At 42.4% G+C, this 144,179-nt stretch overlaps 1 protein-coding gene across 1 annotated transcript; it reads right to left on the bottom strand.

The window, feature by feature from the left end:
- Positions 1-43,950: 43,950 nt before the first annotated feature.
- Positions 43,951-143,807, bottom strand: SH2D4B (SH2 domain containing 4B). Its single transcript, XM_074959941.1, has 9 exons — positions 143,360-143,807; positions 115,712-115,871; positions 114,491-114,635; positions 102,612-102,759; positions 88,981-89,173; positions 87,463-87,486; positions 84,100-84,227; positions 47,617-47,837; positions 43,951-44,076 (listed from the first exon to the last, which is right to left on the bottom strand). Exons 1-9 carry the CDS (start codon positions 143,541-143,543, stop codon positions 43,984-43,986), a joined length of 1,296 nt encoding a protein of 431 aa, XP_074816042.1. The 5' UTR covers positions 143,544-143,807; the 3' UTR covers positions 43,951-43,983.
- Between the last annotated feature and the right edge of the window lie 372 nt (positions 143,808-144,179).

Below are 144,179 nucleotides of genomic sequence, written 5' to 3'. Positions count from 1 at the left end.
ATTTAGAAGGCTGTGCGTTGTCCATCTGCTTCTTCCTCAGATTACAATGGAGGATTCAAGTGATCTATACACCATTATTTATTTATTTATTTATTGTTAATATGGGCTCCTCTTAGTTTATTCAGGCTTCTGTCATCTTCTATTAGTACATGTCAGTGGCTCCAGGAATAGTCTCTTTTCCTTCACCACAGCTAATGCATCCAAGTTCCAAGCTGAGGGAGACTGCATTATGCACAAAGGCAGATAGGGGAAGGGAAGCAGACACAAAGGCCAGAGTTTCCCCTGTCAAGCTCAGAAAATTGAAAAGACTGCAGTCTGTGCTGAATAAAAGCTCTCTCTCACTAGGCCAATGTTTCTGTTTTCATATCAGAAAAGCTCATCCCTCAAAACTCCATTCAGCTTCCAAACTGGGTAACAAACCTCCTTTCTAATCTTCAGGACAATTTTTAAATGCAAGGTCAGATGGTAAGTGGGGGGGGAATGCCGAGCTAAATCCTGCCTTGAGTTGGGTGGGTGCACTGGGGCAATGTAGAGGAAAGACTACAGGAGCTTTATCCACCTTCATAGCTACACAGGACCAGGGAAGAATGCCTTCCCATCCCAGCACTCTGAGAACCAGGAAGGGCCCAGCTATCAATCCTTGCACATCACCAGGAGGCATCATGTGTTGCTTATAGGGTATGACCAGCCCCACACCCTTTGCGGTATATTAGCAGGGTTGCATCCTGCTCCTTAACGTGTGCTCCCCTGGGACAGCAAGCTAGTTCAGGGATCCACTATATGGTCATTGCTTTTCTCCCCACAGACCCTTCTCCCTGTGGCGGAGACTTTCAAATCAGTACAGGGAATTAGCCAAACATCTTCATTTAAAATAAGAAAAAGGTCTGTGGCCAAAATGTTCTGTGCTGCTTTGAAAATCCTAACCCCAGAAAGGAGGGGCAGGGCTTTATACACCACAAACCATAGAATGTCATCCAATTACCCCTCTCCTGAGCTCATAACTCAAACCCAAATTGCCTCCATGTAGTCTTTTATTTTCAGATGAGTGAAGAGAAGGAGTGAATTCCTGATCCAACTAAAGCCCAGGCTACCAGGGCTAAATTCAACCCTTGTCTAATTCCGTTACACCAGAGATTAGTTTAGTCCAGGACAAGATGTCCACCAAGGTTTAAAACTGCCCAATGACAAGATCAGTCACTATAGTAATTGCTCTGATCCATTCTACTCTGTATTAGTTAGATTTCCCAGTACAATCCACATTCTCACTGGGAAAATGAAATCTGCTATTGATACCTCTGATGTCTTGGTCTTTTGTCAAGTCGTATGATGCTACATCCTGAAATCAGATCACCAGAAAGGAAATTTTCCCTCATGGTATTTTAAATTTACATTTTTAATATCTGCCCACTATTCTTCTAGGTGCATCTCAACACCACATGAAAAAAGTCAGCTCTCCCCCACACATCTGCACCCACAAAAAACATTGTGATACATGGAAACAGCCATTGTGGTGGCAGCATTCCTTCTATGTGACACATTCATAGACAGTAGGGTGGATTTAATCAACCTGTTCTAATAACCATAATTTTTTAAGGGGGGTTGTCCATGTACAGGTCATCTGAACATTTTCAAATTTAAAAAATAAAAATAAGCTAAAGCTGTGTGTCAATTTTGCCAAAACTAGTTCGACTTTCCTTATAAAAGTAGAGTTGTGGGCTGGGATGCATTCCAAGAAAGAGTGGCTTTTATAACCTAATTGGGATTCCCTAGTTGGTTGGTTTCCAGCTTGTAAGTATCACAGAGATTACAGCCAGGGTACTCAGAAGCAGAAAGAAAAAGATCATCCATCCAAAATATTATGAAAACAGAGTGATCATGAGCAGATTGTGAAGGAAAGGAATTCTCCCACCACCAGTTTTTTTTTAAATATCTTTATTATACAGACAGTCCTCAGACTTAAGACACAATTGGTTCCCGAAAATTGCGTCATAAGTCAAAATGTCATAACTTAGAACTGTAATCCACTTCCTTGCAGGACTGAGCATCGTAAAGTTGAAACTAGTTGTCGTAAGTTGAATCAGGGTGTCAATTCAGAAACGTAAGTGCCGCTCATCGTAAAGTTAAGGACTGCCTGTAATTGTACAGTGTATAATGTGAATGTGATTAGAGTTGAACTTTGTTTAAATTTAAGGCCTTGTTAATTGGCAAAATAATGGCAGAGTCAATGCTCTAAGTCTTCTTGTCTATTGGAAAGGCTTCACTACTGATAGGTCAAATGACATTGTGGGGAGAGCCTCATGCAGTTTTCCAAGATCACCTTTTTGCCTCAGGATGCTGGCACGAGGAATAAAGTGTTCCTCTCCAAGGAATTTTAGTGTGCATTTTTGTGAAATGTGAGTTATTTGATGAGCAAAGCATGGACATTTCTGCATTTAACTCCTTTAACATTAGGTTTCAAGGAAACGGAGAGGGAGAAAGCAAACATATATAGTATCATTGCCTTGACAATATGAATCCAGACAAATGCTCTATCATCCATTTCTACAGCAATCATCCAGAAAGATCAAAGCGTGACTATACATAGGGGATGCAGGTTGTGTCCAAAACACTTGAAAAATATCAAGTAATTAATCCTTACACCACTCTATTGGGTGCTCAGTAAGTATTAGTACTTTTCCCACTTATCAGTTATGCTTTATGCCTTGATTCCCTACCTGAAATGGCAGAGGAATCAATATTAGAGCTGGGATTAGAAATCATAAGATTGCTATGCACTCCTGAAAATTAGACTCAAAATGTCTCAAGGTTGGCACCTAAACTCTTCGGCGAGAATCTTTAGAAATCTTGGCCAACAATTATATTCATTGTTCTTGGCACTATACAAACAGGAGTTTAAATGGAGCCGAATTCAATGGAATTGCACCAGAGATAAATCTGGCCCATCGTCCCTGCTCTCACCTCCATACAATTCAAATTTTTGGGTGCTAATCCAATTCTGAATCAAACCTCCAAACCCGCTAAATATGTACCTACCACTACTTTTTTACCGTTGGGACTGCATCACGTTACCTTTGGAGAGTCATTGAGCGCTGCTCCTGATCAGACAGCAATTTAGTAGTCAAGGAGCATTCCTTTGACACTCATACTAATGATTGCAGGAAGGAAGGAATTTGAAGAAAAAGGTCAAACCAAAACTAGCAGAGGCCCTGAAAACAGCAAGTCAAGACTTTCCTTCTACTTTGTGTCCCAAGCCAGACCTACAGTATGCGCTGTTCGGATACATTCTGACACTCTTTATAAGAGGAAAATTCTTTATCAAATTTAAGGGGTTATTCTCTCAGGCTGAGGAGCATGTACACACTAAATCTGCATTAATCAGCAAAGCTCAGTCCAAGTAGAGAGAGGAGCAAATAGAGTTTGGAGATAGCAAGAACCTTCATTTTCTTCTGGTAATAAGAAATCTGTTTAAATAGGACTCCCTTATAGAAGAGTCCTATTGAATTTACTAGAGAATGGCTTCCTTTCAATAGGCAGTTTGAATCATCCTGGGAATTGGAGAGAATTTCAGAGGATGGTCAAACAAATTAGTAAGTTTTCTGAATGGCAAAACTCCATTGACTTCAGTGGGGTTAGAATGTCACTCTATACATTTTAAGAAAATTTCTGTAGAACCCTATTGATTCCATCCCTAATAAAGTATATAGGCCTGCCCCATGACTGCTATTACAAGTGATTTTAATAAAAATGGATTAAAATTAAGATTTCAACATTGTGCTGGATAGGTAAAATTAACTTGTAGCGTGGAAGACAAAGCAAGGGGTGTCAGCACCACCTAAACACATAGTGGTGGAGAGGGGGCGGAAGAGAGAACAGTAGCAGCCACTTTGCCAGCTTGCAAGATGTACTAGTTGTCCTGCAGCCTGCCCAGGAGCTGGAAATATCACCACCCATCCCCTCTGTAGTTCAATTGCTTTGGCTTTACATAGCAAGGGTGCACTACATCTTATTGTATTAATTGCCAATACCATTTATTCAGAAGATGGCTGTCAGCGTCCCAGAATTTTCAATGAGGAGGGATTGTAAATTAAATCTACAAGCTTCCACTGCATATAAAGTTAATCAATGCAAAGTAAAAGGGAACATGTTATGAGCCAAATTATTCTTTGCACATATATAGCTGACAAAGCGCTACCAAGTCTCAAGGTTGCTAAAGATGGATTTCTCCCTTCAAGCCATTGTGCTTAGGGTTTGTCAGGGAGGAGAGGGTATATAAAATTAGAATAGCTTTAGAACACGAATCTGTATTTGGTTTGCCCCACACTGAGCATGTGTATCTCAATGTGCTTGTTTGGTTTTTAGTAAGTGTTGAGCAGTCAAAATATCGTGCAGATTTTCTCTTAATCAATAACTGAGACTTGCTAACTGCTTGCCAGTTCATTTCTGCATTGCTAAGAGGACACTGGTTTTGTTGCACTGGAAAAAAACTGCAATGCCCAACTAACCCTCCAGATTGCTTCTTTGGCATGCCTGCAAAGTATATAACACAAATTATTAACTTAGTCAATGAGCAAGGTGTTTCCTAATCTGCTTTCAACACTGGTGACCTCATTTTGTCAGGTGTCAAAAGAGATTCCTGTTGGCAAGAGCAAGTTGTGGAGAGTTTGCAGGAAATACTATACATATAGAAAAAGGACTTGTGTGTGGGAAATCAGATGTGCAGGGACCCCAGAAAGCTAGCTAAGGATCCTGACCTTCCAAGCATCAGCGACCGGACCAGATGGAAGGGCAGCTTGCAATGGAGCTGAAACTTTAAAGCAAATAGGGAAGAAGCTTTCACACTTTTAGGGATGGTATCCCTGGAATGGAGAAGTCTTCACAACAGCTGCTACTGAGCATGTGCTCCAAGAACATGGGACCCCAGAAGTCTGTGGTTCTGTGTACCTCCACATGTGGTACATGTATCCAGCTGGCCCTACTCCAGACACCTGCACAGTACTAGGAAGGAAGCACCAAGGCTAGGTCAGTGTTCAACTTTCAAAAGTTACACTTTGTACAAGAAAAATAGGTTAAACTCCTTAAGGTCTCCTTTGAGTAATAGATGCTTTCTTCCCAGTTCTTTTGCATCAGCTGAGCACAGCATAATATACTCATTTTAAATATTTTTCATGATATATCTCCACAATTTCCCAATTCACTAACCACAAAATTAACCAAAAGGGCTGCTGAGTGTTATTAGTCTATAGGCATCATTCCAAATGATTACTCATTTGGTTCAAACTGAAACAATGCTCAGCAAGGTGTAAGAAACAGTCTGTGAAACTACGGTATGCTAAAGAACAGAGCTGCCACTTTGTATATTAATCCAGTAGTGGGGACATCACACACACACACACCCTTTCTGTATTGAACACTGTAACCTGGAGGACAGTATTACATTTCCCCCACTCCTACCCAGTTAATTTTATGAACAAGATCCCAGTTTCAGTTTGATTCTCAGGAAACATGCTCATTCTCATAACAGGAAAATTGAGAGAGACGCATGACTGGCTATGCATGCGTGTTTGCAATTTGCACATGTGTCTATTGTGCTTGCTCATACGCACAACATGGAAGGTTGAGTGGACATGCATATTGTAGTACTGGCAACACTGGCATCCACCCTTAAACCTAGCTTGTCAAATTGCTGGGAGTTGGACACTTTGGTCTCATTCTTAAGAACACTGTCCCTGGAGCGGTAAGCCATTTGTCGCGGCAATATTCCATCTTTGTTCCCTGTTGTAATGCCATTTCCATTAAAGCTACTACTTTTGGAGGCTTGTTTATTTTTGTTCCAAACACTACAAAAATGGAGTTGAATTACCCTTATATTAAATTCTATAGGAATTTTTCATGCAGGGGTAGCTATTCTAGAGGCTTTTTTGGAACATTTAGAATTTAATGGAAAGTTATGTGCCTGCTATGGAGTTCTGTAGAATAGATCAAAACAGCTATAAGAAGATTTTACACTCAAATCTTGTATATTCTATAGCACTTTTTAAAGTTTCTATTGAGCCCTTTTAGTTTCAACATTAAATCCTAGAGTAGTTTTCCAGACATGGATACCAGAAAGGTTTAAGCAGAATTCCCAGCTGAAGCCAATGGAGAACTCTGCTTTAAAAAAAGTCAATACACTGTGGCCCAGATCCTCAAAGGGTACTTGGTGCCTAAATCCTATTGATTTCGATGAGAGTTAGGCACCTAAATACCCTTGTGGATCTGGACCTGTGGCCCAGGATTTTCTTTATTCATTCATTCATTTTTGGAGCACCAGCTTCAATAAGAGTACAACTATCCGGTTACAGCCCATAGTAGAAACAACACTTTCCACTTTATACTCAGACTCTTCTAGTTGGAATTGGCTTCTACAATCACATTCTATTCATGTTTGATAGTAAATTGCTCTTTGTTTAAGAAAATGAAATAGAAATGGTCTGGCGAGTTAGCTAGACTTCCCAGCAGTGACATTACTTCATTTTTTGGAATTGATGAGCCTCATCTATTAGAATACACAAATACATACACTTTACCAAAAATTACTATTTGTATGAAGTTATCTAATTGCAATTAAACATGACAGTGAATTTGGTGTGATACCTTCCTTCCCCTTCAGGCTTGTGATTAACAGCTTGATGGGTCTGAATTAAGGAAAAAAAGACCTGACGGACAGTGCAGCAGTGAGCATTGACTAACCCCTTCACAGCTGCATTACAAGCAGAACCTTGAAATTAATGGGAGTTGAGGGCACCCAGTGTCAAATAGCAAGGTGCATATATGCTGCTTTCCCACATAGCGCACCTAGGGAGGTTTGTGCCTTGGAAGTACTAAGATTCCTTTATGGTCTACACTTCCAAGTCTAGTACTCTACATGGGCAGCATCTGGCAGGTCCTTTCCCCTCATATTCAGGGGCATTTGGCAACACAAATGGTTAATGCAGCCCCTGGCTAGGTAATAGAGTCAAGTGAATGCTGCACACCTAAGATGTACACTAGTCGGCACTACTTAATGGGCTGAAGGATCTTATTTTCATTATAAACCATGTGTCTGAGTGTTATTCTGGAGGGCCTGGCTCTTTCATGGGGTTCCCCCATTAGGAAGTGTATTCTCCATTATAAAAATGAATCAAAGTCAGAAGTATTAAACTGCTCCTGATTATTGTCCAACTTTTCAGCCCAGAATGAAATTAATCCATTGATCAGGACTATGTATTTGAATGGGGTGGGAGGGCGTGAAAGTGCCAGTATAGAATTTCAAAGCACTGTCATTTCTTTCCTTAGTACTCTGCTCAGTGAGAACAGGGCCTTGATCAGTGCGTTACTAGCTCACTGTCAGGGCTGCCAAGAAATCTGGCAGGTCCTGGAGGAAGATTATTTTGACTGTCAGCTTTCCCCAAACATGGACTGGAAATATGATGGTCATTTCAAACTACTGAAACAAATTGACACCAGCAGTTTCACTGAAGATTGTTTTCCTTGAAAACAGCTATGCACAGGGAGGTGCATTCCTCCACCAATACTATAGCTCCAGCTAGAATCTCATTGTTATCTATGATGTCTTTTAAGGTCATCTAATTATAGATGTTTATTGATTACACCATAAATATTTCAGGCCAGATTTACTTAAATGCTCCAGCTTCTGGCTGCTTTGCACTAAGATCATACTGGTAAAACTGACTGTACATCTGTAGAGATTCCTGTGCAAAATCCAGGAAGATATAACTCTACAGTGGCAAATGAGGAGAACATGCAAAGGGAAAGTCCATAACCATAGCTCAGTGCACAGCAGCAGCTCTCTCTCTCTCTGCATGTTTGGGGCAATGGAGAAGTCAGGTGACTGGTGGAGAGATGTACACACATACAGGGGTTGTCTGCAACGATTGAGTCCAGGACTGCCACATGTGAAAGCACATGCCTCTACTGTTTGATCAATCTACCTAACTTGAAGGCAGTAGCAGACTCGTAAAACTCTTTACCTAGTCCAGCCATGAGAGGGGGTGACTGTACCACACTCTGGCCATATGGGTTACACACAGTACAAGTTCGTAGTGGAAACAAGGATGACTAATCAAATTCCCACAGTTCTGTGCTCAGCTTCAAGTCACTCAGAAAGTCTCTCTGAGCAATTGAATTAACCCTGCCATTACACCCAGCCACTAAAAGATCAGTCTATCAAATTCCTAAGGGACAAGGAAACAGTCTCATGCAATATTTAGAACAAATATCTAATTAAGACATCCATTAAAAAAAGTCTACTTAGCAAACCTAAGAAACCAATTGAAGCTTTTAGTTTTCTCTTCTTTTAAATCAACATATGGACCTTTCCTAGATATAGGGCAATTGTTGTATGGGTATTGGGATGCTCCTCTCACTTATACAGGCTATATACTGGTGTAATTCAATTGACTATTACTGGAATAAGTATTGTAAATCAGAAACAACAATTAAAGGTCATAGATTTAAGCACCTCACACTGTAATATATTTACCCTTACCCTGTGAGGTAGAAAAAGTGACATTATGCTGTCTTACAGATTGGGAACTGAGGCACAGTGCAACTCCCATAGTCTCTCACTAGGTCACAAAGGAAGTATGAATTTTCTGCTCTGCCTCCTGAGTCACAGGCTAGCATCCTGACCATCCTTCCACTGGATGTAACAGAGGAAAATCAGGCCTATATTCCTAAGGAAGCTGGCATTCGTATGAACTAAAAATGAAGCTAGATGCATGTATTATGCACTATAGAAGGCAATCAGCAAAGGTCTCAAGTTAATAATATTTTGTGATTGAATAGTAAGTACTTTCTAACAGTGTCCATCTGAAGAACAAATTGTTAATCAGCTTAGCTACAACTCTGAGAATGATCCTCCTACTTACCTAGATTAATAAAAATTGCCTGTGAGAAATTCTAGGAGCTATTACGATCATGATAGACAATCACCCAAAAACCACATCAAAATAAAATGCTACCCTTCAATTTGTAACCTACCCTAGCCAATTAATCCCCCTTATTCTTCACCAGGGAAGAACAGGAAAAAGACAGTACTTTCAGCATTACTCCGCTGTCAACAAATCTGTGATCTGTCAGGCCTTCTCACTAAACACACACAGGCCTTCACGTATCCTCCTATTCCAGCCACAAGTTTATGAGAGTAAGCAGCTCCCTTCACCAAAACAGCCACAGCAATATATGAGGATCATAAGGTCTAAAGTTTTCACCACTAAAATCATTTAGGGCTTTAGAAGTCAAAGCCAGCTACTTAAACTGCACTATTTGGAAGCCGATGCAGATCACAGGTATGATATGCCTTGGGCTATCGGTACTACTTAACAGGACATCACATTCTACAACAAATGGTCCTCAGGAATGGCTCGTTACTGAGAATAATCTCTTAGAAGAGCTAATTGATGGTTATTAGAAGAATAGTCGGTCCTTTTTATCTACAATCTCACATGATTTCTCTCCAAAAATAATTTCGCCTCAAGCAGATATTCAGCATAGAAAATTTCAGTCCAAACAGTTAAAACTTGGCAAAGTTATAAGCAACTGAAAACAGCATTGTCAAGGTTCCTTCCCCGCTCTGAACTCTAGGGTACAGATGTGGGGACCTGCATGAAAGACCCCCTAAGCTTATTCTTACCAGCTTAGGTTAAAAACTTCCCCAAGGTACAAATTTTGCCTTGTCCTTGAACCATATGCTGCCACCACCAAGCATTTTAAACAAAGAACAGGGAAAGAGACCACTTGGAGACGTCTTCCCCCAAAATATCCCCCCCAAGCCCTACACACCCCCTTTCCTGGGGAAGGCTTGGTAAGAATCCTCACCAATTTGTACAGGTGAGCACAGACCCAAACCCTTGGATCTTAAGAACAATGAAAAATCAATCAGGTTCTTAAAAGAAGAATTTTAATTAAAGAAAAGGTAGAAGAATCACCTCTGTAAAATCAGGATGGTAAATACCTTACAGGATAATTGGATTCAAAACAGAGAATCCCTCTAGGCAAAACCTTAAGTTACAAAAAGACACAAAAACAGGAATATACATTTCATCCAGCACAGCTTATTTTACCAGCCATTAAACAAAAGAAAATCGAACGCATTTTCTAGCTAGAGTACTTATAGATTACTTACTAACTTTACAGGTCCTTCCAGGTCTCCACTCTGCTACTCTCACCCCTGTAGCCAAGGACTTCTACAAAGTTAAAAGACTAATACTTTTAATAAAAGGGTCAGTCCTTACCCTGTAGTCACCTTGGTTCCCTTCACAGTGGGATACATTTTCACCCTTGCCTGAAGCCCAAGTGGCTCTGTGTAGCTGCTAGGGGGATTTACTGAGACAGGGAGCAGAGAGGTGGTTTCCTTTCTCCTCTTCAGCTCAGTGGCTCAGGAACCACTCCATAGCTGCTACTGCACCACACTGAGCTGCAGCTGAGCCCCCATTCCATGCAGGGTAATGGCTGGAGGACTCACATAGCAGAAGATCCACGGGCCTCTCCCTGCTTTTCATCCAGTCCACCCTTGCTATGCTGTCTCCTTAACCTCACTGAGTGAAGACTTGAAGGAGCCACCATGTAATGATTCTCTGCTGAATAACTAGATGGGTCCCAGAAATCCTATTTCCCTGTGCAGCTTAAACACCATAATCCTGCTACATCTGGATTCCTCTGTGACCAAGTTGGTGGGGGCAGGATTTTACCCACTGTGCACATATTTGTTTGGAGGTGGGGAGGTGCCATGCATGTGTACTGGGGGCAGATGAAGGAACTGATTGTCCAATGAGCCTAGTAACATTTTTATCCCCTCTTTACACAGGGGTACATGACTGCACAAGGCAGTGGAGAATCAGGCCTCTGTATTTTAATTCAAAGCATAACCAAAATGAATTGCTTTGCACTTAGGTAGAACAAAAGATAAAGGTGATTAATAGCTGAGTGGACACGTACCAGGGTTGAGAGTGCGCTGCTAGAATAATGAACAGCATTGTATACACTAGCTGTACTGCCCTTTAAGCACAAGACCATATTTCCTTCTTGAGATTAGTTAGCTTTCCAAGCAGCACCCTCTTCATTTTCTGACACGAGTGAAGGAAAGATTATGAAGAAAAGAAATCCCATAAAGTCATGTAAATTTAATTAGATGCAGGCAGTATGATTTCAACAGTCAACTGTCAGGTAAGTTTCACGATCTGTAATATTCCTTTTCCTATATTAAAAATGAAAAGAGTTATTCTCCAAGAGTAGTAGTGTTGTTCTGTGGTCTAGATCCCCTTTCACAGAGGCCAAAAGATAAACTCTTTTGGCTAGATCTGTATAGGTGTTTACACACATACGTGGGCCAATGACACTTATGTTTCAAGAAACATGATTGTGCAATGAAAAATACCTCTACAAATTGTTTTAGTGATCACAGTTTGCTGCCTTCTGATCCAGAAAAGCCAACTTCTTGCACCTTATAAAAAGTTTTCTAAAATTTCATTTAGACGCCTATTCCATGAAGCATTCAAGTTACAGCGGTCATGACCTATTCTGTGCCCTTTTATTTTGTCTTGTACTGGATTGTTATCACTTGGGCCTTTACACTGAGAGTGCTCCGAGACAGGGAGCTGTTACACTGTCAGCATCAACTGCCTAGCACGGTGTCCATTCATGGTGCTATGCAGTATGAATGATAAGAATAGTTGATCAATTTTCCACAGATACCACTCTTGAAGTTAAGATCTGGGCTGTTCCTCAACAGCTCTTCTAATTTGCTATGTGAAAGAAGCAGTGCAATGTTTCCAGATGGATCTTCTAAAAGACATTATGATCATTGCAGCTCAAATTTACATAAAAAACTAGGCTACAATGCAAGTTGCTGTTAGGTTTTTGAAGCCGATGGAATCCAAGACTGATTCTGGATTCCTTCCCATTTAATTACCTGCATTATATGTCAAAAACAGTTTTTATTGTTGAATTTCCATAGAAATGCCCATGCTGTATGATTTGTCTCCAATGATATTTTGAAAAAAAAAACAGCACAATTTTCTTAATTAGTAAATGTGATTAATAAAGCAGTGGTCCTCAAGCCATTATCTCTATAAATTAGCCTGAGCAACATTGCAATGTTTCATGAAAAAAATACTCTGGGGATTTTGCTTTGCTTAGCAATCACGCTGCTTCCTGAAGTAAATGACTAAGACCAACAGACATACATCCACACACACACTCTTACCCTCCCTTGAGCATCTGAGGAGTCTTCTCCATCATAATGCAGGTCAGAGGAGCTTTCTTCCTCCTCTGTGCTGCATGGTTAATCAACCCTCCAATTATTCCCTTGATTGAGACTTAATGAGCACAATCTTTCTCAGTTAGAGACCTCTGGCTCAGCAAGGGCTACAAGTTAAAAAAAAAAAAAACCAAACAAGAAGCCCTGTTTTTAGCCAATTCTCAGGGTAAATTTCCTATGTTGCTGGCATAGCTTCAAGTGGGCAGGTGGTGAGAATGGGCAGATCTCTGGATCAGTAAATTATATTTGTGACTCAGTATTTCAAGTGTCAGTAGGTTTCCAAGAGCCACACTTGAATTCTACATGGCACTACAGAATGTTCCTACATAGTTTCCAAAGGAGCAATTGTTTGCTCAGTTAAAATAATTACAATAGTCTCTTTGGACTGAGGATGAGTCAGTTAAAGTAGTTTTAGGAGAGAAGAGAAAAAAAAACTATCTACCAAACCTCTAAAATACAGCTTCCCTTAATAATAAAAGGACGGCAAGAGGCATCTCAAACAGGAATTCAGCCTGTCATGGGATGTTCCACTCTCCACTGGTCTGGCACCTCCTCCTGCTGCTCACCCTAGGGAGTAGTTCTCAAGGCAGACTCCTGACCACGGTTTGCATGCCATTGTTCGGTCTCTCACAGGTCTGCAACTCCCCTGTCTCCAGGGCCCACAGCAGTGCCTTCATGACTTAACCTTCCAGGGTACAGTCCATCAGCAGTCTGCCCAGTGATTGCCTCATTTCTATGCCACGAAGCTGGTAGGGGAACTCAGGCCTGCCCTCTATTCTGGGTTCCAGTCCAGAGGCCTCCACTCAGCAGTTCTGGGCTTCCTCTCTCTGCTCCTTCCCTAGACTGTCTCTCTCTCAAGTGAATCAGCTCCAAGAACCCTTCTCCCTCTTCTCGGAGGATGATTACCACCTATCTTCCTATAGCCTTTCCCAGCAGCCCCCAGGCATGCATGCCTGCCACTCCCCCGAGGAAATACCTGGCCTTTCCCAGCAACTAACCACTCTCTAACCTGCTACTTAGCTTTATAGGCCCTGCCTGTTTCTGCACAGGTGAGTCTGTTCCTAATCAATCTCCTACACCCCGGCTCCTGCTCCAGGTGCAGCCTGTGGAGTTAACTGGCTAACCCAGCTACCTTAACTCCACTCAGTCCTGTGTAGGGTCAGAATATGTTTATAAGCAGTGGCTTGTACATAAGATCATACAATGAGGTACAAGTATATGACCACAAATAAGCATTGGAGGGTGAGATCTCTTAAGAAGAAGATGGCTTCTTTTGTTTTATTTAGCTGTCCTTTGTTTCCTTAAAATGTATGTGGTTATCCTAATCCATGAATGGCTTTCAAACAACTCCATTCTGTTCTGCTGCCTGGCTTCAATTCTAAGAGGCATACCACGTCCAAACCAAGACAGCTGGAAATTATTAAAATGTCATGTTTCAAGCTGACTAACTGCCTACTTGTCTACTTATTAGAAACTAGATGATAGAGCAAAATTATTGGCATTTCAATACTCAGGCTTCTGTCAAGAGGTTTCTAAAACAGACTGGAAGAAACTACTGCATGGGTTAGAGAGTGTAATTTTCATTCAATAAAAATAATTTCCTTTCTAAAGTGAGGAATTCCTAGTTCTCAGATTAGCATCTGAGTGCTTCTTTGGAAGATCTGTTCATTATTCCTTAGAACCAGGTCACCAAGACTTCAACGGTGACACAATTCGTTAAGAAGGATTCTTTGCCTGCTCAAGTTTCAGGATATGCTGAAAGGAAATACATTTTACTTAATATGTATTTGCCAAGCCCTGAGGAAGGTCAAATAGTGAGTGTCCAGATGAACTGAAAATGCAACCTGCTTTACTCTGTATGTCAAAAAGTATTCATTAACTATTTATGGAGAGTTATACATAGTATATCTTGGCAAGATGGTGCAGCATTTTGGTGTGGTGTTCCTTCTCCTTCTATAGGAAGAAAAGATGGGTGCTGAAATTACAATTTATAAAGTTGAACCAGCTGCAAGGAATTCTGGGTTCTAAGATCACTGAACAATGTCTTATTACACCAAGGATAATTGGGAAAATGTGAACTTTCAATCTGGTTTGTACAAACTGTTTTATGGTCTGTGGCAGCTAGCTAATGTGCAGGACAAGTGTGAGCAAAATGCCCTGATGCAGCAGACCGTGTTCTGGAAGATCTTAAAACACACGCTTAAACCCTGCTTAATTTTATGCATGTGCTTTGCTGAATAGGGATGGACTTAAACATGTGCTTAAATGCTTTGTTGAATTGGAGCCTATAAGAAACTGAATAAGAGAGAATTGCAGTTTATTATCAGTCTTGCCCTAAATTTAGGTACCATATAGATAAAGAAGTGGTAATGTGTTTTGGACAAGGGGTGGATACTTTAACAATGAGATGATTCTGATCAGCATGATCACTGTCCCAATCCCTCCTTTTTTACTGGTCTGGATTTGGAGCTTCCTGACTGTAGTCCTGCCAACCCCATGTGTTCAGCAAGTGAGGCTCCCAAAAAGCCATGCAATTGGCTAAAGAGTGAGTTTTAAAAAATGGGTTCTTTTTATTTGCCTTCTGCCTTTTAAGTTTTATGGGTGCACTTAGATCACGCCTTCTAACTTTTCTCTACAACCATGAAGGATAGAATTTTCTTAAATGAAAGCTGAGTTTGTATTCCTAATCACCTGGCTGTAGGAGCTGCAGCTTTCAGAGAAACACCATCTATTGAGTTAGGATAAAATCTCAAGGGCTGGTAACAATGCTCCTCAAACTGGAATGGAGTAGGCTTGAAAGGAAGATGGTAAAGCCCTGCTCTTCCTCTTCAGGGGCTCTCCCCTTTGCCTTCCATTGCCTCCTCTTTATATTTCAGTTCTCATGAGCATCTACTTACCCCCTGTCAAGGTTAATTCTCCACTCTGGCACTTCGAGTGCAGAAGGGGCGAGCCCACAAGGATTCTAAAAAATAATACTTGCCACTCCAGGCTTGTCTTAAACTCCCACGGTTACAGCTTTTCTCTGACCTTGGATGGGTAGATGCTGCCACTACCCAAGCGCAGAACCCCTTTGAGAGCCCAGAAAGGCACACTTGAGAATGCCTTCCTGTGGGGTACCCTCAAGCCCTTTCACACCCCGCTCCAGGGAAGAGCTGAGAAAAAAAGAAAAAGGAAATCAGCTGTTGCCACCAGCTAATTAAACAACGTGCACAAACCTCTTAAGACACAAATTCTGTTCTTTAAAAAAGGTAAATTTTATTAATAAAATGTAAGAAAGAAAATACATCTGGGAACTCAGGCTATTGCTAGATTTTAAAAGAGCAACTACAAGAATTAAGCACCAAGAATAGCTTTCTTGAGGTCCAGCTTGAAGGTTACAAGCAAAACAAAAGCACCTGGGGTTAGTACAGAGGAAGCCACAAGCCATAATGAAATAAAAGGGATAAATCTAATCGCATCTTCCTAGACATTTCCTGATCTACTTACATATCTGGGGTTTTAAATGAGAAGTTTCTAGGTATGATACTGATGATTTTTTCATACCTGGCCCAAGCTTCTTACAGCATAGTTCTGCCCTGTCCGCCTCTCCCCAGGAGAACAACAGTCAGACAAAAGGGGATCTTGTTTTAATTTTAAAAAGTTCGAGCCTTCCCATTGGCTCTTTTGGCCAGGTGCCCACTCACTTCCTTTTACCTATGCATAGCAGTGAGACTTTTTAACCCTTTACAGGTAGAGCAATTAGAGAACAGCTACTAAGATGGATTTTATAGCTACTGGCTGGCTGGGTGTCCATAAAAGGGAGCTATCCCCCCACTTTCATTTATCACTCCCCCACAGAGAAGGGTTTATATGTACATCCTATCACAAGGTTTATAGTGTATATCTTTTTAATCCCTCAACTAAATCATCCCAAAACACTAAAAGGCATCTCTCCTCAGTCAGGCAAAAAAATCAGGGCTTATGCTTAAACACCAAATGTTATGGCTACACTGCACTTGAATAGCTGTGGCTGACCTGTGGCAGCTGACTCAGGCTTCAGGGCTGTAAATCTGTGGTGTAGACATTCAGGTTTGGGCTGGAACCCAGACTCCAGCTCAAGCCTGAATGTCTGAACTGCAATTTAACAGCCCTGGAGCCCAAGCCAGAGTCAGTTGATACAGGCCATCCCTAGGTGTTTAACTGCAGTATAGACATACCCTAACTGTATAATCTTAAATTGTTACAGTGCTAATGCATCGTTGCTTTGCTGGAATGCGTTCAATGGTGGTGGAATAGGTTCTTCACTCTGTATATGTCTCAGCTGTAAGTCTTTGATTCTAGCACAAAACCAAATGATTAGCTGGGATGAACGTCTATCCTTCTCCCGGGCTTGCGCTGCAGAAGAGGTGCATGGCCTGGAAAGAGTATGAAGGGGAATTCAAGTCTCCCATGTTCCCCAGAACCAAGTTTTGACACAGTCCACTCCCTAAGGGTTTCAAAATAGGGCTTAAATGGTGCATATGCCTGCTGCTGGCCTTCTGAACAGGGATGAATTCCTCCCCCAGCCCAAAGCATAATATCTGTGTGTTGGGGAGGAGGGAAGGCCAAGGATACGGACAGAAGCTCCACAACATGTTATTCCTTCTATACCCTGCAGTAGGAAGCCACCTACAGCTTGCTCTTTGGAGTTGGGTGGGCATTATTCACTCAAGTCAGTCTTAGCTGCTTCGGCCGACAATGGTAAAAATCTAAGTGCCAAAGAAGGCCTAATACTGCTATCAAAGGCTTCAGGTTTTGACTAACCTCTGCCTAGCCCTATTGATCTGATGACAGTTATAGAAGCAGTGAAGCCAAGCAAATCCATAAACTGTCCACCTGCTTAGCACTCTGCTCAGTACTGGACTGTGAGTGGCAGCCTGGTGCGGGGGGGGGGAGCAGGAATACAGGGTAGAAAGATGGAAGTAGTATTAGAAAACAGTTTTTGGAGCCGCAAGTTTGACTTTGAACAGAGACTGCAGGTGAAATCCAAGCCTCATTGAAGTCACTGGGAATTTTGCCATTGACTTTAATAGGGCCAGAAATTCATTCTGCAAGTTGGATCATGAACATTAAAGCAGCATGAGATTTGTATCCAAATGCAAAAAGGACTCCATTTTTTCTTTTTTTCATGAACTTGAAAATGGACCCATTCTCACTTAAATGTAGCTAATCTTCAATTGCTATTTGAGGGGAAAAGCCATTTCCCATGGGAAATGAGCTACTTTCCAACAAATATTGGCTTCTTGTTTTTTGGAATGAAGAGAGTTTTGAATCTGAAAACATTTGAAAATCCTTGTGCATGTTTTAGAATGACAGCCACCTTGCTGAAATTACAAACTAAGTCCATTATGAGGCACTGTGGCATGTCACAAAAGGCAGTCACAATTTCTGAATGTGAACAAAAATTGTAAGCTTTCACCGGGGTCATTAAACCTCAAAAGTTTGAGGGAGCTAGGGTGCTTGGGTTCTATCAAATTAAGGAACTTAGAGGCCCAGATCACCAGAGTATCTAAGATCCTCACAACACCTCTGAGGTAGGGAAGTGCTATTATCCTATTTTACAAATGGGGAATGGAGGCACAGAGAGATTAAGTGACTTGGCCAGAGTCGCACAGGAAATATGAGGCAGAGCGGGAACTGGACCCAGGTCTCCCATGGGCCAGACTGGGACCAGAACCATTAGCTCTACCTCTCGAGGATGTGATGATCAGTTCAAGTGTCTCCAAGGCCTTGTAGCAATAAGGTCTTGGTAGGATGTAAACACAATTCGGTAACTAGTGACAGTGCCATGCAAGATGATTAAGGAGGGTCCAAAGGGAATCTCATCAAATGCTTCCCAGCTGGAAGGATGGTAGCTGGGACAGTATGTTGGAAAGCAGAGGCAGTTTAGGGGTCTCTCTGTCATCTGTCTTAGAAAATGTGAAGGTCATCCCAATTATCACGGTATCCAGAACCCAAATAGCCTTTGAGCTCCATTCAGAAACATATAGAACCCAGCCCCTATGCAAAAAAAAAAACAAAAACGAAAAATACTCCCCAGAGTTTGGGAAGATCCTGATGCCACAAGACAAGTTGGCCACACACAAGTGACTGCAAATATATATATTTTCCATTTTTTCAACTAATAAGTGAAATTGTTGAGGATTCCTTTTCATTCAGGCTCACACAGGTTAACTTAGTGCATAATCATAACTGGTAGTAGGAGATGTGGTGGCTCGTGGTCAAAATTTGAGATGGGCACTCTATAACCTCTTCTCTGACTATACATTCATTCAGGGTCCAATTCAGGAAAACATTCCTGTTCAGGACAGCACTTAAGCATATGCTTAACTTTAGGGGTATGTGGTCTGAAATAGAGGTGGACTGAAGCACATGTTTAAAAACTTTCTTGAAAAGAGCAAGTCACGAGTACTTTTCAGGGGTCCCTTTGTCCTCTGCTGTGGCTTCAGGATGGACTAGGGGCACTGCCCTCCTGTTTTAAAGACCTTTGATGGAATGTAGGCTACGCATCTGGGCTAGTGCAGCCACTGGTCCCTGCATGGATCCTGCATGAAATATCAGAGCCCATGGCCTTTCAAGTAACACCCGTGAACGAAGTATATATTGGGAGCAAAAGTACATTTATTTTACTTGGACTTATTTGAACACCAGCACAGCCCTGATAGCAAGCCCAAACTGGGAAATGACAGAACCACCTCAAGATGTGAGAGGTTGTCAGTTCTTTGCTATTACAAGTTTAGGGCCAGATTCTGCCACCCTTACTCTCATGCTAATCCACTGATTGCAGTGGGACTATTTTTGGAGTACGACACAACGCAACTAAGGGTAACATCTGACCCTAAGAATGCAGAGCCTTCAGGAGAGGAACCTTGTCTTTGCATCTCACACAGCACACTATTGGCATTTAGGGCATAATAATGACAGCAACATTTAGTCTTTTGTGGGATATTTCAGCTGAAACCAGAAAATTGCAGAGGATCAACAATGAACAAGAATACATTTTTAAAAGTTAACCAAATGTTAATGAACCTCAGGGGAAAACAAAATGTGTTTGGGGATTAGTTCAAAGGATTGGAAAATTGTCAGGACAGTTTATTTTATTTAAACGACTTATTGTCTTTGTCTCCCCCTGTGAGAAAGAGTGGACTCACAGCTGGTGTGCCACGTTATGGTTAGATGTGGCATAGGAGGCTTTCCCCATCTGACAGCCACTCCAGTTCTAACGTGGTCACTCTTCCTGTAATTTACTTGGCCCTCTGGCCACCCCTTTTGGGGTAACAAAGCCCAACACATAGAAGGCCAAGTGTCCTCACAAAAGGTCTTCAGTCCTAATTTTGGGATTCATTGTCTTTACATCCTTCTCTCGGGGCTCTGTCATCCCTATTCCCTTCTCAGGGGCTTCATGTCACCATGCCAGTGGCTTGTAGGGAACCCAGGCCCTCCCACTACTCTGGGTTCCAGCCCAAGAACCCTATAACTGACAGCCAAAGCCTGCTCTGTCAGACTCCTTGCTGCTCCCTCCCTGGACTTCTTCCTATCATGGCTTCTTTTTGTGGCCTTTGCCCCATCACCTCTCCAGGTTCACCCTTCTCTCAGGTCCAGGACTCACAGGCCCGCCACTGGAATCTGTCACAAAACAACACACTAAAAAGTACAAACATAAACTCAACTTCCACTCTCCTCAGGCTGGACTTTTCATTCCTCTTAAATTTTCCCTGTTCTATTCCGTGGTTGAATGCCTCCCAGGGCTTTCTCCCAAGAAGTCCAATCCCTGCCTTTCTTTCAGGGTATATTACCAGAGCCTATTCCAGCCCAGCAGCTGCTCTATGTCTCTCCTGACTACTTACCAACCTTCTCGAACAAGAATCCCAAGGTTTATGCTCCTCCTAGGCTTCCTACTTCACCTGTCTAGTCTCCCTGCTCTGTAATCCCAGACTCTTTCTGCTTCAGACTTTCTTTCTTTATACTAACCACATACAGGGACTCATCTTTAATTGGGCCAAGTGTAACCAGCTGGATTGATTGGACTCTCAGGCACACATTAACCCTTTCAGAGCCTGTGTGGGAGAAATACCCCATCACAGCACAATTTCTGATTTGGAAGCCAAATTCAGCCAGGCTTTTTATTCAGAAGTATTTGATTTCAAAATATTTCTCATTTAGTCCTAGGTATTGTATGTTACTGAAATAAAAGGCATGTTTCTCTCCCAGAAGTATCTAAAGGTGGAGCAAGTGATTTCATACGACTATGTTTTGTGGGCAAGAGGGACTGGAGAAATTCACGACAGCGCCAGATTATTATATTATTTCTTATGAGTGGTATTTTTTTAAAAGGCTCTCCTGACACTTCACACACGAATGGCTGGCTAGCAACTGGCATCTGGTGACTCAGACTTGTCCTTCTAGGTCACTAGGTCAAATGCAGCTCCACTCAGTCTGAGGGCTCTCAGGAGCTAATGTAAAATGTGCTGGCAGTCTTAATGTGATTTGTAGCACACAGCTATCCACTTCATAGTTAATCCTAATACCCGTCTTTTACTGGCAGCCTCAACAAAGAGGCCCAGAGCATAGCGCCTTAACTGTCTTCTCTGCCCTTAAAGTGAGCCCTACTGATCAGGGAACATGTGTTTGGGTGGCAATGTATGGAACATCTTTCAGTGGTGCTGCAGTTGCTTTACCTTCCTGGGAATAAATGAGGGATGTCAGCTTCTCTCACTGTCTGTTCGGCACTATCATAAATTCACGCTTGTCTTGACCCTCATGACTGTGTTCTTTCTGGAGGCACAGCACATTCATTATATTTGCTCCACTTACTTACCTCTCTGCTGTGCCACTCATCTGTGATCTAATTCCACTACCCATGAAGTCAATGGGAATTTCACCATTGGCTTCAAGGGAAACACTATCAGACTATGGGAGTATAGAGTTACTGTCTTGGAAATTGTAACAGTAGAGTTCTGTTGCTTTTAATTCACACAAGATGAATATCTTTAAAGGAACAGGCTTGAATGAATGAGGTAACTTAACACAAGTCAGTGATATGATCCAAACCCTCAGCAAGATTAATTCAGTGACATTCAAGCGATAACTCTTGACTGTCCTTTAGTATTCAAAGGAAGAGAACAGTGCCATAAACATTAATGGACCTCTTTTTCATAAAATGGATGGTGTTTCAGCAAATTCCAAAAGGTTTTATAATGTTTCCTTCGAAGATAAGGGAGGAAAACAGCTTCAAAATGTTTCATTTAAACACAATTAAAATCAAAACCCATTGTACAGTCAGGGTTCCCAAAATGTTTACATAAGTTTGCCAGCCATTCAATCCAAAGATCCCTTTTGTATTAGATTGTGTTTTGGTTGGTTCCGAGGGGATGCACCAGAATAAAAAGGCCGGTGATGATATGGATTTGAAAGCATCATAAGTAACTTTTGACTATACATCAGTGCCATTTTATTGATAATGCGGGATTTGCTATTTACCACTGGTATTTGGGAAAGCAGTTATGTGATGTGAAATGATCTACCTCTGTAGAGCATTCATTTTGTTAAGCTACAATCCCGGGATAAAAAAGTAGGTGTACTGCACAACATGACATTTTGATATATTCTTAAGAGTTAGTAAAGGATTTAGCATCAAAAGCAGCACTTCTGCCAGGGCAGATTAAAAAATATGGATGACATTTGTAATAGTGACTGGTCACTCTCAGAAAGTTGCAGAGTTCAGATATGAACACAACAGTTCAAATATTTATCTGAAGCTTACTCAAAAACTAAATGCTCTTGGGTCTAGCAAAATTACTCTGGAGATCTTATAAAAAACAGTTTCTTCTGAAACTTCTAGTACTTCACATTTCCTTTTGTATTAGAAATAGCATGAGAAAAGTCGTTAGGGCACAATCCAAAACCCAGTGAAATTAACAGGGGTCTTTCCATTGACTTCAATTATCTTTGGATCCAGGCCTTTTATTACAGTATTTCCGTACTTCCGGTTCAGGATTTAGTGAGAACCAGGAACTGAAATGACATAAAATGGGAAGCTGGGCGAGTGGCTAACCAATCATCTTCAAATGTCAGAAGGGTTCTGGGTTGACAAACTGAACTGAACCTCCATTTACTGGTCATCTGGCCAGGTTTCTTCTTACCTCCTTTTTATAACCAATTTCTTTATCTGGTCACTTTTCCCCTAGCTTTAACATGACAAACACATTTAAACCATTTTGTACCAAACAAAAAACATCTTTTAATGTCATTGACTGAATTTTCAAACCTGTGTGCCTACAGTTAGGCTCCAACAGCTGCATTTAGGCACCTAAATGAAAGGGGTTGTTTTTTTTTTTTAAAGTGCCAAGCACCTTCAGTTCGAGTTAATTTCTATGGGATATGTAGAAATCAGGCCACTTTCATTAGGTGCCTAAATATGGATTTAGGAGCCTAACTTTAGGCACACCAGTTTGAATTTTTAACATAACCCAATGTGAGAGAAAGTGTATACCCCTAAGGAATAAGTAAGAACAGTCGTTTTACATCAGAAGTTCATTGACTCTGAAAAGAATGATATCCATCAAGAAAACTAATAGAACTGCTCTGCTGGTCTTCCTGAGAAAAGTCATCACTCAGATGCTAATATAAATTCATTGAGTTGAAGGATATAGATGTGTTATCTGTAACAATATTTATTCATTTTCTTCCTGTCAATAATGACTGATCATTTCCTTTGCATGCTGTAACTAGAATTGGACTGCATCATTTTTTCTTATATACTTCCCAGAAGTTCAGGCATAGTTTTTCAGTTATACCAGCAGAGCTGTTACAGAATTCATAGTACTAATGCTTCTATAAGACATTATAAGCAGCAGCAGTCATATGAGGCTTTTCTTTTTCTTTTTTTTTTTTTAAACCAGCAATAGGATTCATATCCAAGGGACTCTCCTGGACCAAAATTAAACATCTAACAAATCATCTGGCACCATGAAATAGTTCAAAGGAAAGGCTCCATAGCTTTAATATATACATATTAAGTAGTTTAATACTGTAGAAACGAGAAGATAGACAAGTTTCCCCCATTGGCCTTTCTGAAATTGCACTTTGGGGCCACTTTAAGCAGAACCTTTACCTATACTCATACATTTCAAGTTCCAGCATTCTCTGTTGCCTATGCAATGATGCTAGAGTCTCAGTAAAGTGTTTTGAGCACAACAAAAACTTATTGACAGATGAACAGTCCCACAGCCCCTGGGGGAAGCAGAAACTTTTATGACAGGTTTCAGAGTAGCAGCCGTGTTAGTCTGTAGCCGCAAAAAGAAAAGGAGTACTTGTGGCACCTTAGAGACTAACAAATTTATTAGAGTATAAGCTTTCATGGGCTACAGCCCACTTCATCGGATGCATAGAATGGAACATATAGCAAGAAGAGAGAGAGAGAGAGAGAGAGAGAGAGAGAGAGAGAGAGATACACGCATACAGAGAACATGAAAAGGTGGAAGTAGCCATACCAACTTTTATGTAGCGGGGGGAGGGGGGAAGGGCAGGCCTGCTAGTTGGTTTGACCTCTCTTTCCAGGTCCTGAGCAGTTTTCCCTGTGACTCAGAAGGGGGAGCATCTTATCGGTGGGTGCAATCCTGTCTGCACCCGGTGGACAGTCAGATTAGTGAGTCCAGGCTGGTTGGAAAACAGCTGTCGGTACAGATGCAGCCATGATCTCAGATTGCTGGACAGGGGTTCCTGTACCGAGAATGGGCTCCCCCAGGGGAAGTAGTGTCTTGGGGGATCAGGAGCCAGATGGTGGTCCCCCAGAAGTATCGCCACAAGCTACTGTACCTGGCCCATGACATCCCCCTCTCAGGGCACCAGGGAATCCGGCGCACCAGGCAGAGGTTGCTACAGAACTTTTACTGGCCTGAGGTCTTTACCACTGTCCGGCAGTATTGCTGATCCTGCGACCCCTGTCGGAGGGGGGGAAGGCCCGGGACAAGGGGAAAGTGGCTTTGAAACCTTTGCCCATCATAGAGGAACCTTTCCAGAAGGTGGCCATGGACATAGTGGGACCTCTCAGCAAGACGACCCGGTCGGGGAAGAAATACATTCTGGTGGTGGTAGATTTCGCCACCCGCTACCCCGAGGCAGTGCCCTTAGCTTCCATTGAAGCAGACACCGTGGCAGATGTGCTCCTGACCATTTTCAGCTGAGTGGGGTTCCCCAAGGAAGTCTTGACAGACCAAGGATTCAACTTCATGTCGGCCCTGCTCTGGTGCTTGTGGGAGAAATGTGGGTTCCGGCACAACTGGGCCTCAGCTTATCACCCCCAATCCAACGGGCTGGTGGAGAGGTTCAATGGGACGCTAAAGATGATGCTGAAAACCTTTATGAACCAGCACCCACAGGATTGGGACAAGTACTTACCTCACCTGCTGTTCGCGTACAGGGAGGTACCCCAGGAGTCTACCGGATTTTTGCCTTTCGAACTGTTATATGGAAGGAGGGTAAGGGGCCCCCTGGACCTGATGAGAGACAACGGGAGGGAAAGGCAACTCCTGATGGAGAGTCAGTGGTGGAGTATGTCCTGATCTTCTGAGAGAGACTTGCTGAACTCATGGGCCTGGCCAGGGAGAATCTGGCCAGAGCCCAGAAGAAGCAGAAGGTCTGGTATGACCACACGGCACGGGCCCGTGCCTATGCCACTGGGGATCAGGTGATGGTTCTCATCCCCGTGAGAAAGAACAAACTACAGGCTGCCTGGGAAGGCCCTTTCAAGGTTATCAAGCAGCTAAATGAGATAAACTATGTGGTGGAGCTGTCGAACCGGGCGCACCACCGCCGGGTATACCATGTGAATATGATGAAGCCATATTATGCCAGGGGGAATATGGTGTTGGCCGTGTGTGGACATTGGGAGGAGCAGGGAAATGACCCTTTAGTAGATCTATTCCCTGGGACCAGAGCTGGTTCCCCCCCTGGAAACAATTCCCCTCTTGGATCAGCTAACCCCTGCCCAGCAAGCTGAGATCAGAGGGGTGCTGCATCCATACCGACAGCTGTTTTCCAACCAGCCTGGACGCACTAATCTGACCGTCCACCGGGTGCAGACAGGATCGCACCCGCCGATAAGATGCTCCCTGTTCCGAGTCACAGGGAAAAGTGCTCAGGACCTGGAAAGAGAGGTCAGGGACATGCTGGCTTTGGGGGTGATCCAGCCATCTGCCAGCCCTTGGGCCTCGCCGGTGGTGCTGGTCGCCAAAAAGGACAGGTCGATCCGGTTCTGTGTGGACTATCGGAAGCTCAATGCCATCACTGTATCTGATGCCTACCCTATGCCCAGACCTGATGAGCTCCTAGACAAATTGAGAGGAGCTCGATACCTTACCACCATGGATCTTACAAAGGGATACTGGCAAGTGCTGCTGGATGCAGATGCCCAGCTGAAATCGGCCTTTATCACCCCTCTGGGGCTCTATGAGTTCCTGACCCTGCCTTTCGGCCTCAAGGGAGCACCAGCCACCTTCCAGCGCCTGGTGGATCAGCTACTGAGGGGGATGGAGAGTTTTGCTGTGGCGTATATTGATGACATCTGTGTCTTTAGCCAGACCGGGGAGGACCATGTGTCCCAGGTTAGACAAGTGCTGGACCGACTCCAGGAGGCTGGGCTGACCATAAAAGCTGAGAAGTGCAAGGTGGGGATGGCTGAAGTATCTTACCTTGGCCATCGGGTGGGGAGCGGCCGCCTAAAGCCGGAACCAGCTAAGGTGGAGGTGATCAGAGACTGGCCCGCTCCCCACACCAAAAAGCAGGTCCAAGCCTTTATTGGGTTGGCAGGATACTATTGAAGGTTTGTGCCCCGCTTTAGCACCATAGCCGCCCCCATCACCGAGCTATGCAAGAAGGGGAAGCCAGACAAGGTGGTCTGGACCGAGCAGTGCCAGGAGGCTTTCCAGGCGCTGAATGAGGCTCTGGTCAGTGGCCGAGTTCTGGCAAACCCAGACTTTGACAAGCCCTTTATGGTGTTCACCGGCGCCTCAGCATGGGACTGGGGGCGGTGTTAATGCAGGAGGATGAAAAGGGGGAGAGACACCCCATCATGTACCTGAGCAGGAAGTTGCTACACCGGGAGCAGAACTACGCGGCCATTGAGAAGGAATGCCTGGCCATAGTGTGGGCCCTCAAGAAACTAGAGCCCTATCTTTTCGGGCGACACTTCACCGTGTACACCGACCACTCTCCCCTGACCTGGCTGCACCAGATGAAAGGAGCCAACGCCAAACTCCTGAGGTGGAGCCTGCTCCTGCAGGATTATGACATGGACGTGGTCCACGTGAAGGGAAGTGCCAACATGATAGTGGATGCGTTGTCCCGGAGAGGGGGCCCTGAACTTCTCCAGGTCACTGGTCAGAGTGACCCCGCTCAGTTCAGTCTCGAAGGGGGGAGAGATGTGATGCAGCAGGGAGGGGGGAGTGTTGACCTGGGAATGTGGCAGGGGAGTTTCATTGGGGATGAGATACCTGAGAGCCTGTAAACTGAGTCAGGAAGGGAAGGGGGGAGGTAACACCTCTTCCCAGGAAACTGGACAAAGGCTGCAGGAGAGAGCCTGCTGGAGGGTTTTTGGTTTCAGTTTTGTGCTGGGTGGTGGAACGCAGGGAACCCCAGGGCTGGGGTCTAAGTTCCCTGCCCCCCAGGAGGACTTCACTGAGGGGTCCTGGTTGTACCCACAAGCTCTGTTTTAAACTGTGTTCCTATTGTCCAATAAACCTTCCATTTTACTGGCTGGCTGAGAGTCACGGTGAATCCCAGGAAGAGGGGTGCAGGGCCCGGACTGCCCCACACTCCGTGACAACTGGTGGTAGCTGTGGGATATCGTGACCTTCCTTCCCACTGGCTGTGCTGTTATTCACCATTAACAGCCTATTAAAATAACTAAATGTCAAGCTTGACTGCTATGTTTAACAGTAATGCATCCGATGAAGTGAGCTGTATACTCAAATACATTGGTTAGTAGCTAAGGTGCCACAAGTACTCCTTTTCTTTTTGCGAATACAAACTAACACGGCGGCTACTCAGAAACCAGTAAAATTATCATTATCAGTAGATCTGTTGCAGAAATAACCGGGAGTCCCAGTAATTACTATTGCTGTCAGCCATACAGGTCCCAATTATTTAAGCTGGTCAGGAATTTTTCCGTGAATTCCCCCCCACTCCTTTGGAAAATACTTATTCATCAAACCCAAAACTATTTGCAGGAAAGGATTGGTTTCAACAAATCTAACAATTAAAAAAAAATACTAAGAATGACTTTTTCAATACAAAGTTTCACTTTTCAGCTTAAAATAATTTATAGTTATTTAGATTAAAAGTCAAAATAAAAGTCAAAATCAGGATTTAGGCACTCATTCCCACAGTCCTGACTCAGGATGAGAAAAATTTTGATATCTTGAAAATTCTAATGGGACAGGTAAACCCATGAAGGGGGAACAGACATGTGTCATGTTCTGTTCTCAATGGTTTCTTCTGTAGATTTTCCCCCATAGTTTGAAAGTTTTATTTCTGATTAAGGGAAAACAAAAAGAAGAAAGAAGTAAAATCTCCATGAGAGATCACAGTGTGAGCCTCCTCTGTAAAATGTTGCATCACATCTGCCTCTCAAAATGGCAGCTGATCCTCTGCAGCCAGATGGACTCCTTACAAATGTTAAGATATGCTTAATGCTTGTATTTGCTTCCCATTCCACATTGGCAATCCCACCATTTGAAGAGGTCAGAGGCACTGGGGGCTACTGAGGACATAAAGCCAGTGCAGAACCTGGTCTCTCATAATTCCTAGGGAATGCACAGTGCCGGAGGACTGGCCTTACAGCCTCTTCCATGGGGGAAGCCAACAACCTCTGCCTTCCTCCCATGCAAAGATCAGATATAAAACTACACTAGGAAAACTTTATGGAGCTTTCCTACTCCTGAGCCACTGCCTACACGAAAATTGGGCCCATTGTTATCTACCTAAGAAAGTCATTACAAGACTATCTTGCCTATTGAAATCCTAAAATGATTAATACTGCAGGTCACATTGTAGGAAATATCTATACATGACTAAATACCGTTCAATAGCCATTAAATCTCGTCTATAATGAAAGATGGGGAAGGAGAATTAAACATCAGTTTCTCTCTCAAGAGAAATGGGAAACATTATAGTAAAATATTAGAGATATGTGTAGGTCTCTTTTCTTACCTTTCTTTCAGAACAAGATTATGAACAGGTTTTATTAGACCCCTGAATGTTTCTTCAAGGCTGGGCTAATGAATCAAAGCAAATGCTGGAGAGGTCAGCAGCAGCATGTCAACCTCTCTCCCATTCTGTTCTCCTGTCATAAATTAGAAAGTGATTGGAATATAGTATGCAAATTTCGAAGGCTGTATGTCTTGGGTCAGCGTGGTCCTGAAATGGTCCTCAATAGCCAGAAATGGGGGCAAAGCAGCTTATCCCAGCCTCTCACTCAGGCTGATTAAATGACTCATGCAGTTCAAACAGACTCTAGCTGGTAGACACAATTTGATAAAATATAATTCTGTCTGGGGCTATCTGAAAGAAATACATGAGACCCCCATTTTGCTCATGTTGAAATCAATGGAAGATTTGCCACTGTCTTTAATGGGAGTGTTTTCACTTTAAATCTCACTGTAGACCACATTAGTTATACTCCCAGATAGAATATTAGTGTGTGGAGAGTTCTCTGGGTCTTTCTCATGCCAGCAATGCCATGCATGTAAGTTTCTGTATGCTAGATGAGGTACTGTGATTTGTTAATATTTTTATTAACTACTATGTACAGTGTATTTTTAAATTTTAGCATGTGCCCAAGTCTATCCTTATTCAGCTAAGTGTCTAAGCCTGTGTCTAAAATTAAGCATATGCTTAAATCCCATGGAAGTCAATGGAAGCTAATGAGGGGTTTGGAGGTAGTAGGGCTCTGATTCAGTTAGGGCTGTCGGATAAAACGTTGGCCTTATTGCAGACAAAACTACCATTCAAATTAATGGGAGGGTTTCCTTCAATCAGGCTGCAGTACTTCAGGGCCCTCAGGCGCTGTATCTTCATTTAATGCTGAAGAAAGAGTACAAGCAGATAAAATATATTCGAGTTATGTTTTTCCCCACAAAACACGATTAAGATATATGGTTAAGTGCTCTTAACGAGCAGGGCAGCAGGTTTGTATAATTTTTGGTGGTGCCCAGAATGGGTCCAAGTCCCACTGCCCCGCCCCCACCTCCCACCCCGGTCTTTCATTATAGACTAGATCTAATGACTATTGAATGGTATTTAGTCATGTATAGCTATTTCCTACAATGTGACCTGCAGTATTAATCATTTTAGGATTTCAATTATGAGACGTTTTGGGGGTGGGAGGGCCTCAGGGCTAGGGCAGAGGGTTGGGGTGTGGGGGTGAGGGCTCTGTGGCGGGACAGGGATGGGGATGAGGAGTTTGGGGTGCAGACAAGCTGGGGCCAGAAAGGTGGACTCACCCCCAGCCCTCTCCCCACGGGCAGCAATGAGCTCTGGGGGAGGGGACCCCTCTCCTCCACAGCAGCACACTCACCTCGCACCACTGTCACTGCACATGATCCTACGGTGCCTCTGAGGTCCACGAAGCTCCCTCGCCTCCCCTCTGGTGGGTGTGGGGCAGGGGGTACCATCACGTGTGTGCCTCCTCCCTTGCTGCTGCCCCTCACTGTAGCCTCACTGGAGGTCGGGGATGGGGCTGCCCCTTTCCCAGCATCAGGCAGGAGCGGTGACAGCGGGCGGGGGGCCCCCTGTGCTGGTGGAGGTTCCTGCCGGAAAAGGAAGAGTCTGTCCGTCTGAGGCAGAAGGGCATGGTCAGGGTCAGCCTGGCTCAGCCTGCCCTGGCACTAGTGGTTGGGGGGCGCTAGGACCTTGTGGTGGCAGTTGATGCTGGGAGCTGGCAGAGCGGAATGCAGCGCGGAGGTGCAGGGGACAGCCGCCCGCTGCCCAGGGCACAGGCAGGGATGCTCGGGGCTGGCATGCGGGGGTGGCAGGCAGGGATGGGTGAAAGACCTGGCCCTGAATATTGCTGGAGCATGGGCACCACAGGCCCATATTACTTGCTGCCCCTGTTAACGAGGGCTTTTCTGGCAGCTCTTATTCCATCCATAGACTTCCCACTGAGAAGGGGGGAGCGGGGGAGAGAGAGAGAAAGAGAGAGAGACTTTCTATGTGGATATTTGCATTCTATTGAACCATTCATCCAGCTATCAGCCTCAACTCCCATTTCTTTCTATCGTACTGGAAAAGACAATGCCACTGTTTAAACCAATGTCATTAACACAGGTAATTTTACTACAGCTGATCACAACGATGCTACCATTGTGTGGAGACAAATGGGATGGTTCTAAAGGCAAAAAATCTGAAGACTATTACTCTAGACTTTGAAAACTTCACTTGATACTGAAATAGATAAATCAACATTAATTCAGTTTGAAGTTAAGCACTCTGCTCCATTAAAATGGCACTGATTTGCTTCTGATATAAAATGAACCACCAAAGACATTGATAAAAAAAAAGCTTTACAAAGGGATATACAACTGATCATCAATTACAGCAAAAGGATTAAGGTGTAACTTGAAAGGAGTTTTAGAACCGTTGGCAGTTGACAGTATTACATTTACAAACACAATATTAGCTAGCAGTCAGGTTTCTCCTTGATTATTGTGAATAGGTCTGGGGGGAAGGGAAGGAGAGATAGATATCTCCATTTATCTGCAGACTGTGGCCCAAAGAAAGTGCAACCAAGCCTTTCCAGCTCACCTTGACTGTCTCTTTGGCAGAGAGAATGTTTTTAGTCCATTGAATTTTGAACAACTTCAGAGACCAAATGGGTAACACTTTAGAACTGTATTTAAAGTTCAGGAGAAACTTTAGAACTGTATGTAGAGTTCAGGAGAACTGAGTGAAAATTCAAGGCCCAGACTGTAAAATCCTTATTCCCAAAATTAGTTCCATTGCCTTCAATAAGTCTACATGTGTAACTACTCACCAAAGGGAGTAAAGTGGCTGCAGTGATGTCCCAAATGTTGCCTTGATATCTGTGAATGGTCTCCTAACAAGACAATATTTTTAAAATTTATTTGTATGTAGAATTCTTGAAATATTTTTTGCTTATAATTATAGGTCAGAGGTCTCATTTGCAAGCAGTTTATTGCAAATATTTTCTATTTAGTATTGGAAAATTGAACTGTAACTAAATACCTTGGTTACATGGTATGTCTCTGTTCCCTGATTGGACAATCTTAGCTCAGAATCAGGTTTTCATTACGATTACAAGTTTGAAATTTAGACCCTGATCCTGCAAATGTTTATGCCCCTGCTTACCTTTCCTCATGAGACCAATCCTATTGAAATCAATTATTTTGCAGGGAAATTGAAATTGAGGCCTTAATCTCCCTGTATATTTTGCAATATTTGTTTTAACTTAAAAAGAAAAGGAGGACTTGTGGCACCTTAGAGACTAACAAATGTATTTGAGCGTAAGCTTTCGTGAGCTACAGTTCACTTCATTGGATGCATTCAGTTTTGTTAGTCTCTGTGGTGCCACAAGTCCTCCTTTTCTTTTTGCAGATACAGACTAACACGTCTGCTACTCTGAAACCTGTTTTAACTTAGTTGTTTCTGTGAACACTTCTGCCACAAAACCTGTTTACTAGAATATTTATGGAAATCAAACACAGACACTCAAAGCAAATTCATAACAAAATTGTAACGAATATTCATTGAATTTTTTTTCCAGAATTTGCCCATCTTTATAGTTTGATTTTTGCTGAAAACACTATCTAGGGGATTATTTAAATTTTCTTTATTTTATTTCAGTTACCAATCCAGATATTTAATGGTTTTGACATTTTGAATAATTATTCCACCAGGTATCTACCTTTTCCCTGAAACAGCAAACTAGTGTTAAGGGAGAGAGCGTATACCAGATGAAATAATTATATTCGGAATGTTAAAACGATTGAACATCTGAACTGTCTTGAGAGTTTAGAGAAAAGGGTGGTACACTTTAACAAATAGTTTCTTTTAGAGCTGATCAAAAAGCAGCAATTGTTTTTGTGGGAAATTTTTTTTAAAAAATTGTTTTTAGTTTCCTGCAAAAACAAATTCGTTTTTCAGTTAATATTTTTCAGTTTTCTATTTCTAAAATCTGTGGTGGAAATCATTTTTAATTTAAAAAATGGAAGATCTCAAATGGAACAATTTTTCAGCAAAACTTTAATTTTTTAAATACAGGGCATTTTCCATTTGAAAAAAAATGTTTATGGAAGATTTTTTTACTAGCTCTCTCTCTCTCTCTCTCTCTCTCTCTTCTTCTTGAAGAATGGAAAAGTGATCTGTTAATCACACTGGTACAGGGTAGAAATGGAGCATTGCTTATATAGATTTCCTAGACTCGTAAACTAAGGATTAATTTAGATTTCAGTGGGAGCTTTGGGAGCTCAAGGCATCTCAGGATCAGTCCCTAAAAGAGGAAACAAATTGGCAGGTACCCACGTAGTGGTTCACTCACATGGGTAGCTATCAACTAGCAGTTTGTGAGGCAGTTCCAGACAGTCATGACCAGGCAAATCTCCACTGCAGTACAGTACATAATGTGCTTGAGTTTGTAACTATTGAATCTTTAGAAGGCTGGGAGTGTCATCTACAAATCAAACATTTTATTTGTCCAATCAGCCCAGTTAGATACTTTTATCATTTCAGGGAGTCCCTGGGAGAAAGGAATATTTATGTACGGTGAAAGTACATTAGTAGATACAATACCACCTTTTCCAGCTCATACAGTACTGATGGCCTCAGTGATCTGAGTACCCAGCATGAGAATTTACAGTGGCTTGTGATATGCAAGAGCCAATAAGAAACAATGGCTTGCAGTCCCAGTGAAGCATGCAAACACACTCTAAGGGCAATGGGGGTGTTTTGTGTTCACAGTATCATCAATGGGTGTCCAGGAGATACATCTTTTAATTAATTTGGTTTAGCTTTAGAGTTCTGTATCAAGCTTGGGCTTTTATATGACTTCCAAAAGAAGTTCAGGAATTTTCCTTGCAAGCCTCATTGGTACACCTGCTGAAAGAGCAGACTACACTCATGTCTTTTATATATATATATATAAGAGCTCTGTTGCAAGTTTGAATCATGGTTCGTGTGGTCACCAAGGTTCACTTCCTTTATTTATATCGTGCTACTGGTGTGCATGACTCTTTACACATGATAAGTTTTCTGACCCAAATAACTTTTACAATCTTAATTATCTCTCTTTTTTTAAATGTGAAAGTTGTTTAAAGAAAACCTTTTTCAGATGGGTTTGTAACAGAGGAAACACTGGTGGAAGACTTAATCAATAAGGCAATTTTTTTTAAAAATGCAAAAAGCATACTGGGTTTCCAAAATACCAGCTGGCTAGAGTTACCGAAAATGCACTGAAGCAAAGTCTTCGTACAACTAGAATAAGGAAACAGCACGTGCACCATTGCTGGGATCAGAAAAATGGAGATTTAAAAAGTACCTCCATGCGTTTTCCAGAAAACATACTACCCTCAGGGTGTATGAAAACATGCTTCTAAATTCTTACATGTGGCACTTGAGTATTCAAAATATATGTCCATATACTACTCAGGGCCAAATCCTTCATGCTGATAAGTGTGGCTACTCCTCAGGTATTTTTTGTAGAAGGCCACTTTTGTGCCATTCCTGAGGCTACCCAGTCATCTCCACAGGACTACACATGTCCTGCTCACACTTTAGTCATCCCAATGCACAGGGCCGGGCCACACCATTTTGGCACCTGAGGCAGGGAGCTCAAATGACTGATGCCCCTCGCTTGGGCCAAAACTTTAAAAGGTCTCAGTTCTGCCTTTTTCCTGTTCTACTCCTCTCGTGGTACTGCTCTGCTACCTACCTCAATAAAGGAGAACTAACAACTTAAAATTTTTGAACAAGGCATTTTAAGTAACACTTAACTTTCAAATGCCTGAACAGCAAATGTAACTTTTTTTGTCTGCATAGTAAACACTGGCATTTTTATCTGTTTGAATAATCAAAGTGGTGCTTTCCGTGCCTTCTTGGTTGAAAAGATTTGAACTGCTTCCTGCTGAAGGTCCACAGTCTGGGCCAGCTCATGCTATACTGAGATGGTTGCAAGGCTGACCAGCCTCTCCTGTGTCGTCGTGGAGCGTAGATGTGTTTTTATTAACTTCAGCTTAAAGAAGCTGCGTTCTCCACTGGCAACTGTTACAGGAAGTGTTAGAAGTATGCACAGAACAACAAAAGCATTTGGAAAGAGGGTGGTCATCTTCTTTGTGCATATATATTCCAGAACAGCCTTTGGAGTTGATCCTGCTGAAATGTATCTTAAAAGGGCTTTCAGGTCATCACCTAAATCACTCGCATCAAGATCGCGCACGTCATCATGGATCAACGCTGTCTCTAGTGCCCTGCATTGCTGGTGTAGGTCTTCTTCAAGTATTGTGAGAAGTTTTGGAATATCATACAGAATCCCAAGTATACTGCTATGTTCCTTGAGCTTCATGAAACATTCTTCAGCTGACTGTATTGCACAATCTAGCACCTGGTTAAAGAATTCAACTTTGAATTGTTGTTTGGGGTCTCTTATGGGATTATCCTGTGCCTCGTAATCAAAATGTCATCTTCTTTGGTGACTCTTGTATTCTTGAATGGGTGGGAAAATAGCTTCAGTGTGAAGTTCCTCGCCAACTTCTATGCACTCTTCAGAACATTTTGAAATCCCTCATCTGACCGGTAAGACTGTAGGTATGACTTTGCTTTGTCCAGTTGTTCCATTGCTCCAGATATATCAAGGTCAACACCTTGGAGTCTCTTGCTTACAACATTTATTTCAAACACTATGTCATGCCACAACACTAAGCCACACAGAAATTTGAAGTTATGTATGTTTCTGGTGATTCCATTTCCCTCTGCCACTGTTCTCCCATGAACAGTTCCTGTCCTAGCATTATCCTCCATAATGGCAACTATGGCATCATCTATCTTCCCAATTTGGTGTTTTATAGGCTTTATCGCCTCCACTCGACTTTCCCATCATGTGGCACTCAGTGGTTTCATTGTCAGAGAGAATGTTCCCAGATGTTGCTTCAAAATTTGCATCGATAAGTTGATGCAGAGAAAAATACATAGATGCTTTGAATTACATTAAAAAAATTCAGCAGCCTCACTAGAAGCTGTTGCTGCATCACTGACCATCAAGTTCAATGAATGAGAACTGCATGGGACAAAAAAAGCTCGAGGGTTTAACTCTCGGATCCGTGTCTGCACTCCTCTGTTCTTTCCTCTCATGTTGGCACCATTATCATAGCCCTGACCTCTCATGTCAGCTATCGCAATTCCTGTATCTTCCAGCTTTAAGAAGCACATTTGTCATGCCAGCTCCTGTAGTATCATCAATGTCAATAAATTCTAGAAAATGTTCTCTGACAGTCACCATTGCAGGGACATTTTCACTAGGCTCTGTGGTTACAAAACGCACCATTAAAGTCATTTGTTCCATATGGCTGATGTCAGGTGTGCAATCCAGAATAACAGAGTAATATCTTGCTGACTTCAAATCTGCCACAATCTTCTGTTTGACTTTTGTTGCCAGTAACTGTATGATCTCATTTTGAATGTTTTTTTCAAGGTAGTGGTGTGTGTACATTTCTTGGGTGGTGACTCTTCTTAGATGCTCCTGGAGTACAGCATCAAACTCAGCCATCAGCTCCACAATTTTAAGGATGTTTCCATTGTTTGGCACATACAGCTGATCTGAAGTGCCACGCAGTGCTAGGTTTTGGGTAGCAAGCATTCTCACAATGGCAATGAGCCTTGTCAGAACATTTTGCCAATAAAGAGACTCTGATGCAATCTTCTCTTGATGCTGATCATTTATGGTGGCCTTTAACCTTAGTCTCATATTGAGCTCTTTCCACCTATGGAATGCTCTCTGGTGATTTGCTGCCTTCTCATGGCATGCCAGGTTTCTAGACAGATTTTTCCAGTCCTTTGTTCCTGTAGAACCCAATGTGGCTGGAACATTAAACTGGAAGAGTTTGCAACAAAAACAGTATGCAGCATTCTGGGGTTTTGAGTACATAAGCCATGGCCTCGCCACTTTGTCACCATTGGGGATTTCACACCAGTAATGTGTTGGATGGAAATGTCTATTTTCATTGTCTTTGGGGAACATGAAGCTTTTCACTTGCTGTGTCCTATGCAGTACAAGGAAGTCCCTCAGGCTCCTGCTCAAGTGGGTCCACAGTCCTGGATCATCTAGACTTGAGAAACTAAACTCAGCAGCAGCTGTTTCTTGTTCCTCCACCACACTCTTCTCTGATCTACACTTTTCTTCAGGAATGTGCATGGTTACATCCATTTGAGATGGAGATATGGATGCTGCAGTAGCTGCCTGGTCACCTGCACTCTGACTAACTGGAAGATCAGGCATCTCCTCACCACTCACATCCACACTGGGGCCGGAAGACTCACTGTGAACATTTGTGTCTGTATCTCAGGAGAGCTCCTTCCTGCTTAGATAGAAAAGCTTCCTTTGCTTGCTTTCTTTTTCTTAATGCTGCCCCAGAAGGGTGTTTTCTTCTTTCACTCATGACTGCTGTTCTGGGCCAGCTAGAGTGGCTCTCAACACTCAATTGAAGGGGACAAATAAGCAGGCTGATAGCAGGGCCTGAGTGAGGGAAGATATCAGCGTCTTAAGGGCCTAATTTGTTCCTACTACTTCAGTTGACTGCCTGTTTTCCTCAGGTGGGTTCAGGGAAGCAGCAGGAAACAGGAAGCTCCCTGAAAAGCTGGTGTTAATCGTCCAGGTTCCTGGGGGCACTAGAGAGGTAAATAAGAGGCTCCTCCTCGTCTCTCTCCCTGCAGCTCCTGCTGCTTTCTGTTATTCCCTCTCAGCTTTTCTCCTGCCTGCCTGTTATGTCTCTTGTGCCATCCTTCCTCCAGCACAGCACTCCACCATCTCTGTGCATCTAGAGCAGAGAGAATACATATGCAACAGCAGCAGACACAATTTTCTACACTCTGGGTCCTAGTGGCGCCCCCCCACAGTCTGGCACCTGAGGCGGCTGCCTCAGTTCACCTCATGGTAAGGCCAGCCCTGCCAATGCACCCACTGCCTGCTACTGGTATAATGAGCAATGCAGCGAATATGTTAGTGCTCAGCCCCAAACACTTTGCTCCCTGGATGGGCAACTCCACAGGACCAGATGTGTCCGTTCACCCTCCCACTCTGCCCTCAATGCCACTGAATGTTCCTTTCTCACATGCAGATCTGTGGAGTCTGGGAACAGTGGGGGTAAATGCTGCCACAGAGGCACCTAAGACCCTTGCATTCAGTAAGGACAAGAGATCTGCAAATGGAGAGCTTCCACCATTTGCACAGATCAAGGGAACACAATCTGAGCCAAAACAGAGCCATCTCTTATGAAGCTGTTTTTCCGCCATAGAAAAATTGCTTGTAATCCATGTTTAATATATAATAACTAAACCTATAATTCAAGGATGTAACCTTAACTTAAAACTACTGGAAGAAATTGCAAGAGAGCAAAACACCACCAGCAACTAGTTCCAGCCTAGTAGAAAATTTGCATTGGCACACACCAAAAGGTAAATACACACACAGCAGGGGTAATCACTAGCACTAAACAAATATTGGTAGAGGCGGTTTCAGAGTACTTGCACTGCAATAAATTAGCTACAGAAATCAAGTATGCATCATTATCATCAAGAAATCTAAAATATACCCAAGGAACAAGGATCAGTCCAGGAAATACAAACCACTGCTCAAATGGAAATACCTCCTGCAATTGACAGCACAGCCAGGGGCACGTTAGTATTTCAGTTCACTAACATGAGCCTCTGGGAATCTTAAAGAAGAGACATAACAAAAACAAAACGTAAATCTTCAGAAACCTGTGAAAAAATAGGCTACAGCTTGTAAATGATGCAGATTAATTTTATATATATCTATATCTATATCTTATATAAAAGAGAAAGAAAATTGCTCCCAGGATGAGAGATAACACTTTTCACCCTAGAGCAAATTTGTGCTGTGGCTTTATAAACACTGGAAGACAAGAATTTATGAGTTAGACTTCAAACCACTGTGGTGCACACAGGCACCACTATAAGATAACAATATAAATAGCCTTGTGTGTGTTTAAAGCAAATTGTGTATCCGTGTCTTCTGAAAGACAAGGGGGATTGTGCATACTCAAGGGGGTGGATCCTCAGCTAGTATAAATCTGGATAGCTTCATTATAGTCAATGGAGCTATCATGATTCACACCTGTGGAGGTTCTGGTTCATGGAGCTCAACAAAGTCTGTTGAAATTAATGCAGAGTCTCACATGGTCTCAATGGACTCTGGGTCCAGCCCAGATTCAGTAAATATGAACACCATATATAGTCCATCTGTTTTACCAAAAATCTTTAAACAGGCATCTCTCTGAGGCAGGGATAGTCTTTTACTCAGTGTTTGTTCAGTACGATGCGGCCCTGATACTAAATGGGGTTTTGAGGTGCTTCTTTGATGCAAAGATTCAATAATTTTTAAATACTCTTAAACTGTATATTAATTCCATTGTAATACCTAAAGCAGAGATGATACACTGGAAGTGAGCATCCAAATACCTTAGGTGGGTTTCAAAATCTTATCCCTGTAGTAGGGTTTGTTTGGGGTGTTTTTGCTTTCCCATACAAAAGCCAATTCCATTAAACTGGTAAAATCTGTACACAGCCTTAGTATTGAGACAAAAATCAAAAATTCCAGATGTAACAGGCATTCCAGAAAGCAAAGGTAATGCATGCATTGGAGATTCTTTCTAAAGAATATGCATAAATACTTGTGACCCTATATAGTGCATTTTTATTGCTATGATAGGGATATAAAGGAAAGTCAGATTCATTGAAGAATGAAAATGTTTTCCTTATTACTGAACTTTGTGTCCCTCTCAAAGTGGACTTACCATAATATGTCTTGCATTCAATTCCAGAGGCCATATTAACAGGAAGCCTTATAATGGAATTCCGCAACATGCAGCTCCCTTGACTCAACACTAGCTACCCCAGAAAAAATAAATCACAACTAAGATTTGCAGGTCACTGCTATAATATCATAAACCTGGACAAACAGGAAATTGAAACCACCACCACCTCAAAAGACTGTAGAGAAATGGACAGAACCAAACAACTCTGAATGTAGAGGAAGCAAGGTGGGGCTTGGAATCTGAATGCAGATCCTGGCAAGAATCTGGTTTCAGAGTAGCAGCCGTGTTAGTCTGTATCCGCAAAAAGAACAGGAGTACTTGTGGCACCTTAGAGACTAACAAATTTATTAGAGCATAAGCTTTTGTGGGCTACAGCCCACTTCATCGGATGCATAGAATGGAACATATAGTAAGATATGTATATATATATTTATATATATACACACATGCAGATAAATTGGAAGTTACCATACAAACTGTGAGAAGCTAATTAGTTAAGATGAGCTATTATCAGCAGGAGAAAAAAAAAACTTTTGTAGTGATAATCAAGATGGTCCATTTAGACAGCTGACAAGAAGGTGTGAGGACACTTAACTTAGGGAAATAGATTCAATATGTGTAATGACCCAGCCACTCCCACTCTCTATTCAAACCCAAGTTAATGGTATTTAGTGTGCATATTAATTCAAGCTGAGCAGTTTCTCACTGGAGTCTGTTTTTGAAGCTTTTCTGTTGCAAAATTGCCACCCTTAAATCTTTTACTGAGTGGCCAGAGAGGTTGAAGTGTTCTCCTACCGGTTTTTGAATGTTATGATTCCTGATGTCAGATTTGTGTCCATTTATTCTTTTGCGTAGAGACTGTCCCGTTTGGCCAATATACATGGCAGAGGGGCATTGCTGGCACATGATGGCATATATCACATTTGTAGATGTGCAGGTGAATGAGCCCCTGATGGCATGGCTAATGTGATTAGGTCCTATGATGGTGTCACTTGAATAAATATGTGGATAGAGTTGGCATTGGACTTTGTGCAGCTTGGAATCTCTGTTGGGCTAAGCCAACGTCCCTGGACTTCGGGAGTTTGAAATGCAGTTCTGAATGTTGTGGCTCAGGCTCCACTTGCATTTTAAGCATTGTGATTTGGGGAAGACAGCAATCTTCTGAGTTTCCTCCAAGGACTTCAAAAATATAGTAATTTAAAAAAAAAACAATGGGATAAACACATTGTCTCATTGTTTTAATTCTCCCTTCATTTTCTAAATTACTTTCCCCCATTCTGTACCTCCCACTCACTAGTTACCTTTTCATACTCCATTTGTTTTCTGGAAGGCAGCAACAAGCATTTGTTAGCTCAGAAAATGTCTCTACTCTTGTATTTCCCCCACTACCCTCCAGTGTATTAGCAGCAGCTGCACATCTTTACCTAGGAAAGCTTCTGTTCTTTTTAATTTCTGTCTACTATGATGTCCTTTTGTTTTCTTTGAAATTTATCTTCAGTTAAGTTGCACTGTATTTTATTTCCAATATTTTTTCGTTATATATTGTCAAGTTTTACTCTGCAGTTCTCTATGAGTTGGCTGGATGTTTTTCATTACTTCTGTGGGGCTGTGGAAAAAAAGCAATTCCTTTATTTGAGAATCCTGACATTTATTAACATAATAAAACTCTCAAGATGAAATTGCGGTTTTCCAGCCAGTAATTTCATTTGCAGGAGAACTTACAAGGAATTTATTTTAAAGCCAGGTAAAACCTAAAATATGAGACATGCATGGAATGCAGACCCAAAAAAGTAGGAAATATATCATGAATTGAAAACTGTTTGGTTGTCTCATACATGTTAATTAGGACAGGACAGGTAGGCTAAAGATCAAAACTTTCAAGTTTTCTTGTCCTATATCCAAAAATGTAGACAGTTCCTGGGAAATGTATAATTTAGAAAAGAATAATTATGTTATTGCCAACATCTTATGAATATGAATTCTTTATACAGAACAAGGCAGCTTCAACTTTATGTACACAAATATTCTCATAATTGTAGATGCTGAATACTACAGGGAGGTAAACCTGAAAAGAATTGGAAAACAATGTGTCCTACTTTCAGCATACATAATAACATTTTATCTGAGGATCTGAAAACAGTTTACAAAAGTGGAGGAGTCTGTATTATTATCCCCTTTTTCCAGGATGGTAAATCGAAGCACAAAGACTCAGTGACTTGCAAGAGTTCCACTGTTGAGCCAATGGCCAAGTTCTGAAGACAACCCAGACCTCTCAACTCCCAGTCACCCATTCAAACTGCTAGGTCACACTGCTTCCCAAGATATCAGCCGCTTAAAAGACTATCCTAATTTTCCAAACATATTTGGTGAAGAAATCTTAGTTGCATTCACATCAGAGTACCCTATGATGAGAATGGCTGATCCAGAAAGTGAACAATACACTCAGTGAGCCCTGATTATAATTTAGACTGAACCCTAACTTCTTAGACAACCTTTTGAGATAATACAGAAACCTGAGCCAATGTGACCAATGCAACTCACATAGAAACTATCCAACTAAATTTCCCTCTGTGGAAAGCTAATTGAAATTCTCCCTCACAAGTCACAAACACAGATAGATTTAATCTCACAAAAAGCTAATGTTAACAAATGGAAAATATCCTATATGATATTGCAAGACATGTCTGAATTTTCTGATTTCAACAAGGATGGGAAGAGGCAATAATGAGGAAAGCTGCTGTCATTATGAAGAGCATTTATTATTTGTGTAACACCATAAGTGTTGGTGGTGCTTAACAAACATGTAAAGACAAGGTCCCTTCCCCTGAAGATCAGCTTACAGTCTAATTCTGACAGATACAATACACAGGATACCCATTCAAGGGCACAAACAAATGGAGTCACCCTCTCAGGAGGAAGGGATTCAACAATAAGAAAAAGGTTTTAAGGGGATGTGGGAGAGTGGCACATATGAATTGTGAGGCTGTTCCAAGCATGAGAATATCATGAATTTAGGCACAAAGCTGAAAGTGAGAGAGAGGCACAAAGGTTGGAGTTAAGAGGGAAGAATTTCAAGGAACAGGCAAAGGAAATGAGATGTGAGATGTAGCTGAGGGCAAAGTCCCTCATTATTCAAAATGGGCCCTAAGTATCTGAAAAGGGTGGAGAAACTACTCACTTAAGGAGTCACAAGGCCATTTCAATTACGACCCTCCACTGAGAATGACTCATATAAAATACATTATGCTATATATTGTAAACAAACCTTCAGCATGGCCAGACAATTCTGAGATGATGCCCTCCCGGGGAAGGGAGGAATAGGATCTGAGGAACTGAAAGGGGAAACATCTGTATACCCCAGCTGAGTCCAACTGCCAGCTCCTTGCAAAGGGACCTGGAAGCAAACCAGGAGGCCAGTGAGAGTTCTTTAAAATTCTTCTTCTTTATACTTCATAACTTGTCTAATGGAATGATCTCCAACTTATCAATCTACTAAGTCTAAGCAGCTACCCTAAGTACTCACTTCGGTATACCTGTTCCTTTATATGTGTTCTGATATTTAGTATGTTGCTGTAACAAATGCTTTAAGAGCTCTCTGCCTCATATGTAAAAGTGAACAGGCATGATATCTAATAAATACTTCATGCCTTATATATGGATCTATCTAACTCCTCGACTAGCAGAACTGGTAAGGGAGTGTCTGGAACTATAAAAAAGTGAAGCCAGGAAACTGCAAGATGTGGCTTGGGCATCATTGAAAGTAGAGAAATGTCAGGGATTAGCTAAAGTTTTGGGTGAAGATTCAGGTCACTTCATATTTTATCCAGAGTGATTTCCCCATCCTTAATTCATTCATTACTTCAAGATTCAAAATTACATTCCCAACATAAAATGATTTGTGAAAGTTTTAAATCTTGTAGGTGTTTTTTTTTCCCTGTTGGAAACAGTGATTAGCTACATGGTGCTGAATAATTGACCATCTTCTATAGAATAGGTGAAAGTCTTTCCAATGCCACTGGACCCATAAAGTCTTTAATAGTGCACAGGGTCTTGTGGGCACTGTCTGCTCTGAGGGAAACTTCACTTTATAGGCCTGAATTTGAAAGTAAACAATAAGATATCACAAATTACACAAGTTTTTAAAGTCCATTTGCAAAACTGCAAGACTGACTGATGAGATTGTCATTGGAAACTAGCAAACTCGATGTCAGAGGAAAGAACCTAATTCAACATATTAGTATTTCATACAATGCCTTATGAATGCATAGAGTAGTTCACCTTCCTTCTTAAAGTCATGTCAGTTAGCATTTTCAACCCTGGACATTAGTTGAAAAATTAAAATGACCTTGAGTGTCAATGCCAGTTGACCACATCTCTTAGAAGGACCACCGGGGATTGTCTTCACCTGTAGTCAGTCAGTATTCTCCCATCTTTAAACTCTTGGTGACATAAATAATTACCACAAATCAGGTATCAAACGGTTGCTTCTAGGATCTTCTAGTGGTGGTAGTTTGCTCTTCAAACAGCTAGTGACTGAAGATTTGATAACTAACATACTATTTTAACTATCCATAGGATTTTCATTCTAGTCCTAAAGACTGAAAACAGTCATTCAAATAAAGAACTGTAGTCAGGTGGGTTCTTCCTCTGTCCACATGGTTCCAGTAGTAACTCCCCACCCGAGGATGTGATAATTTCTTCCTGAAAAGATAAAAGGACATTTACAGTGTCATTCAAAAGTACTTCAGCCTTCTCCTGTCCCCTCGAGAAACAAAACCACAGCAAAAAAGAAGATCCCCACCCAATTCAAGTAAGGACCAACCCTTTGGTGAGATGAGAAACTGGCTGCTGTTGTCCAACTACACATCTTAAAAAATGATTATCTGCAATTCTAAGTCGACACACAAATGTGCACCTGATAAAACGTACACTGGGATACCAGCAGCTCCTCTTCTCTCTTCAAGGTGTGGAGCTGCCCATACAAAAACCAGCTATTTCTTTACCTCTCCTTTATACAGGGACTGATATTCCCTATTCCACACAGTCAGGGGAAAGGATCGTGCTAGTTCCACATCCTTCTTAGTGCTCTGCATAATCTGTGCCACCCTCTGATAACTGTATGCCAATATAAAAAGAATGGAATAAAAAACTAAACCATTTTCCATTGTTAGCGTAGAGACTGTTATTCATTATTTAAACTGGCACTTTAGAATACAGTAAAAATTGAGTGGGAAAATAAGAGTTGCATAAATCAAGGGAATTCTGTTTTGTTATTCATTAAAAATGACTGAAACAATTTTAATTAGTCTATTAAAAATGATTTAGGGATTAGATATGGGGCAAAACCATAGATCAGAACATCCCAAAGTTAGGAATGCAGCTGAATCCAAATTTAGATCCAAGTTATTGGGCTGGGATTTTCAAAGGTGCCCAGTTCTCAATTAAACTCAATGGGAATTTCAGTGCCTAACTCCTTTAGGCCCCATTGAAAATACCAGTCTTGGTCCATGCCCAATCACTATGTTGGGTTGAAAATAAGTATGGAAATTTCCTATCCAAATGGAAACATTGTGGGAAAGTTATGGGCAAGCAGAGACAGGGGTTTAGTAGGGAAAGCCACTCTCAACTTAATTATAATGTTTGCTGCTTTCAACACTATATTTCTATGCAAAAATAAACCCTACTGGTTGTAAAAACTCATATAAACATTAGACTGGCTGGTGCCACGTGATCTTTTGTGGCTGTAAAGTTGGGTAGTAGTTACCTGACCTGATAATCTCCCAACATCCACATTAACCAGTGTCTCCAAATAAAGACCAGAATGAGGCAAAGAAGAGGAAAGAGGGTCAAGCTCTGTACTACTGTCATTTCCTAGCCCCTTTAGTGCTGGTGGCTGGCTCTGAATTCTTACAGCTTTTGCTGTGGTCTTTGGGATCACAGTAAACTTTGGGCTCTGAAGATAAATGAATCCACCTACAGTTCATCTTAACCATGACAAAAGACCAGGAACCTTCCTGAAGGAGTTTCATCTAAAACAGAACTGGGGCAGGATCTGGAAGAGATTATGGTAATTTTCATTGTGCTGCTTTCACATCCTCTGGCATTGTGTAGCTGGCCATTAAAAGGCTGTGGAGGGCTTGAGAGTGCACTTCAGAGGTAAGGGCAGACAGAAAAGTTTCAGAGACGATGATATGGAAGACAGGAACTGACACTCAGGAGCAAACTGACCAGTTTTACATATGTCCACTAAGCCAGGCAATTAAAAGAGAACTGGGTGGTCACTTTAAAGGAAGAGCAGCTTCTCTAATCAGCCTGTCATAGCCACACCTGTCAATTTCATCATCGGGGACGCCCCCCAGGAATATTTTTTCCTTAATGTCTGGGCTTAATAGACATTTTGCTTCTGACAGGTGCCCTTGTTCTCTTTGCTGATGGATGGGCTGTCTTGTGTGGTTATTGCCTATGATGGGCAAGGAGAAAACAAGGGAAATACAGGAACTTTTGTCAGACTTGATTGCCCCAAAAAAGAGGAGGAGACATCACGGCTGCCAGAACTCCTGCCTGAGGGACTGAGTTCCTTGTTTAAGTGCCAGCTGTGCAACTGTAGATGCACTCTTCTATCCCTGGCCAGGAGTATCCTGAGAGTCCCTCTCCAATATACCGATCTAGGTGCTGCTTGTTTCTGTAGGAGGCAGTACAAAGAGATGCACTGACTTTGAAAAAGACAGCCAGCATGAAGGCTTCTTCAAATATATAAAATAAAATAGAGGTGTCTAGGTTCAGCTTTCCTTCTGCTTATCATGTGGGGTTTGTGTTGTACGTATAACGGGCTAGATCCACAGCATAGGCAGCACTATGCCACCTTTCTACCACCCCGTCCCCTCCCCCCGAACTGAAGTTAGAACCATCTATGGCTGCTCTACCTTGTGCCAGGGGATAATGGTCTTGAGGAGTTGTTCCTCTAGCCAGGATCACTGGAGCACATTGCACTCTGGCCCCACCCCTCTTTGGAGTGGACAAATAGAAGGTGTGAGGCAGGCTCACATTTCTCCTATGCTACTTAAATTCTCAGCTGCTGCATTAAGGCAGTTTTAAGACCTCTTCTTGTGCCATTTCTTGAGAGAGGCCAGGAATCTGTCCCAAGCTATTTATGTAGAATATTACACTCTGCTCTGACTCCTGGTCTGTTTCTTACTTGCAGTGTAAATTCCTTCAGGCAGGAACTGTCATGTTCTGTGGTGCCCTCACTTGTAGGCCCAACTTCTCATCTCCATTATACTGATGTAAATCTAGTAAATTATTGCAGATTTACCCCAGTGTCACAGAGCAGAATTTCCCCTCTGTTGCTCAGTATAATAAGTAATAACAAGAGGTTCACTGGGGGAAGGAATAGAGAGTGTGTATGTGTGGAGCAAGCCTGCAGAGGTGCTACAAACTGAAGTTCATGGCACCTCAAGAAAGAGAGAAGTGGGAAGGGAAATTGGGAGCAGAGAAGAGGGGAAATTAGGGGAAGAAAAGGAAAGCTCCTTACATGTTGTCTGGGGAGAAATGGGATATGGAAATAGTCAGAGGAGAAAAAGTCCACTGGAATGAGAGTGAAACAAAGATGAGACAAAACAGGAGAGAAGGAAAAGTGAAGGAAATTCTATAGAAGAAGGGAACAATACGGGTGAGGATAAAGAGAAAAACAGAAGAAAAATTGATGGAGAGAGACACATGAGAAGGTAAAAATAACCTTTCCCATCAGAAATTGTGCTGCTTTTTAGTCACAGACTGGCCCATAGGAAGCACAACTTCCAGAAGAGCCAGTTCCTGGCCACGTAGAGTTGTCAAAGGCTCATGGTAAACTTAACTAAATTAAAAGCCCTTTTCTTGTAATATTTCCAACCAAATTTTGCAGACCAAAGAAGTTCAGAAAGTGTTAGCTCTGCCAGTCCCTATTAGTGCATCTTTTGGTCCTTCAAAGCAGGCAGTGCATACAAAGCTGGTTAGAATGGGACACAAATGGATACTGAAGATTTTGAAACTGGAAAAAAAAATCCACTGGTTCACTTCAGCAGAGAAACAAAACTCCAGGTGTATGAAGTTTAATTTGTACATTCTGACTAGAGCCAATGTACACTCGTTTAGCTTTTCACTATGGTTATTTCCACTTTCTAGGTTGGTTTCAAATTACATGGTTCCTCTTTAATTTATTAATCTGCTGAGTTCAGTGATTGATCTTTCCACAAGAAGTGATACCTTGTGAAAATCAATAAGATCCGTGAGTGTCGCATGCCGGTTGGGATCCACGCCCAAGAAACTGTAGAAATCCCCCGAAGCATCCACCAAAAAGTGTTTGAACCCACTCTGTTGGCGATAAGACAAGGCATAGCCCCAGATTTTCTCACTGACCCGCACCAGGAATGCTCCTTCAGACTTGTTCATTAGCAGCTCTTCTGCCTCCTGGCGGCTAATAATACCTGCCAAGAAGAAAGAGGCCACAGTCATCACATAATGGGCCCTGAAGAACATAGTAATTAAAATGAAATAGACGTGCATTAAAGGGGGAGATGAAGCTGAAACGGGCAAGGCCTCTCAAGTGTTCAAGCACTTACAGTGGAATGTGATTGTGCTAGGAGGTTACAGCTCAGGGGACTCAATAATTATTACCTGTCTTTGATGGAATACTGCATGCTTAATTTGTTACTTATGTGATTATTAATCATTATTTCCACCTGTTTTACCACATCCCCACTGTCCTCACAGTTCTCCTAAAGATGTGCACAAATACAACCCCTAGAGAAATGAATTAAATAGAAAAGGTCATTTAGTCTCCGGATTCAGTATCTACATTCTAAGCCACTGAAAGAAAGGCGATAACAGAATAGATAGCGCACCGGAATGTCCAGGGGTTGCAGTTTCTGTATCATGGGTACTCAGGGGCTATTGGCCATTATAATTATACTTTTCGTCAGGTAATATAGTACCTCTGATCTGATCATCTCAAAATGTTTTGCAGTTAATAATTAAGGCACTCTTCAATCTAGCAGAGAAAGGTATAATGTGATCCAGTGGCTGGAAGTTGAAGCTAGACAAATTCAGACTGGAAATAAGGTGTAAATTTTTAACAATGAGAGTAATTAACCATTGGAACAATTTACCCAGGGTCATGGTGGATTGTCCACCACTGACCATTTTTAAATCAAGATGGGAGGTTCTTCTAAAAAATCTGCTTTAGAAATTATTTGGGGGAAGTTCTATGGCCTGTGTTATATAGGCGGTCAGACTGGATTACCACAATGGCCCCTTCTTGTCTTGGAATCTCTGACTGTACAAAACACCACTTCCAGACTCCTGAAGGGTTGCATTGCCCTTCAGGAGACAGGGAGAAAGATTGTGTCCCCGGAGATGCAATCTCCCTGGGGCTGCTTGGTATGCATGAGAGTTACACGCTGCACCATTCTGTAGCATTATGCAGACTGCTCAACTTTATGTGGTGGCTCATTCCAAAGGCCAATATGGAGAGGAATGAGGTTATATCTTTGTCTTCTCCCCCTCCCTTATTGAGCAACTGGCTCACAGCTAGGAGAAGTTTCTTTGCTATCTAATGACCACTAACTTATTTAGCAGATTCAAGAAAGATCAAAGCCTGGATTTTCAAAACCATTTGGGGGATCAGATTAAAGTTAATGGAAAATAAAAGTGTCCAAATCTCCCTGGTAGCTTTGAAAATCTCACCCCAAACGGGGAAGTTCTGGAAATATTTTGTTTCTTTTAGTTTAGAAAGACCTTAACTTTCTTTAGAGGACAAGAGTCATAGTTATCTCAATCAGGGACCCAAAATTGACATTGTTGAGAGTTCTGAATGTAGACAGAGAGTAATATAGAACCCTAAAATACCCAATGAAAGGTACAGTCAGAAACGTCCACATAACTGGGCTATGCCCTGTCGTAATAACTGGGCCTACAAATTTACTCTAATTGTGAGCTCAACTATGAAAAGTTGAATGAAGGCTCATAAAGTGTCATAATAACCTATAATAAATGTTGATGAGAAAAGGTGCAAAAAGGAGACAGAAAGACTGAGTTAGTCCAACCAAAACTCAAGGACTGTGTTAAGAATATGCCTGGTAAACAAGAGACGTGTGGGATCAGAAATTAGTGAACCAAAATTGATGTGTTGGTAATCAGGCCTAATTGGTGCACAAAATAATAAGAGGATGGGCTATTCCACCCATCACTCCCTTTGAGGTACCTCAAAGAGAGACTCTTTTGGGAAAATCTAATGGAGTGTGATGCTGGCTGACTGAAAAGTGAGAGGAGGGGAAAAAGCGAGCTTCATCTTCATGACTTCCAGCCCTACCATCTCCTGGGACTCTAGACCTTCCTCATTCTAATCTTGAAAGATTTTCTGACCAGAGAGAGGCAGCCAAATGACACTGCCACTTCCACCAGCTTTGGCTAGATCCCAAATGCCACCTGGGATGTGAGACTTCATCCCCATACTTCACCCCAGGCATCCTTTTCCTTCCCTGACTTATTTCTTCTCTTTCCTATCTCTCTTCTTTTTCCTTCTGTCTTACAAGTCTGTCTTAGCAGGTCAAGACTGCATATTTTGCAACACTGCTTGATCCTGGGATCAGAGAGAGCAACTAAATGAAATGCCCTAAACTGACCGATGGTGGCATGAATTTGCCAGGTCTCAGAGTGGCTGATAAGACCAAGTGCCATGCCTGTGTGTTTTCCAGCAGTGAGGTTGCAAGTAAGAGTCAACACCAGAGACAGAACCTGCATTTTTTTAATCTTTGCTGTTCTTTTCTTCCCCCTTTTGTGTATATATGTCTGGTTTTGTCTTCTAGAAAACAGGATCAGATTTTAACAACAGCTCCAGCCCATCTCTACTAACTTCTCTTGTTTTTTTTTAAATCAATTCTGGATAAGCACATGACAAAAGTAGTAAATTAATGTTCGTGGATAGTGCAACTCACTTCTTTGCATATAGTATTCTAAACTTGCTCTAATCAACATATGATAAGTCTATCAAATTATAGTCTATAGCTATGGCTACATTATGAGCTATGGGCATGATGCCAACTCATGGAGACATACTTGTGCTAGTTTTCATCAACCTACAATGTACTTGGGGTAGAACAGAGAGTAGCAGCACAGGCCAGCCATGCCGAATACATGCCCACAGGATTCAGCCAAGTTTTTACTTGGCAGAGCTAACCCATTCTGCAACTTGCCTCTGCTTGAGCTATGTTGGCTACACCACTTCTTTTGGCACACTATTGTAAGGACCAAGGTGTAGGCAGTTAAGTCTAGTGGTCAAATCCTGAGTCAGGATTCCAGCCAAGAGTTGAATCCCAAGTCAGGAGTCAAGCCAGGGGTCAAGTTTGAGTCAGGGATAAGGTGGAGGAGCAGGGATCTGGAGCAGGGCAGGAAAGCAGGAACCTGGAGTGGAGGAGGATCTGGGATAAGGAGGGTAGGAACGAGCTGGAAGGCAGGAAGACAAAGCACAGGATTCAGGGGACTAAGTGACAGCCAAGCAGGAATCCACCTACATGCTCAGATGACTTCCTTTGACTCTTTCTGGGCTTAACTAGTACATCCGAGGCAGTCAGTAGGGCCAGACATCTCCCCCAATAAGGAGCTTCGTAGGAGGAGCATTAGGTGAGCTAGAGCTCTTCTAGTTCTCTTCTCCACGGGTTACAGGGAGCTACTGGGTGGTGGCCACAGTCCGAGCACTGCCTGGGGCGCCATGGGCCCAGGTTCAAGACCGAACTCTCACAGCTGGTATGATGAGAGCTAGCTCAAATATGTCTACACAAGTTGGAAATCACTATGATGATTAGGCAGCCATGTCATACAATGCATTCGAATGGGTATAGTCCCAAGCTTACAGTTTAATGGGGATAAAAGATTCTGCATTTCTTTTACAGAATCCCACAAACACTTTGAGCACTCAATGGCATCCAATGGTTCAAATCCACACTTCTTGTGTGAATTTGTTATACTTTAGTGTATTAAAAACTGTGATCTGAGGAACAAATTTCAATTTATGGTAGGTGAGAGTATACCTTCTGAAATCAAAGCAGAAGTGTCTCATGGTAGATTCCCTATATACACAGGCCCAGATTCGGCATTTAAGGAGAGGCAGTGCATATAGGACCCTGAACTAAAAGAAGCGGTTAGAGGCAAAAAGGCATCCTTTAAAAATTGGACGACAAATCCTACTGAGGAAAATAGAAAGGAGCATAAACTCTGGCAAGTTAAGTGTAAAGGTATAATTAGGCAGGCCAAAACAGAATGTGAAGAACAACTAGCAAGAGACACAAAAACTAACAGCAAAAAAAAATGTAAGTATGTCAGAAAGCAGGAAGTCTGCCAAACAATTACTGGATGACTGAGGTGCTAAAGGAGCGCTCAAGGAAAATAAGGCTGTTGCAGAGAAGCTAAATAAATTCTTTGCATCCAGCTTCACTGCAGAGGATGTAAGGGAGATTCCCAAACCTGAGCCACTCTTTTTTGGTGACAAATATGAGGAACTGTCTCAGACTGAGGTGTCATTAGAGAAGGTTTTGAAACAAATTGATAAACTGAACGGTAATAAGTCACTGGGACCAGATGGTATTCACCCAAGAGTTCTGCAGGAACTCAGATGTGAAATTGCAGAACTACTAACTGTGCTAAGTAACCTATTTCTTAAATCAGCCTCTGTACCAAATGACTGGAGGATAATTAATGTAACAGTGATTTTTTAAAAAGGCTCCAGCGGCAACCCTGGTAAATGCAGGCCAGTAAGCCTAACTTCAGTACTAGGCAAACTGGTTGAAACTATAGTAAAGAATAGAATTATCAGGCACATCGGTGAATACAATTTGTTTGGGAAGAGTCACTATAGCTTGTGTAAAGGGAAATCATACCTCACCAATCATTTAAAATTCTTTGAGGGGGGTCCACAAACATGTAGACAAGGGTAATCCAATGGATATAGTGTACTTGGACTTTCAGAAAACCTTTGACAAGGTCCATCACCATAGGCTCTTAAGGAAAGTAAGCTGTCATGTGATAAGAGGGCCTCCTCTCATGGATCAGTAATTGGTTAAAAGATAGGAAACGAAGGGTAGGAATAAATGGTCAGTTTTCACAGTGAAGAGAGGTGAATAGCAGCATCCCCCAAGGATCTGTATGGGCACCAGTGCTGTTCAACATATTCCAAAATGATCTGGAAAAAAGGGGTAAATAGTGAGGTGTCAAAGTTTGCAGATGATACAAAACTACAAGACAGTTAAGTCCAAAGCAGCCTGTGAAGAGTTACAAAGAGATCTCACTAAACTGCGTGACTGGGCAACAAAATGGTAGATGAAATTCAATACTGATAAATGCAAAGTAATGCACATTGGAAAACACAATCCAAACTGTACGTACAAAATGATGAGGTCTAAATTAGCTGTTATCACTCAAAAGATTTTGGTGTCATTGTGGATAGTTCTCTGAAAACATCCACTCAAAGTGCTGTGACAGTCAAAAACGCTAACAGAATGTTAGGAACCATTAGGAAGGCATAGATAAGACAGAAAATATCAAAATAATACTATATAAATCCATGGTATGCCCACACCTTAAATACTGTGTGCAGTTCTGGTTGCTCCATCTCAAAAAGATATATTAGAATTGGAAAATGTACAGAGAAGGGTATGGACCAGTTGCTATATGAGAAAATATTAAAAAGACTGAGATTGTTCAGCTTGGCAAAGAGACGACTAAGCAGGGGGACATGATAAAGGTCTATAAAATCATGAATGGTGTGAAGAAAGTGAATAAGGAAGTGTTATTTATGCCTTTGCATGACACAAGAACCAGAGGTCACCCAATTAAATTAATATGCAGCAGGTTTAAAACAAATAAAAGGGCGTACTTCTTCACACAACACACAGTCAACCTGTGGAACTCATTGCCAGGGGATGTTGTGAAGGTCAAAAGTATAACTGGGTTCAAAAAGGAATTAGATAAATTCACGGAGCGTAGGTCTATCGAGGGCTATTGGCCAAGATGGTCAGGGATGCATTAGGGATGTCCCTAATGCTCTGACTGCCAGATACTGGGACTAGATGACAGGGGATGGATCACTTGGTAATTGCCCTGTTCTGTTCATTCCCTCTGAAGCATCTGGCATTGACCACTGTTAGAAGACAGGATATGGGGCTAGATAGACCATTGGTCTGACCCAGGATGGCCATTTTTATGTTCTTGTGACTAAGACTCAGAAAACCTGAGATCTATTCCCAGCTCTCGCACCAACCTGCTGTGTGACCTTAGACAAGTCATTTCACCTCTTTTTTTCCTTCACCTTTTGCCTATTTAGATAGCATGCTCTTTGGGGGCAGGGACAATCTCTTCTTGTGTTGGTACTTTGCTTAACCCAATGGGGCCCCATTCTAAGTGGGCCTGGTAGACTTTACTCTAGTACGTCATAATAGTAAGCACATGTTTAAGTGCTTGGCTAAATGAGGACTACAATATAGGAACAGTAGCCTCCTTTCTGGAAAGCACTGTATTCTCTTATCACTAAACATGCAAACCAGGCAGACATATGCATCTGTTTAGAAATGACATGCAAATGATCAGCCTAACAAGTCAATTAGTCCATTTCACAAAATCAAAAGGATGTTGTTAGGGAGGAAAAGAGAAGTGTTCAGATCTGAATTGTTAAAAATTACTCTCGTTGAACAGTTCAAAGGAAGAATAGTGCCACTATGGATCCATGTGACATATATTATGTGAAGCTACATCATTAAATCCTAATATAAGATGCTATGTGCCAAGAATGACACAGAAACTAGTTCTGAAATCAAACTACTTGTTGAGGCAAAGATCCAATCCTCAGTCATATTGCCCTAATTTGAATATAGAAACAAAAGATTTAATAGTGATTAGAGCCTGGTTCTCTTATAAACAACAGTTACCTCTACTAGAAAATACACAGGTAAGGTACTCTTACAACAATCTCATAGTGTGTATGTTGCATCTCCTTCCAAGGGCTGGCCTACTGATGGACAAAAGCCTACTTCTGCTACCACTTAAAGGAGTTACTCCATTAATTCAAGTGGTCAAGGTCTGTGCTGAGATGCTACAATTCCCAGGTTTAAATCCTGCTGATGACACAAGTGTGTGGCAGGGGAGGTTGTGATTACACTCTTTCTTCTTACAGTGACAGAACTGTCCTGGGGCCCTTCTTGGGAGTAACAGGAAGTGTGCAATCCAACAGCTTTACAGCAGGGGAATAAAAGAAGAGAAGGACATACATAATTTGGAGAACACTGAGCTGAGGATATTTCAGGGTCTGAATGACCATCACAATCAGGCATACACCACCAAACATGTTTAATCTCAGTTCATTTAATTCAAAATAATCTGTTCACCTGCTCCCAGCTCCCACAGTTAAAACACTGCAGGCTTTCACACAACACTGTCTTCCTTGCCAGAGCTTGCTTTTCTTCTCAGGCATCAGAGCTGGTTGGTAGGTTAGAAATGCTACATTGCTTATGGCCAACTTGTTTTTGTTTTTGTTTTAATTCTCTTTTTTCCTAAAGATGGTGTAATAAATGATCAGCAGCTGCATTCTTCACTTTCTCTCTCCTGATACTGTTAATGGCTCCTGGGAACATCATCTCCTTTTTTCCCTCTCCCCAATTTTATTTTATTTTTCTACAGTTCAGTTCTTCAGCAGGTGGTAATTAAAGCAATGAAAATTTCCCTCCACCCTTTCAAAATGTTATACTATTCTCATGGCAACAAGAAAAAGAGTGGCACCACTTGCTCTTGAGACGGCTGTTGAAAAATAAACAACATCTGTGAAAACCCTACACGAACATTAAAATGATTGCAACTAAAGTCAAGAAACTTTGGTTTCCCAAGGCTCTGGTAAGAGGTGTAGACTCACCAATACTTTTATTTGTGTTTATTACAATATTAATTAGAAATACTATCTGGAAAAGAAACCTCTGATGCTTTGAAAGTTATTTTCTTTCTCTCTTTCTCTCTAATTCCTGTTAATCTCTTTACAAAAAAATACGACCAGATCCTCAACAGCACAGCTCCATTGACAGCAAGCTACTGCAAAGCTATGCTGATTTTATACCAGGGGAGGATGTAGCCTCTAGTATCATAATCAGTAATAATTTCAAATAAGATCAGCTTTTTCCAATGAGATCATTTAAAATAACAACATTACTATTAAACTCAGGACTAGTTCATTCATTTTAACTCTTCAGGCAATGCAGCACATAATGGTGTACAGGGATATCAGCTCCTTACCAAACTGAATCTAGAGCAAACTCACTTAATCGCCACCTGCTATGTCAATTAATAAGTGTCAGTGAATACATATGCTGCTGTCTGATGTGGTTCAGGCTGCATCAGAACTATTGGCCATGATCTTCAGTCCTCACTCCATCAGGAGTCCTACTAAAGAGAAAGGACTGCATGATTTTACCTAATACTTCTTGAATATGTAAAAACTCTGTGAAGTGCAATATGGACAAATGGCTTGATTTTACACAGACATACAGGCACCCATAATATATAGGTACAAATATCTGCATGGAGACTTTCAAAATTCTAGCACCTGAGTGCACAGAAGCGTTAAATATTTCTGTGCAACTGTCTATAGATGTAGGCTGAAAATTTGGTTTGAAAACTCTAGTTATCTCTAATGGTAGAAAAGCAAGTGATACATAATCATCTGATCCATTACTGATTAAGGACTGACTTTTTAAATGCAGTGGTCTATGTTGGTGTGATACTTCCAGTAATTTACAGAAGATAGAAGTATCTTAAAGATTTTCATTGTAATTTTGTCATTTTGAATGTTGCCTGTTATTTGAAAAGAAGAGAATTGTAATATTTAGAGTACACTGGAATCTTGTAACAACAGAAGGGCCCATTACAAATTTAGTGGGTACGGCTCAAAATCTTGACACAGCCACTGAGTTTCTAATGGCTCCCACTCGATAGTAATGAGAGGAATTATTTGAAATACTATGGAGTAGGATTCCAATTGCATGCTGGAGGGTTTCCTTCCTTTTTTGCATAATTGTTTAAAATAGAGCAGATGTACTACATAAAGACATGTTAATATAATATTAGAAAAGATATGAATTTAAACTAGAAAAGCCAAGAAATTTAAGCAGTAAAACAAGAGGATAAAGCAGTAAAGCAAGACTGGATGGTCTAAAACAACTGTTCTATCTTTAACTCTATGACTTTATCATCAATTTGTATCTTGACTACATTGCTGTGCAAATAGTGTGCATCTAATACACCACATGAACCACAATAGAGGCACAATGGCAACACATGAAAGACAGAGTGAGACTTATGAACATATTGGCTGTCGTGTATTTGTAAACCTCTTAGAGTTATTGTAATTTTTTTTAAAAATGTATAGCAAGAATTTGACTGGAATTAGAGGCACATTATTGCAGGGAGTTAACCAGAATTATTTTGCTTTTAAACGGTGTAATTTACAACGAAATATTAGACAGACTTGTGTGAGATCAGGCTGAACACAGCCAAAAAGTATTCAGGTGCATTCCTCAGAATAAAACTTATTTACTTTGCTGATGTTTGCCGCTCCTTTTTCATTAGCTTATCCACAAAGCTGTATTTGCTGCGAGTAAGAGTAAAAGTATCATGAATACTAGCATGAATAAATATTATTTAGAATATTCATGCTGGAAGTGCTTTCATGGCCATTATGAAAAGTTTTCTATTACTTGCACAATTGATTTGTTGAACTCACAGATAATGAATAGAAAAGAGACTTTTCATAGAATCACAGAACTGGAAGGGACCTTGAGAGGTCATCTAGTCCAGTCCCCTGCACTCAAGGCAGGACTAAGTATTATCTGAACCATCCCTGACAGGTGTTTGTCCAACCTGATCTTTAAAATCCCCAGTGATGGAGATTCTACAACCTCCCTAGGCAATTTATTCCAGTGCTTAACCACTCTGACAGTTAGGAATTTTTTAGGTCGCCAACTCCCCTTGACTTTTCTTTCATTACAGTCAATATAAAATATATTTTATCTGAACCTAGGCCCCAATTTAGCCAGGCTAAACTAAGCACATTGTTTAGTTCTCACTGATATCTGCATGCAGTTAAAATGGAACATGTGATCAAGTGCTTTGCTGAATCAAGGCCTAATTTCAAAGTATAAATCACATACCAAGAAACTGATTCAAAAAGGACTCAAAAGTGCAGCTCTTCTTTGAATTTGTGAGAAAACTGGAACTTTCAGTGTTGTTAAAAAACTAAATTATTGTTTTGAACAGGGTTGCCAGGCGTCCGGTTTTCAATGGGAACACCTGGTCAAAAATGGACCCTGGCAGCTCTGGTCAGCACTGCTGACTGGGGCGTTAAAAGTCCAGTTGGCTGCCTGCAGCAGGGCAGGCAGGGTACCTGCCTGGCTCCGCGCGGCTCCCAGGAAGCGGCTGGCATGTCCCTCTGGCTCCTAGGTTGAGGAACGGCCAGGGGGGATCCGTGAGCTGCCCCTGCCCTGAGTGCCAGCGCCACAGCTCCCATTATCCAGGAACCTTGGCCAATGGGAGCAGCCGGGGTGGCGCATGCAGGCAGGGGCGATGTGCAGAGGCACCTGACTGCGCCTCCACCTAGGAGCCAGAGAGAGATTTTGCCACTTCTGGGAGCTGCCTGAGGTAAGCCCGCATGTCTCATCCCCTATCCCAGCCCGGAGCCCCCTTCTGCATCCGAAACTCCCTCCCAGAGCCCGCACCCCCTCTCACACCCCAACCCCTTGCCCCAGCCCGGAGCCCCCTCCCGCACCCTGAACTCTTCATTTCTGGCCCCACCCCAGAGCCTGCACCCCTATCCCAGAGTCCATACCCCCTCCCACACCCCAACCCCCTTCCCCAGCCTGGAACCCCCCCTTGCACTCTGAACTCCTCATTTCTGGCCCCACTCTGGAGCCCACACTCCCAGCCCAGAGCCCATACTCCTCCCACACCCCAACTCCCAACCCCAGCCTGAAGCCTCCTCCCACACTCCAAACCCCTCGGCGCCAACTCCCAGCCCGAAGTCCCTTCCTGCACCCCAAACTGTTCATCTATAGCCCAACCCCAGAGCCCGCACTCCCAGATGGAGCCCTCCACCCACCTTGCAATCCCCTGTCCCAGCCCAGTGTGTAAATGAGAGGGAGCGAAGGTGGGGGGAGAGTGAGCGATGGAGGGAGGGGTGATGAAGTCAGTGGGGGCAGCACCTCAGAGAAGGGGCAGAGCAGTGGCTTGGCCTCAGGGAAGGGGTGGGGTGGGGGTGTTCAGTTTTCTGCAAATAGAAAGTTGGCAACCTTAGTTATGAATCATGTTTATCACAAAAGTGCCTGCAGGGGTCCATTGTGCTAGGCACTGTACAAACACACAGCGATAGACACAGAACTTACCTTACTCTCATTGGGAAAGTACCAGCTTTCCCATGTATTCAAATGGTAGCTGCACATTCTGAGGCCCACACTACACCATCTGACTGGTGGGAAGCATCAGTAAGACGGCAACTTCCATTGGGAAACCATTTGATGTTCAAGAGGTAGTGACACTCTGACAAATATTTTTTTAAAAGTTCTGAAAATCTATTTTCCAAGCTACACATATTTTGGCCTACCCAAAGCAAATAATTCAACTGAAGCCACTGCGGACTGGTGCAGATGCATTTGTAAGAACTTTATTTAGCAAGTATTCATGTTTTTATCTAAAGCATTATAAAAAATTGCTGCAGTTTTTCTTTAATTAATGTGAAGGTTGGAGAGGCTTCCCCTCCAGGAAGCAACACAACACAAAAAGCAAAGATAAAGGGGGAAAGCGTCCTATATTAATATTCAGAGCAACAGACTAATAGCCCTCTCCCTTTCATGAAGCTAAAAATGATAGAGTAATCAAATGCCAAAAAAATATAACCCTAATACTTGGGAATATCATAAAAATCACCAGTGTATTTTAATATGCAACAGTAAAAGGGAAATACGATCCAGTACTTGAGTCTGCAGTGAGCGTTAAAAGGGAATACAAAATCATAAAGCAAACTGTGACTGTATCAAAGTTAAAGCACTAAATTCTACCACCAGGTTAAAATGCAGCAATGGAAGAATGTAGTCATCACACCACAAAGTGTAAAGATTAAAAAATAACTCAATAAAACCTTTATCTGCTTAAACTCCCTTCTTTCTGTTCTGAGGCACTGTCAACATGTAAGCACCACACATTGTTTCCTCTTTGGATTAAACTAAAAGGTCTTCACAAAAATGGCACAAATATTCCCTCTCCCCAGGTTACCTGCAACCTATGTTGGAATTATGTGATCCATGTCTCCCAGGTTTGAGCCTTAGGTGTTCAAGGAGCTCCATACCTCCCAAGAGGAGAGGTCAGACTGGATGAAGTTCCCTTTCTCGCTAGTTAGAATGACTGAAGTGCAATACTGCATGCAATGTCATAGAGAAAATGCAAGAGCAGACAGATGTGCTGGAGGAGTTCAAAACCATGTAATGGAATAGAAAAAAAAATCAATACCTGGTTAGTACAATGAATAGTAGGAGTTGGGAAATCCCAATGGATATTTTTGAACCCAGAATAAAGGAGAGTGCACATTTTGGAGCAAAAAAGCAGTATAGGATAAACCTGAAGCTGCTGAGCCAGCATTTGCAAGCAATGCTCACAATTTGTAGGTCTCACAGCAAGGCAGAAGGGAATGGTGAAACAAATACTGAAATTGCCCAAGAGGTGGCATGAGCATTAATCTCCTGCATAACAAATATTTGTAGGGAAGGTGGTTAGTAGCCAGCTCCCCCAGCCAGAAACGTAAGAAATATGAAGGGAGAGGGAAGTGAAGGTTTGCTGGATGACTGCTCTTTCTAGTGTGAGAATCATACCAACTGCCATTCTATGTTCCTATGAAGAAAAGCTTCCACAATATGAGACATTGAGGCCACACCAGAAGGTGCAGTGCTCCTCAATTTCACATATCAGGAGACTATGTCACTAAGTAGGCCCTTGGTTAGCTGATAGGAACTGTGTGTCCTTTCTGAGCAGAACTGTCTAGGAAGCGTTTGTAGGATCCCAGCCTTAAAGTCTGCCACTCTATTATAACGGCAATATTTTTATTTTAAAACTTTTTTTTTACGGTGCACTACTTTTCTTGAATAGGTGGAAGAACAAATAGTGAAAGAAGAGATCAATATCACAGTGTATAAATAGTCATGGCTGGTAGATAACAATAGCTCTGCCTCTGCCATTGCAAAGTGGAAGCAATACAGAATGAAAAGCAAAGCAAAAGTAAATGAAATACAGGTGGTAATGGAAACAAAACTGCTGCAGCAGTTAACCATCAGTAGGTAATGCAGGCTGAACTCGCATAGGACTAGATTTTTCACCGATCTCTGCATGCCTATCCAGGCACCAAAATAAGTGGAAAGATTTTCAAAAATGCTTAGTACCCAGCATGCTGAGCTCTTTTCAAAATCTGGCCATAAGTGTAAAAATGGAAGCTATGGGCAGCTGAGTTCCTTTGAAAATCTGGTTTCAGGGCAGGAGCCATGTTCGTCTGTATCCGCAAAAAGAACAGGAGTACTTGTGGCACCTTAGAGACTAACACATTTATTTGAGCATAAGCTTTCGTGAGCTACAGCTCACTTCATCGGATGCATCGGATGAAGTGAGTTGTAGCTCACGAAAGCTTATGCTCAAATAAGTTTGTTAGTCTCTAAGGTGCCACAAGTACTCCTTTTCTTTTTGAAAATCTGGTCCCCTCAGGTTGAGACTGCTGAGCCCTTGAAAGCCTAGTCCTGGGTGCTTTTGAAAATCTGGCCCAGAGTCAATAATAAGTAGCAATGCCAGAGACTCTCCCATTGCTGGAACAAAGAAGGAACTTGTAGTTGGTAACAGGCTGACAAAGAGAGTTACTGAAATGGAAATGGCAACAAAGTCAAAACTCCCAGTTGTACTAAATAGCAATAAGAGAAACAAGTTTGGACATAGGTATCACTGGTGTACACCTAAGGGAATAGAACAATGACCCTTTCATATTCTGCCACTCTTGTCTGTATACATAATGCTCATTAACAACAATTCTTCAGTTTACAGAGTTCATTTTGGGCAGCATTAGTACTGCAAAGTGGACTTATGCCGGCCAAACAGCCCCCTTGAGAACTCCCTCCTTCTCCAGCTCCATTACCCACTGCCGCTGTCTTGTCTGCTAGAGATCAGCATCAAGGGAAGAAGGGGAGCAGGTGTGGTGGGGCAAAGCTTCATTTGTGCCCCATTCCGGGCTGAAGGAAGATAAAGCTGCCACCCTGTAAACTGTTCACCTGAAATTTTAACTTAAACCTTGGCTGGACAGCACAGAATCAGGGTTTCATTATCAACTCCCTGGCAGTCCTCACTCTGCACCGCAGCTGGGCTCTGTACATCACTGTATGGAGCACTAAGCCTAAGAGGAACAGTGTATGTCTAATGGTGAGTATCCCTCCAGACCAAGGTGGCACAGCATTGGGGAGCTTACACGGTGCATAGACCCTGTACTGGGCCTTTCTAGAGGGGAAAATTTCACCCAAGATAAGCAAAAGGTATACAAATAGTACAAGCCTGATTCTTATTTACACTAAGGTCCCTTTAGACCATTCGGGCAGTGTGAAGGGACCTTATTGTGAGAGAGAATCAGGCTCTGAAAAGACTTTTTATTCTGAATTCCCAAAGACTGAAATTCTTTAAAAATTGTCCAAATCCCATTAAAATTCATTGGGCACCTAACTCCCTTAGACATATTTGGAAATCCCAGCCTAAATGACTACTACACTAAATAATATATTTTCTATCAGGTTTAATGAGAATTAGGTGTGCTATGCCCCACATTGCTAGCATGGCACATAGTTAATTCCCTAGGCATGCTACTGGAAACATACCTCTTAACTGTCTCTTCAAAGTTCATTCTTTACCTCGACTACCAAATACTGTAAACCTCTTTATATTCACTGTCAAAATATTTAGACTATATTCACTAACAAGCAGTCAGCTCATAAAGGCACTTGCATTACTTGTCTGAACACACTGCTGGTATAATGGAGCTATACATTTGTCTGTTACGGTCTTCTCAAAGTATACTGTAGATTGCCCCACTACCTCCCCCCTCAGTTCAGCTTTCAGACAGCATTACACCAGGATAGAAGGAAAGATCTCAAATGATTTCTACTTTATTACTCATTGCCTAAAAGTGAAATACAGGAGGCACAGACAAGATCTTTTGCTTTTTATGTCTCTCGATTTATCCCACATACATATTTCTCAAGTCTTCCACTGGCGATAGACCTCTTTGGTCTGAAATTCCTTCATTATGTCTTTGCTATTTCTCATTCATTTTTGTGTCTTTTCTCTTCTTATCTCAACAGCTTCTCAAAACTCGTTCTTTAAAGTAATTATTAAAGGAAATGTTAGCCTTCCCATTTTCAGTAGTTTCTCAAAACTTTCAGAAGTCACCCAGATTTACTATTGCATGCCCATTCCTTTTATTTACAATCAGATATGAGACATTATCAATGCTAACACACAGGAATGCATGGTTGAATATTGGTCTGGTCAAATGATTCACAGAAAATAATGTATCCAATGAACTTTGGCCTTTTTTAGGTCTGTGGATCATTCAAGAACCAATCCCAATTTGTAAATAAATGAGTAAATAAGTAAATAAGTAATTTAGTAAATTAGTCAATATTCACTGAATAGTTTATGAACACAGATTCCAGCTTATGAGATGTTTGCAAACTGTATGTTTGCTATTTGAGGTGTGTGATTGGCCATCTAGGATACATGGTTAGTTTGTTTTTTCTGCCCTCTGGGATGACTAAAACTTTATAAATGGGAGTAAAACAAATAATGAACAGTGAATACTCTTGTTTATGTATGAATATTCTTGATCCCATGCAAATATGGGCATCTGTATGAATAACCACAATTTGCAAAAATTTATGCAGATAGAAACACATTCACAGCTATGGCTACAAACAGCATTAAAAAAAGGGAACAAATATGCTTTGAAAAAACAGCTGTTCCATAATCCAATAAAGAGTCTGCAAACACTATTTTTTTCAGGATATGACCAGTTCTCAATGTCTAGATAAAGAGTGAATTTGTGTTTGTATTATGTGTGGACAAGATATTCAACTATATGGAATAACTACATATCTAACAGTACATAAACTAGATAGTAAATCCTTACTGTCTCTCCTGTGGCACTGAAATATGCATAAGGAATAAAGAATGCAACTATGAATAAAGCATTAGATCCAGATCCTCAGGTGGTGTGAACAGGCATAACCCAACTGAAATCAACTGTGCTACACTAACTGAGGATCTAGTCCTTAATCTTTTTCCTCCATGGGCTTCATTAAAATGTAGCTGCTAAAAATGACACCGAATTGTAGTTAGGAGGTAAGGAGAAGCAAAATGAGTATCAGAATAACAACAACAATTAGTAATCACTGTGCTCCACTACTCAGTCAGAGAGTTCACTTTATGCCAGCCCAGACCCCTGACCACCAACCAACATGGGTAAAGTCAACTTTCATCGTCTCTTCAACAGCAAAATCCAGCAATTTGCTCCTTCCACAGCTACCTTCCTGTGTTGATGTCTTCGTATTATTTTCAGTAGACATCTGTTGAGACATGCCTGAATTTGTTTCTTCTGCTCTCCTCCTTGGGAAACTTATAGTGTCTCTCTAATGCAGCTTTAGAAGCAGTCATAGTAACTCCTCCTTAACATGGAAACAGGACAGCAGCTGCTTCTGACAGGAAAAAAACATGGGCCTCCAACACTTTTAAGTCATTGCTGGGAGTAAGGAACGACAATGGGGTGCAAAAATATTAATTTGTCTCCAAGTTTTGTGACACTTCTGATGTTTACATCATAAAATTTTATATATAAAAGGTTGAAAATGTGTCAATACATAAGGGTTCAATCTTCAGAAGGACTGAGTACCCATACTTCCCAGTGCCTTCAACAGGAGTTTGGGATGTTCAGCACATCTGCAAACCAGATGCTAAATGACACCCCACATGTATGTCCGCTATTTTGCAACCTGAGATGGATAGGAATACACCAGAGGACAAGTACAAATATTTGAAGAATCAGGAAGCTTTTCTAAGGATTGATCCTGGTCCACTAATCAGAAAGAAATATACCAGTTCTTGCACAGTGATTTTTGGACACTCCTTTCTGTCTGAAAATGGTCTTTCAAGTAAGAGTTTAGTGGCCAAACCTTGCCCATTTCCTTTTAAGTTTAGTGGTCAGTATCCTCAGTCCATTCTCCAAACTAAATCATTTGTGTCCTTTACTGTGGGTTTTGCAGTCATCTGAGGAAAAGGGAAGAGAAATTCTCTCTCTCCTTTGAATTTCTCAACTTATTATCTTGCATTTAAGCCTCCTAATTTTGCTATTTTGGAAACTGGAGAGAAAAGCTGTCAGTATGTAAATAAAGTCTAAATCAAGGCGAAATAGGAGAAATCTGATCTCTCTGTGAAAGGCAAGAATGAGAAAGCAAAATCCCTCCTGGGAACTGTTTACTTTCTCATAACTCCAGCCACCATAAATCCTTTTCAGTCCTCCTGCATATGTTAGGCATGGCATGTTCTGTGAGAAATCTCTTGGCAGGCTGAGTTTTCACTGAACCAATTTCAAAAATCTTTTTTCCCCTCTCTGGTTTTGTATAAAAAGGTGCGGTAGGGTTCAGAATTGGTTAGACTTAATCTGTATGTGGACCTCTCTACGACCCCCTTAGCGCTGCATCTCCTAATGCTTGGCAAAGGGTAACTCCTCTGAGCCCAAAGCCAACAATGTACAGAGCTCTGAGAGTTGGTGTTGAGACCACTGGATCTGCAGAAATGGGGTTCCAGTGGACCTGACAACAAATAGCACAAGGAGCCATGACTGCTAGACCAATTCCTAGGCTGAGATAGATGCTGAAGGATTATGGAGAGAGACTGTTCTACAGCCACTCACCACAGTCCCTTAGTCAGAGGGATACATTTTCTCCTTCACCTGCTGGGCATATCATTCACATAGGGCCTTGACCCAACAAAGGTAAGCACATGCTTAACTTTAAACATGTGAAGTCCTGTTGATTTAAAATTAAGCATCTGCTTAAGTGATTTGCAAGATTGGAGCCATAGAACACAATGTTCAAAGTCTGAGGGAGTTCAGATAAACTGTTTCAGCTCTTCATACATTTACATTAGATAAAGTAGACAAACAGTTATTGCTCAGTCAAATACAAGTTCTGTAAGAGCATAGCATGGTGAACAGTCTGTACATGACAGATTAATTTTTTGGATTGGGTCAATTGAAACATTTTGTTTCAGTAATTTCAGTAGTTTTAATAATGTTCAAACAATGTCATGTTTTGACATTTTTATATTTTAATCCTCATTTAGTATAAATTAACTAAAATTACTAAATGAAACTTTTCAAACATTTCAAAATGGCAAAATGTGAGTTTTTGACCATTTTAAAATCTGGTGTTGTTCAAACACTTTTTGAATTGGGAGATTAATCAAAACTGACCTTCTCCTGTGAAGTTTTAGTTTAGATTACTCAGCAAATTTTGAAACCAACAGTAATTTTGAATTACTCACATCCCCTGGGTCAGATATCTGCATAATAGTTCACCAAAGGGTGGTATGTCAGGTCTCTACTGAGAGCCAATAGCCGACCAGTCATCATAATCATTGCAAAATGTATGTACAGACACAGGCGCCAACTTTCCAATGTGCCCAGGGGTGTCAACCCCCGGCTCTGCCCTCTGGCAGAGCTGTGCTGCTAGCCCAGTCTCTCTTCCCTGCTCTGGGTGCCTCCTAGCAGGGCTCAGAAGGAGCAGGAGGGTGCTGGTGCCTTTTCCATGCACATCCCCCACATCCACACTCAGCCTGACTCCCACCCGGGCAGAAATCTGGGGGGCCATGTGACCCTGCATGCCTCTTCCCCTCACACATTGCCTCTTAGAAGGGATCACAGCCAACCTGGCTGTAAAAAGCTGCAAAGATTTTGGGTGAGCAATACTTGGTTAGACATGAGAGTATCTTGTTAATTTAAGTCTAGTATCTAGAATGTGTGCATTGATTTTATATGTAACCTTTTGTTTCCAGTTCTTCTTCTTGCTACAATTTGAATCTCTATGGTCTGACTAAACACATAGTTGATGTAACTATACACAAATCTAAGTTCTGTGAGTTAAGCAGAGCAATGAGCTGAGGTGTAACTGGTAAGCAGCGGCCTACCATTTCTTGGGAAACAGTGAATACTGCAAGTGTCCGGTGGACCAGGGGCTGGGCACTCCAATGAGACACTCAGACAGCTCACAGGTTGCTGTGTGCCTATCGCTAACCTGACAAGTCTGTGTAGAACTAGAGGGGAATGTGTTTCCTGAGGCAAGTGATGTTGGGGAGCTGACCCACAGTAGGCACAGACAAGGTTTTCTCACGCTAAGGGCAGATGGTAACTAGGTGCCTCCCAGCCCTGGTACCCCCAGGAAGTATCATAGGGGGACCCACCATTAACACTATTCCACCGGCCCAGTGCCCCTGCACCCTCCTCCCATCTCCTGCCCTCCAGCCCCTGTTCCCACATTCCCAGTCCTCTGCTGCCCCCATGCCCTCCCCAGCTTGGCCCAGCTCCTGAGCCTCCTCCTCCCCGCAGCCCTGCCCCTCTTTCCCCAGGGCCAGGCCGTGATCACTACCAGGCTGCTGACTGTCTGCTTGCTGGGTCCTGACACTTGCTCTATACTGCTACTGGCTGGATCCCACTCCCCATGCCAATTCCTGCTGCCACAGGGCGTGAGAACACCTTACTGCACACCTCTATGGCTTGAGTCATCGTGCAATGAACTGGTCATTTTAAGGGGGAAAAAAATCAAAAGTGCCTAAGTGATTTAAGAGCCTAAGGTCTCTTTTAAAAAATGACTTAGGAACTCCTGTCCCACTTACTGTCAATGATGCTTCTGAGCTATTGGAAGTGGGACTTTGGCTCCTTTGGCACTTATGAAGTATGCACCCACATATCCTTAAGTTTTGGTGTTAGTGCTGCTCCACAGAATGCAATCTGGCTGCCTGTGTGGGTGTTTAAAACTACTAGAGCATTATGGGTGCTACTGTAGTTGTAAGAATAATTTTTAGTGGACTTCTCAAATATTTTTCCACAGTCAATAGAAAGGGGAATTTTCTACAACTAATTCCACATAAGGTTGTCTAATTTCACTGAATTAACTGTATACACCTTTTGCTAAAATATTGTTTGTAATAGCTCACTTCTGAAAGCACTTTGCCGTGAATCACAGCCAGTATGCCCATGCTTCCTAAAGCAATAACACCACAAAAGAAACTATCTTGCCTCTTTCCATGGCTATTAACATACCACTGTCACAAAGATGTGCTAAATCACAGTACTGCCAGCACAGGATAACTTAAGACACATCTCACAGTGCCACAGTCACTGGATGCCACTGTTTTCCTCAGAAAGAGGGAGGATGAGCAAATAATTCATAAAACATAATTAATTGAAATTAACTTTTTTTTCTGTCTGTGGAATATGTGTGAACAGACTGAAGTTCTTGAATGCATTCATTATGCAAAATTATTCATGAATTTCTTCACAATATTTTACATACATATCACAGTGAACTATTTGTGAAACTATTCACACTTTTAAACTTGGATTGTTTTTAGTTTGTTAGATAAGTCACTTGATATCAATTCTGTTCTCTGATTAGATGCCATATGTAACTAACCAATCAAGAAGTATCCATCAGTGTTCTGCCTTCACTTAATGCAAGTCCCAGTGACTTGATTCCACTTAAATCAATGGTGTTACATAAGTATAAAACCGACTGAAAAATTGGGCTCACTTAACCTTTTACAATAAGTAAAAAATAATAATGTCAAAACAGAAAAATCTATTGTAAAAACGTTTGCATACCCATATATATAATTAAGGATCTCAGAGGCAGAAGGTAAGTACTTTTGAAAGGCTCTCTTTATATTTAAAGCTTTCTGAAGTGTTGAAGCAAACAGGTATTTAAAGTGTGAGGACAGTTTGTATGTATAGTAAATACAAGTCAGAAATACTTCACGAAAGTAAGAACATCTCTGGAAAGAAGCCTGGCAGCCTCTACAGTATATTCTGCTGGGGCAGACACATGCTTATACTCATTATACATGGGAGTTGTTTCACTGCAATTCGTGCTCCAAGTAAGTGACGTCAAGCACCCAGGGTGGCAGTGGAGGAGGAGATAAGCAAAGGTTGGAAACATTAAACCATACAGAGCTGAGCATGAAATTTAGGGGCTAGCCTAACCAAAAGTAATTAAGGAAGGTGAATGCTACACAACAGAGAGATTCGTTTGCTGACATATTTAGAGCAATATGTAAAACAAGCCACCAATGCTGTGCTTCATTTCACAGCTCTTTGTTAAGTGAGAAAACAGCTACTAATCTAAAACATCCATGTCCTGTTGTGCACCCTGTGTTATTATATATGCCAGTAAAGATAATATCTCATTTGTGATGCAGCCTCATTACATTTTGTGTTCAGATGTCTGCGGCCTTGTTCAAATTAATTAAGCCGTACAGTGGAATGTCTGCCATTTTATTTCCAGATATTCTTATGCCTCAATCTTCCTGAAGAGATTTCTGTCAGTTTTGGCACAAACTTATTTTTATCAGCTTGCCATTTTTCCCTTTAGTGATCTACATACATACATCTAAACATCAAGCCTGCCTTTGAAAGTCAGTCCCAAAAGAAATACTTGCAAAACAACAGGTGCTTGACAAGAAACATAAGTCAAACAAAAATTCTGGCTATGAAGAGAAACTGTACCGTTCAAATAAAACAATATATTATACGAGCTCTAAAAATGCTGACAAGGCTTGACAAATACTTTACAAATGACGTAATCCTTATTAAAGTGCACTGGTTTAAAAATAAAATACTGATGTCTAAAAATGTCCATGATACAATTGTTTAATTTAAGTGTCAGATTTTGTCACTCAGTCACACTGAATTTATTGAGGCTACTCGAGGAGTAAGACACTATTCAAGCGTGAGTAAAAGTGGCCAAGCCTGCCTTTAAATCATTTCGATGTAATAAAAATGGAATATGCAGAAACATATGATGTATTGGTTCAATATTGGCCTGTAAAATATTAATCACTACATTTTTGGATACTTGTGTGAGCACACAGGTAGTTAGGTAAGGAATTCATCTATCTGGATGGCTGCAAACACTGGCAATACAAACTCAGACCCTTATATAAATAATGTGCCCTGTCAAACTGGGAGGTACACAACAGCCACCAACAATGCAAGCTTACCCCATGCTAAACCTTATCCCACCACCATTATGCCTCAGCTCCGATATGAAGGAATCACTTCTAGAAATGAACGTGTGGTTTAATTTCCAAGGAAATCCTCAATCTCTGTGCTGAGATTGCAATCAGTGGTATGAACTTTGGTAGAGGTAGCTGTTGTGATGTTGACGGTCAGGGCCTGATTCTCTATTGCTCTGTGCCTTGTGTAGTCATTTATCCCAGTGCAAAATGGGTGTAACACACTGCCATTCTAACTGTGTATTATATGCACTTTGCACAAGGCATGTGCAGGACAATGGAGAATCAGGCCCTTGGCTTATAAAACTGGATAGAGACCACCAACTCACACAGGATATTAAACAGCCTTCAAATGGAAAGGATAACTTTGAGAGACTTGTCATGTGATCTGGATCTAACATAGAAATGAACAGCTAAGATGTTCCAATATTAATCCTTAGTACAGTCCCCCCCACCAATATAGCTTTAAATACTTATGAGACACCCCCTCCCCACCAGACTCATTAAATGAGGAAAAAATAATCACACTAATCTATATAATAGGAAGCCACTTGCAGATTTTGTCAAGCCAGAAGACAAGCAGCAAAATGAACAATAAAAAGAAATTTTAATCATCAGTTAATTGTACATGGGGCTAACTGATGCAGATCTTAACTATAAAAAAAAAAACAAGAAAAAACAAACTGGTTCTACTTATACAATACATTTTATAAGGAGCTCCTGCCTTTGTCACAGAGCATCTCCAGGAACCATTCAATAAAATCAGGAAGAAAAAACAACCCACTCAGTCAAGCCTGTGGGAGCAGTAGCATTGCACCTTCCAATATCCATCCCTTGGGACAGAAAAGCATTATGATTCTGTGTTGTAATGTCTATTTCTTGACACTGTGACACTGCATTAAAGCTTGATGGTGCCACATTCTTATTTACTGACCCAAGATCACTGGGAAGGTATTGATACCACCTCATCGCATATCAATACAACCTTCATTCATAAAAAGGCCCTGTCAGAGGGTAGCTGGCCTTCTGAAGGGGTCAGGGACCCACCCTACCTCTGACAGGCTCCATAAGGCGGAAATGAGGATGGAATTTACGGGATAACAGCATATCTAAGAACATTTGATTGGAATTAAATTGACCCTTGCTAGAGATGCAGAAGAGAAAAAGGTAATGTGAGACACACCTTTTGGTCCTGCCAAAATTATGTAGCATTGGGGCAGATTGGGAGATGCCATTGATAAAGTTCGGAATTTAAAAAACCTTTCAGGCCCCAAATTCTTCATAATAAACTCTGTAGCAGAAACAATACTGTATATATTCCTGTAACTAATAAAAGTTCTTACCATAAAGGCAATAATAATAATTTTAAGTTCTATATGAGAATCCGAAAGCACTTCACAAACACTAAGCCTCACTTCTCCACTGGGAAACAGAGAAGTACGGTTTTGCTCTATTTGAGGGCCCATAAGGGATATGAATCAAGGTCTGCTTGTACATGAAATCAGAAATAAACTTCTAAGACATAACCTGTAATTAGTGACTAGCATACAGATATGTCAGAAACTTCTGTGAAGTACCACTTTGTACAAATCATATGGGATGGATTTATCAAAAGGCAATGCCATGCAGGAAAGGTTTTGCAGTTTTACTAACTGAACTATACAGTATGTTCAGCGTCTTTTGTTTTCTCTTCTCTTCCCATCCCCCAGTGTATTATTTAGAATTGCTTTGTCTTCACCTCAGTATTGATTTGCCAGTCAAAACAAAGGAAATGCTTGAGAGAGATAAATTCACTAGTGCAATGATCTAAACAGTAATATTGTTGGTCCAATGTTGGACATTGAAATGTCTAAAGGTCAATTGGATAGCATGGTAGTAGGCAAAATATTTTATTACAGTCATTGACAAGTCACTAATTGACTAGAGAGGCTGATGTTATCCATTTTGTGTCCTTATTGCTTTGAGTTTATGTTGATTTGTACTGAATTGTACCCAAGTTGTTTTAAAAGAAAGTTACAATTACTTGAAAATAATGAAATATAGGTCCAAATTCTCAGCTGCGTCCAATCGGAGCTGGGCTCAGCAGCTAGGGGGAAGCCCCAAGTAACCAGTGGTAGCTTTCTGATTCTGTAATCATTGCTACACCAGAGCTGGCTAAAATCAGAGCAGCTTGGGGGCTTACTTTAATCTATACCAATTGGATAATAAGGGGAGGTCCATCACCAGGGGGGCAACAGTAAGTTATACCTGCCCGCTGGCCCTGCCATTCTCCTAGGTCCCCACGTCATAGCAGACATCCTATGCTTATGAGGGAGAACTGGCTGCTTTCAGGCAGCCCAAAGAGTATGTCTATAATGCGATAAAAAACCTGTGACATTGAGTCTGAGAGCCAGAATCAGCTGGCTTGGGCTCATGGGGCTTGGGTGCAGGGCTATAAAATTGCCGTGTAGACATATGGGCTCAGGCTTGAGCCTGGGCTCTGGGACCCTTGGGCTCCAGCCAAGCCTGAACAGCTACATTACAATTTTATAGCCCCATGAGCCTGAGTGAGCTGACCCAGGCACTGAGACTTGGTGCTGTGGGGTTTTTATCACAGCACGGACACAGCCAGAGTGGCTAGGTTGCAGCAGAGGATCCAGCCCATAATTTATAGCTAAACTGGCACATGAAACCAGAGGGAATCTGTTGAATAAGACACACAGCACAGTGACAGCTGGACGGCTAGCACAACTTGCACTGCAACCATCACAACTACTTGTGATTAAGTGGGAAGAAAACGCTATGTGTCAGCCATTAAAGGCAAAGATTTTATTCGAGCCACATCCTAGTTTGTCAAAAAGTGATGGCTTGGCAATGGCTGATGCACATATTTCCAAACGTTAGAAATGAAATATCCTAACTGTGCTTTGCGGTAGGGAATTATGATACAAGAGATTGTTTTAAACAATCTAAAAGGTAAGCCATTTAACAGTAAGGATCTTCAAAGAAAAAAATACACCCTCCCCCCCAAAATATACGCTTTATAAAGAAATGAATGTTTCCTGAAAGATGACAGACTTTACAATTACACAGACGTGTCCATGGTGGACTTCAAAAACCACCTAGGCTAATAATTTACATTGAACATCATGTCTGAAAGATCATCAACAAATTGTCAGGATACCATCCTTTCTGCATACTCAGTGATGACTGGTCTCAGAGTAGCAGCCGTGTTAGTCTGTATCCGCAAAAAGAACAGGAGGACTTGTGGCACCTTAGAGACTAACAAATTTATTTGAGCATAAGCTTTCGTGAGCTGAAGCTCACTTCATCGGATGCACGAAAGCTTATGCTCAAATAAATCTGTTAGTCTCTAAGGTGCCACAAGTCCTCCTTTTCTTTCAGTGATGATTGTCACTGTAAATCACTGTCTGGAGAGTCCGCTGAGTGTAAGGAGACAGATAAATGCCACAGTTAACATGGACCCCAGAATCCTAATTTTATAAGGGGACTCATAATAGTTAACTAGGAAGAAAACATATTATGATTTTTGTTTTCCATATATTTCCACAGGTGAAAAATGTTTGTTTGCTTTCATCAAAATTTAGTTTATATTATTACTTTGTCTGCACTATACACTTAAAATATGGGTGCACACATTTACCGTGTACAATACTAGCCTGATCTAAAGCCCTTTCCATTGTTTTCGCTGGCTTTGGATCAGACTTTATATGCATAGTACAAAATATATATAAATTTGTCATATTGTACATGGATTTTTTCCCCTCTATTCAAACTAATAGAAATTCCAAATAGATTTTTAAAAACACTTTGATGATGTGGTTTTTGGTAACTACCTTAGAACATATCTAAGGAATTTGAGCTACTAATTTTTCTTCTAAAGCACTTGGCTAGACTATGAAGTTTGTAATTAAAGTTATTGCTTGTCTACTTGCTTAAAACATACTGATGGACTTATTTTTGTTTACCGAGTCCTAGACCGAGGTTTGACTTTAAGCACTCGTGAAAGTGACAATGGGACACTGTAGCACTAGCATAAGTCAAGCAAGAGCGCTGGTAGGCACAGATCCTACTGAGTGCCTATTTGAGAGAGTAATTTTGGCTTAGCAAGATTCTAAAGCCATCATTCCACAGGAGCAGTGAGACTGATAGCTGCACAGCTTTTGCTTGGCAGCTGGATCAATAGGGCTGTCGTCACAATGCTTTGCAGAATAAGGGGAAGGGGCCAGTCAGAAGACCACCTGCAAGAAAGCTGACTACAGTCTCTGGGCTTTGATTTTACTATAATATTTGCTGTGCTTTAAATGGGAAATATGCAAAGAAGTATAACTATTTTGGGGTTAAATACTGATTGTTCAGTTACATTTTATATTGAGTCCCTTTAGCTTATAAAGAATTAGTAGATTAGAGTGATAAGGATGTAATAGATGTGTATGTGCATATCAAGAGCAGGTATTCTAGTTGTTTAGAAGCAACTATTTTTGTTTTGGTTTGTTTTAGTCTAAAAATGGCACCCCCTGTAATACTACATGTCCAATGGTTGGAAGAAACTTCTACCAAGAAAAGTTTTCTTCTCCTGGAGTATGTGTTAGAGCTCTGTCTTTGCTTTTTATCTTTTTTACTTTCTCAAAAATGAATGAATGAAGTCCTTATATTTGATTTACTCTAAATAAATGACCCTGTTGTAATGTACTGATTAGTTTACACACATATTATCTCCAAACATGACAGCAGAACATATATAGTCAGTTTCAAATTACTTTTGTTCTTTTTTCTTTTAGTTTTGCTTAATGTAAAAAAAAAAAAAAAGGGGGGGGGGGGGAGGGATCCAGTGCAGGAGCATACCATTACCAAGGGAAAATAATAGTCTGATGCCACCTAAACCTTGGAATGACACAGATTAGTTTAAAACAAAACAAAAAAAACCCTTCCTATACTAAGGCAGTTCATACTAAGTGCACCTAACCTGTTTGTCTCCTAAACTTTGAACACACCCCGCCAGGCAAACATCTCTCTAAATCTGTGGTTACATTTGTATAATCACTTATTTTTAGCATCCAATATCTGTCCAGTAAAGTAATCTCTTTCTAACCACCATCTACTTCTTTGGCAACTAGCACTTGAGTCTCAGTGGAACAGAAAACAAGGAAGATTACCTGTTGTGAAGGGACAGGGAAGCCTATTTTCACATTAGCAATTAGCCTATTCACATTAATTATTCAGTTACCTCACTCTCTCATTTCAGAGCAATAGCTCAGCTGCTCTTTTGTGCTTCCTCTCTCCCTGCTGCATGCTACAGTTCCTGTTACCTCACTTTGAAACTCTGCTCTCCTATAAGAGGGACCATGGGTCTAAAACATTTCTTCTGTTTGCCAAGAACTTCTCTATGCTGACACTTTTGAACTGTAACGGCACTAGAAAAACTATCTCAAAGCCTTCCAAAGGACTGATTGACTAAAACAATTATTGAGAGCTAAGTGGAGTGACATACTGTCAGAAGTTCTCTTTTCTGAGAGCCAATCAAAAACACCTCTGGTTTCCAGAGTGAGAAGTTGAGAACTGAATCAGAGTTGATCAAGTTGTCAGGTTTTCTTGTCATATGTTACTGGAAACTAACCAAGCTTGAAACACCCATCATCAGCAACTGGTAGCACTCAAGATTTAGCACATATTCACCGCACACTGTGCTGTCCTTGAAAAATACCATCTGTATGAGCTGGTACCTCATATTTTAGTTAGATGACTGGGATTGATATGGTGATGCCAAAACTGTAGGCCATCTCCCAGTGAATACAGAGCTGGAATCACATCACTATCATTATATAGTGAATCCACTCACAGTCCACAAATACATAACCTTGCAGGGGCATAGTGTCTCTTTTAAAGATACTCAATATAATATTCTCATGCTTGGGGATTACCACTTCAAGGGTTCAATAGAAAAATTTAGTGGTCCCCAGGAATTGCCCTGTCAATACCTCCACCAAACACTAGTCAGATAAATTTTCCCAGACTGACATGTCCCATTTTTGTGTACAGCAGTCCCTTTATAATACATGGGGGGGTTATTCACCATGCCCTACCATGGCGAGATGTATATTCATTCCTATGTTCTGGATTCAGCAATGATGAAAAGTGCTGGATTGTCAGTCCTGAAGTGCCCTGTTTATCTCTGGAAAAGGGACAATATAAGGCAACAGCAGTGCATTCTTCCCCATCAATCCATGACAATACACCTGAACCTGTTCAAGAGGGAGCCCCCAGAGGGACAAGAGAGTGATTAAGTCTCCAGACTGATTCAATCCGTGATCTGTGCTCTAAGATTGCCAACAAGGGTGCCATTTAGTACTAATTGCAATAATGATTTTTGGGACATAGATAGGTCCACTTGGAACCAGATTATGACACTGAACAACCATCCCCCCAGTAGGGTGTGTCCCATTCACAGAGACCTGATCCAACAAGTCCCTGGGAAAGACGCCTATTGATTTCAATAGGCTTTGGATAAAGCCCTATCTCCCTTTTTTCATCACATGCTCCTTAACTCCATTTCTATGTAAACAAGTTGAGGATCCATCCCTCTGTATTCTCAAAAGAGCAAATCAAACAGGAAAAAAGCAGATGAAGTAACGATAGGAAAATAGATAATTCACGTTAAAAAATGCCATATCTCCACTAGGGTTTACTTCATCTCATCCTAACATGTTCTGTTACTTATTAAGTCCCCCCTCACCGCCTCTAGAGAACCAGAAAGTGTGTGTTTTGTGAACAAACAAGCATACTGTATTTATTGCTGCATAAGGTCTTGATCAAATCAAACAGCTAAAATACTTGTGACCCTGAGAAAATGCTCATTTCAATAGAAGCTACAAGAAATCTTGCTGTTGCATCCTATCCCTGTGGCAGAGTTATTCTAAAAACAAGACACGAACGCTCAAAAATGTTAGACATCCCATACTGAAGTAGTCCAGTCTGCAGAACCATCCTGTCTACTTACATCTGTCAGCGATTCTTCCCACAAACAACATGGGAGAAGAAAGCCATAAGAAGGAATTCTTGATCTGAAATCAGAGGGAACACCATACTTTTGGGCTATGATGTCTCTTCACCGACTCTCAGGACCTAAAGAAGATTCCCTTTCAAACACCTATTGACTGGACAGCTTCTTAAACTCAGCTCCTTCACTAATGGCATGTAATAGATATAAGACAAAAATGTGTTGATAATAGTAATGACTAGAACATGTCCTTTCTACACTTGTGAGCTTGTCCATTGGCCTAATGTAGGTAGATCTGAATTACCCATCAAGGACTTCCAGATCTTAACTAAGGATGGGATCATTTTAGAGTCTGGTTCTTGTTTCCTACGTGACACTTGAATGATTTGAGAAAATCTTCTATATTCAGGAGTCAAACTATGCATGAGCCAAAATGTAGGGTCTGAGAGTTTGCCACATCTGAACTTTCCCAGAAATAACAAGTGACAAGCCAATTTTCATAGGAAAAGAGCTGCATGCCTAAGGGGAGTTTAAACAGAAGGAAGGAAAGAACAAGACAACACTGCAGACAAAGGGCGAAGTATTAGTATATAGTGACGGAGCAAGGCCAGATGCTACAGGAAAGTAGTGAGAAACAGGTATGTTAGCCCCAGGCTAAACAAAACCCTGTTACCATGGTAATCTACTGGCAGTTGCTCCAGGTTAATCAACACACCTGGGGCAAATTAAGATCCTTCTAGAAAGCAGTGGAGACAGCTAGGTTGATGAAGCCAATCAAGGGCTGGCTGGAACTAGTTAAAAGTCTCCCAGTTAGTCATGGGTCAGGAGCTGTAGGAGGAAACTGTCCTGCTGGAGAAACTGGGTAGCACAAACCCTATCAGGCTCAAGGAAGGAGGCCCTGAGGTAAGGGTGATGTCAAAGTTGAGGAAGTGGGGAGCTGCTATGGGAAAGTGGCCCAGGGAATCGTACTCAGCCTGTTTCAGAAAGTCAGCTACCAATAGCTGCTACTATTAGGGTCCCTGAGCTGGAGCCCACAGTAGAGGGTGGGCCCAGGCTCCCCCTTTCTCCCCCACTCTTCCTGATTAATCACAGAGACTGTGAGACAACAGAGACTGTGCGAGGGAGGGTTGCTTCTTCCTCTCTCCCTTGCTGGCTTATGATGAAAATGGTTCAATAGTCTGTGACCCTTGCCTCTAGAGAGATCAGGGCTATGTGGAGGGTTACAGTGAAACTCTGAGGCTAGTGTAATCCACCTGGAAGCGTGGGACCCACTGAGACAAGGTCGGAGCTTTGTCACAACTGGTGTTAGCGGTGGGATCCATTGTTCACAGTACAAGCCGTCAGGAACAGTATCCCCGATAATGTCACGGCAAACCTGATGGCTGAACTTTGTGACTTTGTCCTCACCCATAACTATTTCACATTTGGGGACAATGTATACCTTCAAGTCAGTGGCACTGCTATGGGTACCCGCATGGCCCCACAGTATGCCAACATTTTTATGACTGACTTAGGACAACGCTTCCTCAGCTCTCGTCCCCTAATGCCTCTACTCTACTTGCGCTACATTGATGACATCTTCATCATCTGACCCATGGAAAAGAAGCCCTTGAGGAATTCCACCATGATTTCAACAATTTCCATCCCACCATCAACCTCATTCTGGACCAGTCCACACAAGAGATCCACTTCCTGGACACTGCTAATAAGTGATGGTCAGATCACCACCACCCTATAACACCCTACTGACAGCTATACTTACCTACATGCCTCCAGCTTTCATCCAGACCACACCACATGATCCATTGTCTACAGCCAAGCTCTGTGATACAACCACATTTGCTCCAACCCCTCAGACAGAGACAAACACCTACAAGATCTCTATCAAGCGTTCTTACAACTACAGTACCCACTTGTTGAAGTGAAGAAATGGATTGACAGAGCCAGAAGAGTACCCAGAAGTCACCTACTACAGAACAGGCCCAACAAAGAAAGTAACAGAACGCCACTAGCCATCACCTTCAGCCCCAAACTAAAACCTCTCCAGCGCATCATCAAGGATCTACAACCTATCCTGAAGGACGATCCCTCACTCTCACAGATCTTGGGAGACAGGCCAGTCCTTGCTTACAGACAGCCCCCCAACCTGAAGCAAATACTCACCAGCAACCACACACCACACAACAAAAACACTAACTCAGGAACCTATCCTTGCAACAAAGCCCATTGCCAACTCTGTCCACACATCTATTCAGGAGACATCACCATAGGACCTAATCACATCAGCCACACTATCAGAGGCTCGTTCACCTGCACATCTACCAATGTGATATATGCCATCATGTGCCAGCAATGCCCCTCTGCCATGTACTTTGGCCAAACTGGACAGTCTCTACGCAAAAGAATAAATGGACACAAATCAGACATCAAGAATTATAACATTCAAAAACCAGTCAGAGAACACTTCAATCTCCCTGGTCACTTGATTACAGACCTAAAAGTCACAATATTACAACAAAAAAACTTCAAAAACAGACTCCAACGAGAGACTGCTGAATTGGAATTAATTTGCAAACTGGACACCATTAAATTAGGCTTGAATAAAGACTGGGAGTGGATGGGTCATTACACAAAGTAAAACTATTTCCCCATGCTTATTCTGCCCCCCCTTCGCCCCCCCCACCCCACTGTTACTCTCACCTTCTTGTCAACTGCTGGAAATGGGCCATCCTGATTATCACTACAAAAGGTTTTTTTCTCCTGCTGATAATAGCTTACCTTAATTGATCACTCTCGTTATAGCGTGTATGGCAACACCCATTTTTTCATGTTCTCTGTGTATATATATATCCATATATATCTTCCTACTGTATTTTCCACTGCATGCATCTGATGAACTGGGTTTTAGCCCACGAAAGCGTATGCTCAAATAAATTTGTTAGTCTCTAGGGTGCCACAAGTACTCCTCGTTCTTTTTGCTGATACAGACTAACACAGCTACCACTCTGAAACATTGTTCACAGTGTGGCAGAAGAAAAAGAGGTTTAAAAAAACAAAAAAAAAGAGTGCACTGTGGTATGGGGTTTTTGTTTTGTACCACAGTGGAAGAGGTGGTGACAGCTCTGGCGCAAGCCACGGTGCCCCAACAGGAGGCCTGCCGGGTTCAGGCAATGGCGCAACAGAAGCCTATGCAGCTACTGCAGGAAACCAACCAATTTTTGGTGAGCCAGGCAACCCAAGATCAAGCCCTCCTGTGAGAGGTAGTGGACCAGCTGAAGATCCTCACCACCCAGGCCTGGCGGTCCAACAGGACATGAACCCTGAGGGCCACTGGTTGTCTGCCAAAGATGACAACAGAAGATGACATAGAGGCATATATCCTCTCATTAGAGAGAACTGCTCAGCGTGAGGTGTGGCCCCAGGAGCAGTGGACCAGCATTCTCGCACCCTTTTTGTGCAGAGGGGCCCAGAAGGCCTACTTTGATCTACCTGCCGAGGATGCTGCTGACTATCCCCAGCTGAAGACAGAGATCCTAGCCCGATCAGGGATGACGGCAGCAATATGGACCCAGAGGTTTCATGAGTGGAAATACCAGGAGAACAAACCTCCGAGGTCCCAGCTATTCGACCTCATACACCTCGTGCAGAAGTGGTTACGGCCCGAGGTATGCAGTCCGGAGGAGATTTTGGAGACTTTGGTCATGGACCATCACATGCAGGAACTGCCGCCAGATCTCCGCAAATGGGTAGGCCAGAACGATCCGTCCACCTGTCACGAAATGATCATGCTGATAGAAAGACGGATGACTGCGAGAGAACTGACCGATTTCCCATGGAAGGCCCCTTGTGAAGCAAGCACCTGACCCCAACCTTGGAAGATTGGGTGGCCAAACCCCCGGGGAGCCCTAGGTGGAAGAAGAGGGCGGCTGAAAACCAGCTAGGAACCCAGAAGGAAGGGAATGGCCTGAGTGGGGGGAACTCTGAGACTAAACCCCCTAACCCATGTGATAGGGGAGTGACTGAAAGCAATTATAGACGTTATGCATGTGGGGAGTGGAGACACATAGCAGCACAGTGTCCCAGCACTGAGGAGCCTATGCAATGTAACTTGGGGGATTGGGAGGTCCCATGCTCCCTTATCCACCTCGCGGGGGTCGCAGTAGCCCTGCATAACTACACCAGGCCGGTGAGAATAAACGGCGTGGAGACTACAGCACTTGTGGACTCTGGGAGTGCTATCACCCTCATATCAGGTAAGCTGGTAAAAAATAGCCAGCTGCTACAAGCCAAACAAGTAGCAGTGACATGCGTATATGGGGCCATAAGCCATTACCCCACCATCTCAGTGGAGATAGAGATTCAGGGGAACCCCATTGAGATGACAGTAGGCATAGTTCCTAAACTCCCATATCCCATAGTCATTGGGAGGGACTATCCAGGGTTTGATAATTTACTTCTCCTGGAAAGGCTGGAGGCAGGAGGGGACCCTGAGGGCAATGACTTGTCACCGTGGGAATGTCAACCCCTGATGTTTTCTGAGATTTCTCAGGATCTGTTCCCTGCTCCCAGAAAGACCCAGAAGACCAAAAAAGAGAGGAAGGCCTTGGGAACTCAGATCCTGACCCAGGGCCAGAGGACCGCCCTAGTAGGCAGATAGACATGGACAGCAGACAGAGAAACTTCGACCGTGGAAGGTGAGCCAGAGGCTAGCCCCAGCTGTGACAGTGGTGAGCCACTGGAAGAAGCAGAAGCCGGCCCCTGGAAGCTCAGGCAGGTTAGTCCTGGAGGAGAAACTTTCGGATGGGACCAAGCAGAGGACCCCAGATATAATAACACCAGGAGAAAGGTGGCCGAGATAGACAGGATACCTGTGGATGGGAAGGTCTACGGCCTGAGACCTTACTTTATAGTGAAGAAAGATCTCCTGTACTGGGTTGTGCAAATGCAGGAGCAAGAGATACAGCAACTTCTGGTGCAACGAAAGCATCAAAAATCCATATTGAGCCTTGCCCACAATCACCTTTTTGGAGGACACATAGGGGTAGAGAAAACCCAGGCATGGATCCTGCGGAGGTTCTTCTGGCCAGGAGTACACGAAGATGTCCAGTGGTACTGCACCTCCTGTCTGGAGTGTCAGCTGCATAGCCCTTGCCCACACTTGAAGGCCCCTTTGATACCTCTTCCAATAATAGAGATAATTTTTGAACGAATAGCCATGGATCTGGTAGGGCCCCTAGAGAAGACAGCACGGGCCACCAACATGTACTAGTTGTCCTGGACTATGCAACCCGGTACCCGGAAGCCGTCCCCCTATGCAACATGGCTTCCAAGACAATAGCTAAGGAGTTAGTACAGATCTTTGCCGAGGTTGGGCTACCCAAGGAGATATTGACTGATCAAGCTGATGAAAGATCTCTGTTCTTTGCTCCACGTACAAGCCCTACGGACTTCTGTGTACCACCGTCAAACCAATGGCCTTGTGGAAAGGTTCAGTAGGACCCTCAAGGCCATGATCAGGAAAGTGGTAAACTGGGATGAGAAAGATTGGGATACCCTACTGCCTTACCTCATGTTTGCCATCCGGGCGGTCCCACAAGCCTCCACGGGCTTCTCTCCATTCGAACTACTATACGGGCGCCACCCCCATGGCATATTGGATATAGCCAGAGAAGACAGGAAGAGGAGCCAAATTCCAGAAGGAACACAGTCGAGTATGTACTGCAGATAAGAGATCGTATAGCCAGAGTTACGCCCATTGTATGGGAACACTTGGAGAAAGCACAGGAGACCCATTACAACCACCAAGCAAAGGTTTGACAGTTCCAACCTGGAGACTGGGTGATGGCACTGGTGCCCACAGCAGAGAGTAAACTTTTGGCCCAGCGGCAGAGACTCCTAAGAAGTGATCGAAGTGGTGGGGGAGGTGAATTATAAAGTGTGGCAGCCAGGCTGCTGGAAACTGGAGCAAATTTACCACATCAATCTAAAACCTTGGCACAGCCGAGAGGCATGCTTAGTCACCCAGGAGGCCCTTCCCCATATACTGAAAACTACAAAAAATACAATTATTGCATTAACTAACTCTTAGAGAGATCCCATGTCAAATATCTGTATCTACAGGCCCATCTTTCATGTGCATTACTGCTCATAAAAAATGGAAGTGTATAATATTTACAAGCTAGCCACTTCTTTCTTTTTGTTTGAAGCACCAAGCCATTGAAAATAGCAGCTAGCTGATGTGTTCTAAAATATTTAAGTAAGAACTTATGTATAGTGAGAAAGATTTGGAACCACAACCTGGAGACAGACAAGAGCTGACAATAATTGTATTTCTTCATTTCCTTGCTTGTAACAGATGATTAGTTGAGATATGATTCTCCATATGCACATTTAACTTATTTATGCCTTGATAAGCAGGGAGTGAGGGAGGCTCACCTGTCAAAGAGCTCTCAAAGAAAGTGGGGGATTCTTTAAAAACACAACCCCATAATAAGAAACGACAATTGGGGTCAAACAAAGGTCAGGCCCACCACACCTACTATAATGCTCTAATTCCTAACATTTAGAGGAAAAGAGTATTGTGACTTGGATCTAAAATACATTCAAGCTCATAAATAGAAGTTTTTGTGTCAGCTATGCTTTATACTAATGGCCAGAATGCTTGGTTCCCACCTATATAATTACAGCAAGTATAAACTGTGTTTGTAATGCAAGATGAAAATGAGATTTGCATGTGCGCACGTGTAACCCATACACCTTTGGGGTGTGGTGTTCTGTCCCATCTAGTGGCACTGAGATGACTTAGAGAGAGAGAGAGATTAATGAGTTTGCTCTACAGCCTTAGCTAACAGCAAATTGGCTTTTCACTCATGCTGTAGAGGCTCACGTACTAAGCTCCAGAGGTCTCAGGTTCAATCCTGCCAGCCAACGACCGAGGTCTGTCAGTGTTACTCATACACCTGTCCCAAATGTTATTCAAGATCTCCATTTGCACAGTTCAGGCTCTGATAATGCTGAGAAATAGGAGGACAACTGGTAAGTGTCACACATTGGACTACAAAACAGAGGAAAAGAAAATGGGGAAGAATAGTCTCTCTATGATAAAGATAATGAATAGACATTACTTGTCAGTCAGCATTTTATGCCAACCTCTGTAAGGAAGGTGAACAAGATTATTCCCGACTAGCGATGTGATTGAGAGTGCCTATTGTGTTCCTTTAAAAAAAAAAAAAAAGATATTTTGTAACCCACCACTTCAACCCAGAACGTCCTTCAGGCTCAATTATATGAAAGAATAAAGATAACTGAATTACCATGAAACCAGGGCGCAACAGCACATGTGTTCCTCTCAAACCCAGCACGTCGTGGAAGCTGCTCCTCCTTGAACCAATGAATGAGGATTTCTCTGGAAATGGGTCTAGAAGGACGCTCCCAAGCTTTCCTACATTTAAAATACAAACAATGGGAGATATACGTCATGCAGCTGTAGTACAAAAAATAACTTGCACCATGATCATAGAGTAGGGGAAACAGGGCTAATCACTAGAGTTCACTGGGAATATTTTCCTTCGCACAGCAAAAAAAAAAAATTTTAACAAAAACAACTGTTTTTCCCCAACTTATCAATTTTTTTGGATTTCATTGAATAACTAGATTTCTTTTGGGTAGGGAAGGTGCGGATTTGTTTTCTCATAAAAATCCAACATTTTTGACAAAAGAAATTCCATCACTAAAACTTCAGTTTTGTCCAATACCCATTTTCTGTGAATAAGATTTAATGGAAAATGTTCAACCTGCTCTATTATTCATTCCGATTTCTTTTAATTTTTCATAGACGAGATTATTATTTGCAGGCAAAAAACCCTACTTTTTACCTTTTGTGTGAATCCCCTGCATGTTAAGCCAGATTCAGCCATTGTGACTGGCATGCCTTGACCACAGGAAAACATGGAGAGAAAACATTTCTCTGGAATGTCACTCTTAGGTGCCTTTCCTTCCCCCTACTTCTACTACTGCTCCACAGGTCTTATGTCCCTACTTACGCATCTTGTAAGTCCTCCATTTCTGTTTAGCTCACTGCATTTTTCTAGCTCTCGCATCTTGTGCTCTGCCTACAATGGAGCTATCATTTAATGATCCATATTTGCAGGCAACCTGAGTAAGTTATGCAACTAGTATTGTTTTGAATTACAACTCCTTCAGAATCAGGATATCAACTGGACAATTACAGAGAAGCACCACTATAACCTACCAGACAACCAAGAACCAACAAAACAAACTAGATCCTGTATCAGAGTAACAGCCATGTTAGTCTGTATTCGCAAAAAGAAAAGGAGTACTTGTGGCACCTTAGAGACTAACCAATTTATTTGAGCATAAGCTTTCGTACTCCTTTTCTAGATCCTGTAGTATTCGATAATGATGAGCTTGCCCTCTAGTGATTGGAGGCCATGCAAGAGACTACTGAGTGCTCTTGACATCTGATGGATATCCTCCTCAGGGTTCTGGGTCCTGCTTCCACTGAAGTCAATGGCAGTTTGGCTGCTGATTTCAACAGAAGCAGAATTAGGCCTTTAGTGTAAATGGCAGAACACCTAAAGTTGACCCCAAGGAGTCTCAGTTCAAGTGGCAAGACAGAGACCTAAGTCAGAATATCAATCGGATATGCTCTAAGGCTTGGTCTATGCTACAAGGTTTTAACAGTTTTCCCTTCTGTTGGCACATCCTTGCACACATCCATTCTCAGTTTTGAGTCCTGCCAGCAAAACCCATTCAAGCTAAACCACCTCCCCAAATGGCATAAATCCTGTACCAGAACCATTTCGCCAGTACAATGCCTGTGTGGATGCTGCATTACCTGTAACGGTACAAATTGTCCTCCGGCAAAAGAACCGCAAGGCCCCTGGTCCCACAGCAGTGACTGCTTTTCTCAAATTTTTGAACTCTGCTGCCTAGGGGAAGCTTCCCCACCTCTTAAAATCCCCAATATGTTTGGAAATCCCTCTCATCCTACTAGCCTACCTTTGGTATACTAGAATTCAGGTATTATTCCAGGTAAAGCTATAGCTAAAAAAAGCTCAGGTAAACCTCATGCTGCTTCCTGTCCAGGAAAGAATTCCTGGATTTCATCAGCCTGTGAGAGTAGAGGGGCAGTGCAAGCCCAGATGTGGAACTGCTGCAGAAATAAAGATGTTTATTTGGATATTGCAAAGGCCAGAGGTACAACAGGGACAATTAGCACTGTCTGGCAAAGAGAGAAGAACTGCATCAGTCCTACCAAAAGACAAAGGAGGGGACAAAAAATCTGGTGCTATCCTCAAGGGCTGCCACTACTATGTGGAGATAGATGCCATACTGAGTGGTGACCCCATCACCGCCCCACAAATGACAAAGGACACCTGGCAACATCTGGAGGAAGGGACCACACAACTGCAACATGAAAGTCAGTTTGTTTAGGAGGGGGATGTGGATGTTGCAGAGCCCACAGAGGATAAAGAGCTCTTCCACACTCAACTGAGCCTGACCCACTTGAACCAAAAGATGGAACCCAGTGAGGAAGGGGAAGGGAACTCCAGTAGATGAAATATACTGCTGCCCATTTATGCATGCTTTCTTCTCAGGGCCCCAAAACTTCCCCCTTCTGGATTCCTCTTTCCCACCCTCTGAAAATGGCCTCTGAACTCGTGAAGGCAGAGATCAAAGGAACTATCTTTTATAACATCTGGTGCATTTTAAGAGCATGCAACTTGCACAATTAGATAAATCTTTGCTGAAAGAACACAATAAGCAACCAAAAATTATTCCCAAATACCTATTTTTGTAGGCAGAAAAAAAGTAAAATAAAAACAATGCAAACACAGAAATATATGCAAACCAATACCAGAGTATTCAAATTAAGTACATGGAAAAGATGCTCTGACATTATGATAACAGAGAGATTACAGTGCTATCCATACAGAGAAGAAAGCAACTACACATGAAGGCAGCGTTAATTCCCCAGATATTGCTGCTTTTAAAGATTTTGTATGGGTCGCCTAGACAGTTTACCCACTCCTGGACCCAAAAGTCCAGAGCTCACTTCTCTCTGATTCTGTTTAAGAGCAGAAGATAAACAGGACTCCAAACAGCCTTTTGGGAACTGTTTGAGCATGAATTAAAAGGGCTGGTTTTATAGCAATTTTCTGCCTAGGGCCAAATCATGAAATTTCTCCCAGTTGATTTCTACACAACTACAGTAGACAAAGCAAGCATGGTAGGGGCAGGAGGAAAAAAAACAACCACACAGATAGAGACAAACGATGATTAGTAAAACGAACAAAATGCTTCAACACACATTGAAAATCAGCAGGGAAAAACAGACAGGAAAGAAGGATGAGGGGAGGAAATAAAAACCGAGACAAGCTTTCCAAAGAACATAGAAGGCGAAAGAAATAGGGATCACACAGAGAAATAACATCATTTTACTGTGACTTTAGGTAGCCCTGAACTGAAGAGGCAGTGCACAAATTTGCACCAGCCCAGGATTAACCTCAGAAAGCACTGTGACTCACGCTCACCCCTCTAGAGATACTGTGCTAACCCCCTTTCTCTTGCTCCAAAAAAGCAGTAATCTACTGATGTCCCACACCAGCAGCAGATTACAACACACCACATGCCTGTTTAGCTGCACTGGCCACCTCACTGGAGGAGCAATACTTTGACTCTGCCCCTTCTCTCTCTCTGCTCACCCACCTGCCCCCCATATGGGGAGTACACACGTACAAAGTAGCTGTTATTCCTGAGCATGCAGATCCAAGATCTGGGTAGCCTGTACAAGGGTTTAAGGAGAGTTCTTACTCCCCTGATTCCCTTCAGCAGGTATGTAGTCTGAGTCACAATCTAGTCATACACAATGACAAAAAGATACCTTAAAAGATACGAAAAACAAACAATATTTTTTTGTTTTAAACATAGATGCGACTTGGAGATGGATAAACAGCTTTGGACAAGGGCTGGATAAGGATCCAAACTTTTTTCAGGTCTTCTCAGCCCTACTTGTAAGTAATTCACATCAAAAAAACACCCAGTTCTGTAGTAAATAATTCCATTCAGAAAGCTGAGAACTTCAGGCTGAATTATAACCACTAGTTTTCAAAATTTACTATCTTTATTAGTGTGTTTATTACTTTATTTCAGAGAAGACGCTTTGATGTAAGTGGTTTGAGAAAATAAAAATAATGAGAAGACTGTTTTGACAAGTGGCTTGATGGCAAGTGTAGCAATCCCACCACATTTCAGACAGAGCAATTTTGATTCCTCAAACTGGGAATTTCAACAACCCATCTGCAGTGAGTTTCCATATCTCACATAACAAGACAAAGAGATTGCTTGTCAAAACAGAACATAAACCCCAAGCAGGAAGGGACTGAAGTCCTTTTGGTGCTGCTGGGCTGCCAGACATCACAAGCACATTGACTGGTAATTGCAAGACTTGGCAGTAAAAGGGAAAATAAAAGTTGAATTACTCTTTCTTCCCTGAATGTGCATTTTTTTTACTTTACCACCTTGCCCAGTTCACGTTATCTTGTTGATCTTACCAAGCCTAATTAATAATGTCAGATGGCAACATATAAACCCACAAGGAGCAATTGATAAATTTCAGAGCAGATGGGATGCAGTGTTGGATTGTTTTTCACTTCTGGAATCCACGTAGTTTACGAAAGAGAAAGATGAAGGATCAATAGGTAAAAAACTCAGAAGACCCTTGATTTTGCCATAAGAAAACTCAAAACTACTGAAATTAGGAGGTTGTCACCTCTGTAAAATGTGTCAAAGAGCTCTTGAGCAGCAGTTATTTCTAGGCTGCAGGACTAAGATTTGCTTGAGAATTTGTTTGATTCTCTATCCCAGCCTTGCATTCGTATCAAATCATTGACTTTTTAAAGACCCATCTTTTTGTAGATGCTACAAGGTCCTTTTAAAAACAAACACCATTTAATTGACATCATGCACTCAGTGCATTTTGATCTTTTTAAAACATCCCCTTTCTATTCAGGGCCAAGAGCAACACTGTAGAGAATCTCAAATAAAACAAAATAAAATAAAAAATAAAATAAAAGAAGCACTTATTAAAATGGAGGTGGAAAGCACATGAATGGAGGATCAATTTTTTTGAGCCACCTACAATAAGAACGAACCTGGCTGGTGTAGTGAGCGTCATTAGTGGGCTAGGATTGTTGCTATTCAGCTTTATCACTGGTTCATTATTCAGGCTGGTCCCCTTGAACAGGTTACTCAAGCCAGCCACTTTTCCTTTCTGGATGGCTCGTAAGGATTGCCGTCGATATTCATCCCGGGCCCTGCGTGCTTTGTGGCTCCTTTCCTCATCTGCAGCCTTTGAGCGGCGCACTGGGTGGGGAAGAAAGAGTCATTTGTGTTTTAGACATATATATATGGCTCTTTACCCTTTTCTTTATAGAACAATTATCTACATTCATTCCTCTCTATTACCTGATTTTAAAAATATTCAGATTCCAACACACAAAATGCCATCAAAGGATTGAATAATGGTTTGGCTAATGTCCTTTGCAGTTGTGTAAGATAAAGGAAATCTAAACTCTTATTTCAGGTCTTAAATTCACCACCGCCAGGGCTGGGCAGGAATTAATGCTCTTAATTCCAAAACTACATAGTATATTAGGCATGTGTCACAGAATCACCGGGCCAATTCTCTGGAACTACTCCATACAAAGCCAGTCAGGACTCTGGTGTAGCAAGCCTCATCTCTCTGAGCATACTGTCTCCAGAGCAATAACCTTACACAGCTTTGACCTTCCTGGGTCTGACCTCGGAGCATTCAGCATCCCTTTCCACACCATGTGCTTCCCACAGCAAGTCTGCCCAGGCGGGACTCCTGGAGAAGCCAGAGGGCCCTGCACCCCAACTCCTCAGCCACTATTGACTCTCAGCCAGCGTGTAAAACAGAAGGGTTTATTAGTTGACAGGAACATAGCGTAGAACAGAGCTTGCTATCACAGAAATCAGTGACTTTCAGCCAAGTCCATCTTGGGGACTCCTGGGCCAGACAGCCTAGACTCCCCCTCTTCCAGTCCCCTCCACAAGCAGACTGCCAAGCTAACAGCGATCCGACCTCCGACACCCCCCCCACCCCGTTGCTCCTCCTCCTTTTCTTTGTCCTGCTTCCCAGGCAAAAGGTGTCACCTGGTCGCACCTCCCTCCTGGGTCTCAGGTTACATAGGTGCAGACAGCTAGGCAACCTCACCTGCCCCAAGTGCCTCAGCAAAAAATCACAGACCCAATTCCCACCACCAAAATATTGGTGCAGTACACCGGAAAATGGAGGTACACACAGTATTAGTATAGGACAGTAAGACTCACATGCAACAAACATAAAAAGATGAATAAAACCCCACTTTGTCGCAGCATGTCATAGGGATGCATGCCTCTGAGGCATCAGGTATGGACCCACAGTTGGGGAAAGCATGCCAGGCTTGGACACTGAGACACAAGTGGTCCAATCTCACTTCTTTTGAGAATGGGTAGAATACAGGTTAATAGCAATAAACCATTACAGGGCATGCATTTGATGCCTGCTTGGGCTGCATTATGAGACACTCAGTCTTTGGCTTCATGACTTCAGCCACCAGTGCCCTGTTCAAGCAAAACACTGAAGCACATGCTTAATTTCAGCATATGAGCAGCTGGATTCAGTGGGATTATTCACCTGGTTAAACACACGATTAAGTGCTTTGTTGGATCAGAGCTCAACGGCATACTGTGAGACCTAATGCTCTTAGATTACGGCTCCTTAAACTGAAATATTCCTTAGAAGAATATAAAAATAATTTCTTGGATATATGCAGGGTATCTTTCCACTATGGAAAACAGTTCTTAGGAGAAGGATCACCAAGAACACTAGGCTAAAGTTTATGAACACACTTTCCCTACCGTTTTGAGTATATTAATATTTTTCTTTTTTAAAAATAAGTTCCCTGGGCTACTTTGATCCCTTCTCCAGCCCCAAGTGCTACGCTGCCCTTTCACCATCTGTGAAACTGAGTCCCAGTTTCCAGTCACTTTCAACACAGTTGGTGATAAAAACTAAATTTGGAATAAAGAATGCTTCCAATTGTGGGGTGTTTGTTTGGCTGTTTTTCCTCTGTCTCACTCCCCCACCCCACTTTTTAAAAATAGAAAATGGGTTAAAAGTGACAGAATGGACATTGGACACCTTGTGCTTTGGTAAAGCAGTATAAAATGTGAGTCTCAACAACTCAAGAACCAAGCTCTGTAGTAGGGGTTGTAAGGGTATGTCTACACTGCATTGTACACCCGGATCTGTGGCACCTGGGCTTGTGGACTTGGTATTTCCAAGCCTACGCCTGAGCATCCACCCGACATTGTAAAACTTGATTTACTATTGCTGGACCCGGGTCTCATAGCCATGCTATTGCATCCATATTGCACTATGCAGACCTTCTGACCTGGGTCTAGCAGCTTGATCTGCACTCACACTGCAAAATGACAGGGCTTGGACCACAGTTTCAGTGGGACTCAGGTTCTGACCCACCACCCGTGAGCAGGGCCCTAGGACCTGGGTTCTGAGTGCTTATTGATCTGGGTCAGACTGATTTGCAAGAGGACAGACAGAGAGGTTGTGCTCAAACTGGAGTCAGACCTGGGCTTTGCAGGCAGTGTAGACATACCCTAACAAAGTCCTATTCTCTGTGGATTGTCACAGAGGGGACATGTAACCAGAGCGGGATGAACAACAGATTTTTTTAATTCAGTGGCAATTTTGAAGTAAAAAAAAATTCATTTCCAGGTTGAATAAAGTGTTTCGTTTCAGCAAAATCTAAACTTTTGGCTTCAATGTCTACCATTTTAATAGGTTGTGAATTTTAAAACAATACGGACATTTTGAAACAAAAGTTTGTCTCAGATAAAAAACTGAAATGTTTCATTTTGAAAATGTCTAAACATTTAGATTCTTTCTGATCGTCTCCCTCAAAATGAACAACTCAGCACAACCGACAAGTTCACAAAATGATTTAGTGTTGCTGAATCTGCATTTTTCACTGAAAAAAAAGGTGGGCCGCACTAGCATATAAAATAGGCATATCCATAATCTGGAATGATGAGGCTGCTATCCTTGACTGAGCCACCAGAGGTGAGACATCCATGAGTGGAGCCTCCTAGGCACTCTTCATTTCGAATTTGTGTATTCAAAAGGTCAGAGTTAAGAATTTCACAGCTGTTTCATCACCATTCAACTACTGGGATAGTCCCATAAAGCAGAAGCTATTACCACCATCACTAGTGTGAGGTTAAATCAGTTACCTGCCCAAGATGAGAATGTTTCCAAAAATTATGAGAGCCTAGAAACAAAAGGGTATAATGGAAATATTTTTGTTACCTTAACAATAGAGGATATTAACTGTGTCCACTATAAATCTAAATATTTTTATTCTTATCACACCTTTCTCTCATAGGTTTCAGAGTAGCAGCCGTGTTAGTCTGTATTCGCAAAAAGGAAAGGAGTACTTGTGGCACCTTAGAGACAAACAAATTTATTTGCGCATAAGTAGCCCACGAAAGCTTATGCTCAAATAAATTTGTTAGTCTCTAAGGTGCCACAAGTACTCCTTTCCTTTCTCTCATAGTACTTTTCAGTGGGTGCTAGTCCTATTGTCCGCAATATATCGTTCACTTACTCTTAAGAAAAAGTGTTCTCCCATCAAAGAATAGAGGAACAATACCCTTTCTGCCACTGCAATGCACAGTATACATATATTTGTTCTAACTCCAAGAGCCCTCTTCTAAGCCAAGGTACTCATGGCAGGATTGATAATTGCTACTGGAGGCAATAGCTTGATTCTTCAATATTTGTTTCGCTGGATGTTAAGGGTTTGTTTTGTACTGGAATAATTTGCCTGCCTAAAGATATTTTTGTCTCAAAAAACATCAAAATGGGGCTCGAGGCACTAAAAAAAAAAAGTGAGTTGATAAATGAATACTCACTGTGCAGTTCTTAGTGCATACAAGATTTTTGAAAAGCAAGGAAGGCTCTGCATGTGTAGTACATAGTTGTGTATGCACCACATACACTGCCTCTCTCCCTCCGCAGTGGTACCTGTGACTGGCAATGCATGCATGCAGGTATTCTGCTAGACAGCCACATTTCATGAGGCTGCTTGTATGCTTCTGGTTTTCACTCTTGAGGTGAAATACGCATAAGTATATATTGATTTATGTGAATTATGGAAACACTCAGTTGAGCCAGGAAATAATAAAAGAAAGAGCAGACCTTACAAGAAAATCTATAAGCAAACAAGGGACTAACAAATGTCCACAAACTTTGGAGGTTTAGTAACATCAAAGGGTGTGCTGGAGTGGAAGCAAATAAAGTGATTGGATTTAATAAGTGATCCAAGAAAAAAAATCCGGTTTCAGTTTGGTGTTTTCATCTATACACTTGGTAGAATTACAGTTTGGGTAAATACGTTGGGTCTATCTAAAAATTCACCCTGAATTTTCAGCTGGGTGGAGTACTGAACTACTGCATACTATGGAAAACAGAGAAACAGTTTTCACTGTTCACCTTACAGGTGAAGTGATTCTTATATGTAATTTGAGTGGGTCAATGGTATTACTTGGAAAGATTTTCTGTTTTATCTTTAAGAATATGAGGCACAAAACCCTGGTTGCTCTAAATATGGTCATTGTCTTTGTAACAATGCCACCAGCAGCAATGAAGATAAGTCTTAAGTGCAATGCTGCATGGTAAGTAAATAATGTCAGAGAACAGTCATCATTTGTCACAGCTGTATCACAGCCAGAACCAGAGTTCTGAATACAGTAAAGAATCTTGAGTTCTTTAGGATCCACTGGTATAGATATATTGGACTTCCCTGGATAGCCTGCTTATATCTAAGAAGGGGGAGAATGGCAAGAAAAAAAGCAAAAGCATCTACATGCTCCATTTCACTCAGCCATCGACAAGTACTTCAACAGAGACATGGCTAGGTGTCTACAGTCCGTGCTTTGGTTAATGCTTGTGTATTGGTAGGGGCCAGTAACCTAAACTACATTTTCCTGTTCAATATAAAGATATTGTGACACTTTTACCATGTAGGGAGTCGCCCTGTGTATGAAGAGTGGCATTCTTAGGAATAGTGTAACATTAACATTCACAAGTCTTTTCCAGAGTAACTTTGGTCTCTGACTAACAATCCTTCCTCTGTTTTATATTTTATCACATATATACATAGTGACACCTGCGCTGAATTGTGTCTTTTTGTGTTTTACAATTGTCCTCACTACAGATTCCTTTACAGAAGTAACAGAAAAACCATACAATAATACATATGGACTTGCAGGACCTCTTACTGAACATTCTGTCAGTAAGAAAAGAGCAGTTTTCCCTGTCTCACTTCTCAGAGTAAGACAGGATTTAAGCCTCCCAACACCCACAGATCCCTGAAAAAGATCACGGAGGCTCTATATTTTTATAATGGCTGCAGGAGCTGTGCTGTCATGTTGTCCCCAGCTTCCACTGACCTCCCTCTAGGGAATCCACCGAAGGGGAGTGGGAACTCATAGGAGTTAACGATCCAAGGTCAGTGGCATTACATTTATTCCTGGAATACCCAGGGCCGGTGAGGGGAAATGAAAGGGTGGGGAGAGGCCATCCATGGTCCCCTCTCAATAGCTAGCTCACTCAAGGCAGTCAGCAGGATCATGCAAGTCATGCGATTAGTCCTCACCTTGCTGTGCCTTTCTGTGCACTCAGAATGCAACTCATGGAAGCATAAGGGTGCATTTGGCCCTGTATCTCTAATACTACTTGTTTCCTTGTCCTTGCCATAAGGCTGGGTAACTAAATCCTTATTCTCAGTGCCCTACCTCACTATGTCTCTTCTCCAGCTCTTTATGCTGATGCTGGGGTCAAGACCAGCGCAGATATTGTCATGCTGAGTGCCTATAGAGGCAGCAGCTACAATCTCTGCACTACTTGTTATTTTTCAGAACACATTGTAGCCTTCCATCTCCTACCCTGTCAATAAGAAGGCAGAAGGAGCCTGGATGTCTGGTATTATTCATTGTATGAATGAATTATTTTTCCTGTTTGACTGCCCGAAGATACTCTGTGCTACAGGTTGTGTATTTTTAACACCTCACTGCCACTGGGCATAAAATCATCCAAGGTCAGACTAAAGGATCTCTTCTGGCCTTAAAATCTATGAATCACCAGCATAGGTTGGCCTCTCTCTAAGTATTCACCTGGCCCTGTGAAGATGCACACACACCATCAGTGCACCCCATTGTGTTACAGTGCAATTTGTGCAGGGCTTTTCTCCTCCAGTACCCCCGCAGGCCATCTGTCTTCATAACCATTCAGCCTTCCAGCTGAGAAACAGGCAGCCCAAATCCCTTCCAAGGTAACAAAATGCCCAACTATACATCCAAATAAATACCTAAACCAAAAATTAGTCCACCCCTCTTGGACTGCATGAAGCCCTCTGCTTTTTAGCCCCTACTCCTGAGCCCTACAGAGCTTCTCGGATGCAGCTTTCTCCCAGCAGGTTTTCCCTACTGCCTCCCCTCCTTGGGGACTCTGGCAGCTTCCCTTAGGGATCTTCCTGCTACTTACAGGCCCTCTCTCAGCCCCCATGCCACAGCCAGCTGGCTCCTTCTGCGACTCTTCCAGCCTACCTTCCCCAGGCCCTTCCCAGAGAGACAACTCCCCTTGTTTGTCTCTTCTGGGTCTCCTCCTAGCCTGAGCTCTGTTTAAATAATCCTCTGTCTGATCTGCTGCAGCTGGGTTCAGACGTTATAATTACATCTCCATCACACACAGCTGGAAGATAGCTGTCTGGCTACAGGTAAGGCTGAGCATAGCTTGCCTTACAGGTCCTGCCAGCCTGTGACAGACCCTTATCACCATAGTACCTGAGCCCCTCTCCATTATTAATGGATGTTATCCTATCTTCCCTGTGAAGCAGGGAAATATTATCCCTATTTTACAAATTGGGAACTGAGGCAACAGGGTAGATTTGCTAAGGTCACACACGAACCTGTGGCTGAGCCAGGAATTGAACCCCCACCTCAGGAGTCTGAGTCCAAGTTCACACCCTATCCTCATCCTTCCTATTAGGTTATAGTATTGCCAGAAGCAAGGGAGGGCACATTCTCCTTCAACTCAGGTGTGATGGACAAGTGAGAAGAATCTGCTCTAGGATTACCATATTTCAAGTTCCCAAATAGAGGACACTGCCGAGGGATGGTGGGGAAGGAGTTGGGGAGCTGGAAGGGAATGGGTGTTCTGGGAAGGTGTATTTGGAGGGGGTACAGTTGGGAGAATCTGGAGGGGGTATTTGGAGGGAGTTGGAGGGGGTACCTGCAGCCTCACACTGAAGGTGGGGAGCAGTATCATGTTTCCTGTCACAGTGGCAGGACAGCTAGCGCAGGCCAGGGACACAGCGCCAGCCCATCAGTCAGTCCTCCCTGAAGGCCTCTCCCCCACCGCAGGGTGGGGAGCTGAGACTTGGCCCTGTCACCCCTTCTAGCCGGGCTCTGAGGCCCTGCAGCGGGCCAGGCCAGGATGGGTGAGATCCGGCAGTCAGGGCCGCCCCTAGGGGGGTGTGGTGACCAGGACATAGGCTCCGAGTTTCTAATCTGCTGTGGGGGACTCCCCCTGGCTCTGCCCAGGACCCTTCCCTACTCCTCCCCTTCTTCCAAGGCCCCACCCCGCCTCTTCCCACCCCTGCTCCACCTCTTCCCCGCCCCCTCCCCCAAGCACACTTCGCCTGCCCTCCCTCCTCTCCCCTCCCCCCAGCATCTCCTGACACCCCAAAACATCTCATCTGTGGCAGGTACTGAGGGGGGGGCACACTGATTAGGGGGAGGGGGAGGTTCTGGTAGGGGGGTTCTTCTTTGCCCCCTCCCCCCGTCCGCCTGCTGCTCGCCTCCACATTCGCCTCGTCGCCCGCCTCCCACCTTACCTCCCTGCCCGCGGTGCCCCCCAGAGCGGATGGGTTGGCTTTGCCGGCAGTTGTGGATGCAGGGGAAGGACCAATCGGGATGTGGAGACGGCTTTTTCTGAGGTGCACCATCTGCTCCGCAAAAATCCCCAACATTTCCTTTTATTTGAAAAATCCACCCAATGGAGGGCAGAGGATCAAAAAAAAAAAAAGGTCATGTCCAGGAAAACCCAGTGAGCTGCAGCTCACGAAAGCTTATGCTCTAATAAATTTGTCAGTCTCTAAGGTGCCACAAGTCCTCCTTTTCGTTTTGCAGATACAGACTAACACGGCTGCTACTCTGAAACTAATCTACACAGTTTGTAAGAGTGAGACCAACCAGCCTAGAACCTTGGAACAGCGGAGCTTCTGAATCTGGGCTGAGATTTGATTTGGCCTTAATTATTCCGGATCACTTTACCAGTCCCTACACTTTTCTAAACATGCCAAAGTTATCTTTTTACTGAAAGTAGAGCACTGCCTTTTATATTTCCATGTAGACTCAGGAAAATCCCTCTTTGCAGTTCTGACAGGATTCTAACTCTAGATCTTTTAATACAGATGTGGATTAATTCATGTAGTGCTGGGACTGAGTGAGTCACATCATTTGCGAAAGATTAGGAGCTCTCCATTTTTTATGGTCTATTTTGTGCTTTTGAAGCACTATGACTCACAGCTGGAGCAGGGTGAATTCTACAAAAAAATGTGCCATGAATATGCATCCCAATTTTAAAAGCTTTTGCTTCAGCTGTGCCCTTGTTAATAATTCTTAGTCTGTAGCTTGTTTATGAGTAGTTCATAATGACTATTTAATATTCAAATTCAAAATTCAACATTTTGAGTGCACGTATAAGTCACATGGTATGTTTCTGTTCCCCTGTTGGAAATTGACTTCCCATAAATATTCTGCAGTATGGCTCCTGGTCAACAATCTGCTTATGTTAAAGCTGTAAAGCTATTCAACAAAACACTCTGAGGCCCACTGAAATCAATGAGCCTCAAGCACATACTTCAAATTAAGCATGTGCTTAAATGCGTTGCTGAATAGGAGCCTATTTGCTTAAAAATCATTCTTTTAGCAAAAATTCCTGCCAATAAAAGCGTTCACTTGAATTTTTATGGAAAGCAAACAGAAAGAAGGTGTGTTCACACAATCTAAGCAAATTCCTTTAAAAATTCAAACAAAAATGTACAGACTTTTTTGCAGTAGTCACTCCGCTCTCATTAATAATACTGTAATACTGTTCACATTGGAGATAAATGGAACTGGTCAAACAGTGTTTGATTAACATAGTACTCAGTAAATTTTGCTGTTTTCCATCAAATAATCTATTCCACGAATATATTTTTGCAGTATTCAATCCCACTTATAGGTATTAAACAATTTTTCCAGTGGTATTTTACAAGCCCTTTGTTTGCAACTTTGCAACAAGCACAGATCACTATAAAGACTGGAACATACTACTACTCATGAATGCTTTGAGAATCTATTACATGGATTTTAACATGGTTAGAAACAAAGTTAGGCCATGTATAGATAGATACTCATCTCCCAGACTAACTCCACTTCTTCTCAGTCTCATGCTATTATTAGCCATTACAAGCACACTGAAATATGGACTTCTTGGTTCACTCTTTTCCACTAATCTTATTCACATTATTCCATTAATACACTATTCTGCTAATACAAGTATAGAAGGGTATAAGTGTATCAACTCACAACTGCTCTCCAAGACATTCCTATCATATGTCCATAATGTGAAATCTAAATGTATAATGACATTTACAATGTCATTTTTTTTATAGTGGCAATTACTCAAGATATTCCACCCTAGATATTTAGTTATTAAAAAGCACTAAAAATATGTATTTCAATTAACTATAGCAAAGTGACATTACAGAAGTTCTAAGGGCTTTTATTGTTATTTGGCACAATCAAGTGAACTGAAGTGAACAGAAACTAAAATTAGCAACCCTTAGTCTATGCCTATTGCTTTGGCAATAAACAGCTGAGAAATAATGTGATGATGAGAGATGAATCCTCATTCCTTTCTAAATTCCATCTACTAAATAAATTAGTGGTGTCATCAATATCATTGCTACATTTGCCCTCCACAACAGATGCACTAGCGCTGCTGCTCCTCTTCAGCTGTGACCCCTGCTGCTGATGAGTGCAGGGGGCTGACTTCAAGAAGATAAGACAGGATGGAACCTGGCCTAGCTCCTAATGCGTAATGCGGCTTCAACAGCAGGTGCAGAATGGCAAAGATGCTAATGCTGCATCTGACAGTGCCTCCTTTGCGTAGGCATGTGCTTATTTATTTATTTAGTATTTAGGACAGAGGCCAAACACAGTTATTGCAAGCCTAACAATACTGTAAACTTTTGCCACAATGTTGCAATGGGGAGCCTAAAACCTGAACAGAAAGAACCATCTCAAAAGTGGAGAGAGGCATTCAGGAACAAATTTTGAATTTGAATGCATGGTGGCATTACACTCCTTTAGATTTCCTTAGACCTACTTTCACGTATGCGTTCTAAATGCTCCTGTTAGTTACTTTTCTTGCTACGCTCCCCTCTTCCAGCCCTCCCCATGTGACTTACACTAACTTAGACCTGTTTAGACTCAGTGGACCTTACTTTCCTATCAACAACAGAAGGAGTAACCTCATTGACTTTAACGGACTTACACCAGCATGAAACTGGTGTGTGAGGTAAATCAAGCCCAGTGGGACAAACTTAGAAGTGAAGTGAGAGGTATGGGTGTAAGATACTCATTGGCATGTGGCCGTGATGCTAAGTAAGTTGAAGAGAGTCTATGGAGGACTAGAGGGCATCCAAGTTTGTGAGCATACAGTTTCAGGATAAGAGAAGACAATGCAAGTTACACTAATTTAGACTCCCTCTAAAGACTTGCCTGTGCTACAAAAATAAGCTCTTGCAGACAATGTGCATCAGAAAATGATGCAATCAAAGCAGTGTTGATTGGCCACAATTTAAGTGCAGACTAGGAAAACCTGTGTTCAGAACCATTTTGGAAACCCTGGCTGGAACCTGCTTTCTTTTTTACCCTGTTCCTCATTTTCCCTCTTCTCCTACCATAGTCCCTATACTGCAGCATTCATTCATTTTATTATTTTAAAAACAGAACAAATTCAACACAGTAAAATCTGTAGTATTTTGTTTTGTTGCCAATTTCCATATGCAATATTTTTCTTTTGACACCAGTCTGAGAAATTTCCCCTGTTTCTGTATCCACCATCTGAGTGGGCTGCTGAAATACCAACCTCTAGGCCAGACTGTCATAGGGTTGCCAGGCATCTGGTTTTCGAACAGAACCCCCAGCTGAAAAGGGACCCTGGTGACTCCACTCAGCCCCACTGACCAGGCCACTAAAAGTATGGTTGGCCACAGCACCAGCAGGGCAGGCAGATTCCGTGCAGCTCCCGGGAAGTTGCGGGCATATCCAGCTGACTACTAGGGGGAGAGATGGCTGGAGGGGTGGCCAGGGTGGCTCTGCATGCTGCCCCGGGCACCACCCCAAGCCCTGGCTCCACAGCTCCCATTGGCCAGAAACCACAGTCAATCAGAGCTGCAGGGGTGGTGGTGCCTGCAGACGGGGGTGGGGCATGCAGAGTCCCCAGGCTGCCCTTCCACATAGGAGCCAGAGGGATATTTTGCCGCTTCCTGGTAGCTGCCTGAGGTCAGTGTCGCCTGGAGCCCACACCCCAAGACCCCTTCAGTGTCCCAACCCCCTTCCCCAGCTCAGAACCCCCTCCTGCACCTAAACTCCCTCCCGGAGCCCGCAACCCAACCCTCTGCCCCAGCCCTGAGCCCCCTCCCACACTCTGAACCTCTGGGTCCCAGCCTGGAGCCCCCTCCTGCACCCAAACCCCCTAATCCCTGGCCCCACCCCAGAGCCTGCATCCCCAGCTGAAACCCTCACCCCCTCCTGTACCCCCAACCCCCTGCCCCAGCCCAGTGAAAATGAGCAAGTGAGCGAGGGTGGGGGACAGCAAGCAAGGAAGGGAGGGGAGATGGAGTGGGGGCGGGGCCTTGGAGAAGGGGCGGGGCAAGGGTGTTTGCTTTTCTGCAGTTAGAAAGTTGGCAACCCTAGACTGTCAGCTGGTGTAAACTGAAATAGTCCTGTTCATTCAAAAGTGAAATGCTCTCTCCCCTGCTCCTCACCAAATCCCTTAGAGACCTGGAGTACAAAAGGATATCTTTTACCTTTTCAAATGAACAGAATCCTGGATTTAAATAATTTAACAGGGAATTTTTTTTCATTGAAAATTTAATCTATAGAGTATTTATTCTGTCAAAATAGATGGCAGCCAGCTACCATATTGGATATGCCAGCAGTGTATCTTAAATATAAAATTAATTTTCTATCTAACGACTTAGTCTCTCATGAATGGCAGGAAACAGGACTTTGGTAATCAGTCTTCAAGAACTCCTGCAGTGAATGAATAAAACTACAAACAAAAAAACAAAAAAATGCACCACATATTTTGAGGTATTTCTTTTACTGTTATTGGTTTTCCTTTACTCTTAACATATATAAATTAGCAATACTACAGCATACTACCTCCGTAGCTATGCTTTCCCTACTTCATGAGTTACTTAATTATCTCAGACAACACTTAGCTTTGACCCAGATAAAGGTCACTTTAAGTGCTTACTTTATTAATCTTTATTATACACAATTAGCTCAATGTCGCTGTTCGAGTTAAAACCTTCTAAATATTTCTTCCTCTTTTTGTGTTGAGTAATCAAATCAATGTAGGTGAGCAGGTATAAAGTACATTCTTCCCTCAATACAAATGTGTAATTCTTCTCATTAACGGGAAGGTCACACATTTAAAGGGGAACAGTATATCTCAGAGTTATTACTATATAACAGAGACAGCTAACCATATTTTATTCCCTGTAACCTGTTAAGACCGCCCTTATACAAAACTACTGGGAACCTTATATACAGTACGTACAGTCACATATAGGTTTTGTCCTCTACATGGCTATAGCTGAACACAAGCTACTCTTGTGTTTCTAAATTTTTGTCAGTCACACTGATGATATTTATAAAAGATTTCAGTGTGGCTAGGAACCAAGCTGAAAAATGTTGATATGATAGCAACGTCATAAAGATCTATTCTAGATCATACTCAGAACTGGTATTTAAAACAATCCTTTGAAGTCAATGGAAATTTGCCAGAGTAAGGACATCAGGGTTTTGCCCTACCAGCTTGTACGGAATTCTTAAAATAGCCATATTAGAATAAATACCCAGACAACAACAACTTTTGTCTATTCAAAGCTGAATCCTCTAGTATAAGATGTTCAAATACAGATGGCCAGAATTTTTTTTCATCACACTTTACAAAAAAATTCAAATTGTTTTCTATGGTGCTATCTGCACGAGGTAGCTTCCACTGCAGAAAATGAATGATGATGCAACCTTTTGCAGAAAGAAATATGAAATTGGCAAAGTGACTGAAATTTGCAACGTAAGGACAAATTGGCTGCTTGCAGCAAAATTGTGTGCAATTTTGTACTGCGCAAGGTAGAAAAATCACTAATGCATTTTTTTACTTGAGACATTTTGGAAAGCTAGATGTAGAATCTACCTCTTAAAAGACAAGTCTGTCTAGAAAGAAATGCTTCTTTCCATGGTTGTTTAAAGAGCAGCTTCCCCTCTCACATTACTGTTTCTTGTGGGTTCTATGGTTCCAAGTGGTACTTTGCACATGCTTAGCTAAGATTTGTGCATATTTCATATTCATTCATCGATTAAGTTTACTCACACTGTTCTTTCCACTCCTGGTCCTCATGTTCATTATGTTGGCTGTGCTGTTGAGCTTGCTTGAGGCTCAAGTACAACTCTTTTGCTCTAAGTTCCTCCTGCTGTCGTATCTGTTCTTCACCTCTTTGCCTTTCTTCTTCCTCTCTTTTCTTAAAAAAAAAAAGGAAAAGGAAAAAAAATCATTAGAGAGTAAGTATAGTCCTGTCATTAGTTCAATTTCCTCTTCCTTCATACGCTTCCTGTGTGACCTTTGGCAAATCATTTAGTCTCTTTGTGACTCACTTCCCCATCTATATAATGGGGATAACAACATTTCTTACCTACCAGGGGTTACTGAGAGGATAAATACATGAAAAATTGTGAGTGCCCTCATACTACAGTAATGGGGAACACAGAAGCAGCTACAATAGCTAGATCTTCTGATGTTTATACTGAACACTTGCTGTGTCATGTGACACCTCTACCAACGACACGCTACAAGTTGTATATCTGCAAGCTGTGCTATTGTTTCCATACCATGTGCATCCCCACTGGTGACACAGCTTTAATCCCAAAGATAAGTTATTTGTTCTATTGTAGGATCAGCAGAATTCATTAAACCTGCTATAATCCCTTCACTTATTTTCTTGGTTTCATATCCTGAACAAAATACAGTACCAGTATGGCATGACTGTCAAAGAGACCATATTTTCTAGTCTCCGGTTTCCTGATGGCACTCCCCTCTCCATTGTGCAGAGCAAGCTTTGATGCAGAAGAGAATTGATCCCACAGACTTCAATACAATTGCTCACTCATACAACAGGAGTCCATTCCAATAGGAAAAGCGGACAAGGGACATCCCAGCAATTTGTGTTGTAATGAAACAAGTGATATTTCCTTTGGGGGCAATACAAACATTTCAACAAGCACTTTGTCACAATTCATTCAGCAGTTCATCCTACATCACTAAAATGGACCCATACCAAATATGGGTTATTCTAGAATTTTAATACTAGCAAATGTGCATGGGTAATAGGATATCAGGGTGAGTAAAATCCAGTGATTTCTTTCTAAGTGTTTACATTGGATTTTTTCATTTAAATTAGGCTTTTCATAATTTCCTTTAATGGACTGTGCTTGTCCAAGGCTTACAGATGGAATTTTCAAAAGGGCTCTGTGTTGATCTAACTCTGCTCCTTCTAGATGGGATTTTTACAATTAATTTCAATGGGAGCACAGCTAGGCCAACATGGAGTCCTTTTGAAAAATCACAGCCTAAAATGAATGTACGACCACCTGTCCCAAGTGCTAAACTCACTAAAACTCACTGAAGCCATTTAAATAGATGGAACATAATCTGTTACATCTGATCAACATGTTCTGACATGGCACATGAGGAGAAATTACTTGGGGGATAGTCTTTAACTTTTCCACTGATCTGTTTTTGTTCTGTTTGGAGTGGAGAAGGGAAGTGATTTTTGGATGAGATTGTGTGTTTTTAGGATATGTTCGTACACTCTGAACTTTGTAGAAAGATATCGCTTATAAATCTGAAAATAAAAACAATTAATTGTATATCTAGACAATTTTCATCACAGCAGGACACATGACATAACCAGAACAATCCACAGCCTATTAATTAAAAACTATACATATATACAAGTGAATGGAAAGATGTTAGAGTTGGGATAATAAACGGAGTGATGGTGTTCTCTAAAACTCAGAGCTTCCATGTCCATACTCTGCCCATCCCCACTGCAGATGCAGAGTTCCCATGCTGAGATACTAGTTTAGCAACTTGGAAGTCTCTCATCCAACCCAACTTGGCTTACCATAGCTAGTGTGAGAAATCCAACAGGATCCCAGATCAAGTCGGACTAACTGCCCTCATGCTAGGTATTTGTTACTCATCATGATCATCTTCTGATGCCTGTGGCTTATTCTCAGTAGTTATTTTTAAATACTTTTCCTGCCAGCAAATTTCAGTGTTTGCAGTTTGCTATTGTCCCTTCATGTGCTAAAACCTGAAGGAGATGTCTAAGGCAGAAAATACTGCAAGGTTCCCTTCATGGGGCTACATGCAAATTGTTTCATCAGGTGAGTGGAAGGGAGAGGTTGCCTAAGAGAATGAGCCATACATATTGTCAGAACACATGCTGAGCAATCTTGAGAAGACAGAGCTGCTACGCTTCTGTATCTCAGACCTATCTTGAGTAGGCCCGTTTGCACCTCTAAAAGGGGACCATTTTCATTATTTATTTGTATTTTGGTAGCCATGGAGCTTTAGTATTAATTTGCTCCATTAATTTCTTCAAAGCATTTTATTGAAAATAACCACGTTTCTTTTCAATGGAAATTCAGATACTGTCCACTGTCCACTGAGTCACAAATGGTGTAGATCACAGGGCTCATTACATGTTAAGCCTTTGCTACTTTTAGTACACTATATTAGATGAAGGAAAAAGGTGAAGTTATTTGTTTTGCACAGGAGTGTCAGAAACCAAAGCCACCCTCCAGCCCAGCTCAGCCACATAGTGCTGGAATCCTAGTGACTATGTGCTGCATGTTTGGCCCCACTTCAACCCAACAGTAAAATATAGTGCATTGCATGATATTATACTGCCACAAGGAGAAAAAAATCAGATGATTTATTTAAATGGACTTAGCTATAGAAACTAAAAGAGCCCAATACGACATGTGAAATGTCCTTCGGATTATCCTATTATGGTATCAGCTGGAGGCCTCAGTCAGGTTTAGAGCTCCATTGGGCTACACACTGTACTACCATACAGGTAGAGGTGCCATGAAAAGTTTATTGTGTTGAGAGTAGGGAATATGTAGAAAGGCAGAAAAGCCAGATTCAGATCTTAGTCACACTGGTGAAATTTGATAGCAACTCCATTTAAGTAAATAGATTTACTCTGAATGTGTATCAATTTAACTGTGATTCCTGGTTGGAATGTGGGATTGGGATACTGGACTTCCTGCTTCAGCTCCTGAGTTTAGCACTGATTTGCTGTGTGGGTTTTGATAAGCGCCCAATCCTACAAACATGAACATGCTTAATTTTATACCTGAGAGCAGGCCTAGTCAATGCTCAGTGGTACTATTCACATGGATAAAAGGTAAGAGAAATGTCTGCAAGATCTGGGCTGAAGTTGTCTTAGTCATAGTTTTGTCACCTCTGTCATAATTTAACCATCTGATCCTTGGTTGAAAGGTGCTATACAAGTACAAGGTGTTATTTATTCATTCATCCACCATTCCACAAATACAATTTTTGTTACGGTAATATCCTGAAAAAAAGAAGAGCTATTCACACATCTAATCTGGTTCCTAAGAAGCCTGCCTGTCCTATATTTTCTCCTTTCAGGCAGGAGAGAGTCAGGAAAACAGCTGTTGCAGCCATTCCATAAGTGTTGGTCTCACAGCGACAGGTCATTGCACGGCTTGCCACCCATAAGAAGAGTAGCAGCTGACTGGAGGGGGCTTCCATTGGGACATGTAAAACAACCTTGTTTCCAGGGATTACATTGTTTTCCTACCCCAGAGCAACTTTTCTTACTCACTTCCTTTGCCACCTTATAAATTGTTTGTGAGTAGGGGAGTATTTTTGCCACTAAGATCTGAGGAACTGATTTTTTTTTTTTTTTTTAAAGGAGACTCTTCAAAGCAAGCAGTATTAGTGTGTCATTTGTGACCTTTAAGATCTCAGTGAGGGTCAGAAGAAGTCGTAGAGAGCAGGGCTGCTTGGTTGTTCTGAGCTATGGAGCACACTAAAAAGGTATACTTAAGGAAAAATGACTTTTATTAGAAAGGATGGAGAAACAACAGTATTAGTTTGTCAAGCGTGAATAAACACGGCCAGGTGTCTTGGGTTTCTCAGGCATGGTTTGTGTAGTGGTAGAGCTCTGTCAGCTGGCTGACTAAGTGTTTATGTCCATTGACATTTCAAAGTGATTGAAAAAAGTAAGCAATTTACTAATTGAAAGCAATTATCTTCAGGGGATGGAAAAGTGGAGCAGATACAAGTCTCTACCTTCTGCAACAACTCAGGTACTTTTCCAGATGGTCTGAAAACTTTTAATGGGCCAGATTCTCAGGTGGTGTAAGTGAAGGCATCCCCATTGCTGTCTGTAGTAGAAAGAGAGCCTGAAATATAAGACCTCGTATCAGAAGCCTGTTGTGAGGCCTGAACTAAAGTAGTGATAAAGCTTTGCTGATAGAACGCGAAGAAGCAAAGTGAGCAGAAGTCAGGCTCTGCCTGTTTGCAAGCTCACAGAGTCTGGCAAGAGCAGGGCTGATATTGCAGAAACACACCTTCCTATGAGGTGCTAGGCACAGAGCACTCTCGCAAACACATTCCAGAAGGGTGGCATCAGAACACCTTGATACCAACACATTCCCTAATGATAACAGGAACACTCTGACCCATCCTAAAAATAAGGTCAGAATGACATTGTGATGGATAGAGATGTACAAGGTGTTGGTGGTACTGGCTATGTCAGAGGGTGTCAAATAACTATGTCGAGGAGCAGTATGTAACTTATTTCCATTGATGTATAAAAGGGAGTCTCAAAGGGAGTGTCCTTGGCTAACCTGGGGGGAATAGAAAGTCCCCCCATTCACTGAGCTGTGTCCATTGTAATGGGCATACAGGTATTAGTGGTCCTGTAGAGTCTTTGGGATACTAGGACCATGCCTCATTGACAATAAACTTGGCTGGGTGCCTTCATACCTTAACGGATCTTGTGGTCATCGGGCAGTTTGCTCGAGGTCTGCTGTGACAACTGTCTGCACAGAGCTGGGGCAGCACACAGGAAGAACACAGACAAACATCTAGCAACATCTGACAACACTGTCAATGGAGCCATACCAACTGAGGATCTATCCCTTTATTTTTAAAGGCTTGTTGTTCATAATGAACCAAACTGAAGTCCTCCCCCCTCAAATAATGCATGTTAATAATGATGTGCCTATGAAGCACATAACAGCACCAAACACACCACATATAGGAACAAGAAATAGACTGCTCCTAGAACCCCTTAAAAAAGGAAAGTTCTATACTACAGGTGACACTATTAAGCTTACCATAGGCACAGCTGGCCTTACCATGAGGCGAACTGAGGCGGCCACCTCAGGTGCCAGACTGGGGGGAGGGGTGCCACTAGGACCCAGAGTGTAGAAAATTGTGTCTGCTGCTGGTGCATATGTATTCTCTCTGCTCTAGATGCACAGAGATGGTGGAGTGCTGTGCTGGAGGAAGGATGGCACAAGAGAAATAACAGGCAGGCAGAAGAAAAGGTGAGAGGGAATAACAGAAAGCAGCAGGAGCTGCAGGGAGAGAGAGGAAGAGAAGCCTCTTATGTACCTTTCTAGCACCCCCAGGAGCCTGGACTGAATAACACCAGCTTCTCAGGGAGCTTCCTGTTTCCTGCTGCTTCCCTGAACCCACTTGAGGAGAACAGGCAGTCAACTGAAGTAGTAGGAGCCAGTTAGGCCCTTAAGACGCTGATATCTTCCCTCACTCAGGCCCTGCTACCAGCCCACTTATTTGTCCCCTTCAACTGAGTGTTGAGAGCCACTCTAGCTGGCCCAGAACAGCAGTCATGAGTGAAAGAAGAAAACACCCCTCTGGGGAAGCATTCAGAAAAAGAAAGCAAGCAAAGGAAGCTTTTCTATCTAAGCAGGAAGGAGCTCTCCTGAGATACATTGTTAGTTCTCCTTTATTGAGGTAGGTGGCAGAGCAGTACCATGAGAGGAGTAGAACAGGAAGAAGGCAGAATTGAGATCTTTCAAAGTTTTGGCCCAAGCAAGGGGACGTCATTTGAGCTCCCCGCCTCAGGTGCCAAAATGTTGTGGGCCAGCCCACATAGGTATTAATCTTACTTATAATATCTGTATCCCATGTTATAAGATAGTATTTAAGGCTCTGTCTACACTACAAATTACATTGGTATAACTTATGTCTCCTCCCACTGAATTATGCTCATAATTATTTCCAGCTTTGGAAAATTGGCTTTTTAAAAATCACCAAGGAAAAAAAAAAGTGTTATGTAACTGGCTGGGACTACAAGAGAGCTCTCCCATCTGCTTAATATCTGCTTATGCAGATGTGCCAGTTACACATGGCCTACTGTTTTAATTACACATGGTATAAATTCTCTAGTGCAGACAGACAGTCTCTGTGTCAACAAAGTTGGTGCTCCAGCATGGTGTTCTGGTGCACTGAGGTTCTGCCCTACCCTAACGAGGATCTCAGTTTTATAGCTCATGACCATGTTTGGTTATGAAAGATCCTATGGCACCTTTTTTAGGAATTTACTTGCATTGGGATTTAGCTAAGAGAGCAGGGTTATTATATTTTGCCTACCTATATTCCCCGCAAGTTTCACTGGAGACAGTAGTTTGCTTCATGTTCTAAATGGTGGGGTAGTGTTCATATGAACTGTTTACAGTTGCTAGAATCACAGGGTTAGCAGGGATCACAAGGGCCAAAATGCAGGATTTGTTGTGTATAAACTATCCAAGATAGACGGCTGTCCAACCTCCTTTTGAAAAACTCCAGTGAAGGGGCTTCCACAACCTTCTGAGGAAGTCTGTTCCATATTATAAGGCCAGATCATGAGCTTTAAATCCTCAGATTTACAGCAGCTGAAAATCTAGCCTGCTGTGTTTCACCCAGGAAGTGGCTACATGTCACTGGTGATAGTTATCCTTGTACTGGGATGCCTTCAGCATGTAAGAAGCTATATAAAACGTAAGTTATTCTTTTCATTAGTGGCTCAGATGTGTCCTGTAAATCTACTTGCTTGTGGAAAATATCAGACCTAGATGCTACTTCTTGGCAAATATCCTAAATAAAGATAACCAGTTAGCACAACCACTATTGGGCTAAATGAGGAAAATATGACTTTTCTAACAATGAAATATCAAAAACTTTCACAAATATAGGATAGGGATAACTTCAGTGCAATTGCCCAGTAGAAATTAGACAGCTCACTAACTTTTGTCACAGCTAAAAAGGCAGTTGGATGAAAAAGGTCTTCCTTAAAGAACAAAAAAGCCACTAAGATTTTCCTCTCTTTGTGCTCAGAGTTTTTGATCAGAACTATTAGGTAGGTATTACTAAATTACTGAGATTAAGAGACAGCACACCAAACTCATCCCTGGTGAACCCACTGAGTTCAACAGAGTTACAACATGGATAAGCTTGATTGCATGCCCCAGCTACAAGTTACTTGTGATATGCAAACACTCACTATAACTTTATACCATTGGCTACAGAGGTTATAAGCAAGATCAATACATGCAGCATCCTACAAACATTTTATAAAGTCTAAACACACACTGATCAACTTAACATCTAATGTCTATTTTGATGATGATAACACACAGGTAAACAAGACTGGTTTTCAGTTGTGCCTTTATAAGTGTTCAGTGAGGCCTGGAGCCTTGGCATGAGCTAGCACCTGGTCTGCCAGCATCACACCTACATATGATAATGAGTGGGTATAGAGCTTAATGCTGCAGGCACTGAGCACTCTGGCCTGATCCAGCAAAGCCCCTAAGTATGTGCTTAACTTTAAAAAAGTGAGTAGTCCACATTACATCAGTGGGACCCCCTCACATGCTTCAAGGTAAGTGTGAGTTTAGGTGCTTCACTGGATCAGGTAAGAGAGCGTTTAACGCCTTACAGTATTGCACCCATAGTGACTACCATGAATAGTGACATACAGTTCAATGAGACTACTCATTGCTAAACTCTGCAGCTGGTAGTCAGTATCTGCAAAATCATGCCCATAGTGTGTCAGGTCCTGATTCAGGAAAGAACTTAGGCACATGCTTACATCCCATTGACTTCAATGGGATTTAAGCACATGCCTTGCCCTAAATGCTGTCCAGGAAAGCATCTCTACTCAGAATGGGAGCCTTAATTAACTTTCTCTTCTTCCCTGAATAATTTTGGTTCAAATCACGAGTTATGGCTTGTCTTTACAAACAGCTAGTGAGCAGTGACCTGAGGTGTAAGTCTACCTTGTACTCGCATGCCACAGACTAACTGGCCATGCGGACTCTGCTGCTACACACTAGAAAGTCCCTCGTGTGCTCTGATCTACTCCTGTTTCAAAGCGGAGTAAATCAAAGCTCATTAGGGAACTTTTAGCACCCAACCCCAGACTTGTATGGACTTATATACAGACAAGCCCTGAGTTGTTCAGCAGCGATCCAAGTATGACGATCTCACAGAATACCTAGCTCTTCAGCGTCAAACTGATCCGATAAATTTTAAAGTCCCACCACCCACCTGTTTTTAAATGCTTTTTAAAAAACGTTGAATTTTTTTGTTAATATGCACTTCATTTTGCAAACATTTCATAACAAAAAAACCAGTCTAGCTTTGCAGTCAGCTGTGTGAATATTCTTCCTGGCAGGCACCTCAATGGTAATGAACTATCTGCATGACAATTTAAGATTTCCTTGTGGAATGGGGAGCAGATGACATCATTAAAAGAATCATACCACTGTTATTTCTAAAGTGTAGCTGAAGAATTCTGCTCTCACCTGGATGGCCGAAAATCATATCTTTCATTTGGGCCAATGTGCTTGTTATTCAACTTTCTTCAAGAACAAAAACAGCAGCAGCAACTGATCACAGTTTAAAAGAAAAAATAGTGCCCATGCTCTCATAGCTGTGTGAATTAGCATAAGATTAATGCCAGTAATAGGCTCGCTTATTTGTCCATTGCAAAAAGGTGCATAAAAGAGTAGCTGTCCTTAAGTTGCAAAAATAAAGAAGTCAACACTTAGACTCTGGCATCATAAATTAAATGCATCTCTGCTTAAGCAGCACCAAGAAAGGCCAGATTAGTATTGGCAAAAGGAAAACAGGGATCATCACTCACTGTGATAAGTGAAAATCTGATTTATCTAGTCCAGCCAACTTTAGAGTCCCATGATATGCCAAGAGGAATAAAAGCTAACTGAAAAGGGGGAATTGTGATGCAAGATGTTTGAAATTAAACACATCAGCAAAACGGACTGCAAGCTTTAATTTCCCAAATCAAAATGCTTCACAATGATGGAACTTTAATGGCATTCGGGTTTTTATTCCCCTTTTCAGAGACTGTTTTAAATATGGTCTGGTCATCATCACAGAAGGATGATTAATGAGGTGTTAAATATTTTAAACTTGTTAAAGTGGGCTTGTTAACCGATCTGCATCTCATTCCATCCCCTGAATCATTCATGAAAGGCACATTTCTTCAGGATTTCACTGATTACAGTCAAACATGAATAGATTATTAACCAATTCACCTTTTTCACTGCAGCCTGGGTTTTTTCTAATTTGTTTCTTGTAGTTAGAGGTAAGTAAAGCAATATTTTTTTAATGCTAAATGCCTCTTTCCTATTTTTCAGTTTTATTATTGCTGAATGGACTTATTGTAAATATTGAATTTGGTGGTTGCAAAAGGAATAAATGGAGTGGAAGTTAAGATCTGGACATGCCAGAGAACATAAAGCTTAACAACTGACCAGGATTGCCATCTGGTGAGGCTGTAGAGTCTTTTAAGCATCTTTATTGTTTTTAAGCAAACCTACAAAACTAGACATAAATGTTACTCTTAAAAGAAAATCAGATTAGGGATTGATGAGATGCTTTATAAACGTCTAGGGAGCAAAGATTTTTTATATTACAAGATGCCGATCCTGCAATCAGATCCATGCAGAGCCGTACATTTAGTGCCAATGCAGAGCCCACTGAAGTTAATCCACCTGCCACTGTTAGCAAGGTGCACACCTGACTGCAAGATTGGGGCCTCAAGTTAATAGAGCAACATGCTGTAATTTATTGTTGGTGCTAGTAGCACCTACAATAAGCAACTACTACAAAAAGCATTTTCATCCATAACCTCATGTCTTCACAAACTGAAGTATTCACCTTTGGGGCTGAACATTTTCTTTTGAAGTAGGCTTCTGGTTTCAAGTAATTTTGCTTTGTTTAATTTTCAACAAAATCCCTTCAGATGTTTTTGAGTTATGGGATAGTAAAAAAAAAACAACAACAAAAAAACCCAAAACAACCAAGAACACTTTTCCCACTGTATGTCAAAGGCATCAGGGGCAGGTTCTGGCCCTAGTTACTCCAGTGTAAGTCCTGCAGTGCTTCCAGCCTCACAGCATGCTGCACAATTTGTGTTACGGACTGTGGGATACCCTCCAGCTCCCAGAAGAATTGTGGGAGCAAGAGCCAATTGCTTCACTGACTTCAGATTTACATCAATTTAAGTGAGGACAGAATCTGGCACTATTACTTTAAAATTGTACCAAAAGCTTCTAAGAGAATAATTAATTTTCCCTAAACACATGTAGTTATGTTGGCTGACTAGTGAAGCTGTCACGAGGCTACTTGTTACCCTGCTTTGCAATGGCCCTCTGATATATAAGAGCAGCACTAAGTTTGAAGAGCTTCATTCCATTATATCTGAACAAAGGGCAATGCTATTCTAGAAGCTGCCAGTGTAGTTTGAGTGGCAACTTGTGATGTGGGCAAGGCCATATGGGTCTTAGTTCAATAGGGCTTTGCTTTCTGAGATGCAGAGGTGGAGCTGCATAGAGTTATTCCACTTACAGTACATGCTTTAATAAAGCCACCTGAAAGTTATAGTTTCATTATCAAACATTGACATAAGATCCAAGGGCCCAATTCTCTCCTCTTTCAAGGTAAGTGCAGATGTAAATTCAAGTTAATTACACCAAAATTATCAGTGACCTGTGCAAAAGACAGGCTACAGGATATGTTCCTGCCATGCTCCACATACCCACTAGCAGCTCCCTCACCCAACACTACACAAGCTGACCAGCTAAAATTAGTGATCTGATAGAGGAGTCTTGGTACCGCCAATTTCCATAGAGGAACATGTGATGTAAAGGACCATAACTGATGAGAAAAATCGCTGCATGAGTTAAAGCTGAATGTTTCGGCCCTAGGACCCGCATTGAGTAGCATGGTGAGGAGCATTAACTCTCTCAATAGTTTCTACACACTAATGGAGATGGAACTTGTGGACAGTCCCAGGGAGGGGGAATAGCATAAGCAAGGTGTCAATGCTAAGGGGAGATGAGAGCCATGTGTCAGGCAGCTGCTGTATGCAGATCTCCTGAAATCCAAAGGGTTACCTTGTGGATCCTCAAGCAGACCATATTACCTGCCAGTCCTGTACCACCACATTACACACTCTTCTCTTGACCTAACTACAGTCTCTCAGAGAGATGTATTAACTTGAACAGAAACCCCCCTTGCATTGCTGAGTCTACACTATCGCATTGTAGTAGCATAGCTGCAATGCAGATGTGCCCTAAGAATTAAACAACCATTGAGAACTAACCACATGGAAGATGTTATAGAAAATTACAACTAAAATTAGTCAAACGGCCTTCACCCATCAGAATCAATTGCAATTTTCCCATTAATTTAATTGGAGCAGGATCAGCTCCTCATTATATTAAAGAAAAAAATAGTGAAAGCATTTTGAGATTACATACATACATCAACTACTTATCAAATATTAACAGAATGTTTAACAAATTTTAACATCTTCAAAAAAGTTATGCAAGTATGTTTTCCCCCTCCTATTATTATTATTATTATAATTCATCCAGCATCTATAACCAATTCCGTAACTTTGTTAGCTGAATAACCTATGCAATCACTGTTGTGACATTTGTGAATGTGATAATGGAACATGTTTAAAGTTATTCACCCAGCTGTTCTAATGAATACAATGGTGCTATTTATACATTCCAGTAGAAAAAGATTGTAATGCTTACAGGTGATAGGAGTTGTGAATTTACATGGGGAAAAATGAATATAAAGGCGAAAGATGATTGCATGCAAACCTTTAATTCCTCCTGAATTTTTTCCTCCATCAGTTTGGCTTTTCGATCTTCTGTTTCTATTTTCCATTTTTCTGCCACTATTTTGGCTTTCTCCTTAGCCATAGCATCCCGGAATTTCTTTGTAATTTCAGCCTCTTTTTGCTTCCTTCAGAAAAGAATTTGAAAAAAACAAAACAAAGTTAGAGACTGCTCTTTAGGAAGAGAGAAGAAACGATTATTGAGTAAACAAGCCTAGATTCTTATTACTATCAGTGATACTAACTGGTTCATGTAAGAGTCTAGGAAAATATACATGGAAAAAAGAATTTAAAATGTATTTAACAAGTGAAGTACAATAAGCCTAATTCCAAGCACACACCCAGGGGACAGACATTTTCAGTCTTGGAAAGTGACTAAAAATAGCACCTTCTAAAAATCAGAAATTTGTTCATTGGATGTCTTTGGTTCAGACCATAGCTATTTCCTTTTCTGATGAAAACCAGATATTTCTTGTCAGCAATGCAAAGCCAAAGCAGCAATGGGACAGTGATCTGAAATCCATTCTGCCTCACACATCAACAAAGCTATCTGCTAAATTCCAGTGGCAAAATCTTTATTACTGGTGACAATGTAAAAGGCCAAGCACAGATTGATGTCTGAATCCCAAGTGAAATATACAGCATCCACATTCAGAAGCAGCATATTTTGACTTTAACTAAGAACATCTAATAAAAAGAATAAATATGAAATGACACCACATTGTCCAATCCCTGTTCAGAGCATTACCACAGAGCGAGATCTACATGGGGCCTCATCTCTCAATGCCATTGGGTATCAACACACCCTCTGACCAATTCCAAAGCTGTCATAGGCTCCATTAGAAATACAGTTAATGACACTTTCCTGAGTCAATTATACTAACATGCAAATAAGCCACTCAGCAATAGGCTTTATGTGCCAAACTTCAGTCAGAAATTTTTATCCCTGACTACAGCAGCTATTTCTGATTTGTCATCCAAAAGCAGATTGCAAACTAAAAAACAACCCAACTGAGCAGGTAAATAGTTTAGATCATGATCAGACCCAGCCTAATCTCAATATCACTCCTACTGGTTTGAAAGGGGCATTTTTCACTAAAGAATTCTAAATAAATTTTAAAATATGGATTTTTTTATTCCAGTTTTTCCAATAGTTGTGTCAGTGTGTCAAATGGGCCATCAATTCAGAGTCATAAAACCTCACCATAGTTCTTCTGCTTCCTTCTGTGCTTGCTGCCTGGCTCGTTCTGCTATTAGTTCCTCAGAAATCTGTTCATATGGCTTGTCACCTGGGGAGTCTCCCATAATCCAGACCCAGATCTCACCATCACTCCCATGAAGCCACTGCACATGTTTGTCATTACCTGTAACAGCCACCAAAACAAACATGGAAAGCACTTATTAAGCAACTTGCTCAGGTTCAGAAACAAATATAGGTGAAACTGTGCTAGAAAGTTAAATCCAAAAAGTAAAGGAGAGCTAAAAGGTAGGACTGAGCCCTCATACTTTGCATGCTCTACTTAGACTAAGTATTATGTGGCAGGGATAGCATTTTGTACAGTGCTCAGTTTGTGCCTCTAGATGCTAATGTAATAGAAATAATCACAAAAATCACTGTGAGATTTGTTGTAGCATGTTGCAGAGCATGATGGCGGCTTTCCTGACAGAGCTACGATGATAAATAGCAGTGGACTGCGCGCATTATACCTGGCTTTCAACAGTGCTATCAATCTCATACATCTGTGAGAGCAAATAAAAGGTACAACAATATTTTTAATGGGGTTAAACAGGCATCATCCTGATTAGCATCCTAGCACCTAATTAGCATGGTAGCTGGGAGAAGTCAAATCTCACTGCTGTTCTGAGACTCCTGCTGCTTGTTTGTGAATTTAGCAGGTTCAGAGCACAAAATAGACCCCTTTGGAGTGTGCATACTCTTTTTGTGTTACTTTAGGTTTCCTTCGTCTCTGGCCTATTGATATATTTCTCATAGGCACAACTTTTCCCCATTAATACACAGCCATATGAATCAAAATCTTCATCTCTAGAGGATGTCTTCAGAAATTGCGTTCTTTTTTCAAAGCTGTAGGTCTCTTCGAGCCCCACAGGCACCACATATTAAACTCTCTCAAACAGATCAGTATAATTTATCAGTTGGTGCAGCACTAATAATGATACACACATCCATCTATCAGGCTGAAAGACTATAGCATAATCTACCAATTTGACAATTTTATACATCAGCAATAGCTGGACAGCCCCTACACACCATGTCCAATTTTAAGCCAATTCAGCATGAACACCATATGCCTTTAGTTTATTTTTTTCTTTAGAACAAGCAAAACAGCTTTTTCACTTCTAGAGGTAAAATTTAGACTGTAGGCAGAAATGCCTCCCCTGCAAATCTGCCCCCAAACCAACATCAGTAATACTCCTCATAAAGCTGGAGATGGGTTTCGATGTGCAATCTGATCAGAAAGCTTTGTAGTTTCTCACAGAGCAGCATCCAAAAAGACAATGTGATGAGTGGGCAGCAAAAGAAATAAGTAACTCAGAAAGTCTGACACTGTGAAGATGGAATTCTTGCCTCAAAGTATTTGCAGCCTGCAAGTCAAGTTAAGAGAAGGCTCTAGTCGTTTAGACCCAAAAATAAGATCAATTCTAAGACCAATAAAGGAAAGCTCAGCCAATGGTGAGGCACTGACTTAGGACTGGGTTCAATTCCTTGTTCTACGACAGCCTCTCCTGTGTGACCCTGGCCAAGTCACTTTACCCCCTATTTAACAGATGGGGAACAGAGTCAGAGATTAAGTTCTTTCTAACTTCACAACACTCTTGTGAGGTAAACTACATTAGAGACAGTGAGGAGGTGCTCAGATACTACAGAGGAGCCATGTAACTACTTAAGAGCTGAACAGGGATTCTAGAAGTGAAATTTCCTTCACTACTTTACCTGCACAGGCTGAGTTTGCCTGCTTTGGCAATCAAGAAATAGTTGCCTGTAAGGTATGGTTATAGTTCAAAAAATTAAATTATTTTTTTTAAATTTTGTTTTGAGATTTCCCATCAATTAGGACACTTTTCCTGGGGGGGGGGGGGAATTGTTTTCAACAAAACCCCTTTTTGTCAAATGAGAATTTTTCAGTTGAAATTTTTCAACCAGGAAAAGAGAGTCCCTAACTAAAAGAGATTAAAATCTAAATTGACACAATAGAGAATTATTGAAATGGGGAGTACAGTTGTGGATCTAAGGCACAGAGAGATTGAATGACTGTTCATATAGGAATTCTGGGGCAGAATCAGGAATTCAACTCAAAGTCTGAGTCCCAGTCTAGTACCTTAACCACAAAGTAAACCTACCCTTCATCTGCCACAAGAGGAGGTGGGGGAACTCTATTGCTTAATGCATATAAATTAGACTTGACAGAACACTTGAAACAAATGTACTATTAGAAACAACCCTTCATGAGAAGGGAAGAGGACTGGATAACTTATTGGTCTATATTCCATCTCTGGTACTTAAACTCTATGATTTAAACAAAGTTAGTCCTCTACCAGGCAACCGCTCTTATCATAGCACCCCAAAAAACAGCTGTAAAGCAAAATTATGTCTACTGATGTACAGTTCTCTACTTGCAGGAGATCTGTGAAGGAGTATCATTCATGGAGTTTAGCCCTCCCTCTACTGCAAGATCTAAACTGCTTACAGGGTGGTGAATTTTTTTCTTAGCAGCTCTTGGCATAGCACACCAGCATCCAAAATTTATAACCCCAAAGGGTAACTTTCCAGGAGATACAAGGCTACACTTAATATGCATGGAAATATACACACCCACACACACGCTGATCATCACAGACATACAGAATCATGTCATTTTGGGTGATAGTATTTGCTTGTGCTTATACAGTAGCTTGTGTGATAGATTAACAGAACTTGTTTCTGGCTTGAGTTCACAGCAAGGAAAACATAAAACAATCTCTAATGACAATGCTGCCAATCTAATAAAATTCTTTTTCACACACACACACAGTGAGAGCTAGCAGACAGCCATTGTGTGCTTTTTAGATTACTGTAGGCTGCACTTGGCCTTCAAACTGTTCTTTGGGTATCCCTATGGTAGATGAGGGATAATATTATGGCTGAGTAGTAATAGAAGTTTCCATATTTCCTATCAGCCTCCTTAAAAGAAAAGCATAAGCACCATTTGAAAAGGGTTGGGGAGGGGGCAACCTGATTTGCAATGAAAGAGATATCTGGTTTAAATTTTAAGCCAGCTATAATATTCACACAGCAAATAAGATTTAGCATGCACTGAAATATATGAAAAATAATAGTCTTACACTGTCTCTAGTAAGTAGGGCAGGTGGGCAGAAGCATAGTTTTCTTTTTATAGGAGTTCTGGTTTATAATCTGGATTCATTTGCATATGTGCTGCTAATTAAAAGCAGTTTAAAACAGAGTTGATGGAATATTGCTGGAATCAGCTTCCTTTATACAGGCTCATTTATCATTGTTTTCACAATTATGGCATCCCTGACAATTCCCATTTGTTATCTATCTCCAGTTTTTGTGAGGGACCTAAGCCAAAGTCCATTTAGAGCCCGCTTTGGTGTCAAGTCTCCCAGCTATGCTGTTACTCAGGAGCCACAGGCCACATGCTGTGCCTAGCAAAGAAAGCAGGAGTGTGCGGGTAATCCTGCTGCCATTATATTACATGGAGTACAACAGACTAATTAAAATTATAGTTTTAAACTCTTAGCACACCACTGATTTAGAATCCCAGACACATGAAATGAAATTTAAACTCTGCCTAATAACCTTTTAAAACAAAGCCCTCTGTTTCCACTGATAAAGTCTAATTTCTTTGTGGTTTGGCTTCCACCCACCAGTCCTTCCGTGGATGGCTGCAGATGTCCCACAACAGCAAAATAACTCGCCCTCTTTTGCCATTGGGAAGCCTTGTGTTCATAAAACCACTCTTTGGCCCTCATCTCTGCATAAAGTATTTGTTTTCTTTTTCCCCCTCTCTCGGCTACAGTTACTGTGAGGAAGCTAAATTCTCCTGAAACCTATTCGGCATTTGAAATGTATCAGCATTCAGCTCTCTGGCATAGGGCTGATCAGCCTGATTTCCCTTTGTAGTTTCAAGACATACTGTAGCTTCTGGGGGATTGTTTTTGTTCCTTCTGAATTTAGATACCTGATATACTTTAAAGCACAATCTGCGTTTGCATAAGATTTAATCACCAGCTTTCACACTCTGTTCAGAACTAATGACTTTTACATCTTCTTCAAAGGTTTCTGCTTGGATTTCAAAAATCTGCAGGGTAAATGCTATTCCATTCTGAGTTTCACTGGTTGCAGTCCTGCCCAGCACACACATGGAATAGGGTGTTAGGATAGAAATAAAGATGCAGGGAGTTGTGGGTTGGACTCAATCCCTTATATACCCACCCCTCCAAATTCATTGCACAAGCTATGAACTGAAGTGTACTTGGGTAGGACAATAAAGATTCTCCAAGGATACCTCTGCAACAAAGCCTGGGGTGTGAAAGACAGTTCCTGTAGATGTACGCACTCTAGCTGCACTGTAGCTTGCTAAAAATGAAAGTGAGGATGTGGCACAGAGACCCATTGGCAAAAGGTTCCCAGTTCTTTGTAAACAGCTCTCACCTCAGATCTGATAAACTCACTACACCAAACCCATATCTTGCAGGGTATTTATCCATAATGGATATCACATGAGGGATCTCCAGAAAGCTCATAACCTGTCAAGACTCAATCATTGCTAGATGTATGTACATGTATTATTTAAGAAATAATATCAAATATATTGAAAGGAAGCCTTATGGACTTGGAGTAGAATTTAATCACCAGGAAGGGGTCTGCCCTTGTTGATGACCCATTCAAGAAAGAGAGCATGATCACTCTTCCTAATCAGCCAGTGAGGTAATGCAAGGCTCAGTTGACTAGTCCTTGCTCCCTCCCAAAACTATCCAAGGAAAACCATCAGATGCTCCATGAAACAATCAATACTTCTTGGATTTGAAAGAAGAACATTACAACAGACAGAGCTTCACCCCGGCCACAGATAGAAACAAAAGGCTGTTTTCAGCATAACACAGAGAAGGGAGAAGCAGTCTGGATCCATTCACTAGTGGAAACCCAGGACACAAATGTTCATGAAAGCCCCTCTGCCCCCGGTTGGTTCTTGTGAAACCAACCAGCCCTGCAAGAGACTGAACTTTGGGGAGGGAAACCGACTTTATTAGCTAGGGAAGAGAACTATTGGTAAGCATAGTCCCAAATTCACATTTATTTTAGTATTATAGCCATTTATTTCTGCCACTTTCATTTCTAGTGAAATTTTTATTCTTCCTTAGATAAGCCTACTTATGTTACACTGAGTGCTCACAAGGGCTGTGTAGTTTACAGGCCCAATGGTTTAAGGTAAAACTGGTAAATTGGAGTACGCTGCACCAGTGTCAGGGACTTGGAGACTGGGGTGTGCCTATGGTTAAATAGCAAGGTTAAGTGAGGAGCTGAAGAGTTGGTGGTATCAGGGAGCTGATACCCAGCTACCACAAGAAAGAATCCCTCTTGCTGCAAGCAAGGAAGTAGGGGGAGGGGAATACCAAGTTGACTCACAATCCAGGTTGCCCTGAGAACCATGACAGGTACACTGTGGCATAGGCTGCATGAGTATGTATGTACCCAGGGAGGTCAGGTGGGCTTAAACAGCCAGCACTGAAGCCCATTGTAATAGGGCATAGCAGCCCCTCTTTAGTCCTGCCTCTGCTCCAAAAACTACTCCAAGACCTTCTGGCTCAGCAGTCACCAGTGCAGTTTATTTGCATAGTACCATCCACCCCCTTCTCATCGCGTACAGCTTAGGGGGTTCTAGCCTTGAGAACGCCTTAGCCTCAGGACCCAGAAGGGCAACACTACCACACTCCCTTCCCTTCTGTCATCCCTCTGGGCCTGTATATAGCTCCAGGCTAATCAGTCTGGCAGCTGTCTCTCCTTTGCCAATCAGGCACAGGTTCCCCCAACCAGCCCCAATTTACCTCCTTTAATTGAAGCTGGAGTGACAGAGGGCTGGCTCAGCCATTCCTGCTGAGCACCCTGTCACACCCATTCTTACTTCTATTTTTAGCAAGCTAGCTGGAGTACTGCTAGCACTGTTACATTTACATGAGCTGCCACTCACACCCCAGGCTACATGCTTCTTTTGGCAGTATGTAGATGTAAGCAGAGTCAGGATGAGCTCCACCCTGACATCTGGGGGTGAGTTGTAGCAAGTTGTGGAAAAGAACTTCAGGGGCTGATCTCATTTGCATAGGCACACCCTCCCCACCTAGCACGAGCCCATAGCTGCCCAAATGGTCACTTTGGCTGCTGTGGGATCCCCAGTTTCTCTGTTATTGGGGCAGGAAGAATAAACTGTTATTATCCTGATTATGTGACTCAAGGGCAGTGGAACTGTATTTTGCCTTTTGTTATGATGAAGGGACTCGCCATCAACAAAGTAGCACTCGCTAGACAAGGGACATGGGTTCCAAAACTCAATGAATTAAGAGAGGCAGGGACAGGTATTAATACCTGGTGGTAAGGGCCTCCTGGTGAGGGCCTTACATAGTGATTGTACTTCCCTCCCCATTGTGAAATATCAGAGCTAATTTTGATTCTATTAGAAGTCTAGTTACAGGGTGCTGAGCTGAATTCACTTTGGGTCTATGGTGTACTAGCACTGAGGCTCCTCTACTACAAGCTGAAATCACAAAAGAGCTAAAATTATTAAGAGCTGAAATCTCTGAGCGTTGTGTTAAGTGGGGGGGGCCTGAAGATATACTGCAGAGTAGTTTGCGGGACGGCTGGAGTGGCTCATGGGATGGCTAGCAGAGCAGAGCAGCTGGTGGAGTGGAGCAGAGACCCACGGAGAGGTGGGGTAATTGGCTTCAGACCATGTAAGGTGCCCCTTCACCCCCCCATCTCCACCCAGGTTGGGAGGTTAAACTCTGCAGATAAACTTTCGAACTCTGGCGCTGCACTGACCAGGGACAGAGACTTTTGGGTTGTTGGACTTTTGGGACTTTGGGTGACTTTTGTGTTGCTGGACTCAAGAACCAAAGGGAAAGGACATGCTCCAATTGATTGGGGTGGGTTTTTTGCTCATGGGTTGTGTTATGAATCCTGTTGGTGGTGGTTCCCCAACATAATGCCACATTGTTTCTCTCTGTTATTAAAAGGCTTTTGCTACACTCAGACTCTGTGCTTGTGAGCGGGCAAGTATTGCCTCTTGGAGGGGCCCAGCGGGGGTGATATATATTTGTCCCAGGTCACTGGGTGGGGGCTTGAGCCAGTTTTGCATTGTGTTATTGGAATGGAACCCCTAGATACTGAACCCGGCCCTTGTTGCTGCCAACTCTGACGGGCAGAAGGGTTACATACATACATGCATAGCCCCCCTTTGCATGGGTATGGATAGCAATGAAGATGGTGGCCCATGGCTTAGGCAAGTAAAGTCACCCCTGAAGGGTGTGGGTATGTACACCAGAGTACATACCCTGTGTAGGCACCCTTTACTAAAGGGGCCTCCGAACTTTATTGGGAGTGTTCCAGTTGGGAAGATGCTGTGTGCTGCAATCTAGCCTTAGAGACTACAACTCCCATGAGGCCTTGAGGAAGAGTGAGAGACCTGCTCTTCCAGACAGTGGGCTCCATTTTGGGAAAAGGAGTGAGATGGCTGGTGTGGAGCTCTGCCCATACCAGGAGCTGCTGCTAGGAAGCCAGGGGCTTTGATCATGCAGGGAGCCTCAGAGGCTGTTGAGGGATTCACTGGAACCAGGGCAGAGATTATTGCTGTGCCTAGAGCTGACTGGGCCTGCAGTGAAGGAACTGTGAGTAACCCCCCCCCACACACACACACACACACTGTTGTTAGGGAAAGTACTTGCAAGGAAAGGGTCACAGCAGAGAGTCTGAGGATTTATGTACACTACAAAATTAAGTTGACTTTAATTTATCCTCGAGCCCCCAAATTAATGAAGTCAATTGTGCGTGGCCACACCCTGCTCATTGTCTCGATTGAGTGCATCCTTACTAGCAGCGCCTGCATTGATGCAAAAGCAGTGCATTGTGGGTAGCTATCCCAAAGTGCAACTTGCTGCACTGCATTTTGGGAAGTTTGTGCAGTGCCTTGTGGGAACAAAACATTGTCACAGGGGAGAATAGGAACATTCTGTTGGCATCCCATGATGCCCTGTGCTCCCTCCCATCAACGGCAAACCCCCGTGGTTTTCACGCCTTAAAACCACCGTGCATACGCCATAACCCCAGAAGCATGGAGCCTGCTCAGCTGTGCACTCTTGCTGTGAGCATCTCAAACACCTCGTGCCTTCTCCTGCAATATTTCCAGAGCCAAAGTAGGGTCTGCCACACAGAACATAGCAATGTCCTGCAAGCAGCCCTGCTGCAAGCCATTGAAAAAAAGACAATTCACAGTTACTGATGGCAGTCACAGAGCAGCTGCACTCTGTTGAGCACTGCTTCTGGTCCTGTGAAATAAGCACTGACTGGTGGGACCATGTCGTTTTCCAGGTATGGGATGATGAGCAGTGGCTTTAGAATGTGGAAGGCCACCTTCCAGGAATTTTGTGCAGAGCTTTCCCCTCCCCGGCACTTCAGCAACACAAAAAGGAGAGCTGCTCTGACAATGGAGAAGTGAGTGGCGATCACTATTTGGAAGCATGCAACACCAGACAATTACCGGTCAGTGGGGAATCAATTTTGAGTAGGTAAATTAACTGTGGGAGCGGTTGTGCTCCAAGTGTGCAGGGCCATTAATTGACTTCTGCTATGAAGGGTAGTGAGTCTGAGAAATGTGCAGGACATAGTGGATGGTTTTGCTGCGATGGGATTTCCTAATTGTAGTGGGGCGATAGATGGCAAGCATATCTCCATGTTGGCACCGGGCCACCTTGCTAAAGCATACATAAACCAAAAGGGATACTTTTCAATGGTGTTGCAAGCACTGGTGGATCACAGGGGTCATTTCACCAACATAAACGTAGGATGGTTGGGAAAAGTTCATGACACACACATCTTTAGGAACTTGGGTCTGTTCAAAAAGGTGCAATCCAGGACTTTCTTTCAAGACCACAAAATTAATATTGACAATGTTGAGATGCCTATAGTTATCCTGGGGGACCCAGCCTACCCCTTGCTCCTATGGTTCATGAAGCCATACACCGGCCAACTGGACAGCAATAAGGAACGGTTCAACTAAAGGCTCAGCAAAAGCAGAATGGTGGTTGAATGTGCCTTTGGTCATTTGAAAGAGTGCTGGAGAAGTCGAATAACAAGGTTGGGCCTTAGTGAGGAGAACATCCCCATGGTTATAACTGCCTGTTCCATAATATCTGTGGGGGAAAAAAGGGAGAATATTTTCTGCAGGGGTGGGCAGTTGAAACAGATAGTGTGGCAGCCATTTTCGAGCAGCCAGACACCAGGGCAATAAGAAGTGCACAGCAAGGGGCACTGCATATCCCCAAGGCTCTGAAAACCTGTTTCAGTAATGAGTCACAGTAATGTGAACTGCTTGTCTGCATTGTGCTTTCCCAAACCTTCACCTGGCTTGTATCGCTATCCCTGTAAAGCCAACCCCCACCCCCAAGACCACTGCTTCTACTCAGTAAAGAAGATTTATTTCTCAAATCCATTTACTTTTTTTAAAAAAACAAAATCTAAGGGAGGGAGAACGGAAAGAAAAGGTAACCTTAGGGAAAAGGGGTTGTAAAGTTGGAACGGGAGAAACATTTTCAGCTGTGTAACATAACACTGCATTCCAGACCATCAAAGGTCTGTGAATGGGCACCTTCTGTTGCTTGTACCCTCCCCCTCCACCCCCCGCCGTTAAGTGAAAGGGATAAGGGACTTTTCGCCCATGCCTAATAGAACATTTGTGGGAGGAGGATTCTGCGCGGCTAGCTGTCCACCAAGGTCTGCAGAGGGAGTCTATCTTCCTGCTTCTGTTCCTGCAGTTCAACCAGCTGCCCCAACATGTCTGCTTGGTCCCTCATAATCTGAAGCATCTCATCCTGCACCATACGCTCTTGCTCATTGGAACCTTTCCTGCTCTCCATGTCCACGTCAAACTTCTCGGACAGTGAAAACCTCCACACTCTCAGCTCTGCATCAGTTGTCCCGAAGGCGTTCATTATCTTGGTGAACATGTCCTCTATTCTCCTCCTGATCACCAAAAGGATGCTTTCAGGTATTGATGACCCACCAAAGGACACATTTCCAGCTGTCAGTTGGGGAAAAAATAAAGGAGCCATTGTACATGAATAAAACATTTCCATAGCAAGGCCATTTTCATAAAATACCCTTATTACATTAGGTGCAAGCAAGGTGCAACAACAATCAGAATCCATAACCGTTCACTGTGCCGTTTTGCTGCTCCATGGTGAGTAGGCCCCTCCAGGTCATGGGTGACTGCACTTTTAATGAAGTTTATGGCAGGCTCATGTCAGGAGCACAGGTAACTAGTCGAATAATGGCCCTTCCCTATAGCACCACGGGAAGCTGTTTACGAACGGGGCGGAGGAGGGAATGTTTTCACTCCCAAATTGTGGAATCTCTCATGTGGGGCCCCAGTTACTTATCAGCCACTTTAAACTACTTGCTGACCCATGCCAAGCATAGTAAAGGCACATTAGTGGCCGCGTGGTTTGGCAATCCGGAATGTGGGGAGCTGGGAGGGTCTACATGCCCTCCCCCCAATGTAAGAACACTTTTAAATGAGAAATTCCCCCATATCCCCTAGGCGGCCCTATGTGATATCAGTCTCCTGAGCGTAACAGAGGCGGAAAGAAAGGAGATGCTGCAAACATCTGGGAATAGACCTGGTCCTTATGCTGCTATGCTGTGTACTGCAATGATGCCAGCAGAATTAATTCAGGAGTTGCGTGGGAAAGTGTCCTACCATGGTGGAAGAAATAAGACGGCCCTGCCCAGAACCTTCTGCAAAGGATTGCAGAGTACCTCCATGAAAGTTTCCTAGTGATATCCATGAAGGATTCCCAGGCTATCCCAGTCCACATAAACAGACTTTTCTGGGGGCCACCTCTGCATAGCTGGAGTGGCCTCTTGTAAGCAGAGAGCCACATCACCTCGCTTTTTCTTCCCAGTAAACATGCAATACCACCAAATGTGTGTGCCCGCTAAAGTTTAACTGGACTTTCATTTTAACTGTATTCTCACCAGAGGTGCCTTCCCTGGCATCACAGGCGGCCACCATGATGTTCTGCGACCCACAGGGCTCCAGGGTTAAAAATATTTCCTGGCTCTTGGAGAGAATGGATCCACTGCTTGCCAGTTTCCCCATTATCCTCCTCCATATAATCCTCCTTGTTGTCTCTAGACACACACACCCCTGTGAGCTGTCCACATTGCTTGTGGGGGTGCTGGTAGGGTCACCCCTTTGAGAATTGCATGTAGCTCCTTGTAGAACCAGCATGTGTGGGGTTCAGCACCAGAATGACTGTTTGCCTCTGTTGCCTTCTGGTATGTTTGGCGAAGTTTTTATTTTCACACGGCACTGCTGTGTCCCCCTCGCGTAGCCCTTCTCCCCCATTGCACGAGCAATCTTTGCATAGAGGTCAGTGTTTCTTCTGCTGGATCGGAACTCTGCCCACACAGACTCTTCTCCCCACACAAGAATGAGATCCACCACTTGCTGCGCAGGCCAGGCTGGAGTGTGTTAGGGGTGTGTAGCCTCCATGATCAGCTGTGCTCAAGCTGGCATGCTCCCAGTGCTGATCAAACAGGAAATGGGAATTCAAAACTTCCCGGGGCTTAGCAAGGGAGGGGCTATTTCCTGTGTACCTGGGTGCAGCGCAGCAGAGTTGAGAATGGTCTCTGGAGCGGTCACAGATGAGCATTGTGGGACATCACCGGGAGGCCAATTACGTTGGATTACACAATACTGCGTCTGCACTAACTTGCAGTCGGCTCATGAAAATCAAACTAAGGACTATGCCTCTCGCAGAGGTGGATTACAGAAGTTGACATCAGAGGTGACTTAAGTCAATGTAAAGGACCTGGTAGTGTAGACAGATACATTAACAGGTCAACTTAAGGCAGCTTCCATCGACTTAACTCTATAGTTTAGACCAGGCCTTGTCTGAGGCAAGGCAGGGTGATCTTCCCATTGAACCAGGACCCAGAGCTGCTGACATTTGGTGGGGCCAACTCCAATTGTCAGGGGTTGTGCAACTTATTGCCTTGGCTGGACTGATACACAAAACCAACAGATTGCTCTCTCCAGTGTCACATCTTCAAGCATGCCCACACAAGCAAGTATCTAGGACTCTGAAATCCAGAGAAGCATACACTCTGGGCTGGAGTAAATGGTGGCAGTGTAAATGCCAGTTAGATAAGTTTCATTTATTCCTGTGTACTATATTTGTTAGTTGATTTTATTCAGCTGCCCCTGTGGAATTAAATTAGTAGTGACATTTAATCTTAGTCTGTTCTACCCTGTTTCTTTAAATTGTTAAGTAAAGGTGTTAACTAATTTAATTTAAGCATATTGGATGTATATTATTTATAACTGGTATTTTTGAGTTAGACCCCATGCCACAGATTATAATTAGAATAGGTCTATTCCTGGAGGTTCCCCGGACATGCCATTGAGTGGGTACAGGGGCCAGCTAGGTGGAGGCACCACCAATTTTAAATTCCTTTAGGAGTAAAGGGACTGCATCAGAGGGGTAGATAGAGGATTCCCACCTATCCATCACCACCACTGGGATCCCCTTTAATGTCAACATCAGGTGCCCAGGCACACAGGTGAGTGTTGCCTGCTCCCAAGTAACCCAGGAAGGAAAGGGGGGGGGTTACACCTACATGGCTCTCTACTTACCCAAGGCATGCCTCCCCACCTACACTGCTAAAAGTAACAGTGTAGTGTCCTGCTGCTGGAGTCCTTCCCCCACAGCATGGAAAGGCTCCTGCTACAGGAAAAGCCTCTGCCAGCTCCCTGCTGCTGAATCCTTTCCCCACTGCCAGAGCCTGTCACTGACACATATAGCTACATGCCACAACATGGCTGCAGCCTGCTCTTTGCTTAGGCATGTAGCTACACATACTCTACCCGCCTCCATTGGTGGTGTGTAGCATAGATGTAGCCTAAAGCGCTCTAATTTATTGGCACCGTGTAATGTTTTGTTTAATAGCGTGGGTTTAATCTATAGACCACAACTCAAAGTAATTATTCCAGTCGGAGAAAAAGACAGAAAGACGGACAGAAAAAGAGATACTCAGCTTCCACAAAGAACTGCAACACAGCTGATAATCTGAATGTATAAGCAGTTAAGAAAAATGCTTAACAGAGCTAGCAACACCATCTGCCATAGCATCATCTGACAACTTCCAATAACATTATAAACACAACCGAATAGGCACGGTTTGTCCACAAAGGTTGGGAAGATGCAAGTGGAACACAGAGAAGGAGTAAAGAATTCTCACTTTGTTTCCTTGCTTATTTTAATCAAGTAGATATGGGGTTCCTATATTTTTACAAATCTGTCCAAGAGTGAAAGTATTTTTGCTAGCCAGGTTGTTTTTCATTCTTAGTCCTGTGCCATACTAGGGCTTATAACTAGTCCTGAGCAGATCTACATTATTAGACTTTGGTTTTCTGGTTATGAAAAAAGGAATTTAGTGAATATTATTCACCCACCTCTACCTATAAGTGTGTTTCTAACATGGGGTGGGTGGAAAATAGCTCATGCATCTCAAGACAAACAAAATATGATCTATAATTGAAGGCTTTATTACAATACTTGTGCACAAGGGGACAGAATTGAAGTTGTACATGCTACTGAATTAAATTCAATGTGAACCAATTTGGCCATTTACCACTGGAAGGCGCCATGTACCTTAGTGACTCCAGAGCTGCTTTTTTTTTTATAGCCAATAAATATCAGTACTTTTTGAAGGACACAACTAAGTTTTCCCCTCAGACACATGCAACATGGTCTTAACATAACATAATAACAGCCATACAGCATCAGACCAACAGTTAGTCTAGCCCAGTGGCCAATGCCAGACACGCCAAAGGGAATGAAAACAGGGCAACTAGCAAGTGATCCATCCCCTGTTGTCCAACTCCCAGCATTAAGCAGTCAAAAGCTTAGTTAGAGACATCCTTAGCTGTACACTTTCCTAACTTAGTGAAAAAAGCTAGGTCAAAATACAGCATAAACTGAATTAACAAGTCATCATTTGGCCAAATTAAAAAATAATTCACCAGCACATTCATAGATGTTAGGGAGATTTTCTCTACCAACTCTGAACTTGTTGGCCCTACCGTTTTGTTATAATAGGAAGAGTTTATATTTTTTCTACTGTTCTTGTTTTTAAAATTGGCCAAACTATTTTTCCCTAAGCTTTAACAACTAAAGAAAATGAGAAGACACATACATCCAGGCACACTCCCAATACACAATCATCTTTCTTTGTACCAAGCCTATGTAGCTCCCTCTCCCAAAGCATGGCTCAAGCCTCCTCCTACTAATCAGAGTGGCTTCTCCCCACTCCTCACTTGTGTTGGGTCCTGGGTTGTGATGCGTGGTGCCTCCACCTAAGGTGACTCTTCCTTGTGCCTGGGATACAAGGGGTGCTGTCCCTTCTTAAAGTTAGTGGTATTAGCTATTTTTCCCCCCAAGGAGTATAACCCAGTACTCAAGAAATGGAATACAATAATACAAACCCCAGCAAATAAAATGCCACACCCAAAAACAATAGTATACACAGGGGGACTTTAGAGCCTTTTATTTTTCCTGTCCCCAGTAGAGAAGGAAAGGGTGAAGCATAACTAAAAAGCTAACAAATTCCCCACCTCCCAATATTCATAAGTAAACCCCTGTCCCCAGCTTGCTCCCTGGCACTTTCCCAGGAAGATGGATTGCTGAAGAGGAGTCTGGAGATGGGTATAGCAACACTGCAAACATTCACTGGCTTGAAAAAACCCATAAGGGACTCCCTTAGAGAGTTTTCACCAATGGGTGGGACAGAGTCCTTTCCTGGCCCCCTGGTCCAGAGTCCTGTGGAGGTAGCTGGCACCAGGTTGGTTTTCTGACCACTGGTGCCTGCAGAGCTGGAACTACCTGACCCAGGTGTTAGGCGGGCTGGGAAATGCTCTCCAGAGGCTCTTGAGCCATTACTGTTGCAGCTCTTGTAGGCTCAGTCGGGCATCTCAGGAGCAGGCAAACTCTAAAAGGGGAAATACACCTAGAAAATATTGTCAGCAACATTCACTTTTAGACAGACAGTTCTGAGTGACTGCAGGTGATATGGAAACACTTTTGCAACATGAATTCCAGTGGTTGCTTCTGTTAAAATATACAGCTCAATTATCTGATTGCAATATTCTTGTGAAAAAACAGCCATGCAATAAGTTATGGAGCCACTGGGATAAATTCCATTTGTCTTCCACACCTGCACTGACCATTAATCCATCTCTGCCAAGATTACATTCCAAAGCTTGGAGCAGCTTCAAACACATGCTTTTTTAAAAACCAATTTGAGAGAGAAAAAATTCTAACTCCCATTCAGTGTTTGCAGCTTTGCTTCCTTTTTGAAAAAAGGAGGGAATTTAAATGCATTGTATTAATACATCAATGGGAATTATTGTGTGTCTCAGCACCTCTGAGCATCAGATCTTTATAGCTCAGATTTTTCTGCTGTGTCCTGATCATGCAGTGAACTCAATCCTTTATTTATGGAATTACTGCCTGTTACCATGGAAATAATTATGCTGTGGTATATCCCTACAGGATGAAATAAGATGAGGTGGAGTGTTTGCTCCTTTACTGTCAAATAGGTATAGAATGCACACAAAAAGGCAAAAAAAGGGGTGGGGAAGATTGCAAAACATGAAAATGTATCATGTGAACACACTACAAATATACTCCCTTAAGGAAACACAAAAAAGTGCAGAGTATTTTTAATTTGGTCTCCAACATGACTCAGACATCTTACTTGCCCTCTGGCTATGGTTCATTGTAATATCACTTTCATATTAGATACACATTCTTTCTACTGGGAGATTATATCCAGGATTTACACAGGCATATTGTCCACCTGTAACACCTGTGCTTTAGAAAGCCCATCCACTATACTTGGAACTGTCTGTACAAATCGTTTAAGAATATTTGAAAGTACAAAGTGGAATGTTTTGAATTCATCCATATCAAGTATTATCCAGTTGATCCTTCACTTTCATCTTCTTAAAACAGAAAGCAAACAAGCCAATGCAGTTTCTGGTGCCAGTTCCACCCTTCCTTGAAGGTGAGCAGATGTTACCCTATGGAAAATGAATGACAGAAGGAGGCAGTTTGTGACTTGGAGCCATCAGAAGGTATCAAAGAATCTTACCTATCCGATTTGATGCCAGATAATGTACACTAACAAACAGAACTTCTCTGTACCTCCCAACCCCTAGAATCCCTGTGTAACTAAATGCAGTCCCTTTCAGGCCATAAATAGTCTGTCATTTATGTAAGAAAAGGAAAGATTGGGGAGAAATATTGAATTTGCTTTGGTAAATACCATTCTGTGCTTCGCTGCAGTATTGTTCTCTTTCCACATCAAGTATTCATGAGCTTACAGACAGTTACAGCCTCATCTTGTTTCCAGAGGGTTAATAGCCAGACTGTTCACATTTATAAGAAAGCCTGCCTGCACATTGCAGTGTCCAGTTAGTCCTAGCAACAGACTGCAGCAAACAGACACAGGTACATAGCAATTTCCATAAACATAACCATGGTTCATCTAGTGCAAAATCCTGTTTCTGACAGCAGCCAGTGTTAGATGCTTCAGAGAAGGGGACGACTGAGGATTCCCCAGATGTAGGAGAATCCTCTGGTGGAATAAAAGCAGCATAGTTGTTGGGTCGCCCTCAAAGTATGATAGAATTATAATTATGTAGTAGAAATAAAGAGTATATAGGTATTGTAAAAAGGTATAAACATCAGTTCCATGCTGTTGAATTTCACTCTAACAAATGCAAGGCCAAAGTGCTAATTATTTCAGGCTGGTACAGGACAAAGTCTGTGCTGGAAAGTGATAAGAACTTTGAGGAAACAATGCTGTTATTTAAAACACCCTGATGCTCTTCCCCCACAGGGCCCCCTTGTCATGCCTATGTAAATCTTGGTATCCAAAGAGGGAAAAATAGATAGTGGGATAAAACTTGTTAAATAAATCAAGAGTCAGAGATTGTGTTGTTAAGTGAAAGAATGAATGATGAGTGCATGGAATTGAGAGCCTGAAGCAGGGAAATAATTGGTTAGTAAATGATGCCAGCCTAATCCTAAGAATTTCAACCTTGATATTGATGGGCCAAAGAATATGCAAAGTGGAGATAACCGGATGACCCCCGGAGGGCAACCGGAATCCACCCAAAAACGCATCAAGGAAGAACAAGATAACACCTAGCCATCATGGAGCCGTCATGGATGTACCACCTGCTGATTGATGGTCATCTCAGTTGTAAATTCAACATGATGAAGCAACTTCCATAGACTCGTATTGAACCAGAAATATATAAAAATTGGATCCAGGGACTGTGTTCTTTGAGTCTGGTTCTGTGACCACCCTCCAGGAGCATCAGATGCGCGTCTGACAACGACTCGGCTCCACTCTCGTGTCCTGGCCAGTGACTTGGCACTAGCAACATCTAGGCTGGTAACTATAACAACCTTTATGTAGAACCTGTGCGTGAATGTCTGTGTGTGTGAATGGATCTATATAGAAATTGCATATAGGAATATTTTGTTGTATTTACAATAAATGTGGCAATTTGCCTTGTCCCTCTTACACTAATAAAAATGATACCAACAGGATCTTGTAACATAGTTGGCACTAGGTCACTCCCACTCTGTGCTGTGGACATGTTGGGAAGGAAGGGTTGAGACCAAGGAGCGCAGCATTTTGGCTGATCCAACTGACACATATCTAGGTTCTAGTGGAGGCTATTACGGATCCTGGTGACCCCAGGATCAGAGAAGCAAAAAGATAGTTTAAAAAGCCTCTGTTTAATTCCTCCGACCCACAGCTGCACAGAGATAATGTCTCCAAAGTACAAAAATCCATAATATCACATGCTGGTAAATATCCAAGGATACATTTATCCCATGAATGGCAGCCAACCTTTTGGGGTTAAAGGCTAAATTTAAACTTCCAGCTCTAGAAATGCCTTATGTTAAATGCATGACAAATACCCAGCAATCACTGAACATCAATTAGCAACCCAATAATTCAGTAGTACTGTGAAATCCAATGGGATTATTTCTTACTAATGCAAGCGTGACCTCAACAAGTTTTGTTTTTGGCATTGCTGAAGATAGCTGAATTTTATTTCTTGTGTGTTTTGCAACAAGTTAGTATCTATGGCATGCATGTATTAAATACATGCTAAGACATTATGGTTTAGTTCAAGATAGGAGTTAGGTTCAGACAAGGGTTTGAATTTAAGGATGAATAAGTGTGCAGGTTAAAATCTGACTGCATCAAAATCTCAAACTAGTCTCATGAGATTTCAACCCCTTATTATGGAAATCTAAGGGCTGATCCAATTTCCATTGAAGCCAAAGGAAATCTTGCCATTGACTTCAATGCGTGTTGGATCAAGTTCCTACTGAGAAATCTCAACTGGAAATTGAAATAGTTCGGCTGATTTTGGTTCTGAATGCTGCTAAAAATTTTAAAGGGGCTCTGGTCTGATCTTGAATTCAAAGCAGTTGCCTTACGGGTAGATCAGATCTTAGATCATTACGTTTATGACACTTTCAAGCCCCTTTACACTTCCAAGGCAGCCAAAGTGTATAAAGCAGCCTTAGTAAGCTGAAAAAACACATATACAAAAAACCACGAAACAGGCTCTTCAGCTAGGATCCTCAAAGATGTTTAGGCGCCTGGCCCCCAGGGAAGTCAATGGGAGTTAGGTGCATACAGACAAATGAGAGTTCAGTACATAATATAGTGTCCAAGGTATTTTCTATAGCAGAGGTGGGCAAACTATGGCCTGTGGGCCACATCTGGCCCACGGGACTCTCCTGCCCAGCCCCTAAGCTCCTGGCCCTGGAGGCTAGCCCCCAGCCCCTCCCCTGCTGTTCCCCTCCCCCGCAGCCTCAGCTCGCTCTGCCACCGGCGCAACGCTCTGGGCTGCGAGCTCCTGGGGCAGTGCCGCTGCAGAGCCTGGCCTGGCCCTCTGTGTTGTGCAGCGGTGGCGGCTGCCAACGGTGCGTCAGGCAGCACAGTAAGGGGGTAGGGGGGTTGGATAGAGGGCAGGGGAGTTCAGGGTGGTGGTTAGAGGGCAGGAGTGTGGATAGGGGTCAGGGCAAGAACAGGGGGTTGAATGGAGGTAGGGGTCCCAGGGGGGTAGTCAGGAATGAGAGGAGGGGTTGGATGGGGCAGTGGGGGACAGGGACCGGGGGGGGTGCAGATAAGAGATGGGGACCAGGCCACGACCCCCTCCCCTAACCAGCCCTCCATACAATTTCTGAAACCCGATGTGGCCCTCAGGCCAAAAAGTTTGCCCGCCCCTGTTCTATAGCAACCATGGGGAAGTAGAAGGGAGTACAGCTGACACTTTCTCGCACACACAGTTATGATGTTGTATCCTCCAACTACCAGCTTGCAATACTAGGGATTTTTGTTTACCATGAAGTGCTTTCATCCAGTGACTTTCTAACATTAATAGCCTTTAGATAAAGGAGTTATTTCCAGCCATACTGTAATAAGCCCAGCTAATCTATTCCCAGCTATGCTAGTTAAGGATAGGAGAATGGTAATGCAGCTGTACAAACCATTCTTGACTGAACCTCATGAATTGTAGCTCACAACAAATAAATGTCAGAAATAAGTAGCAGCAAACCAATATTCTCTCCTCTCCCAAAAGCTTCAGCTGCTGAATTCAAGAGTTTTTGAAATCTCATTGCTGGTATTCAGACAGCTCCAAGACACCTTGGCTCTGGATACTGCAGAGAAGTCTACATCGAAAGTGGCAGGGTCCTTCACTTAGTCCCAATTCAGACAAGATGGTTAAAGGACTGCTGCCTAATCAAATAAATATGTTTCTGTGCAAATGGCACAGCTGTCAGTCAACCTGAGCAAAGCCCAAAGGGATCTTGAAGTTTCAAGGTGACTTCCTTTAGTGCTGTTAGCACTCAACAAAAAGGAAACCTGGCACTGTATGCTTTGTGTATTGCAATGGAAGGAAATATGCTCCTGCAAGAACCACCCTAGGAAGAGTTTGTAAATAAACTGGATCCAGAACATTAACCTCTCAGAAATTGGCTACATTCTTATTAGAAGACATCTTACTAGAAGTCTATGCCATCCACTCACCTAATAAAATACATATTATATAGAATTATACATAAAAATAAATGTGAACTAGTTCATTAATGTAATGCCCATGAAAGGAAAGGACTAATACTGCTGACCTGTGTCATGCACAGTTGTGACTAGCATAGTGCAAGCTTCAGTCACACAGTTAGAACATTGCTCAAGGAAGTCGCAAGACTGCAATATCAGGGCACATATTACAGTGCAGGATTGCAAAGACTGCTAATAGGGAAGCCAGAGTATTAGAGTAGTCCTGTTACAGCTACTAAAGATAACTATTAGAATATAATCTCCTCCAGCCCTACAGAAAATCAGAACATTAATTAGAAATCACATAAGACTATTAAACCACTCAGTCAGTTTGCTTGATGGCCTGAGCATTGTAACCCCCTTTAAAAACATAATTTAACAGAACATCCAGTTGACTTTGTCCATTGTACAAAGTGGAGATCAGATGGCCTAAACTGCATTTGACACCATGCTAAAAACTTTAAGAAAAAGCCACACTGATTCTCTAACAAAAGCTGTAACTCAGCCATTTTCCTTACACCTGTGGATGTTTTTAGAGATAAATCATTTCTTATTCCTTGATATATGAATGTATCTCTCTTTTGTAATTATGATTCCTAGAAGTAGATACAGTTTCTTTCAGGCTTTGAGTGAACTGCATAAAACCTGGGTTTCTTCGTTGGTGATTTGATATCATACAAGAAAATCTGGACAACCTTGAGAAGTACAGCAACAGCAATGGGATGAAATCTAATAGTGAAAAGTCATGAACTTCAGGACTAACCACAAGAATGTTTACTATAAGCTGGGGACATATCAGTTGGAAACAGAAGAGGAGAAAGACCTGAGCATATTGGTCAATCACAGGAGGATGATGAGTTGCCAAAGAGATGCAACCATGAAAAAGTCTAATGCAATCCTAGGAGGCATCAGGTGAGGTATTTCCAGTACAGGTAGTGAAGCATTATTACCATTATTCAAGGCATTGGTAAGACCTTATTTGGAATACTTCATGCAATTCTGATCTCCCATGGTTAAGAAAGATGAATTCAAACTGGAACAGGTACAGAGAAGGGCTACTAGGATGATCAGAGGAATAGAGAACCTACCTTACAAGAAGAGACTTAAAGAGCTTGGCTTGTTTCAACCAATCAAACTAAGGCTGCAGGGAGATACAATTGCTCTCTATAAAAATAGGTCTGTAGCAAAGCAATGACTCACCAGTGTGGCACCTCCTGCTGGTCATCTCAGGAATTAGCTCTCCAGCATATGGAGCACCTCCTCCTGGCTGCTGTCTCACCTGCCACTGGCCCCCGTGTCCCTCCCAGACCCCGGTGCCCCTTTACCTCAGGGTTCTGCCCCCAGCAATAACCCACAATCTGGGTCTCCCCTCCCAGGGGAACCCTCAACCCTCTATCCCCACCTTGCCCCAGTGGCTACTGCCAGTCATCATCTAGCCCCCACTCACTGGGGCAGACTGCAATGGCCACTCATCACTGGCAAGGGATTAGGACCTGCTGCCTTTGCCTATCCTCAGGCTGTCCCTCTGCAGCCCCAGTACCTTCTGGGCTCTTAACAAGGCCTACAGCCTAGGGGTTTACCAGGCTGGAGCTCCCCAGCTCCCTTTGCCCTTCCCCAGCACTGTTCCACTTCAGGTACCTTCTCTCAGGTAGCTAGCCCTTCTCCCTCTAGGGCTAGAGTGAGATTTTCCCCCAGCTTCTGGCTCACAGCCCTTTTATAGGGCCAGCTGTGGCCTGACTGGGCATGGCCCCAGCTGTGGTTGCTTCCCCAATCAGCCTAGCTTGGCCGCTTTTAACCCCTGCCTGCAGGAGTGGGGCAGCTGCTCCATTACACACCCTCCCCCTTAAGACTGCTCACTGGGGGGTGTCTCTATCTCCCCAGCTTCCCTCTTAGCTGGGCCCACAGGAGGTCTCTCTCTTGCTGCAGGCTCTCTATTCTCTGGAGCAGCCTGCTTCCCTCCTGAAGGGTTTAGGTGTCCACTGTAGCCTGCTCAGCTCCTATGTGGGTTTCCCTTGATGTTTAGATCTCCACTGTGGCCTGTCTCACCCCCGCGTGGATTCCCTTCTTGATCTGGGGCCCCTCTGTCCCAGACCCTCTCCCTTCTGGGGCCTTGGTCTTTATGACCCCCTCCTTTGGGGCAGTTTCAGACCCAGTCCGATCCTTCGGCCTCCCTCTCTTTCTCTGGGGGCAAGACAATCTTACCTGGCCCCCCATGTGGCACAGGAAGCACATCCAGTGCCTTCCTTTGGCCACCTCAGGACTAGCCTGGGCCCTGGTGAGTCCTGTAGGAGCACTCCCTCTTCCTGTTCCCGGGCTCCCTACAGGCCCAACAAGTTTGGAGCCCCCATCTTGACTTCACAGGGGGAACTCTGGCCACTCCCCATTTCCCCAAGTGGAGCCTCTTTTCTCCATTCTGGTAGGGGCACTCCTGCTTATAGTGTCCCGGTCACCCACAGGCAAAACAGTTTTTAGGCCCTGGCACCAGCCTCCAGACCCAGGTGCCTGGCCCCCGATGAGGTCCATGTGCTCTCCCCCGCAGCAGCTGAAGCAGTCCCCTTTGCTGCTCGGGGAGCTGGGCCACACAGGCCCTCCAGTAGTAGTCCTCCGTTTTCTCTACCTTCTCCTTCTCAACTCTCAGATCTGGGCAATAGTCCACACTGCTTGCCCTGCCCCTTGTATCATGGGTGACTGTCTATGCCCACATTCTCCCCCATGTGTAGCGAAGCGATGACTCACCGGTGTGGTGCCTCCTGCTAGTCGTCTTGGGAATTAGCTCTCCAGCATACGGAGCGCCTCCTCCTGGCCGGTGTCTCGCCTGCCCAGTTGTGGCTGCTTCCCCAATCAGCCTACCTTGGCCGCTTTTAATCCCTACCTGTAGGAGTGGGGCAGCCACCCCACTACAGGATCAGAGGGATAAACATCAGAGAGGGAGGGAGTTATTTAAGTTAAGGGCCAATGTTGGCAAAAGAACAAATGGCTATAAACTGGTCTTCAATAAGTTTAGACTTAATATTACATAAAGATTTCTAACCACAGGGGAGCAAAGCTCTGGAACAGGTTTCCAGAGGAGTAGTAGGGGCAAAAAAACAAAAAACAAAACACAACCTTATCTTATTTTAAGACTGTGCTTGATAAGTTTATGGAGGGGATGGTATGAAGAGGTTGCCTACAATAGCATATGGCCCATCTGCAACTGCTATTAGCAAATATCTCCAATGGCCAGAGAAAGGACACTAGATGGGGAGGGCTCTGAATTATTACAGTGAATTATTTCCCAAGTGTCTGGTTGGCTTAGTTTAGAAGGTACAAGCTCACAGTCACTAAGAGCACCTCCTGGAGCACTGCTTTCTGTACAGGCACCGACTAATAGGCCCAAACTTGTTTGTTCTACAATCTCTTACAACATTCCAGCCCAAAAAGGTAAGGCTGCTAGCTAAGGCTAGTTTGTATTTATATATTTCATCTTCCCCTCCCTTCCCCCACCATTAGACAGTTATCAAGAAACAGAGTTCCTAAATAACAATCCAAATTGTAGAAAACTGCCAGGATTAGCTTATGTATTGGTAATACAGCTAAAAATACTAACAGAAAGCATAGAAACGTAGGCCTGGAAGGGATCTTGATAAATCATCTAGTCCAGTTCTCCACACTGAGGCAGACCTAAGTATTATCTAGACCATCCCTGACAGGAGTTTGTCTAACTAACTGTTCTTAAAAACTTTGAATAATGGAGATTCCTCAACCTCCCAGGGTATTTATTTCAGACCATTTCTCCAGTTGGTCAAGATCATTTTGAATTCTAATTCAAAGTTGTTTACAAATTGATTGTTTGATTATATGCTCCATTATCTTTTTGGGTACCAAAATTAAACTGACTAGTCTATAATTCCCTGGGTTGTCTTTATTCCCCTTTTTATAGGCAGGTACTATATTTGCCCTTTTCCAGTCCTCTGTGATCTCTCCTGTGCTTTATGAGATCTCAAAGATAATCGCTAATGGCTCACAGATCTCTTCAGCCAGCTCCTTAAGAATTCTAAGCTGTATTTAGGTCAGGCCCTGCCAACTTGAAAATATCTAACTTGCCTAAGTAATTATTAACTTGTTCTTTCCCTATTTTTGCCTCAGATCCTATCCATTTACACTGGTGTTCACTGGGTTAGTCCTCCAATCACTGCTAACCTTTTTGGTGAAAACAAATTAAAAACTGAAACAAAAATACTTCATCCATTTCTATATTTTCTGTTATCGTCTTTCCCTCCTTATTGAGCTATGGACCAACCTTGTCACTGGTCTTCCTCTTGCTTCTACTGTATCTAAAATGTTTTCTTGTTACCCTTTAGGTCCCTAGCTAGTTTAATCTTGTTTTGTGCCTTGGCCTTTCTAATTTTCTCCCTACGTGCTTTTAATGTGTGTACAGTGTAAACCTTTGTAATCCAAAAGGCCAGGGAATTCAAGACCCATTTCTCACGGCTCTTCTAGGTGTCAAACTACACCTAACTACATGGCATCCGAGAAAAGCTAGGGCCTGATTCTCAACTCTGTTACACTGGCTTTATACCAGTATAGTTCCACTGACTTCAAGAGATTAACACTAGCATAAAACCAGTGTCATGGGATAGAGAATCAGACTTTTGGCAAAGGAAGTAGATGAAGCAACCCAAATTGTTCAGTCTGACAGGGAACTGAAGGAGGTGGTTGTGGCGCTTCCAAGTTTCCTAGAAGCTGATCAAAGAGGGAGAAATCCCCCATACTACTATATGGAGCAGGTCCCCAGCATAGGAATCCTCCTTTACATTCCATTGGGAGCATGAAGAGGACTTCAAATTGCTACACAATGTGATCCAAAGAGTTCAATATGTTCCAGAATGTGTGTTGGGAAAGAGTCATACACTCATAGATTTTAAGGCCAGAAAGGACCACTAGATCATCTAGTCTGAGCTCCTGCATAAACACAGACTATAGAATTCCACCCAGTAATTCCTGCATCAGGCCCATCATTTCTGGTTGAACTGCAAGAAGCCAGCTTCTAGGGGAGACCATTGACATTATATTACAGATCTGCATAATAATACTACTTAGCACTTTTTAATCCAAAAATCGCCAAGCATGTCTGTATCATTATCCCCATTTTACAGATGGGGAAAGTGAGGCTCAGAGAAAATGACCTGCCCAAGGTCAACCAGCAGCAGAGCCAGGAATAGAACCCAGGTCTCCAGAGCCCTAGACTCTAGTTTGCACTGCCTCCTAATAGAATCACAGAATATCAGGGCTGGAAGGGACTTCAGGAGGTCATCTAGTCCAACCCCCTGCTCAAAGCAGGACCAATCCCCAACTAAATCAAATAAACCCAATTCATGTGAGTTTGAACAGTTAACAAAGGGACTAGCATATTAAAGGACTACACCCTTACCTATGTCAGCTGACTGAGGCAAAAATACAAAAATGAAACACCCCCCACATTTTCAGAGGAATTTAAGGGAGTTAGGCTCCTACCTCCCATTCAGTCCCATTCCCCTTCCTTCCTTCTGAAAGTCCAGCACTCCTGCATGCCTAACATTTATTACAATACTCAAGGAACCAGCAAAACTGGTTGCCCAGTGGAATAAGTCTTGAACGAAAGGTGAAAGAACATTTTCTGGGAAACCAACAAGATATCTTATGCTGGTGATTTGGGACAAGGAGTGTAAACTGGAGCTGGGTCACTGTGTAGCTTTACTCTGCATATGCATGTGCACATCCATGCACAGACATGATCTGTAGGTTCCTTTTTTGCTTTTCTCCCTCTTTTTTTCTTATTCTTTGTAAATCAGAAAATTAGTTACCTAGAAAATAGTCTCCTGCACTACAATGCTCAATAGGTTTAATATATAATTTATATATGGAAATTTAGATGTCAGCATGACAAATTGTCATATAAATAGTTTTGCCGTTAGATTTTCCTGCATCAGTCTTCCTCAGAGAATGAGTGTAATGCAGATTATCTTGACACTATAATATTGTTTTGGTCTGTGGGTCTGAATCGCATTTATAATATTTTCCTCAGCTACAAATCAAAGTAAACAAGCTTTGTGTGCTATATGAAAGAAGCAGTATGGAGGTGATCTTTTGTAGGAGAAGCCCCTTTACAGTGTGTTTAAGAACTTGTTCAGGAGGCAAATAGCAAATTAAGTAAAATAGGATCCTCCAAGCCCTCATGTTAATAACAGTGTCGGGACAATTTTAGCCCATTTGCTGCTAATCCATAGGATATTAGTGTATCTGCACTCCCCACTGGATTTTGCTTTAATAGTACCTTTGTACGTTAACATCCTGTCATTTTTTAGAGGGACTGATCCTGCAATTGTTCCAGTGAGTCTACAGGATCAGTTACGAGTAAAAGATACAATCAGGGTAAAGACCCAGCCTGAAAGGTATAAAGCATCCGTAGGGATATACTCAGCACCATGCAAGAACAAACCATAAGCTACTTAAAGCACAAAGTAAGCACTCGGTTAAGCCCTGAAACCTACACTTATGTCTAATACCCAGAACCAAGACTTGTACCTCAGTTGTGTCTTAATGTAAGCAGCTCATATATGCTCATCTTGGAATTCTGCAATAGCTAAGCACAGAGCTGGCTAATTAGTGACTGAAGAAAAGACTTATTCTGAGCTTTGGCTTTGTCCAATTAATTGTGAGCCTTAACATATTTTCTGAATCCCTGCAATGATGGATAAACCTTCCATACTGGCAAGGGGTGATGGGTTGTGGAGAAAAAGATTGAGCTCAGCCAAAGATCACTGTTCATGCACATTGAAAAAGTTACATGTAACCCACGATCACACCTTTGCACAGAAATGACAATACTATATCCTTTGTCTTGACACACAAGAACTTTTGGGGGTAAGTCCAGGATTCTGCAATCCTACAGCATTTTCCATCTAAGGTTACAAACATGAATTCTCTCAACACCCATCCGTTTCTGGAAACCAGACACCCAATCATCATTACGCACTTTTGAAAATTTTGGGCAGACAGCTTAAAGGCTAGGTTATGACCATAGGCACCCCCCTGGGCAGCAGGTAGTGCTTAAACTGCTCTGCCACAGCAATAGCACTGGGAGGCATTGTGCTTCAGGGCAATAAATGAATAGAAATTTCCTCCCTTGGTTCCGCCTTTTTCAATTAATAAATTACTGCTGGTCTGTCGCAGCAATAGGACTACCCACCCTGGCGTAGTGCTGGTTCTCTGGCCAGTGAATGGAGGGCAGAGTGGTGGAGCCAAGTTTCCACCCATTCCCCTGCTCTAAGCACTTGGCAACACTACCCCAAGTGGTCTCTTCCATTTATAGAGTGCCTTACAGCCTATCTTGTTCCTCTATATCACATAGGACCGTCTCAGCCCACGTCCACAAAAGCTTACCTTGCTTGAGTCTCATGGTCCTTTTCAGTGCAGCTTCCTCTCTTTGTTCTTTGTCCTCCCTTTCCCTCCAACGCCTCAGCTGCTCTTCCCTCATTTTGTAGAACAGGATGTGCTTCTGCTCTTCATTCAGTTCTGCCAGGAGCTCAGGGTCAATATACATATCATGCAAAATTTGTTGCAGCATGGCGACTCACAAAACCCCCCCACAGCACTCACAACAGCCCCTAAAAATCGCACCTGCAACACTCCACAAAGCAACCCAAACCAAGAGAACTCTCCCAACGGCTGCCTGCCTGGGGGAGATTTGTAGTCGTCTTCTTCTGTCCCTCTTTCACATACATGCTCTGCTCCCCTTCTCTAACCGATGACAGAATTCCCTGGGCATCTCACCCACTGAAGACAGCAACAGGTGTCAAGTGAAGAAGGGGAGGGGAGGAATGAAAAGGCAAGGTGAACAATGAGAGACCACTTGCATGAACTTTACTGCAAGGAGATAAAAACAAAAACAAACAAAAAAACCCCACAACAACAACAACAAAACAGCAGCAAATTCCAGAATGGGCTTGAATAAGCAGAGAAACTTCAGGGCAAAGGGAGGCACAGGTGACAGCACTACTGCTGCTGAGCCGGTTCCTGTTCTGCAGCAGGGCACTCCCCGTGGTGCAGTGTTGTTGGGTTCAGAGCGATGTCATGGCTAAAAGTAACAGTTACGCTGGCACTATTTCTGTCACGCCAGCTCCCTCGGAGAATTGATCTCCAATAAGAGAGGAAACTAGTTTGCACTATATTTCCTAGTCTAATATCCCTACCCAGTCTCAGG

The sequence above is a fragment of the Natator depressus genome, chromosome 7 (genome assembly GCF_965152275.1).
Source record: "Natator depressus isolate rNatDep1 chromosome 7, rNatDep2.hap1, whole genome shotgun sequence".
Lineage (NCBI taxonomy): Eukaryota > Metazoa > Chordata > Testudines > Cheloniidae > Natator > Natator depressus.
The sequence above is the reverse complement of the archived record's forward strand: the minus strand, read 5'-3'. Positions and strand labels throughout refer to the sequence as shown.

Coding starts and splice junctions, on each gene's coding strand:
- SH2D4B (XM_074959941.1), bottom strand. CDS start 143,543: ATGCTGCAACAAATTTTGCATGATATGTATATTGACCCTGAGCTCCTG. Junction 89,174..102,611: donor CCAGGAGTGGAAAGAACAGT/GTGAGTAAACTT, acceptor TTCCCCACCCAG/TGCGCCGCTCAAAGGCTGCA. Junction 84,228..87,462: donor AGTATTGCTCCTCCAGTGAG/GTGGCCAGTGCA, acceptor TTTTAAATGTAG/GAAAGCTTGGGAGCGTCCTT.